At 42.9% G+C, this 134,891-nt stretch overlaps 3 protein-coding genes across 3 annotated transcripts; 1 reads left to right on the top strand and 2 right to left on the bottom strand.

Annotated features, from left to right (window-relative positions):
• The first annotated feature begins 1,793 nt into the window (after positions 1–1,793).
• SLC7A14 (solute carrier family 7 member 14) lies at positions 1,794–61,742 on the top strand. Its single transcript, XM_063131448.1, has 8 exons — positions 1,794–1,867; positions 24,267–24,757; positions 48,619–48,855; positions 49,875–50,092; positions 53,106–53,252; positions 55,755–55,963; positions 58,143–59,020; positions 61,124–61,742. Exons 2-8 carry the CDS (start codon positions 24,454–24,456, stop codon positions 61,441–61,443), a joined length of 2,313 nt encoding a protein of 770 aa, XP_062987518.1. The 5' UTR covers positions 1,794–1,867; positions 24,267–24,453; the 3' UTR covers positions 61,444–61,742.
• Positions 61,743–77,754: 16,012 nt separating this feature from the next.
• CLDN11 (claudin 11) lies at positions 77,755–97,654 on the bottom strand. The gene is made up of 3 exons (XM_063131449.1): positions 97,254–97,654; positions 90,116–90,280; positions 77,755–78,908 (listed from the first exon to the last, which is right to left on the bottom strand). The coding sequence occupies exons 1-3, from the start codon at positions 97,477–97,479 to the stop codon at positions 78,676–78,678; spliced, it is 624 nt and encodes a 207-aa protein (XP_062987519.1). The 5' UTR covers positions 97,480–97,654; the 3' UTR covers positions 77,755–78,675.
• Positions 97,655–103,557: 5,903 nt separating this feature from the next.
• Positions 103,558–134,653, bottom strand: SKIL (SKI like proto-oncogene). Its single transcript, XM_063131986.1, has 7 exons — positions 134,549–134,653; positions 129,392–131,265; positions 122,318–122,415; positions 116,791–117,038; positions 116,452–116,690; positions 113,163–113,387; positions 103,558–111,700 (listed from the first exon to the last, which is right to left on the bottom strand). Exons 2-7 carry the CDS (start codon positions 130,493–130,495, stop codon positions 111,539–111,541), a joined length of 2,076 nt encoding a protein of 691 aa, XP_062988056.1. The 5' UTR covers positions 130,496–131,265; positions 134,549–134,653; the 3' UTR covers positions 103,558–111,538.
• Between the last annotated feature and the right edge of the window lie 238 nt (positions 134,654–134,891).

A 134,891-nucleotide genomic window follows, 5' to 3' on the forward strand; every position in this document is an offset into this window, starting at 1 on the left:
GCTCTGCTTATATATTTGTTAAATAAAACCCATGTTACCAAGATGGCATAGCTAAATCTCCAGTGTTCCATCTCATCCAAAGGAAATTAAGTTCAGTTTAATTGGGGAGGGATTTTAGAGGCACTGCTTATTCAGGGAGGGACCCAGCTGCTTTGCATACAGAACATTCCGGGTTCGATCTAGGAATCTCCAATTAGGGAGGATCAAGTAGCAGCTGATGTTTTGTTCATTTCTCTTTCTTTTTTCAAAATTATTTTTTTATTGTAAAATTTCAACAAAACAAAACAGTTCATTAAAAAAGAAAATATAAAGAAAAAAATGGTAGCAGCTGATTGGAAAAAGGCCCTCTGCTAGCGCTCCCAAATGTGTGGCGCACTCTAGATGTGTCACATTACGATTCCCATCATCCCACCAGCACATGCTGGCTGGGGGATGATGGGAGTTGTAGTGCAAGATATCAGATGAGTGCCAGGTTAGGGAAAGGATGGCATTAATAATTCCCTGGGCAGTGAGCACATAGTCTGACTGGGGATGATGGGAGTTGTAGCCCAAAGCATTTAGAGAGCGCTAGGTTGGGGAAAGGATGGCATAGTCAATCCCCAGGGGCAGTCAGCACATAGTCTGACTCGGGATGATTGGAGTTATAGTCTGAGACATCTGGAGGGTGCTGGGTTGGGGGAAAGGATGGAGTAAATAATTCCTGGCTTGACAGGGCAAATAGTCTAACTGGGGATGATGGGAGTTGTAGTCCAAGGCATCTGGAGCGGTCTCAGGTTGGGGGAAGGCTGAAGGAGACAATCCCAGACTCACTGGTCACATAGTCTGACCTGCTCTAAGGCCTCCTCCTCCTCCTCCTGCTGGAGGGTCGCCTCTGTAACATCCTCCAATGGGAAAAGTTTTGAGCATCTCTGATATGACGTATTCGTTTCCCCTCCAGCAGCAGCCAGCAAAGACCGCAGCCACCCCAAGTGAACTTGCAGAAGCTGTTCTGGGGGTGCCTGCCGGAAGAAGGAGGAAATGTTTCCCCCCCCCCGCTTTCTTTCTCCCCCAATGAAAAAATGTAAAGGCCAGGAGAGAAAAATGTTCCAAAGAAATCGATCAAGCTCCCCTCCCTCCTTGTTGGGTGGCGGATGGGAGAGGAAGAGGAGAAATACCCCTGGCATTGGAGTGGGGGCGCTGCCATGGCTGATTCCATCAGCCACAAGCCAAGCCTGCGCGTGGAGGATGGTGGTGGTGGTTCCGGGCGGGTGGGGATGGAGAGCCTCGGGCCGCCGGACCCCCAACGGGGCAGGATCCCCGCGTGGGCCACCTTAAGGCTGCTGCCGGGCTAAGCCGGGGAGCCGCCGGGGCGTCGCGGTTGCTGCTGCGGCGTGGATCACGTGGCGCCCGGGGCGGGGCGGGGCAGAGACGGCAGAAGCGCGCTGAATAATTGAGCAGCTGCCGCCGCCGCCGCCGCAGCAGCAGCAGCAGCGGGAGCGGGAGCTGTCGGGGCTGAAGGCAGCTCCTGGTCCTGCTGCCCTGCTGCCGACGCCCCCACCCCAGCAGCCCCCACCCCCTGCAGCCGCCTCCTCTCCATCGATCCGTTGGATCCTCCCACCAGGGGCTTGAGTGGCAGCCGGGGAGAGAAGGGGGGGCTGCCTCATGCCTGGGAGCGACAGCCGGCCTCTCCTCCCCCCTCCCCCCTCCGCCCGCCCTCTCTCCCGGGAGGGAAGCCACTGAGGTCTCGGAGCGGCAGGTGCAGCTCGCCGCCTCCCTGCCCGGCAGCCTCCGACCGCCTCCACCCTCACCAGGACCCCGCGTGCCTCCCGCATCGCCATCGCCCGCTCTTGCTCGGCCTCTCTCCAGCCCGGGCTCCGGTTTCCGCGGGGTAAGTGATGGAGCCGAGCTTCCACGGGCGCTTCTCTCGCCAGCTCGCCTCTCCTGCTGTCAGTCGGTTAAGGCGATTATGGATGGGCTGGGGAGTAACAGGGCCGGGGTGGGGGGGAGGTGGAGGGAAGAAAGGCGAGGCATCAACCTTTTCTGCGTCTCCCCTCCCAGTTTGGGATGTCCAGGAAAGGAGAGGCGCCTCGGGTCCGAGGAACTACTTCCCCTTGGGATGGTGGCCCTCACAGAGTTGAGCCTGTGGGGGAGAGTGAGGGATCCCGCCGCTAAATCCCTCTCCCTTATCTTTTATTGAATGAGGAACCAGCTTCGGCTGCCTCCCTTGCGCACGCTCTTCCCATCCTTGGGATCTGTGGTGTGGTACCCAGGGGAGGGTCTTTGCGAAGAAGTTTCTGGGTGTTTGGGGAATGGGTGGAGTTTCACTAGGGCAAAGGCTAGGACCCCCCTCCCCCCATACATACACACACACACATACACTCAGCACATGATCCCTGAGCAGATGATGAGTGCTTCATCACTTGTGCTGTCTGGTCATTCCCTCCTTTCTTCTTTCCCCAGCAACATAAAAATCAAACTCCACCTACGGACAGAGATTCAGAAAGGAATAGTTGGTAGTGTCTCTCTCCCCACTTCTTCCTCTCCTCCTCCTCCTCCTCCTCCTCGTCTTCTTATTTTTTTACAGCAGCAGTAACACTCAACAATATATGTAGAATTTCCTGAAGGTTCAGATTATTATTATTCATATCTGATCTCAGAGATCCTTACAACCATATTGTAAGGTAGGCAAGTTTTATTTTTCCCCAGGTTGCAGAAAGAGAAATGAGCCACGAAGCAGAGTAGCTTAGTGAAGGCCACCTGGTCTATCCTTCGCAGGGATGAGATTTGGATTCCAATCAGGACCTTCCCAGTTCTCCGCTCAATCGCACTGAGCTCTGTTTAGGGCAATTTCTTTCTCTTTTCCCTCCACCACCATTTTTTTAAAAAAAGGGAGAAATAAGCTTTGATGGTTTCCTAAATGCTGTCTTTTGGGGTTTGTTCTGACAGCAGAAAGAGGAGGAGGAGGATTGTAATGGTGTTTCCCACCTCTGGGAAATGGGGATGTACATGGAGAGGGATTCACTTAAGAGATTTGCCCCCCCCCTTCTTCCTCCCATATGGCTTATAGGCTATTCCTGCACACACACCCCGCAAGGCATGCAGAACTGGCAGGGAGTTACTCCTTCGATTTTAAATTGTGAACCCACTTTCATCCATGGCAAATGCCCAAAAGGTAGGGATGTAATTTGTAGTGTTTCTCTGAACGTCTTAGCTTGACCAATCTCGGAGGAGCCATAGGAAGGTTTTGTTTTTGAAAGTGCTAGCTGCCTGCGTGGTCATAAAGAGAACAGAGGGCACGAGGGATTTAAGACCAATGAGCTGAGGATTAATAGAAACCGAGAGTGAGAGACAGCAGAGCGAGTGGATAAACACGGGCGGATCTCACTGAAATAAATGTGTCCTTCGCCTTGTGGTTCCGTTAAAACACGGCAACACCCTTCTTTGAACCAGGTTATGAAACAATTGGAGAAAGAGCAGTGTGAGTGATTCTGGAGCGAATGGAAAGAAAGAATATAAAGGATGGAGTGGTCACTGGGAGGAGAAGAGAAGAAACGAAAGCATGGGACAGAAGGCTGCAGATACAGTATCTTAGATCCGTCTTCTAAAATCTAGATGATCAGGCAGCGTTGATGTTGAAAATGAGAGAATGGATTATCACTAAATCAGCCTTCCCTAACCTGGTGCTCTCCAGATGTGTTAGACTACAATTTTATTTACTTTATTTATTACATGCCACAGCCAGCCATGCTGGAAGTTGTTGTCCAACCATACTGTAGGGCATGCTAGGAATTGTAGTATAATGCATCTGGAGAGCACCAGGTTAAGGAAGTCTGTACTAGGTGTTGTTCAAAGGAGAATAAGGCTTTTTTAAAAAACAAACAAAAAAACAAAAAAAACAAATTTGGCTGCTGATTCTTGATGTGAAAAAATACAAATAAAATTAAAAAATAGTCAGACTTTTCAGAGAAAGCTTTTTGTGTGGGGAGGGGGGCGGGCGGTTTGATGCTGATAGACATATAAACCTCAGGTTGTTTACTCCAGAAGAATCCCATTAAAACGACTCCAGAATAAGTGGATTACTGCCTTAAAGCATTTCTCACTGGGCTTGCCTCCGTGTAGAGTAGTGTACAGGTTTCTATTGGAGCCACTGTTTTCTCCCTCTCAGCGATGGCGGTACAACTGCATCCTTCAAACTCTTGATCCCAAATTGGTTCCTCTGCCTTTCAGAAGTGTGTGGCAGGGAGAGACTGAGCAGGATACAGCCCCTCCCAGGAAAGGGCTGCAGTGAATGAATGTCTCATACTTGCTGGACTCATCCTCTTTGACATGCAGCAACTGGTGGTACAGGAGTATCTTTCCCAGGCGGGTGTTGAAACCTTGGGACTGCTGCACACAGTACATGTTGAAGATGCTCCCATAAAAGGTTTTATGAGTACAGCTGATGATATAAGTCTGGCAATGTTGTTTGCCTGTCTGTGCCTTATACAGGTATACTTGCAAAGGAACTGAGGTAGCTCTTTCCTCAGTCTTATGCCCAATTTATTGTGATTGGCTTTTGCTCACTGTCTGGCCAGCACTCAGAAAGGTACACATTACTTGTCAATGGCCACCACCAAATAAATGTGTTCATGGTATTTATTTATAGTATTTTTATTCCATCCTTTAGTAAAAACAGAACCTCCCAAGGCGGGAGGTAAGAAATAAGACAGTTTCTGCCCACAGGCTTAAAGTCTGAAGGGTTAGGGCCTTTTCAGTGGTGGGCCCCTGATTAAGGAAAGATCTCCCCACTGAGGCCCATCTGGTGCCAACATTGTCTTCTTTTTGGTGCCGGCGCTGTCTTCTCCTAGGCATTTAATGGCATATGATGGGGGCATTTATGCCAGCTTCTGAACAGCTGTAGTAATTTATTGGAATTGTTTTTAGCCCTTTAAACTTATATATATATATATATATATATATATATATATATATATGTGTGTGTGTGTGTGTGTGTGTGTGTGTGTGTGTGTGTGTGTGTATGTATTGTTGTGAACCATGCAGAGAGCTTCAACTATTTGGGCAATATAGAAATGAAATAAATAAATAAATAATAGACATGATACAAAAGGAAAAGGGATGGCGAGGGAAGAGAAAAAAAACAAATTTAGGCACTAGTTACTTCGTTGCAAAGTTCAGCAGTTCACTTACTTGACTTAAAAGTGAAGTACAGATCTGCTCTCTTAAAAAATGAGATGCAGGTCAGCTTTAACATGAGGTATAGATCTACTCTTTGGAGAGGACCTTTCTAGATAATATTGCTTTTGTGCAGGATTCATGTGTGTTTTCTTATGTCATAAGCTCTCGCTACCACAGACTTGGTGCTGGCTGTAAGCTTGGATGCTTTTTAAACAAATTCATAGAGGATGGCTCATGCATGGGGAACTTCTTACAACCCAAGAGTTTAATTCAGTTTTGGAGAAGCTCTTAGGACCCCATTCTAGTGGCGGCCAGGGCTGGGAACAAAGGTGTGGAGGCAGAAATACAAAGAATACCAGCATAGTGTAGCTAAAAGCTCTTACTGCCGGTAACTAAGCCATAGGAGAGGCATTTCAACCATTTAAAATGGGAAGAAAACTGCACCAAAGCCAGAAAATGATTGATGGTGGAGGGGGGACCAGTGGCATGATGTGTGGCCATCTGGAGAACCTCAGAGAGACAGGTCTGGCCCCTGGGCCTGAATTTCTTCACTCCTGGTATGGGTATTTTAACGACTATTAGACATGACAGCCCAATAAACCTCCAAGTTGAGAGTCAGTGTGGTGTAGTGGCTAGAGTGTTCGACTGGGGCTTGGGAGATCTGGGTTCTAGTCCCCACTTGGCCGTGGAAGCTCAGTGGGTGACTTTGGGCAAGTCACAGACTCTTAGCCCAGCCTACCTCACAGGGTGGTTGTTGTGAGAATAAAATGGAGAGGAGGAGGATTATAGAGGGGAAAAGGCTGTATATAAATGTAATAAATGAAGCTGATTGGTGGGAGATTCAGGAAAAATAAAAGGAAGTACTTCTTTGCATAGCACATAGTCTTCTCCTCCAGGAATTTGTCCAATCCCCCTTTAAAGCCATCTAAATTGGTGGCCATTGCTAAATCTTGAGGTAGTGAATTCCATAGTTTAACTACACGCTATGTGAAGAAGCACTTCCTTTTATCTGTCCTGAATCTCCCACCAATCAGCTTCATGGGACAGTTTTGAGTATTACGAGAGAGGGAGAAAAATATTTCCTTATCCACTTTCTCCACACCATGCAAAATGTTGTACACCCCTGTCATGTCTCCTCTCATTCGCCCTTTCTCAAAGCTACAGAGTCCCCAATATTGTAACCTCTCCTCATAAGGGAGTTGCTCCAGCCCTTTGATTATTTTAGTTGCCCTTTTCTGCACTTTTTCCAACTCTGCAATATACATTTTTAGGTGTGGTGACCAGAATTGTATACGGTGTTCTAAGTATGATTGCACAAAAAATTGTATGGTTCTTCTTATGTTCCTATGATGGGTTAAGAAACTCCGCTTTTATCAGAGACATCAGGATATTGTAACATCCTGATGTTACATCAGGATATTCAAAGATGTCACCAAGGAAATGTTGAACTGTGGACAAAAGGATATGTTGGTTGAGTGCAGGGCAAAACCCAAGTCTATACAATATATGTACTTATGTTTTTAAAATTCTAGACTGCCTTTCGTCCTAACAGATTCCAGGGCAGTGTTCAGTAATAAAGTTATAATCTAATAAAAAGAACACATCATCCTTCATATAACATAGAACTGGGAGGTAACAAAATCATAACACTGCAGACAGAAGCAATAAAACCAATTTTAAATGTCTGAGCAAATAATGAATGTTTTAACCTGGTGCTGAAAGGTCTGTAACATTGGGGTCAGTCAAATTTCCTCAGGGAGGGTGTCCCCTGTACCAGGAAAAAGAAGATATAATTTTCTCCCTCAGAATGCACTAAGAAGGCTGAGTGCAATTTTTAAAAAGGTGGGTTTTACCTTTCATGATAAAAGCCCACAAAAGACGTCATTGTTTTTAAAAACACACACCATGAATGCACGTTAAATGACCTTGAATATCACCCTCAAGACAGAGGTAGCACCTCCATGAAAGAGGCATGAGTACTTTCTAGGAGCAATACAATCCTCTGGTAGACAACACACTAAACCATGCTGCTTAACCACAAAATGGTTAATGGAATGCATTAAAGTTAATGGATTCTGTTAACCATTTTGAGGTTAAGCAGCATGGTTTAGCATGTTGTGTGAACGGGGCCTCTGTGACTCTATTTCCTTCCAATAGCTGAAGTTTTCTGGCTGGTGCACAAAAATTAAAACCACATAATTAAACGTAAAACACAATATAAAATATAATGGCTTCAAACTGCAATATAAAAGTGCAAACAGGCTGCAGTCTTCTGGGGGCAGAGGCATGATCCCCCCCCCTGTTTTGTGTGTGTGTCAGGGTGTGTGTGTGGTTTGGGGGTGCTTATGTTAAATAAAAGAGAACAACGATGAAGTTAAATATGTGTACGTGTGCCAGGGAATAGTTGCTTGGTTCTGGCTCACAGAGAGAAAGCTGGATAGACCAGAGAGTGTTGTGATGCAGAGGCGCTGTCCTTGGTACTGAAGTTTCCATTCTCGTAACTCTACCGGACAGCAAGACTGTATACTTTCTATATGTACTATGTCAATGCTGGATGTTTCAGTCGAATACACCCAGAACAAGATAGTAATCAGGTGGAGTCTGCTACTGTTCATTCCTGATTTTGTGTCCGTCATGTTTTAGCACTGCTACATGAGGCCATTTATGCTGAGCTTTCCTCTCTCCTAGGGACTATTCTCATGCCCTGCTTGGCAATCCCACCTCTTGTGATAAGCCTGTGTATATTTGAAGAGCTACAATTTTAAGTGACTTGGGCAAAAGGTGTGCCAATCAGTTGAACATAGGCATGGAGTGGCAATCTATGTGCAAACAGCTTCCCAGCTGCAGACATCTGATCAGTGAGGGATGTGTGTGTCTTTTGCAGCTCCTGGTTTGAGTCCTAGCGGTCTGCTTCTGCCAGAGGGGAGGGCATACCTTTTGTGCTACTTGAGATGGCTTTAAAAGGGGATTGAACTAATGCATGGATTATAGGTTCATCAGTCGCTGCTAAGCATGACAAGGGCACATGCGACAAAACATTGTGATGTATCCCCAGAGTTAGGAGGAGTGCTACTATTCAGGCCTCCAGCCATCCTGGAAGAAGGGACTTGTAGTGTTGTTTGGATCTTTGAGAGACACTTTTTTTCTTTCTTTCTGAGCTCCTTGACATCTTTCCCAGCTGTGCTATATGGCACTAGAGGGCTTAGGTCTGAGACTCTCTGCCAGCTCTAAACCTGAGCATTTTCTTGCTATATAGTGGGAGGTGGTGTTTTTGGAGAGTGGAAAGGGGGGGAAAAGCTGTCTTTCAGAGCAGGGGAGAAAGTTCCTTAATGCCTTGGCACAAATCCCTTCAACCGTAATACCCCATTCCAATTCCCTCTTCCTCCTCCAGTTTCTTTATTCGTTTCTTTATTTTGTCTTTAAAGTAGCCTTCCCCAACCTGTCCCTCCAGATATGGTAAATTACAACTCCTATCATCCCTAACCAGAGAGTTGTAGTGCAACACATCTAGAGGGCAACAGGTTGGGGGAAGGCTAATTTAAATTAACAGGGTAACATTCTGTATGTTAAGTGATCTTAACCATAGACTTAAGACACAATCCTATGCATGTTTTGGCTCGCTGGAGCATTCTGAGAGTTGTAGGGCTTTTTTTTATTTCTAAGCAGGCGTAAGATTAGACCGTTAATTGATGAGGCTCACACAGTCTTTCTGACCTTTGCTTTCTTTAACACCTCCACCCTTTTCACTTCCAGGAAACAGTGAAGAAATCCAGGATTTTAGTATAGCTGAGTTTGGGCAGCAGGATGTTTCCCCCTCACCCACCCACCCCAAAAGGTGGAGTTTCTGTCTTTGGTGTTGCCCTGATGCTTTATCTGCACACTATGAGATGAATTACTCTTAATGTTCCGAGGTTCACACACTGCTGAGGTAAAGAGACCCTAAAGGCCAAAGGCCTGATCCCATGTCCACAGCAGAGATGAACCAGTGGGTCAAGACAAGGAAAATTACATTAAACAAGGAGGAATTGAAACCAGAGCTGAAACCAAAAGTGTGGTCCAAATTGGGAAGAGGCACTCGGGGGCGGGGGGGGCGGGGACATGTTTTGCATGTAGATGGGCCCAGGTTCAATTCCTGGCATCTCCAGTTAAAAGAACCAGGTTTCAGATAATTGGAAGAACGTCTGCCAGAGATTCTGAAGAGCAGTAGCTGGTCAGAGCAGACATTGCTGGACTTGACAGGGATAGCCTGGCCATGGTGGTACAGGCATTAGTAACTTCAAGACTAGACTACTGCAATGCACTCTATGTGGGGCTGCCCTTAAAGCTGCTCTGGAAGCTGGAGCTAGGGCAGAACACAGCAGTTTGGCTGTTGTCGGGAGCTGTCCCTTTTCAGCATGCAACTCCTTTGCTGAGGGAACTGGCCTGGCTGCTTATTCTCTACCAGGCCAATTTTAAGGTTCTGATAGTAGTGTACAAAGCCCTAAACAACTTGGGACCAGGATTGGAGTCCACCAGGAGAAGAGCCTTCAGTGTGGTGGCCCCCTTCCCATGGAATTCCCTGCATTTGGAGGTCAGGCAGGCACCAACATTTTATAGCTTCTGGCACTTACTAAAAATGTCGCTGTTTCAGGAAGTCTTCCTTGAATGACTGGCCGCAGTTTTTATCTGAACTCAGGTGTTATCAGTACTTTGTTCTTTTAAAAATAGTAATTTTTCATATGGTATTTTTTAATTATTTTATTCTATTTGTTGTACACCATTCTGAAATCATTTGGATGGAGAGCAGTATATAAATATTATAAATAAATAGACAAATAGTTTGACTTGGTGTAAAGCAGTTTCTTAAGAGGTGCTGAAGTGACTATGAATCTAGCAGCAACAGCAATCCAGAAGAGACAAATTGCCTGGGCACGAAGGAAACCAGAAGCCGGAAACCTTAGACCTGGTATCAGTCAACCAGTTGCTGCATTCACCGGCATGCCTGTCAAAACCGTGGGACTCTGGGTAACAAGCATTGTCTAAAGAGCCTGAATTTCCTTCTGTACACTTATGGCGAACAGAGTTGATCTGAAAATGGCATCGCGCAATGGCTTTTGATGCTGCAGTTTGACTTAATTTATTTAGAAGCGTTGTCTTCTCTCTCAAGCTCCCAGGGACTCCATATAAATATTTACAGCGTTACATAAAATAGGAAACTGTTGAATCTCTCTTTTCCAAAGACTCACAGTCTAAAGACTGCTTTCACAGTCATTTTCACTGACATGAGATTCATAAGTCTTGTGTCTTAAATGCATGCCAGCTTTATTTCTAACAGGGCTGGGTTGTGGGGAAAAGAATGATATAAAATTGTCACGATTCTAAGTGTCCTCTTTGGATTGTGGCCCAAATCTGTTTGCACAGTCTTTTAGTGGACTTTGATGACTGTTCTTTGGTACATTTCCAAATGCAGAACTAGTCTGGGGTCAGTCCCAAATAACAAACAGTTTTTGGTGGTGCATATGTTTAAGGTTGCCTGATGTATCAAGCCTATAATGTCTACATTGTCAAGTGAAAAATGACCAACTGAACACAACGAGATATTTCTGTAACTGACATTTTTATATGCTTATATGGACATACGCTACATTGGAGCATTGGCTGCATTTGCAAGCATATTCATTCTAATAATGTCAGTGAGCAGTGAATCTGCTCAGGGTTTCAGTCAGAACTCCTCTTTTAGAGTTCTGGCTGAAACCCCAAGCAGATTCATTGCACACTGACATTATTAGAATGAATATGCTTGCAAATGCAGCCAATGCTCCAATGTAGCCTATGTCCATATAAGCATATAAAAATGTCAATTACAGAAATATCTCATCATGTTCAGTTGGTCACCGCCCCACTGACATTGGAGCCACCACCCTCTGCTACCTACCTGCCTATGCATACAGATAAATAAAGAGCATTGGAGCATTTAAACATGCAACATCTCAACTTGAAGTGAGACATCTCAGCAAACCACTTCACATGAGCATTCTGGTCATTTGGTTCTGCTCTGAGTAATTGCTTCAGTAGAAGTTACTCCTATTTTACACCACCGGTTGCTGAGAAGGGAGGGAAAATGAGTCAGTGTTTTGCATGTCACAGCTTCATAAACGATTACTAATTCATAAAGACCGAGGCACAATCGCGTCGTGAAAGTGAAGTGTGAGCCGGCTTGCTCTTACAGCCTCATATTCCGCCCCGGGTTTCCTTACCACTTTGGCTCCTGCCACACGTGGGGGATTAGTTTTGCCCGTGGGCTTTATGCTTATAGGTCCAAATCCCAAACCCTGGTGTATTTGCTTTCTCCACCCCCTTCTCTTTTGTGCTCCGTAATGTCTCTGAACACAGCATCACCCCATGTTCATTTTCTTCTCCCTCCTTCAATAAAACCATCATGCTGAAAGCCAGGCATTTACAGAAAATAAAAACAGTGAGTGGGAAATCCTGCCAAGAAAGACTCCAAGCAGGTCACATGGCTCCTATTTTCTACTCCCTTTATGTTACTGTATCAATAATTTACTCAGCTCCATAATACTATAAATTAGGTCGACAGGGCAGGCTGTCAAAGAAAACGGGGCGTACTGTGCTGTAACTCGCAAGGTTTTATTTTATTTTAATTCGTTTACATCTGTAAAATTACAGAGCTGGAGAGGGTTTTTCCAATGCCAGCAAGAAGGTGGATAACTGCTTCAATAAAAAGGATCATGATTTTAATGTATCGGTGAGTGGGGGTGATATTGGGGGCGGAATATCTCAGAAATTGTATGGATGTAGGCTAAACACTGGGATCTAGAATTCTGCCCTAAAAAATCATATCTCCAGTTAGTATATCCCTACAGAAAATTGGTTTTGAACAGTGTGTGTTGTTGTTGTTGTTGCTGCTGTTGTTGTTATTTACGTTTCTATACCGCCCCATAGCCGAAGCTCTCTGGGAGGTTTACAAAAGTTTAAAGCATTAAAAATGATATACAAAATTCAAAAACAGAAAAACATACAGCAGACACTATACACAGAGACAACATACTTCTAAAAACAACTTTGAGCAATTAGCCAAACTAAAAAAACCAGATCTGGGGTCGATTAAAATTCATCACATGCTGCCAAATGCCTGGGAAAAGAGAAAAGTCTTGACTGGGCACCAAAAAGATAGCAATGTTGGCGCCAGGCAGACCTCATTGGGGCGGTCATTCCACAATTGTCATGCTTTACTCTATATGGAAATAGTGTAATGGCTGAAAAGGAATTAGGAGCTTCTTGGGTTAAAGTCAACAATTTACATATCTGTGTGTTGCTGTTCTGGATGGTGAGAGGCTGAATTCTGTGACCTGTATATATAATTAGGACGTTCTATGTTTGCTTCTTTACCATAATTTAGTCTGCATTTCCTGGTTATGAGGAAAGGCAAAAGGTTGAGCAAGACACTGACACCCCATCTGTAACTGCTGGAAATCCTAATCTCTAGGAACTTTCCCCTAGGCAAAACTATGTAAACTAAGCAAGACAATTGTCCTTTCAAGAAGAATGGAAAGCTCTTTCTTAGGACTCTTAAACTTCAGAGAGAGTGAGGCAGCTTCTGACTGGATGCCAGCCGGGCTGACTTTCTCTCGCCTCCTTTTAGCTCCGCCCGTTTGAGTCTGCGACGTAGTCTAGGATTGGCTAACTTCTCTGTGCTCTCCCCCTAGGAAGAATATTGGTTTTTCACTGACTGTGTATTGTTTGCCCTTGAAGAGATAAGCTCTGGAGAGGGTTCACTCCCAGCTGGTGAAGAGCTTGTGAGAGCTTTCTCCTCCACTGGTACAGGCCGGCCTGTTTCTGGCGCCAACTCCTCTACTTCAGAGTCTGATTCTGATTGATCTCCTGAAACACCTTCTTCCAACCCAGGGGGAGCAGGGCTATACATGATAGACTGGGCCAGATTGAGAGACAGGTGAACAAGCAGGTTGCCATGGTGAAGAGGAGGAGCAACTCCAGGGGTGCTTGTGATTGGGCCCCTGCTGGGGCATGGGCCATTGGCAGGTGCCTGGCCATACCTTCACATAATCACGGAATACGCACATCCCCTCCTTGTTCTAAATGTGGTTTGTTGTTTATTTGTTCAGTCGTTTCCGACTCTTCATGACTTCATGGACCAGCCCACGCCAGAGCTTTCTAAATTTACTAAAGGGTAGTAAATTAAGGGCTGCATTATTTTGGTTTCTTACATTTGCTTCTTTCTGTGGCCCTCTGCATGGATCGCTTGGCGAGCAAAAAACATAGAAGTAGAGCATGATCATTTGTGTGGTTGTATACCTGCCATCAATCCTTGATCAAAGCACAGACTCTTGCAAAAAGAGAGTCTAGTTTGTTTCTGAACCGAGAGCAAAATCACATTTGGGAGACAAACAAATTCACCATTTGGAAACACTCCGTTATCCCTTGCCCTAAATTAAATGTTAGGAAATGCGGGCAGGCTATTGAAAGGGAGAGAGATTTCACTAAGTCCTTAGCGACAAAGGGAACAGGGAAAACAAACCTCTTATCTATGTAGCCTGTGGTAAATTCATAGAAATTAAGGTGACCAGGTTTCAAACCTCCCTTTGCTGAAAACAAAGAATTCTCAGCCTTTTATCTTGAACCAGAATCACAACAAAAGCATTGCTGGAGAGACGGGACAAATCTCTATGGTAGAGCACCTGCACTGCATGCAGAAGATCCAATATTCTGTGGCTAATATCTCATAGGAACATAGGAAGCTGCCAGACCATTGGCCAATCTTGCCCAGTATTATTGACACTGATTGGCAAAGGTTTTTCATGGTTTTCTAGTTCTCCTGAACTAACTGGGGAGGCTCAAGTTGCAGCAATGGTCAGGAGTGCATTCTACCAGCTCAGCCTGATACACCAATTGTGGCCCTATCTGAAGATGACTTTCCTGAGTTACCCATACTAGATTATTGTTGTAGGTGCTATGTGGGGCTGCCTTTAAAAGATGTTTCAGAAATTTCAGCTTGCACAAAATCCAATGGCTTGGGTACTGGTAAGTGCTCAGCAGTCAGATCATGTGACATCTATGTTATACCAGCTGCCTGCGTTCCCAGTAAATTTCTGGCCCGATGTACAGTACCAGTATTGGCCTTTAAAGCCCTAAATTGTTTAGGTCCAGGTTCATCCATACCAACCTACCCATATTCTGAGATAAATATTGGAAGCTCTACTTATATGCCCGCCTATAAGTCAATTAATTTGGAGGGCCTTATTGGTAGTGGCCCCTGCTTGTGGAATTTTGTTCTGCTGGACATACACTAGACCACATCCTTACAGGCTGTCATGATTCCAAGTCCTCTTGTCAAGATGTGAGACAAAAAAAGAGTTCTGCCATGTAATCCACAAAGCTTTATTCAGTAAATAGACATCTCTTCACACTTGAAGGAAGTACAAATGCAAGGAGCTATCCTCTAAGCTGAATCAGACTAACAAAGCAAGGCAGTTGCCTATCAACTAAATGGACAGTTTCCCATTATGCCCGACAGGCTTTTACTGGACCCTTCCTTCAAGGACGGTCTTCAAGCTTCAGCATGCAAAACGTGCTCTACCACTGTGCTATGGACCCTCCCCAGTTAAAGAATCTCTGTTAATAGGGCTGGAAAGAACTTCTGCCAGAGGCTATGAAGAACTGCTGCCAGTTAGTGGTAGACCAGGGGCGCAGAACCGCATGCCTAGTGGTTTCCAGAAGGCCACACCCCTTCCCCCACCCAAACACCAATCAGGTGGTGGTTTCCTGGCTTTTGTGCACATTTTTTCCCCATTCTAAAAGTTTGAAATGCCTCTTCTAAGGTTTAGTGGCAGCAAGAACCTTAAGCTGAAACATACTGGCATTTTGGCCTTACCCTTTTGGCCTTTGGTCCCGCCTTCTTTTGCCCCACCTACCATTGGAATGCACCCCCTAAGAACTTCTTCAAAGTTGTATTCAGACCTTGGGCTGAAAGCAGTTCAACACCCTTGGAGCAGAGAATATTGTCCTAAGCGGACCCATGGCCAGACATTATGTAAGGTAGCTCCTATCTTCATCCCACGCTTTGAATTTCGATTCTTTCTAAAAAGTAGGATGGAATTTCTCATGCAGCTAAGCCAATGATCTGATGGGCATCAAAATATTAAGGGCAGAATCAAATTACATTTCAGATGCACGTAAGAGAGGATAATAACTGAATGAGTCTCCTACTGAGACAGCGTTCCACGTTTTCTCCAGTGGCTGGGAGCTGAAGCCTGACTCATCTAATTTTATTGTAGACATATTGAATTGCATATCTGATGTCATTCCTTTCCCTGCATTAGTAAAACTAATCAAATAGAGCAAGCTGAAGCTGCTGTACCAGGCTGAGATTCTATCAGACCAAGAGTTGGAGCAAAACCCACCCAAGAGAATCTTTATAAGGGTGCAACACATGATGTAAATGGATTAAATGCTTTGCCAAAATTCTATCATGTTATACCACAAACCTAGTGGATCTCGATGAAATGTTTTCCAGAAGTCAAGAGCATTTTTCCAGTACACATCCATCCCTGCCCACCTTCATCCCTTGACACAAATCTGTGCTACGATGTACCTGCTTTTTGCGGAGGCACCATAGATCAATTGCAGAACGCCTGCTTTGAATGCAGAAGGCCTCAGGTTCAATTCCTGGCATCTTCATCTAAAAAGGTCAAGTACCAGGTAATGACCCTGGAGACCACACTGGTTTAAGACAGGGGTTGACAACTTGTGGTCCTCCAGATGTTTTTGGCCTACAACTTCCATTAGACTGCTGCAATGCACTCTATGTGGGGCTGCCCTTGAAGACGACTCAGAAGTTGCAGCTAGTGCAAAATGCAGCAGCTAGACTGCTGTCCAGAACATTATGAAAAGGCCATATAGCACTAGTCTTAAAGGAATTGCACTGGCTGCCTATACCCTTCCGGTCAGAATTCAAGGTGTTGGTGATGACATATAAAGCCCTGAATGGCTTGGGACCTCGATACTTGAGGGAGCTCCTCAGTCAACAGCATAGCCAATGGTGAGGAATCATGGGAGTTGTAGGCCAAAGCCTCTGAAAGGCCACAAGTTGCCCATCCCTGATAAAGCAACACAGGCTGTTACAGATAGGAGCTGACACTCCTTAAAGTGGTTCGTTCCTTGACTGTGTACTTGTTTGGCAGAACACATGTTGGGGCTCAATACCCTGAGTGTAACAGCAGCAGCAGCAGCTAATAAACAGGCCTGAGTTCAGACTCTGATCGCATAATGGCATTCCAGGATAAAACTGCACCACACCATTCTCAAGGCTGGGGCAGTGGCACAGGGAGAAGGGGGCAGAAGGAGTGAACCCATCCCTCTGCGCCGGTCTCTGGCCCATTGGTCTATCATATTGCCCACATGACAGCAGAGAAGCAGGCTGGTTGTGAAGCAATGTTTAGCCTCGAAGGCCATCAGCTTCCCATGGGCAGGTGGCAGGAAGGAAGCTATTTCTATGAACGCAGGCAGCAAGCCTCTGGGATCATTTTTCTCTGCCTGTAATAACCTATTTTGTTTCAGGGATGCAGCTTTAGCAGAAACTCGCCTTTGCTTGTGTCTCAGTCCCAGTCCCATCTGCTCTATCCTGCTGAGGGTCAGCTGCCGATATCACAAGGGACTAAAATAGCCAGGCATCTCTGACATGGATTTCCCTCCCTTCCTCTCACCCGCCCTGCCTCTTTCTCTCTTTACATCCTCTGCCTTTACATATGCAAATCCGTCTGTGCCACCCATCACCAAGTTGCAGCCTTTCTGAACTCTGGCGATAGTCCAGCGTACCTCATATACCTTACCTGTGCATGATAAGGAGGCTGCGTTTGTTTAAAATGATTTGTAGGGCATACTTCTCTCTCCCCCCACAGGCTGACATGTTGAAAAGCCCCTAGTGTACAGTTCTGGTCACCACACCTAAAAAAAGGAACAGGGCAGAAAAGGGCAGGTAAAATGATCAAAGGACTGGAGCATCTCCCCTAAGAGGGAAGGTTACAACAGCCAGGATTGTTTAGCTTGGAAAAAAGGAGGCTAAAGGGAGACATGATAGAGATGTACAAAATGATGCATGGTGTGGAGAATGTGGACAGGGAGATATTTTTCTCCTTCTCCCATAATACTAGAACTCAGTATCAGAGGCAGGATACCTATGTACCCCAGGTGGTGGGGAACATGGTTGGGAGGGTGCTGTTCCACTCATGCCCTGCTTGTGGGTTTGCCATGGGCAACTAATAAGAAGAAGCCACAGTTTGCTGTTAGGTTGTCAACTCTGGGTTGTTCGTGGTTAACAAACCATGTTTTTTTAGAGTGACTGGGTTCAGACAACAGAGTAACAACCCATAGTTCATACACTAACAGCACGGTTTGTTAGTGCAGCTGGGTTTGGACAACTCAATAACCCACAGTTCAACCACAATTCACAGTTCAACCACAATCCATACTTAACTCTTGAGTGTGGGTTATCGTGTTGTCTGAACCCAGACAGTATCTTCTATCTCACTTGAGAGCTGCAGGCTAGCTTACAGGATGCAGGGGAAAGTATGTGGAACACACAGCTTTGTCCTCCAGCAGAGGGGAATGGCCAGGGTGCTGCCCTTGCTGCTCCTTATACAGCACCCATCATCTGCCACCTGAGGTGTCTGCCTCCCTCTGCCTACTAGTAAGGCTGGCTCTATCTTCATCCACCATCCTGCCTGGCAGGCTGTAGCACAGACTACAGGAAAGAGTGATTGGGAAATCAGCCCAAAGGCAACTGGTTGCAGGCTATTTTCACGCTCGTTAATGTCTGCATAGGTAAGTCCAACCAATTATGCATATCCAGTGGCTAATATAAGTCAAGCTAGAAGTTGGGATGGCTTTAAGTGTAGCCATGGGAACAAATGAAACCTTCCTAGAATATGAATAATGTAGCTAAAGATGATTTGCACCTTTAAAATATCTGGCTCTATACATCTGCAACATGATTGCTGCTGTAGTTAATTACCCCTAATTATTGGGAATGGTGTTGTAGTACAAACAACCCTTACTAATAATCAGGGTGCCGTCACCGCAGTAGGTGGCAAATGGTTGATTAACGACAGAGAGAATGGAAAATCCAGTTCGAGTTTATGAAGTGATGATTTGTCTCTTAGTGAAGGTAGAGACCTGACAGTGGGAGTTGTTATTACCAAAAACTTGCACGCAGGGGCGGGGAGGGGGGATGTTATACATTATAATGTGGGTCAGAATAGGAATGTTCTGAGCTCCAAAGGTCATTAGCCCTGTCCTGGCATTAACTTGAAGGTAGGGTAAGGCCTGTCTAGGGTTTGTCCTGCTGGTCCTGCATCCAATTTCCATGTGTTCAAGGTTCATGTCTTAACCTGGCACTGAAAAGATGACACTGTTGGTGCCAGGTGAGCCTCAGTGGGGAGATCATTCCATACTCGGGGTGGGGGGGCACCACAGAAAAAGCCCTGTATGCATAAGCTCTTATACCTGCCATCTGATACCCTGGAAAACAGAAAGTTATGGATAGTGGGCCTGTTATTATTATTATTATTATTTATTTATATAGCACCATCAATGTACATGGTGCTGTACAGATTACACAGTAAATAGCAAGACCCTGCCGCATAGGCTTACAATCTAATAAAGTTGTAGTAAACAGTAAGGAGGGAAAGAGAATGCAAACAGGCACAGGGAAGTATAAACAGGCACCGGGTAGGGTGAGGCTAACAGTATAGAGTCAGAACAAACTCAATATTTAAAAGCTATAGGGAAAAGAAAAGTTTTTAGCTGAGTTTTAAAAGCCTGGTTTCCTAGGTGCATTTGGGTGGGTGTATGTGTGTCAGTGTGTGAGCCTTCAATATGAAGAGGTTGGAGGCAAAACCAGCAGGTGCAACCTTGATCAGCCCCGTCCACATGTCCAAACGGAACCCTTCCTTGACTGGGCTTTTGAACATCCCATCTTTCCCCAAAGCCCTTTTCTCTATAAGAGGAGCTCGTGCCCCTGAGAGGGTGTATCTATACTTCAGTCTTAAACTGCAACAGAGGAAGCTGCCATATACTGAATTAGACCATTAGTTCATCGAGCTCAGAACTGGCTACACCCAGGGTAGGCCCCAAATATTTTGCTACCTGAGGCAAAGGACAAGATGGCACCTCCCTGCCCCACTCCAGCTACAGAAGCTGCCTGGACTGGCAGTTGAGTTTTATGTCAACATCGGTGATGGGACGGCATCCTCTTCCTCAACTGAGGGCAGCAGGCTAGCTTAGGGGGGTGCATGGCATACACACCACTGTCCTCCAGCAGAGAGAACAGTCAGGGTACTGCCACTGCTGCCCCCTCCACACCATCCAGCATCTGATGCCTGAGGCACTCACTCTGCCTTATGGTAGGGCTGGCCCTGCCTACACCAGAGGTGCAGAATGTCAAAAGCAAAATATTGCCCAGGGGGAAAAATCTGGCCAGTATCTCTCCCATCCGCCACCCATTTTTAATAAAGTCCCTCACTAAAGTAGTTGAGGTATTTGCTTTGTTTACAGGCAATGAGAAGATTAGCATTGGGTGGGTGTATTAAATGTAACATTTCAGCCCTGGGGAGCAATATATGTCTTTGGGTTTTCTATGGTTCACAGTGGGATGCTGAACAAGACCGAGGAAGCCTAATGATAAACCGCTCAGTTGAAACCTATCCAGATGTTCAAATGTCATTGCTGAAGTTATGAAATTGGTGTGTTCAGGTACTCTTTGAAGCCACACAGTTTCGGGGAAAGGCTTCCACTGGTGCTGGCTATTGGTGGAGACAGAATTGCAGGACTTGGTGGACCCTGGTCAGATGCAGAATAGGCACGAATGTGGAGGGAAAGGCACCGTAAACTAATGACAAAGGAGGCGGCAAACTTTCTCAAAGAAAGAACATTTATTGTGTTGTATGTATTTTGGAGAGGATGCCTCCTTTAGGAGCTATAAAACAAACAATTAAATTAACCATAAGAGTAGTATCGTATAGACAACACCCTCAATTTTTAAACAAAGTTTTAGGGGCCTTTCTACATAAGAATATTATATTTTTTTAAAAAAAAATTAAAAACAAATTCCCACTTCTAGTGTTACATACATTGTTCCCATGTTTTTAGTCCTAGCTACTTTTGGACAGTAGTGAAAACAATACTTCCTTTCTTTGAGTACTGGAGTTCGCTGCCTCCTTCATCGTCAGGTGCAGAATAGGAAATTCTTCTTACTGGGTTGGTTTCCATGCACCTCAGGAAGCCATGCCCCCTTCTCCTGGCCCACCCATAGGTTAGTGTTATGAGAATCAGCTAGGTGAACCACAGGCTTGCGCACTCCCCCACATCCTCCAGCACAACCGCATGAAGGAGTTCAGAAGCTTTCTGATTATCATAGAATCATAGAATAGTAGAGTTGGAATGGGCCTATAAGTAGGGTGACCATATGAAAAGGAGGACAGGGCTCCTGTGTCTTTAACAGTTGTATAGAAAAGGGAGTTTCAGCAGGTGTCATTTGTAGGCGTGCAGCACCTTGTTGAATTCCCTCTGCATCTCAACAGTTAAAGCTGAAGGAACCCTACCCTCTTGACCAGATACAAAAGAGGGCAGGGCTCCTGCAGCTTTAGCTGTTGTGATGAAGAGGCAATTCCATCAGGTGCTGCATGCATATAAATGACACCTGCTGAAATTCCCTTTTCAATACAACTGTTAAAGATACAGGAGCCCTGTCCTCCTTTTCATATGGTCACCCTACCTATAAGGCCATCATCAAGTCCAACTCCCTGCTCCTGTTTGTTCTGTTATTCACACCCGACAAACTCTGATTAACCTTAACTATGGTTAGAAGAAACACACCAACATAAAACCATGATGCTGGCTTGTTTTCATTAACCATAGTTGAGATTAACCACAGTTTAGGGTCTGAACAACCCATTAAACCCATGTTTCAAGTAGAAGCTTCCAATTGCTTTCCAGCCATTCCAGAGGAGGAGAGAGGAGAGGGAGGTCATGATGAGTCTAAGGCTTGCTGGAGCTTATCCTCATAACTCTAAATCAGAGGTTCTCAAACTGTGGCCCATGGACCACTGGTGGTCTGCAAGTTCTATTCAAGTGGTCCACAGAAAGGTTGCAGAAATCCATATTTGCAAAAGGCCACGAATATCCATACATGGCCCTGCACTTGTCTTTGGTATGTAATTGATTTATAGAACAAGAACAAAAAGGTTTATTAAGTTGTCTCTAGAAACTCCTAGCAATTTTCAAGTGGTTGGTGGGGGAGGGGGGACAAAGTGTGAGAACTGCTGTGCTAAACCATGGTTTAACATTACATGTGAACTGGCTCAGTGCCTGCACATAAATCACTAGGGCAATTGTGGGAAATTTTATTGATTTATTATTTATCTGCAGTATTTATATACCGTTCCCAAATTTTCAACAAGGTCTATTTATGTTAAGTAATTGCAGTACCTTTCTTAGAAAGCTGTTTCGCCAGGTTGCAAAGAGCTTTGCAACCTGTTCACTCAAGAGGATTTTGGCCTTGTGTTACTCAAGCGGCGGCATCCTTCATGCCACCTTGCAAATCACTTTGGAGACTGAGGGAAGGGGGAACTTGTGGTTTGCCAGGAGAGTCACACAAGGCCTGAGTTTTGCCACTGAGATATGGTTCCTTCCACTACCACAGCCTCTCCCCATCTGGTGTCCTCCAGATATTGATGGACCTGAACTCCCATCAGCCCCAGCAAGAATGGCCAATGGTCAGGAACTCTGAGAGTTGTGGTCCAAAATATCTGGAGGGCACCAGGTTGGGGAAGGCTGCACCATAACAACAGGGCCACTAAATGCCAGAGTGCTGCAGCTGAACCTGGGTTTCTTGGTTCCAAATCCCTGTGTTATCAGTTGACTGCTATCAAATAAACATATGAAGGAGTATTATACTGAGCTAGCCATTGACTCAGTGCTGCCTAATCTGGCCAGCAGCAGCAATTTCCTAGCCTTTGCAATCTGACATCCTTCTGCCAGGGACTGAGCCTTCTGCATTTGAATCTCCCAGTGGTCAGCTCCCATTCCTTCTGTCTTACTCTGAAGAAATGTGATCACCTGCTGAAGGAGGGTAGGAGCTTACAGGGGCTTAAGGGTGGGCTGAGCAACTTGAACCCATTCCAGTTAGTAACCAGCAGTACCTTTTTATTTTATTTTATTTTGAAAAAATCCCAAAAAAACCTTTTTAACAAAAGCCAAGTGAGCTTGAACTTCTCTGCAGGTTAGTATTTTGCTTGGGGTAAATATTTGGGGAAGTCTAGATTACAGTTGATCCAAAATAATCGAGTTAGCACCATGTTTTGTTGCTAACTTGACTAAATCACTGTATTTATTAAAAACATACAATTAGATACAAGGGAGAACAAAACTTTATCTTTGGCCAGGGAAATGAAAAGAAGATTGTTTGCTCCCTAGGCAGTTGGGAAGATATTGTTTCATACACCGCCTCCCCTTCCCTAAACAGTGGAAAGTTCAAGGCAGTCTTTAAATTGTATGTTTCTTTTATGGAAGAGAACACAGGAATCTTATGTTAGCTTCCTAGGAATCTGTGTCAAAATATACAGCCAGCGCAGGCATTACAAGGACGCAAACGTTATGGGATGTAGAGTCATTCCCCCCATTCACCTGCTAGTGGTTTATAGCCCAGTACTGTGCTTATTTACTTGGAAGGAAGTCCCATTATCTTCAGTATACATGCATGTGGTATACTATATGGAAATACAAGTGGTATGCCATATGAAGTCCAACTGGTATACTCGCATACAGTAAACATGCAAGTGCTATATCATATGAAATGCAAGAGGTATACATACATATGGTACACACACAAGTGATATACCATATGGAAAAGCAAGTTGTATACTTAAATATACTCAAATAATTAGGTATACTTAAATATATTTAATTGTATCCTGTCCTAAGTCACTGAGATCCCAATGATATAGGGTGGGATACAAATGTTTTAATAAATAAAAAATAAATATACACACAATTGGTATACCATATGAAACGCAAGTGGTACACATGCAAGTGGTATGCATGCATATGTGAGCCAAGTCTTATTGTGTTACTAAATGAGGTACCTCATTCTTTTCAAATGGATTCTTAGTATCCTTAGTTATCAGTGAGAAGGACAGGAAAAGTTTAGTCAAGTCATCTAGTTCAGTATTGTCTGCCCCAGCCTTCCCCAAACGTGTCCCCCTCAGATGTATTGGACTACAGCTCCCAGCATCCCCAGCCAGCATGGCCAATAGATGGGAGCTATATAATCTGACCCATCTGGAGGGTGCCAGGTTGGAGATGGCTTGTCTATCCTGACTGGCAGCAACTCCCCAGGGTTTCAGGCTGGAATCATTCCCCGCTCTCCCCAGAGATGCCGGGGATTGAACAGGGACTTTGCAAGCAAAGCATGTGCTCTTCCATTGAGCTATGACCATTCCCCAAATATACCACTTTTGCAGACTGAATGGCTACCTCTGACCTTCTCATATCTCTGTCCTTCACGCAGTGCATAGTTAAACTATGGAATTCACTTCCACAGGATGTAGGGATGGCCACTACTTTGGATGGCTTTAAAAGGGGATTGGACAGATTCCTGGAGGAGAAGGCTATCAATGGGCTACTAGTCCTGATGGCTATGTGCTCCCTCCAGTATCAGAGGCAGTCTGCCCATGTACATCAGTTGCTGGGGAACACGGACAGGAGGGTGTCCTGCTTGTGGGTTTCCCGTGGGCAGTTGGCCACTGCATGAACAGAAGGCTGGACTAGATGGACCCTTGGTGTGATCCAGTATGACTCTTATGTTCTTATATGGTCAACCACTTTGGGGGGCTTTGAGGTTTTTTGAAGCTCTCACTCACAGAACACACATGTCTACTGCATTGATGGATATTACTATAAGACAATTTTGGTTCCCAGTAGGATATTAACATTGAGTGCTCTTTCTTATTCTCTTTCCCCCCATTTACACATGTATTCTCATTCTCTCTCTCTCTCTCTCTCTCTCTCTCTCTCTCTCTCTCTCTCTCTCTCTCATATAGGCGCTCACAAGAGGAAACTAAAGTCCAGAAGGGTTATAAAAGCTTTACTTCACATTCACAATAATCATGTGGCTTTGAGTTGCCATGAACCTTCTCTGAAGTGGATTGTTTAAAGTGAATGCTTTCAAGCCCCATCATAGGAACTAACTGAACTTAGCTGGCATTAGTTTCATCCCTTGACATCACAATGAGTGGCATCCCCTCATACTTGGACCCCCGGCGGATCCAGTGGGGGGCCACATGGTACGCCATGCATTCTAGAATCCTCCGCACCAAACCAGTGGAATCCATGCTGGAGGGGACAGGCACCACCACATCCCATGGAACGAAACTGGCCCAGGTGCTCACTACTGTCGATCTGGTTTCACTTGGCGTCGGAAGCTGTGTTGGTACTGGAATGTATGTGGTCTCTGGCCTGGTTGCTAAGGAGATGGCTGGGCCTGGTGTCATCGTTTCCTTCATCATCGCTGCTGTAGCCTCCATCTTGTCTGGTGAGTCATCTCAAAACTATCATAATAATTATAAACTATTCTATTACCCTTCTGTAACCTGAGAAACTACTTATAGAATTATAGAATAGTAGAGTTGGAAGGGGCCTATAAGGCCATCGAGTCCAACCCCCTGCTCAATGCAGGAATCCACCTTAAAGCATACCGGACAGAGGGTTGTCTAGCTGCCTTTAGAATGCCTCTAGTGTGGGAGAGCCCATGACCTCTGTAGGTAATTGATTCCATTGTCGTACTGCTCTAACAGTGAGGAAGTTTTTCCTGATGTCAAGCCGGATTCTGACTTCCTGTAACTTGAACCCATTATTCTGTGTCCTGCACTCTGGGATGATTGAGAAGAGATCCTGGCCCTCCTCTGTGTGAAAACCTTTCAAGTATTTGAAGAGTGCTATTATGTCTCTCCTCAATCTTCTCTTCTCCAAGCTAAACATGCCCAGTTCTTTCAGTCTCTCCTCAGAGGGCTTTGTTTCCAGACCCCTGATCACCCTCGATGCCCTCCTCTGAACACGCTCCAGCTTATCTGCATCCTTCTTGAAGCTTCTCTTTTATTGGCATCTGCTATTACTTTTGATCAAATTAGTCCCTTTATCTCAGGGTCAAGGGTTTTATAAGCAATTTGGTTTTGAGAGGATATATGCGCCCTATCTTCTATTTTCTTTTACTATATCTTCTCCCTCTGGAACCTCCATGTTATGAGGGCAGTTTGCCCCTGAAAGAATCCATATACCTAAACATGCTACTTGTCAAAGCAAAACAAAATAGCCAAATATGCAAGAGTTATGTACTATTCTTTGCCCCCAGATTAATGCCAATAAATGATAAAATCTTCTCCATTAACAATAGGAGTTTCCCATCATACTTAGGAATGCCTAAAGAATGCCTTCTGATTGGACGTTAATGTAGTTCCCCATGGCCAGCCCTACATCTAGCTAGATATAATTGTAATTATGTAAGCACCCTACATCTATTTTCTGATTGGCATAGTCAATTAGCAAATTAATTATTATGTAATGATGTTAATATAATGATGTTGTAATTATGTTGATTATTATGTAATGTCGTAAGCACTATGTTTGATATAAGGATTGCATGGAGGGTTGTATTTGCAGTATACCTTTAGATACCACAAGCGTCAGCAAATACCTCCAGAGGGTCTCTGGTTAGTAAGGGAACCTTCTGGATGACTCAGCAAACTACATTAAACATGGAACCTTTGAAAACCATCTCAGGCGGGTGAAATAGGCTGCAATCCTATGGCCAACGAGAGGGCGTCTCAGGGGCCATAGGAAATATTCAATCTCCCCCTTCAAGATCAGAGAGAGATTTCCCACTTTGAAGGAGATGAATTAACCTCAGTTCCCCCTTCTCAGCCAATATAGAAAGTTCTGCATCATTCGCCAATGTCAGGAGAGCTCCCATGTCAGGAGAGGTACAAAGGGCATGGATTAGAGGTCTGGCATGGACAGATCAGGGGAGGCCTCAGATCTGCAGGATGCATAGCCATCCTAGTCCCCAAAAATGCCTCCAACACAGGGGAAAGTGTATGACAGCCACCTCCCATAAGTTAACTATTATGTAATGATGTAAGCACTATGTGCAGTACTAATCTAACGATTGCTTGAGACTGTTAGGAAGTTGAATTTGCACCATCATTTTCGAACACCTTGAGAGTCTTGAGACTGGGGGCCTTGCTAGGCCTACCTTTGAATCCAGTTCGGAGGAGGGCCCAGCCCGCGCTAAAAGTAGCGCGGGTTGTCGCCCCTGTCTACACATAAGATGCGACAGGCTGCTGGAAGGACCTGTCGCATCTGCCATTTGTTTTTTAGATTAAAGGGGCCATGTGCGCAGGAATGCACCAACGACAAAGGTAGGTTTGGTGTTTTTTTTAAAAAAAGTGTTCCCCGCTTTCCCCCTGCCCCGCTTCCCCCCCCCCCGTGATCTCCGATCCCCTGCCTGCCTGCCCGCGATCTCCGATCCCCCCCCATCCCCCTGGCTCCATTTCCCACACACACACAACACACTAACCCAAACTCAGTGGTTCAGTGTGGGTTGTCGTTGAACCATGGGTTGTTTGTTGAACTGCTTATTTTTCTTGACCAAGCCACCTTGAGGACCCATGTTTTGTTGAGTTGTTCAGGGTGGTTAACAAGCCACTTTGGATAGTTAACAAGCCACCCTGTGGAAAATGTCCTGGTTCAGACAACACTCTCAGCCATGGTTCAACAAACAACAATGCCCCCATTCAGCAACAACCCACATTCAACCATTGAATGTGGGTTAGTGCGTTGCGTGAACAGCCATGCCTCCAAAGGCTCTATGGCTAGCAAGAAAAGCTTCTGAATGACTTGCCAACTACATTGAACATGGTAGCTTTACAAACTATCTCAATCAATTTGTTTAATTGGTTTAGCAATACAGTATTAACTGTATATGTTTGGATTAATCACCACTCGCCTTCACAGCCCTAGACTGGTAACATCTTGGAGAGAGAAAGGAAGGGTGAGCCACAAATTTGTTGTGGAAAAGCCCAATGAGTTTTGGCCTCTCACTTTTTGTTAGGCCTTCTTCAAGGGTATGAAACAATACATATATAAAAATTAGGAATGAGACAACACAGATCTAAAATAAAGAAGATCTTTTTTTACATTTTTTTTTTAAAAATAGTTCTGTAATAAGTTCTAAGCTTAAAGCTCTTACTCCCAGTAAGTAAAGCTTAGGAGAGACATTTCAACATGGTAGATTGGGGGGAAACTGCACAAAATCTAGAAAACCATCAAAGAGTTGGTGGTTGTGTAAAAGGGGTGGAGCCAGGAAAAGGAGGTGTGGCCATCTGGTGGGCCAGATTAGGACCCCCAAGACCTGAGGTTCTGCCCCTTTCTCTAAAAATCTTTTAAACAGATTTTAAATCGAGCCGTTGAATCCTGCCCCCTTCATTTATTGAATTTAGCCAAGAGTATAACTTGGTCTGTTCTTTTGATGTGAGCTGTTTCACTTCTGCTGTTCGTCCTCTACAGTTCAATGATACCAAGCAGACACAATGTTCTAAAGCAAGCTGCAACTTGAAAGGAGTCTTTTGTGTTGTGTTGCTGAGACTGTTATTGATGCTTTGCTGTATATATGAAATATTAATTGGAAATGCAGTCAAATGAAATGTTCCAGCAGAATTTGGCTTGCCAAAAAAAAGGGGGAGGGGGACTTTTCTCTACGCAATGGTGAACGAAATATGAAATAAATTAGTTGTTTTCATTCTCTTGTAGTGCCATTGCACACAGAACTGAATTTTACTCTCTCCTATGAGACTGAAATTCTCATTAAAGGTGTACTAGTGTATGTTTTATTTTACTTTATTTATTTATTACATTTACATACCACCCCATAGCTGAAGCTCTTGCATGTGGTCAAATTAGAAAACAAGGTTAGGGTGACTATAAGGAAAAGAGGACAGGGCTCCTGTATCTTTAACAGTTGCATAGAAAAGGGAATTTCAGCAGGTGTCATTTTCATGAATGCAGCACCTGGTTAAATACCTTATTCATCACAACAGTTAAAGCTGCAGGAGCTATACTAGGGCCCCTGCAGCTTTAACTGTTGTGATAAAAAGGGAATTTCACCAGGTGCTCCATGCCTACAAATGACACCTGCTGAAATTCCCTTTTCTATACAACTGTTAAAGATACAGGAGCCCTTCCTCCTTTCCTTATGCTCACCCTAATTTAGCCCCCAGGCCTGGGGTCCTGTACTCCTGGTGTATAGGATTGCAGCCTTGTTGTTTGTTAAGTCTAGGAGGATGGATCAGGCCCCAGAAGCAACTATATCTAGTCTGGTGGGCACTGTGAAATTTTAACTGAGATGTGTTAAAAAAGAAATTGCTCCAAGGTTCACTTATAGAAAATAACAAGTGGTGTATATTTAATATATAATATAGTATTGCTTCCTTGGGCATATGTTGGAAAGGCAAAGGATCATTGCTGATCTGTCTCCTGAAGGGATCATTCAGAAAGTACATTAATTCCTCAGACTCCCATGAACAGATGTTACATGCTGACCACATTTGCTTCATATCAGTGAAACTCTTATTGCAAGGTGATGCCAGCTGTCTTATAAAGCCTGATTGTCTGTGAGAGCTTCACGCTTTGAGAGCTATCCAGTTTCTTTAGAGTTCTGACTGAAACCCAGAGCAGATTCACCGCTCCACTGACATCAGAGCCATCAGCCTCCACTGATAGCAAAGATTAAATGGGAAGGGAGGAAGTATGTATGATGTCTTGAGTTCCTTGGTGGGAAGGTGGTCTGTTAATGTAACAAATAAATGAATAACCAAGAAATTCAAGGAATGACACTGGAAACTATTTGTCTGCAACTTGAAGTGAAGCCAATGGACTAGATCCAGACTGGACATTTGAGCACATGCTTTTCATTTAACTGTGTTGGAAGATTCAGGACAGATAAAAGGAAGGACTTCTTCACACTGCCCATCATAAAACTATGGAATTAGCTACCACAAGATGTAGTGATGGCCACCAATTTGGATGGCTTTAAAAGGGGGGAAATTCCTGGAGAAGGCCATCAATGGCTACTAGTTGGCCACTGGACTAGATGGACCCTTGCTCTGATCCAGTATGGCTAGTTTTATGTAGTTAAGTTCTTAAATGGGCATCTATATGTTTCCTGGGGATGTTCCCCCCTTCATTTATGATCCTATAAGATCATGCAATGGGTAAAGTAGATATATTTTGTGAACTTTTGGATCCAATGGGATGGATATATGGGGTGGGGTGCCATATGGAGCTGCCAAGTTACATATCACTGCAATGTAATACTGTCCATTTGTCCTCAATTAATTTACTGTAGTGTCAATGATGACACTAATGACTACTTGATATCATCTAGCTGAGAAGCCCTTTCCCCATTTACTCTTATCTAGGGGCCAATATGGGACAGTAGCCAAGATCCTGACCACTCCTTTGGGCCAGTGGCCAGAAAAGCAATGAGCAAAACATTTTCCCCTCAGCAAGGGCCAGCTTCAGGGGTCATTATGCTTAAGGGGACATTATACAGAGCAAGGGGGATCTGGTGTTTGTCAAGTATACTGACCACAGTGAGCCAGGACAAAGGAAAGCAGTAGGTGACTTTAAACCTCCCCCTACCCACAAAGTTCTACCATTTGTCTGAGGTACCAACTGTAAAAGTGAATGTCTGTCAATTGGCTGTTAAAGTATGTTCCTTTTTCAAGTTCCAGTTTAACATAATTTGTTCTAGGTAAAAATTGGCAGAACACAGCTTTACTTTCAGACAACATTGCCAAACGTGATAAGAATTATAAACATTATGAAGGACTAAAGATCATTATAAAAGAAATTATAAACTGACTGAGGGACGTACCAGAAGAGCCAGTGTGGTGTAATGACTAGAGTGTTGGACTGGGGTCTAATCTACACCAAGCAGGATATTACACTTTGAAAGCGGTATGAAAATGGGATATAAAAGGCAGGAGCCACACTACTGCTTTACAGAGGTATTGAAGTGCACTGACAACTGTTGGGGCCCATTGACACATACCATGTAGTGCTTTCATACCTTTGTATCCTGCTTGGTGTGGCTCCTGCCTTTTGTATATCACTTTCATACCACTTTCATAGTGCAATATCCTGCTTGGTGTAGATTCTAGTCCCCACTCGGCCATGAAGCTCACTGGGTGACTTTGGGCCAGTGACAGACTCTCAGCCCAACCTACCTTAGAGGATTGTTGTTGTGAGGATAAAATAGAGAGGAAAATTATGTACGCCGCCTTGGGTTCCTTGGAGGAAAAAAGATGGGATATAAATGTAATAAATAAATAAAATAAGATAAAAACTGCAATGTTTTTCCAGGCTGGCCCTGCCCCCAGTGAGTGTTTTACTTAGCTTAAGCACCAGACTATTTCAAGAGCTGGCAACCTTACTAGAACAACCCAGATAGGTTTGAGTCCACGCTCAACCATGAATTTGCTGGGTAGCCTTGGGCAGGGACACATGAGCTTCATTTGCCCTCAAAGGCCTGAATGCTTTGCACACACTCCAGGCACAAGCACGCAAAGGATTGACGTTGTGTCTGCATGCCAAGCACATGTGCATGCAAAACACACATGCAGTCTCCCAAGAGCTCCCAAGAGCCCATGTAAGCTGCCCACTCTGAGCTCCTTGGAGAAAGCATGGATTTCAATGTGATCAATATTTTTTTTAAAAAAAATGGTGTGAATATCAACAAAATAGAACAGAAAATACATTGTGAAAATGAAAGCAGACACCATACATTACATATGTAAGATTATCATCATTTTCCATCATATGTACTGTTCATTAAAGAAAAAACAAAACAACAACGTGATCAATAATAATAACAGATGATTTCTTCTGACCAGCTGTGTCATGGGGAAGGTATCTTTGCATGCTGCTATGTGACAGTGCCTCAGGATCAGGTCCCTTTTCTAATGCTGGCAGTGTTTCTTTTTCATTCTGGCCCATGATGTCTTTTGCGGGTAAGGATACTTGAGAGTCGTTTAATTCTGCCTTCCAGATACCAGACAAAACTGACGAAATCGATTATGTTTCTCACTAATGCAATGTCGTCATGCAGATAAAAGCATGTGTTACCAAGACACATTTGGGTGAGGGAGATGCGTTTGTTGCTGTTTTTAAGTGCATTGTCCTTTTCATTTTTTCTGAAGGATATTGATCCACTTACCCTTTCAGGCTAGGAGAAAAAATTGACCAAAAAAACCCCAAAAACACACACACAGTAGGATGCCATAAGGTGGAGATTCTAATAGGATTAAAGGCAGGCTTTCTCCTAGAGGATCAGTTTGCTTATCCGTGATCAAGAGAAGATGGAGAGATCCCCCAAACAATAATAAAATAGTGTGTTTTTCTGCCTCTGTTTCTGAGGAAGAGCAGCCTGAGCTTATTACTTTTATTAGTTCCTGATGCTGTCTTTCCAGTGGAGGCTGGTGATGGCTCTGATGTCAATGGGGCAGTGAATCTGTTCTGGGTTTCCATCAGAACCAGTTGGAATCCTAAAGGCACTATCCAAAGATCTCCTTGGATAGCTCCTTTAGAGTTCTGAATGACACCCAAAACAGATTCTCTACCCCACTGACATTGGAGCCACCAGCCTCCACTGCTTCTTTCAAACATTTCCATTTAGGTCTGTGTAATAGCTTAATCCATTCCTGGTCACTCTGGTGGCTAATGTACTGGAAACAAAGAAGTGCTGACCAAGCTTCATTGATCTGACCATTGTTCCAGGTGATGGGTATTTTACCTGCAACCTGGATTGGTTCAGTCCAATTTCCTATATGCAGTTACAGTTTATCATACGTCAGCTCTCTGGTTTACCAGAAAAGTGAATGAGCTGGCAATTTCTCAAGGGCAGGCATCCAAAGCATCCACGAGAACTGAGGGACTATTGCACATTCAGCCTTCAGAAGGAAAATGGTTAAGTAAAAAAGGATGTGCTCACACTTGCATGTTCATCACTCCATGGCTGCCATCTCAAGTGATAACATGTATGTCAGAGATCAAACACTACAAAGATGTTGTTTTTGTATTGCCTGAGAAATCCTCAATTACAACACTTCTCAAAGGAGGGGTACTAAGGAGAGAGTCATGGAAAGAGTGTTGCATGTGAATCAGGCGTAAGACCTGGATTCGGCTTGTGCTGGTTGGAGTTACACTCCCCCTGAAGACACAGGTCCGCAGCTTGGGTGTATTTCTGGATTCAGCCGTGAGCCTGGATGCCCAGGTTTCATCGGTGGCCAGGAGTGCATTTGCACAGTTAAAGCTAGTGCAGCGGCTGCGTCCATGCCTAGAGATGTCAGACCTGGCCACAGTGACACATGCCTTAGTTACATCCCATTTGGATTACCGTAACATGCTCCACATGAGGCTGCCTTTGAAGAGTGTGAAACTTCAGCTGGTTCAAAGAGCTGCAGTCAGACTGCTGACTGGGGCTGGTTACAGGGAGCATACAACTCCCCTGTTACAACACCTCCACTGGTTTCTGGTCTGTTTACGGGCACAATTCAAAGTCCTGGTTATGATCTATAAAGCTCTATATGGCGTATGCTCCCTTATGAGCCTGCCCGTGCTCCAAGTTCTTCAGGAGAGCCCTTCTGTAGGTTCCATCGTCATCACAGACACACCTGGTGGGAACATGGTGGCTGCTCCAAGGCTCTGGAATTCTCTTCCCAGGGTGGCAAGACTTGCTCCCTTCTAGCTATGTTACTGGAGGCAGACAAAAACATTTTTGTTCTGGCAGGCCCTTGGGAAATAGTCTGGACCTCTGTTTATGTATTGGATTATTGTTTTTTAATGTAATTTGTATTTTAAATGCTTTAGTATTAGAGTGGGTTTAATTATATTTTTAACTTTCGTATATTTCTATTTCTGTGTTTTAATTGTATATGTTTTAATTTTGTAAAGCCGCTTTGAGTCCCAGTATTGGGGAAAAGGTGGGATACAAATAAATATAATACTGCTGCTGCTACTACTGCTACTACTACTACTACAGAAAAAACTTCCTGACCGTTAGAGCAGTATGACAATGGAATCAGTTACCTAGGGAGGTTGTGGGCTCTCCCACACTAGAGGCCTTCAAGAGGCAGCTGGACAAGCATCTGTCAGGGATGCTTTAGGGTGGATTCCTGCATTGAGCAGGGGGTTGGACTCAATAGCCTTGTAGGTCCCTTCCAACTCTGCTATTCTATGATTCTATGATTCTACTACTACTACTACCAATAATAATAATAGCAACAACAACAACAACATGCATGTCTGAAAAAGCTACATGTGAAGTGACCTTGAGTAATGATCAGATGGGTGGTCAGTTGCTAAGATGCACATTGGAAAAAGCTTTGCAAACTGGCACTCAGGTACACGTTTTAGCAGAAGTGTTCTAATAAGCATCTTAAAAGAAGGGTCTGACACGTCTATCTATTAATGCTGACAACAGGAGTGACATGAAGAACTTTTTGTTTCAGACACATTTTTTAACTCGTTGAAAGGTTTGTTCTGAATCTTGTGGATAAGGTTGTTGCATTTTTTAAAAACCAAATGATAATTTCTTGATATGCAGCTACTTACCTCAAAGGATCTAACAAACAGGCTTTTGTTTTGCTTTTTGCTCTGATGAACAAAAGAGATGTTAAAAGCTTCACATTAACTGAGGCCTGTTGCCATTTTCTGCAGCAGAGAAAACGTATCAGTCAAGCTTTCTTCTTGAGGTTGTGGCCTCTCCTACATGAGAAAATGGTGTGCACGTTGTTTCTGAGATTTCTGAAAATGATAATATTTGACATGCAGAATACAGTTTGGTAAGATCTCATCCTGTATTTGTTGGGGGGGGGGAATTACATGCACGTATCCAAGTGTCTCTTGTGAAGAGCAGGAGGGTTTTTGTTGTTTTTTCTGTCTAGAGAAAATGCTAATGTTGTGTGTTGATTCCTAGGCATGTGGTGGTTTGCCTCTGAAGGGGCTCTTGATCTGCTAGTCTCCAGTCCAATCCTGTTGTGACTTTTTAATATATAAGAACAGGGATACGGTAACCAGCTTTACTTAGGACAGATGCCTCCACTATCTCGTATTTATATCCAGGAAGAACAAGACATCTGGTTAGCATATAGAGGACCTAAATCAATGTGAAGTTCCTTTGTTAATTTTGTTTATGTATTTATTCCTTAAATTTATCAATCACCCTATGCCTTATAGCTCTCAGGGTGATGTACAGCAAAACCCCATCTCAAATCCAAAATCCACAGGAAAACAGCAACAGCATAACAAAATGATCAGTTTACAGCAGCACAGGCTGAAATAATTAGAAGAACGAAGGGCAGGTTTAGACAGAAAAAGTCCTACAACACCCAACATTCTCCAGCCAGATATTTAGGGACCATACCCAAATTGGACAACCACTCCAGAAAGATACTACGGGCCTGTTCAGAAGTCACCTTAAACCCTGTTAGTTAAGGCTTTTGGTTAAGCAGCAGGTTTTAGGGTGTCTTGTGCGATGCATTTCGCTAAACTCTGCTCACTCAGTAACCATAGTCAGACCATCTGCAGCAGGGTTAGCAGCGCTAACTGTGGCTTAAAGTGGTGTGTGCGACAGGACGGCTTGTGGTTAGTGCTAACCCCAGAGAACCACAGTTTTGCTAACCACAGAGCCTGATATATTGTCTGCACAGGACCTATGGCTGATCCTATTAAAAGCCTCTGAGAGGTGCAGGAGAATCAACAGGATCACACTCCCTGTTTAATACAGAAGCCAAAACCATCATCTAGACTCCTAAAAAAGCAAAAACAAAATAGCATAGAATTAAGTGTGATGAGATTTATGTGAGTCTGAGCCAGTGTGGTGCAGTGGCTAGAGTGGGAGTTGGGTGGTCTGGGTTCTAGTCCCTACATGGCCATGGAGCTCAATGGGTGACTTTGGGCCAGTCACAGACTGTCAGCCAACCTACCTCACAGGGTTGTTGTTAGAGGAGGAGGAGAAGGATTATGTACTCCACCTTGGGTTCCTTAAGGAGGGGGAAAGGAGGGATATAAATAAATAAATAAGTCTTCTGAAATCCCAAAGCAAAACTTTAGGAATTGTAAGACTAAACGAAAGAAAAGCCTATGCAGGAAAACAGGACATAAACTCAAACATATAAGAGAACAGACACAATCAGCAGCATGCTAGCTGATCTTAAAAACTCTTATTTAGCTGAAGATGGAAAATGCTGTTGAATGAGAGCACAATACTCTTTAGTTACCAGAAGTCCAAAGAAGTTACTAATCTATTATCAGGCAAGCCTTTCTTTGTTCCTCTCAGCAAAACAAGCCTTTGCATCACTATAGCAGCTGGCATGCGGAATTTCAGCAACACCGAAATTGCCTCTGACAAAGGAAAGCACACCTGTTCAGCTCATGGTTTCAGGTATAGCTAGCATAAGTCAGGTGGTGTTCTTAGCCAATCAAAACCACTTTAGTTTCATTTCAAAATGGAAAATGGATGTGATGAAGGCAGGAGGGCAATTTTTAAGGGTGCAGTCCTATGCATGTTAAGACAGAACAAAGTCCCACAAATCCTGGGAGATGTAGGACTTTTTTCTGTCTAAACATGCATAGGATTGCATCCCTGATACCATTGGGGCACCTCGGCCACAAAAGATTTCAACAGCTGTAGAATCTGAGGCCTAATCTACACCAAGCAGCATATTGCACTATGAAAGTGGTATGAAAGTGGTATGAAAGTCTGTTGTGCAGACTTCTACTGTTACTTTCTACTGTTAGTTTTACCCTACCCTGTTCCTGCTTACCCTACCCTGTACCTGTTTGCATTCTCTTCCCCTCCTTATTGTTTTACTATGATTTTACTAGATTGTAAGCTTATACGGCAGGGTCTTGCTATTTACTGCTTTACTCTGTACAGCACCATGTACACTGATGGTGCTATATAAATTAATAATAATAATAATAATAATAATAATAATAATAATAATATAATAATAATATAAAAGGCAGGAGCCACACTACTGCTTTATAGCGGTATTGAAGTGCACTGACAACTATTGGGGCCCATTGACACATACCATGTAGCACTTTCATGCCATTATATCCTTCTTGGTGTGGCTCCTGCCTTTTATATGCTGCTTTCATACTGCAATATCCTGCTTGGTGTAGATTAGGCCTGAGACTAAGGCCTTAGCTAGACCTAAGGTTTATCCCAGGATCATCCCGTGGTCGTCCCTGCCTGCTCCCGGGATATCCTGTGTGTCATTTACATGAACAGGGATGTTCCCGGAATAAACCTTAGGTCTAGCTAAGGCCTAAGAGAAAGAAAAAGGTCATCTGACCAGATGATCCTGTGACTTGGCCATTTTCCATTCATATATGGCATAGGTACAAACAACCTGACTACACTATAATCAAGTGCAATATACAAAACCGCATATATTGTATCTCCTCCATGGGGGGTTATGTTATAAAATTTTAAAAGTATAGCAAATTTGCTGTGTTGATTGTTCTTTTTCTTCTTTCATCTTGATTTGCTTTTATACTCCTGAAGAAAAACATTTTTGTAAGCATCAAGATATATTTTTATAGTCTTCTCAGCCATTTCCCCCTTTTTGATCCCTCCGGAGTTTTGTTATTTGTAACAGCAACACATTCTTGGAAAGCGAAAGGGAGGCTGAGCTACAAAATCACAAAGTACATGTAACTGAATCTTTTGCTTCACCTTCCGCTTAACCTTTTAGCAGCAGCTCTCCTAAGTATCTGGGATATAAACAGCGTTTGGGATCAGTTCTCAGGTTACCATTTTTAAGAACAGCTTGCAGGGCCAGCCCTACTGTTAGGCAGACTGATGCAGCCTCACTGAGCAGTTGTGGGACAAATCCGTATGTGCCAGTCCCACATGGTTTGCACCCCCTGAGTTAGCCTGTTGCCCTCAGGTGCAGTGCAGAACAATACCATCACTAGTGCTGATTCAACTGCTTGGCTGGTTGGGTCCTGTTAATGGAGGGGGTGCCATCTTGTCCTTTGCCTAAGACAGCAAAGCTCTGACTAGCTTTCTTGTTTCTTATTGCCTGACAGGCAGTCAAAAAGTAACTTGAGAATATAATGCAAAAATCCAATCCAAAACAGACATGATGGAGGTAGCCAAGTGTATTTAACTATGTGTCTTTCCTGCTCAAATGTTAAGGGGGATGGGGTGGAAAGTCTAGTGTTCATACAAAATGGCACGTATGGGTTAGGACAGCAAATCAATCCCCCTCCTTACCTCACTGGTCTCTGTTGTTTGAAGTACGTTTCTTCTAGCCCACTCGGTGAAGTCTAACCTCTTTTATGGACAGAAGAGGCCATTATATACAAGAAAGAACGCTATTTGTGGACAGAAGAGGACAGGGGCAAAAACACCTGGCAGCCTATTCAGGACAGATAAAAGGAAGTACTTCTTCATACAGTGCATAGTTAAACTATGGAATTCACTACCACAAGAAGTCCCATTCTTGCTCTGATCTTACTCCCTTTTACCCTTGATTTTTATGTATTAAAATGTATTATTAATGATATGTTTTATATGCTTAGGTTATCTTATTGACCTTTAGCTTGGAATAACTGTACCTTTCTTTTTCTGGTCTATTGACTGTAAATAAAGGATTGATTGATACCACAAGAAGTGGTGATGGCGCCAATTTGGGTGGCTTTAAAAGAGGGTTGGATAAATTCCTGGAGGAGAAGGCTATCAATGGCTACTAGTCCTGATGCCTATGTGCGCCCTCTAGTATCAGAGGCAGTAAGCCTATATCCACCAGTTGCTGGGGAATATGGGCAGGAGGGTGCCGTTGTACCTGTGTCGTGCTTGTGGTTCCCTGGTCAACAGCTTGTTGGCCATTGTGTGAACAGAGTGCTGGACTAGGTGGACCCTCGGTATGATACAGCATGGCATGTCTTGTCTTATGTTCTTCTTTCCAGGAGTAAACAGATTGCAGTGTCAAGGTTCCAAATCAGGAGGAGAGGATGCAACAGCAATGTGTGCCCCATTCTTCCACTGGTCCCTTCATTCACTCTTATCCCCTACCTGCTGTAACAAGCAGGATCCCAGTTTTATCTCACAGCAGGTGGATGTAAAGAATAGGGCACCACATAGCCGCATTGTCCAACACTGCATCTGAATAGCCCTATTCAAGCATTCCCAGTGTATTTTGATTAAACATGTGAGGAGGGAGAGCATGCTAGCCCCGCCCCCCGCCCCACCCCCTTTTTATTAATGATTTGGACGAGGAGGTGCAGGGAACGCTGATCAAATTTGCAGATGACACCAAATTGGGTGGGATAGCTAATACCCTGGAAGACAGAAACAAACTTCAAAGTGATCTTGATAGGCTGGAGTGCTGGGCTGAAAACAACAGAATGAAATTTAATAGGGATAAATGCCAAGTTCTACATTTAGGGAATAGAAACCAAGTGCACAGTTACAAGATGGGGGACACTTGGCTCAGCAATACTGCAAACGAGAAAGATCTTGGAATTGTTGTAGATCATAAGCTGAATATGAGCCAACAGTGCGATATGGCTGCAAGAAAGGCAAATGCTGTTTTGGGCTGCATTAATAGAAGTATAGCTTCCAAATCACGTGAGGTACTGGTTCCTCTCTATTCAGCCCTGGTTAGGCCTCATCTAGAGTATTGCGTCCAGTTCTGGGCTCCACAATTCAAGAAGGATGCAGACAAGCTGGAGCGTGTTCAGAAGGGCAACCAGGATGATCAGAGGTCTAGAAACAAAGCCCTAAGAAGAGAGACTGAAAGAACTGGGCATGTTTAGCCTGGAGAAGAGAAGATTGAGGGGAGACATGATAGCACTTAAAAGGTTATCACACAGAGGAGGGCCAGGATCTCTTCTCGATCCTCCCAGAGTGCAGGACACGGAATAACAGGCTCAAGTTAAAGGAAGCCAGATTCCGGCTGGACATCAGGAAAAACTTCCTGACTGTTAGAGCAGTGCGACGGCGGAATCAGTTACCTAGGGAGGTTGTGGGCTCTCCCACACTAGAGGCCTTCAAGAGGCAGCTGGACAAGCATCTGTCAGGGATGCTTTAGGGTGGATTCCTGCATTGAGCAGGGGGTTGGACTCGATGGCCTTGTAGGCCCCTTCCAACTCTGCTATTCTATGATTCTATGATTCTATCATTGCTCTCCTTGCTGTTGACATAGGTTGGGTGACTTTGTGAAGAAGACAGCCTCCTTTGGCTGTGGGCACTCTCCATGCATTCTGGAATGTGAATGATTATCCACGTTTGACATCCCTGCTCCACAATGTTGTCTCAGGATGACTTTGGCAAGATGGTGACCTCTATAGCTTTCCTCTCAGGGTTCTTGCAGGGTTATAAAGTGGTTGGATGTGGATATCTTGCCATCTCCCCAAGCCCTAAGATAGGGTGGGGTAGAATTCTAAATAAACAATAGCTTCTGGATCATGGAATGCTGGATTGGTAAGCCTTTGGTCTGATCCAGCACGGTTCTTCTTATGCTCCATGCCAGAAATAGATGGCCAATGTTCCACATGCCTTAAGGTGCCAAAGATTTTTTTTTTTAAAAAAAGCAAGCTATGAAGTCATATGAAAGCCCAAACTCTTCACAATGGGGCTGTTCACACAACATATTAACCCACACTCAGTGGTTGACTGTTCTTGTTGAACTGTGGGTTGTTCGTTGAACCATTCGTTAGTGTGTTGTCTGAACCCAGGGCATTTTCTGCAGGGTGGCCTGTTAGCCATGCAGTATGGCTTGTTAACCACCCTAAATAATGCAATAACAAATAAGTAAGCCACACTGCATGGTTAACAAGCCACCCTGCAGACAACACGCTAACCAATGGTTCAACAATAACTCACACTTAACCACTGAGTGTGGGTTAGAGTGATTGCAAACCCAGTCTATTTATTTGTTCCTGATAAATATATTCATTCATTCATATTTTTATTTATTTATTTACAATATTTAGGGTGACCATATGAAAAGGAGGACAGGGCTCCTGTATCTTTAACAGTTGCATAGAAAAGGGAATTTCAGCAGGTGTCATTTGTATATATGGAGAACCTGGTGAAATTCCCTCTTCATCACAACAGTTAAAGCTGCAGGAGCTATACTAGAGTGACCAGATTTAAAAGAGGGCAGGGCACCTGCAGCTTTAACTGTTGTGATGAAGAGGAAATTTCACCAGGTTCTCCATATATACAAATGACACCTGCTGAAATTCCCTTTTCTATGCAACTGTTAAAGATACAGGAGCCCTGTCCTCCTTTTCATATGGTCACCCTAATAATATTTATGTGCTGCTCCATATCTAAACAGATTCTAGAGTAGAATCAAACCAGTGACGTTGTTGTTACACTATCTAAGTACTAAGGCAGGGGAGGGGGGAATTTAATTACCACAGATCCATTTTCAATCTGCTGTCTTTTTTGTTTTTTAAAACTACAGTCATGCCAAACTGGGCAAATCTAATCCTAATTCAAAAAAATATTGCAGAGTCACGTTAGGTCCTTTTGCTGCAAGCTCTGGTCACTTAGCAAGAAAAAAAAAGCACCCTGGAACAAACCTTCCTTGCCTGTGTGAACGTTTAATAGGCCAATAAGTAAGAGCTGTATTCTTGTCACATACGCAAATTGACTGAGATGCAAAAATAATTGGATTTCTGGCAAATATGTCTAGCCTCAAGGTATCCTGAATGCATTAGATCTGGGTAGTTTTATGCAGACGAAAAAGAAACAACGCTAGGCTCCATCCAAGAGAGACCCAAAACACATTTTTGCTTTGTTACAAGAGAAACATTTTAATAATAGCTTGGGTAAGTTTCACAGCGCATTAGACTGGCTTCATTAGTGGCATTATTAATAGGGGACAACACAAGTCCTTCCCCCCCACCATTCCAACACATTTTTGTGACACCTTTAGAAAGTCATTATTTATTATTCACTAATTGTCCTTCATGGCTGATGGCTACTAGCTACTAGTAGTTGTTTCCCCAGTAAACGTGGCGAAATGCTTACTGAGGTGACTAGCACGGAGCATGGGCATCAAAGAGGGCAGCTTCAGCCCTTCCCTTCATACCTTCTCCAATTCTTTGCTTCAGTTCTTTGCCATAGGAACCACTCCAGTTCAGTGGCGCCCTGCTTTTGTTCCTGCCAACGTCTGCATGGCTCATGGCCCAACATTTATTATTATTATTGTTATTATTATTATTATCCACCTCTCCATTTGGATCGAGGTGGGGAACAACAATACATAAAATTGATTAAAAACATAGTACACATTATTAAAACATCCTAAAAACATCCTAAAATTCCACTGGGTAGGCCTGCCGGAAGAGATCAGTCTTAATAGCTTTCTTAAATTCGGAAAGACTTTTAAGTTGACGAGTCTCCTCCAGCAGGCCATTCCACAGTCTGGGAGCAGCAGAACAGAAGGGCCATTGGGTAATGGTTGTCAGCCTAGTTTTGGATGACTGAAGTAGATTCTTCCCAGAGGACCCGAGTGTGTGGGGCGGATTGTACAGGAGTAGGCAATCCCACAGGTAGCCTGGACCCAAACCATGTAGGGCTTTAAAGGTAATAACCAACACTTTATACTTTGCCTGGAAACTAATTGGTAGCCAGTGAAGAGATTTTAAAACAGGTGTAATGTGGTCCCCTCTAGGTGTACCAGTGACCCACCTGGCTGATTAAATTAGCATCACAAGACATCCAAAGGAAAGCAGTGTTTTCATACTTCTCATAACAGCTACATGATGCCGCCTCTCTTATTTTCTTCAAAACCATCCTCGAAACCCGCCTTTTCCATGAAGGCTTTGTAACAATCCCTTAGTCCCATTGTATCATTAAAATAATTATTCCTCATTTACCCCATCTCCATCTCTATCTCCCCTGTGTTGAATTTTAGACTGTAAGCCCTTTGGGGCAGTGACCTGTCCTCTCATACTTCGTAAAGAGCCATGCACATTGGTAGCATCATAAGAATAAGAACAATCTGGGAGTTCACAAAATTAGTCTGGAATTATCAGCATTCATATGTGAATGACCATATCTAACAGATTTTGAGTATTGCAGTGATATATATATATATACATAAATCATTCAACTGGTATTTCCCAGTTGTTATAAATGCACACAAATCCAGGTTGAGATCCAAAGGGTCTTGTGCATTAATCTTGGAAGCACAAGAAATGTCCAGCTTTTCCCTTCCTTCCTGTCTCAGGCCTTAGCTAGACCAGGCTATATCCTGAGGCAAACCCTGGGATCGTCACTGTGCATCCACTTGACGCACAGGGGATCCCGGGATCAGGGAGGGATCATCCCTCCCTTGCCCCAGGATACAGCTTTCCCCTTTGGGCCCGGTTTTTCCACGTCCCAGGCTGAGCCCTAGACCGTGGAACGTGTGGCCCATTTCCATGATTACTCGCGCGGAGCCGGAAGCTGCGCCCATCAAGGTTAGGGTGGGGGGAGTGGGGAAACCAAATTAAATTAAAAAAACCCACTAACCTTCAGCGCATGAGCGTTCGTGTGCTGCCGTCGCTTTAAAAATTAAAAAATGGTGTGCGCAACACCTCTTTTCCTGAGGTCGTCAAGCCTTACGTGTAAATGGGGGAATGGGGGAGAGATCTTGCATTAATCCCTACGTGAGATCTCCCCTCCTCTGTCCCAGAAAAAAGGTAGGTCTAGCTAAGGCCTCAAGATGCAAGGAGCCATGTCCTGAAGGGAAAATCAGCAACCCTCCTGCTGTGCATGTGGGGACGAACCTCTTTGGATCCTGACCATAGCTTATAACCAAGGCATAGAAAATGATACAAATGCTTCATGTGAAAATAGGGGAGACATGTGTTTCGCAGTTCTGTACTTTCAGATCAATGCACAGACTTTGAAGTTCGTTCTTCTCCAAATTTTGGAAATGGAGTTCTCCAATGAAAAAATGCACATGAAAATACACTTATGAAAGTGAATTACATCACCAGTGCATTCAATTAGGAAAATTGCTTGCATTAAATGTGTATATTAAGCAAAAGGACCTACACATATGCATGTACCGTATTAGAAATTCACACCAAAACATGTACACATTTCCATATGCAAACAATAAATCTCAATCTCAAAAAGTTCAATGTGAACCGAATTTAAGATTGGAAAAATAAGAAACTGAAACAAAATGAAATTGACAGGTTCGTCCATCCCTAAAATTTATAATGGAGGCTCTAACTACCTTGTCATGTTAATGAAATCTCTGTGTGGTTATCATTATGCAAATCAAGGACAGTCTTTCCCTAAACCCTAGCTGTCTCTGGGCTGAAGTTAGCAGCTGACTGCAGTATGATTTTTCATGTCAAAACCTGGAACAGAATACCTGCCTTCACCCAGGCATGTGTTTCATAAATCTTTCAGAGATGTACTTATCCTCTGGTCTCTTGAATTTGCAGTTTGCATGCATTTTTAATCAGCTTTGAACAGTGACTTCATATGCCAGTCAATGATGGGAGGGTCGCCTTGAGGGGTGGGGACGGGATTGTTCTGGTGTCGTTGTCTTTCATTCTTTGTTGTCCCTGAGCAGAATGGTAGAAATTAAGGTCTCAAATGTCCCTTTGAAAGCTTTATTACTCGAACAGATTTAAAAGTGCATGACATAAGACCTGCAATAAAGAGAGCATTTAATATCACCAGCCTACGCCTCTGTGTGCAGTTTAGTGCATTGAGTGGCCTTATCATAAAAACGTAAAATGGCAGCAGTTCTTTTTTTTTAAGAAGGCTTCCTAATAGCCTATTTTTTTAAGACCAAACTTCAGAAAAGCTAGTTTGTGGAAGCAAAACGATGACAAAGATCTTGGTTCGAGGAGCATGGATACAGCTGTACAAATGAAAAACAAATATACGATAATTAAAAACTGGGGGACTGAATGGGCTAAGAGGAAATTATTATTATTATTATTATTATTATTATTATTATTATTATTATATTTATTTATTATTGCATTTATATCTCGCCTTTTTTCCTCCAAGGAACCCAAGGCGGCGTACATAATCCTCCTCCTCTCCATTTTATCCTCACAACAACAACTCTGTGAGGTAGGCTGGGCTGAGAGTCTGTAACTCGCCCAAAGTCACCCGGTGAACTTCCATGTCCGAGTGGGGACTAGAACTCAGATCTCCCAACTTCAAGTGCAACACTTTATCCACCACATCACACCACACCGTCTCTCTATTTGCATGGTGTGCCCCTATAGAGACATGTTGTTGTTGTTGCTGTTTTTAAATATGGACCATTCAAACATACAAAAACACACATATGCATAGGTAGTACGGAAGTGGGGAAACATCCCCCAAGATTAGCTTGTTGTGCTGCTTCACCCCACCGCACCCCACCCCTGGATCACAGTGGTTACTTAAAAGAAAGTCATGTTTCACATACACATAACAACAGAAATGTAATCTGGCAACTATAATATGACTGCAATCCTAAACATTACTACTTTGAAATTTAACTCCATTAAAAAATAGGCACTTACTATGGAGAAAATGCAGTATGTTTAGGATGGGAGCATTAATGTGAAACATAATGTTTCCTCTCTCAAAAATCAAACATATGGGAGAAAGCATGCTCACTCTCCCAAATGCATTTTGCCCCTTCTCTGCACCCTCCAAAGTAGTTTTCTGTACACATCTACAGCAAATTGAAGTGGTACCATCCAAACAAAAGCTTTCTCCCTTGATTCTGCTGAGTGTAGATTGGCCCTAAGATGACCCATGTTTCCTTGACTGGGGGAAGGTACCAGGCGCAAAGGAAACTCAACAAGGCTTCATGTGCATCAGCCCTAACCTAAGCCTGAACATCTTTCAGAAGCATTAGAAGACCTATAGGGAAGGTCTCGCTTTCATCCAGAATAGTTGTTTTAAAAGGATATTGTTGTTTTTATACTTTTAATGGTTTTAAATTTTGTATATTTGTTTTCATGTTCACTGTTTTAACTTTTATAAAACAGAGAGCTTCTCTGAGTGTCAAACTATGGCTCACTGGCAAAAACAGAATTTCCCAGACTTCTGATAGCTGTGGGGCAAACCTTTTTCTAAACATAGCCCTGGCTATGGGAGCGGTATATAAGTTTAATAAATAAATAAATAAATAAACTGAAATTGTGCACTTCACTCACACATATACCCCTAAAAAGTTTCATCTGACTGAGGTTATCTGCTTCAACAGAGCCCCTCCACTATGCTTCTGTATATGCTGGGATGGTTCCAGGTTAGAGATAGCCCCTAGCATAGCGCCTCCTAGTACACCCCTCCTATAACATTCCATGCCCCCCACCCCCATCCCAGCCAGGCTTACGTGGTGGTGGTGGTGGTAATGTGCAACAGCAATGCTCCAGTCAGGGCTGGGCAGGGTGGCCACCTATAAATTAGCATGTACACTTTTTGTGCAAATCTGTATCCTCTTTGGTCTCTTTTTTGGCAATGCCTTTCCTGTTTTGGCCACCCTACACCTGATGCAGGGACATGGTGCAGCGGAAGGAAGGAAAGCCAAGATAATGAATTGTGTAGAGGTACAGATGTGCCGCCAGCCCCTTCTGTAAGTGGATCCCCCTTTGGACTCACGGGAGCCAAGAAGTATTTAATTAATTTCTTACAGCATGCTACAAGTTACCTCACAGCATAACGAGTGTGGTCTGGCACCTACTTTGGGACTTACCAGTGCTAGAAATGCAAACCGATCATCAGTAGGAAGTCAACCAGAAAAATAGCCGAATTTGTGCTCCTGCAACAGAGTAGAAATTGTGTCCAGCACACCTGCTTATAAAACTCCAGAACGAAACAGCAGGGGTGGGCACACACTCTTCAATTACAGGGTATTATTGAAAGCTAGGGCTGGTTTTGCTGCCATCGATGTAAGTGATGTTAATAACAATGTGTCTGCCAGAACAGAAGAGGAGGAACAGCCGTGAATCAGTAACAAGTCTGCCGCTATCAACACTCAGAAAGAATGGATTTTAACATGCCTTTTAAAGTTGGCATTTTATTATTCTAGTAAATGCACACTTAAAAACCAAAGGTTATAACAATCCTACAAAGAGCAGAAGTAGCTTGGGATGATTGTATGGCCTTGAGAGTTACGGTCTGAACGTTGTCCCAGATATTATTGTAAGGGTTTGACCTGTTAAAGGAGGACAGAGAACAGAGTATGTGAAATTCTGGGAGATTGGTGTCAATTGTGTTTTAAAAGCTGTTATGGCTGCAGATGGTGGTGAGGTTTGGCACCAATACTGGCAAAGGGCCCATTGGTACCCCAACCACACCCCCATTCTTACTTTGGGTGGGACAACCCAAAATATTAGAAGCAGCATGGAGGATTTTCACTTTGCATGCCCCTACCTTTTCTGGGTTAAGCAGTTCTGTTGAGGAGGTCTTGTCTGAAAGACTCCCCCAAAGAACTATGACACTCTTTCCCAAACTCCAGGTGTGGGGGAATCCTTGGCAAAGTGACTTATGATGAACTTCTTCCTAAGGTGAACCTCCTCCATTTGGCTACATTAGTTTATTACACTAGTGTAAAGCACATGCCACCATGGGCGCTAGTAGTCCTGCTCCTTTTCTGCTTCCCTCAGTCTCCTCACTACACAGAGGCCCATAAATAATGCAAATGTGGCCTGTGCATAGTGAATCCTCCGAAACGTGCATGCATTACAGCCCTTCCCCTCTCCCACGTACCCTGATTGGCCATCTCCATCCTCTTCCCCCTCCCCGTTAGCAGTGACAGCCTAACTGGACAGCTGCGGCTGGGGCCTGCCTCCACGTCACACCAATTGGCTGAGCAGGGCTATCTGTCATCTTGCTGGCTGAGGGGCTGCCTTGCTTGTTTGGTGCGGAGGAAATTAATTGCTATTAAAGCTCAAGCTTGGTGGGGTTTTTTTCAAAGTTTCTAAATTTTCTGCACATCTACACTGCTTAAGCTTCAGTTTAAAACAAAAATGAGCAAAATCGGTCTGGTAGGTCTCGAGTAATAAGCCTCGCACTACTGTGTTCTTATATAAGATTATTATTAATAGTATTATACTAATGTACCATTAGTATACATGGCACCATCAGTCAATGATGCAGCTGTGGCTGGACTGATGGCCAAGATTCAGGACCCTGCAAAACACAGGAGCTCCCAAATGATCCCCTTGAGCAGCAAGTGATAAGCAGAAGTGGCAAACTGGCCAGGTGTCACCACCGGAGCTGACATGAGCTTACCAGGGCCCACTGGACCTGATGCTGTTTGCTGCAGCATCCTTTCTTCTTATTTTAAAAACATTTTTATTGCTTGGGAGCAGCTAGCCCACCTACTGGGTTACAGATGTATATTGTTCTTTTTCTATACCAAAAATTGTGCTTATTCCCAAGTTAATGTATTTAGCATGAGGGCAGCAGAAGCAAACTCCATTTTCTTCCATGATCTGAGTTTAAAAGGTGGAACCACAGATGCTCAGAGCATTTCTTCTTCTTTTTATCAAGGCTGGTAAATATGTTTGAGTGTGTGTGTTGTTTTTGCTCTAACATCTCAGGAAGGTAGAAACAGTTGTAAAGCATGCAGAAGAGACATATTAGTTGTGTGCTTCACAACGGGAGTAATACACATGGCCATTTAAAGGGGGCCTCTCATAAGAATATTATGTCTGGCATTTGCACAACTGCCATCAGTGTTACTACATAGCTCCCTGTTCCTAAGGAGCTTTCAGGCAAAAACGGATAGTCTGGAAACAGCCAAAAAAGCAGAAAAAGAAGGTGCTCAAATACCACCGTTACACAGAAGGCTTTTCAATGCTTCTGTTTCTGGATTCTTTGCAGGATTAAGATTGGTTCCATTATGCGTGCTTTTTTCTGTTTTTTCTTTCTCTTCCTTTCCTTATGTTCCATTACACAAGCACTAGGTGGCACTGTGGTATAGGGGAATTGCACAATTACACTAGGCTTTATCCTGCTATTTCTGGTTGAGGGTGGAGGACTCGCTAAAATGGTTACAAAACATGGTAGAGGCCCTGGAGAATGAGGACGTCATGTAAAGGGCCCACAAACTACCATCACAAACACACAATAAATACCTTGTGTAGAAAGGCTGTTACTGAAACTAGGTGGCATTGCAGAGAAAATCCAAAGGAATTTTTTAATGATGGGATTTTGATGTTTCATAGGAGTTAAAGACTTGGAGACCATTTTCTATTGTTTTTGTTCTAGCTCCAGGTTATAATGGAGCATTTCTATTTCACACGCATTTCCTCATGATTGCACACATTTCTTGTGTCTTTGATCAGGGGTTTGCTATGCTGAGTTTGGTGTGCGGGTTCCCAAAACCACTGGTTCTGCCTACACCTACAGCTATGTCACAGTGGGAGAGTTTGTGGCCTTTTTCATTGGATGGAACCTCATCCTGGAGTATCTGATCGGCACAGCAGCGGGCGCCAGTGCTCTTAGCAGCATGTTTGACTCCCTGGCCAATCACACCATCAGTCGCTGGATGATTGACAGCGTTGGGACTCTGAATGGGCTGGGTGAGCATTATCTTGGATACGTTTAGCCATGTGACTATTGCCTTTGCCTGGTTATGTTTATTAGACTCTGAAAGGTAACTGAATTCTGGTTGGAAATGAAAGCAAACTAAGATGGCTGTAAGTTCAAGTATTGTGTGTGTTGCTCAAATATCTCCAATGCCCATGTCAATGTGCAGGGTAGTTCAACTTGTGCTGGTCCTGAACTGATGGTCCATGTCTCTGACAATATCCACCAGTTGCTAGGGATCATGGGTGGGAGGGTGCTGTTGCACTGAGTCCTGCTTTTGGGTTCCTGGTCAACACGTGGTTGGCCACTGTGTCAACAGAGTGCTGGACTACATGGACCCTTGCTCTGATCCAGCAGGGTTCTTCTTACATTCTTACATCCAGCCTCAGCACCCTTGTAGGGGCCCACCACTGGCTCCTGCCTTGGGGACCCTTTTAAAAAAGAATTCCAATGCAGCATCCCAAGTAGTATAAGGTGGGCTTCACCTAACTGCCATTTAAATTTCCCATAATGCCCCAGTGTGACACTATGTCTGGGCATTTTGGAAGTTTAAAATACTGGTTAGACCCCACTGCCATTGTTCCCCTCACTCCACCAAAAAAGAATCAGTTTTCCTGTAGTCACAAAAAAGATGGAATGAGCACTATGAAAACACAGGAAGGAAGACAACTATTTGATGACAAAGTGTTAGATCAAGACTTGATCATACTTAGAGGAGGCCCACTGAAATCAATGGGACAAATTAGTCAAAACCAACTTAAATCTCCTTGATTTCAGTGGGGCATAACTAACCGCTCCTATTCGTTTGAATGGGTCTTCTTGAAGTTTGGATCCACCTCAGTGTCATGAAAATGCCCCATAAAATGTGAGTCAACAAAGCATGGCTATTCCACAGTAAATGCTTAGTGTGGAAGCACCCCAAGTTTTCTTAAGCTGACAGTTCCTCACAAGGCCCCCCTTTTTTTGCCATCCGTTTGTTTCCAACGTTCCACATAATGTTCAATTTTCACAGGTAAAGGGGAAGAATCCTATCCAGACCTGCTGGCTTTGGTCATTGCTGTCGTTGTAACGATCATCGTCGCTTTGGGCGTGAAGAACTCTGTGGGATTTAACAACATCCTCAATGTGATCAATTTGGCAGTGTGGATTTTCATCATGATCGCTGGACTCTTCTATGTCAATGGAGAAAACTGGGCTGAAGGGCAGTTCCTGCCATTTGGATGGTCCGGGGTGAGTGTCTTACAGGGGAGAAGGTGGAGAGCTCAGTGGTAGAGCACCTGCTTGGCATGCAGAAGGTCCCTGGTTCAATTCCCAGCATCTCCAGGTAGGGCTAGAAAAGACACCTGCCTGAAATCCTAGGGAGGCATTATCAGTCAGTATCAACAATATTGGGCTAGATTGACTCAGTATGTACTGACAGAGATTGGCAGACTTCATCCCTGTCTTACAGACATACAATTTCCATCTTTTGTTATCTCAACAACAGTATAAATAATATTGATATAATGTTCACTGTAGAGCAGAGGTGACATCCTCCAGATGTTATCAGCCTCAGCCAGCATGACCAATGGTCAAGGATTATGAGAATTGAAGTTCAACAACAACTTCACCGAATCATTATGATGCAAGATTTAAGAGACTTTCCATCTTCCATTTCCAGGAAACATTCCCAGATATCTGCCTTTACTTTTTCTGAAAATGGAGTTTTGATGATCTCTGGATACTTATTGTTTAATCCAGAGGTGGGTAATGTGTGGCCCTCCAGATGTTTTGCCCTTCAATTCTCAGCATGCCCTAACCAGCATAGCCAGTGGTGACGGATCATGGAAGTTGTAGATCACACCATCTAGAGGGCCATGAGTTGCCCACCCCTGGTTTAATCAAGTGTTCGTCTCTTTTACTGGTTCCTTTCAAATAAATATCACCCAAATGATATGCTTCAGAATTTCATTTAAGTGAAGCAGTAGCAACAACAATCCTCCTTTTCCAGTGGGCAAGAATAAAGGTGGCCAAAATGGAATTGCCCAATGGAGTGAAATTAACAATGCATAAACACAATTAGTGTGCTCTCTGAAGAGTTGACGACTTAACAAGCTCATTACAGCTGATCCCATAACGCAACATAAATGCACAGCACCAAAAGGCAAATAAGTGATTTGCTGAGACAATGACACAAGTGAAAAGCAAGTTGTTAGCGGGTGTAATCCAGAATATCTCAAAGGGTGCCCTATATCATTCACAGACTTACAGGGGGTCCAAATGACAATGTCTTCCATTTGGAACCCTCCTGAGTTTTCTCACTGCTTCTTCCGTCTTTTTTCTCACTGCAGAAATTTCATTAAGGTGGCAAAGATGGAATAGCTACACAATGTCTTTACTAACACTGAGAGCCATCTGTCTGGAAATGAAATAAATGAAATGAAAAATGAAATGAATGAAAGCATCCTAAGTGTGAAATCCTATAGTGATGCCCATAAGCCTTGGAGGTTTACGGGCATCCTATGCAGTGCAGGAGGAGTCGTGGAGGCGATCTTCCTCTCCAAACTCCTCCCGCTCTGCATTGTGGTTAGACTGGCTTTTTTGCACATCTAGCTGGGGTGTGTTGGAATAGGAGGAGGCTGGGGAGGCCTCAGGATACGTTGTATCCCAGCTTTCCCAGTCCCCTCCCCTCCCACTGGCACATCCCCTTTATCCCCCTCTCCGAGGTCACTATTATGACCTCAGAGAGGCAGCCTGCATGGTTGTCTCCACACTGGCTGCAAGGAGGACGGGGTGGAGAGCACAGATTTCTGGACTGACTCCGACTTCGGGTCCAGGAATCTGAATTATCCTACCCTACCCTTCCCCACCATCTAGGAACTATAGGATTGTTTCCTAAGGCTACCATGTTATATACACTTTTCCAGGAGTAAGCCTTATTGAACACAGCAGAACTTACTTCTGTAAACATGCATTGGATCACACTGCATTCCTGCAGTCCTGTGCATACTTACTTGAGAGTAAGGACCACTGAGTTCAGTGGGATTTACTGCTGAATAAATATTCTTAGGATCAGGCTATGCATGCCTTGAAAATCAATAGGACTGAAAGCCCCATTGCTTTCAGCTGTGTCTAAGCTAGGCCCAATACACTAAAAACAACAACCCCAAAACGTAATTTAAGGGCAAACAGCTTCATGAACAGGGAAGAAGTGAGGGAATGCTTTAGAGCCAAAAACTACATGTAATGTGGGATGGCCACTTACACATCACAAAAAAGAAGACAAAATGTGGAGACATATTTGCATAAAATATGTTAGTTTTTAAGTAGCGATGCAAATTTAGAAAGAATTGCTATGGCTTAAATAGAAATGCAAGACATCTCGCCATAATGAGCAAGATGGTGACCAGGTGGCCTGTGGGTCTTGCTCAGTCGGCTGTCCAGGTACTCCCCACTGGTGGGCAACTTCAAGCCCCCCTGTTGCTCTCCTGACTTATGGTTCTTTGCCTTGAAACCAGACTTGGACTGGGCTGCCCTTCTGTTAGAGGACACCTTCAGAACCTAAAGCAGTCCTCTGGCAGCCTTTCAACGAGAGAACTGCTCTCTGTAGAAACGGACACGTGGCCATCCTACCACCTGCAGAGGAAGGCCATTTTGCCAGGCTCTTGCAAACATCTTGGTGCAAAACTAATAGTTCTGATTTGCTGCCGAAGTGGGATTTTAAACTGGTGGGTGCGATTATTTCCTTGTTATTATCCTTTTCTATAGCAAAATGGAGCTTTCCCCTCAAGTAAATATATTTGAGATCAGAGCAGCAGAAGCAAACTCCATATTATTCATGTATTCACTCAACAATGAGTTTAAAATGCAAAACTGCACATGTGCAGAGTATTCCTTTTTTAAAAAAAAAATCAGAGTTGACAAACAAGTTTTTGTTTTGTTTGCTGTAACATGTCAGGAATGTAGAAGCAGTTGTGAAGTATGAAATGGTGGGGAAGGGACAAGGGAAATGTTACTTATGTGCTTCACAACTGCAGTAATACATTAGGCCTTCTAAGAAAGTCTCCATAAAATCAATAAGTCCAGGGTCTAAAATTCCCAAGCTGATCTACAAATTGCACTAATTTTCAATTAGAGGCAGAAGCTGCAATTAAAGCAGAAGCTTCTAATTAGTTACAGGGGGGCTTTGGGTAAACATAGAAAGCTCACGGCTATGGAGCTGGACATTGCTAAATAACCTAGTACTATATTAAATATCTTGCAGGTGCTACAAGGTGCAGCCACCTGTTTTTATGCTTTCATTGGATTTGACATCATTGCCACCACTGGAGAAGAAGCAAAGAGCCCAAACACGTCTATCCCCTATGCCATCACTGCCTCACTGGTCACGTGTCTGACGGCATATGTGTCTGTAAGTAACAAATTGCAAAGTGCTCAGCAAGCAAGAAATTCCCATTTTTAAAAAGCTGCTGTGGGTGTTCATTTGGCAGGCAGGCAGGCAGGCGGGGGTCACACTCACAAGGCTCGCTTCCTGCTAACATTGTGCACACTGTTTTTACTGCCAGGGTGGGGGAAGAGGTGTTTGTGAGATTTTTCTGCCTCAAAAAAAAAAAATCTTGTCTGGCCTTGGGAGCTATGCACCTTCACTTGCAGGGACACGGGGCACCATTTGCTGCTCCACCTCAGGCAGAAAAATGTCTTGGGTAGGGTGACCATATGGAAAGGAGGACAGGGCTCCTATATCTTTAATAGTTGTGTAGGAAAGGGAATTTCGGCAGGTGTCATGTGTACGTATGCAGCACCTGGTGAGATTCCCTCTTCATCACAACAGTTAAAGCTGTAAGAGCTATACTAGAGTGACCAGATACAAAAGAGGGCAGGGCTCCTGCAGCTTTAACTGTTGTGATGAAGAGGGAATTTCACCAGGTGCTGCATGCCTACTAATGACACCTGCTGAAATTCCCTTTTCTATACATCTGTTAAAGATACGAGAGCCCTGTCCTCCTTTCCATATGGTCACCCTATATTTATAGTTTTCTGGGGTCCATTCTTCATTCTCTCTCTCTCTCTCTCTCTCTCACACACACACACACATTATTCACATACTATCCACATACCTCTCACCACCCGCATTTACATACTACTCCCACATACACCATTCATGGACTCAGCCTAACAGTTAACTACTGTTGTTTCTTGCTCCTCTGCATCCCTCCCTAATGGCCCCGTCTATCCCTCGGCCTTATGTGCTGACAATTTTTTAAAAAAAAATTGTAGGAATCTTCATAAACATTCCACAGCCTCTCAACCGCTGAACCAATGGCTAGCGGTGACTCATTTCAATCAAATGAAGCCAGAGTTCTAATATCCACTGTTTAGTTTTTGATTTGTTGATTTGTATTTGATTTGGGAGGCAAATGGACACAAAAACCCCCACCATATTTATCTGCAAATCTGCGCATGAATGTTATATTCCATTCGTCTGTCTTTATGCACATCCTAAAGTGGCCTGCAGTGCAATCCCATGCCTATCGACTCAGAACTAAGTCCAACTGAATTAAAGGGGGCTTACTTCCAGGTAAGTGTATATAAAAGAAGTGTTCACCTTCTTACACCCTGAGGGCCAAATTCCATTTTGAAGAGACTCTCAGGCGACGCATTCCAGTGGTGTGTGAGGCTAAAGGCAATGGGGCAGGGCCAGAAAACCAAGAATGCTGGCATATGATAGCTTAAAACTTTTACAGCCAGTTACTAAACCCCAGGAGAGGCGTTTCAACCTTTTAGAATCAGGGGGGAAAGCTGTACAGAACTTGTGTAGGACTGAGCGTTAATACCTTATCGAAAGTTGACTTTCATATTGCAATCAGATATATAGATAGGGTGACCATATGAAAAGGAGGCCAGGGCTCCTGTATCTTTAACAATTGCATAGAAAAGGGAATTTCAGCAGGTGTCATTTGTATATATGGAGAACCTGGTGAAATTCCCTCTTCATCACAACAGTTAAAGCTACAGGAACTATACTAGAGTGACCAGATTTAAAAGAGGGAAGGGCACCTGCAGTTTTAACTGGTGTGATGAAGAGGAAATTTCACCAGGTTTTCCATATATATAAATGACACCTGCTGAACTTCCCTTTTCAATACAACTGTTAAAGATACAGGAGCCCTGGCCTCCTTTTCATATGGTCAGCCTAATATAGATAGATGAGAAACTGCCTTCCAACATGTCAGATGAATGGTTCATCTGGCCCAGTTCTGTTTAACATGAATGTCCATGTCATTACAGCAAGAGGCTCTTACCGATCCAGATATCTGGGATCTGGATCGACCAGATATCGACCAGATATCTGGTTGAGCTTTTATATTGTATTTTATACTATGGTTTTATACTGTTGTTTTATACTTTGAATGTTTTTAATTTTTGTGAACCGCCCAGAGAGCTCCGGCTATTGGGCGGTATAGAAATGTAATAAATAAATAAATAAATCTTTTCAACATTAGGGTGACCATACAGGAAGGAGGACAGGACTCCTGTATCTTTAACAGTTGCATAGAAAAGGGAATTTCAGCAGCTGCATGCAGCACCTAGTGAAATTCCCTCTTCATCACAACAGTTAAAGCTGCAAGAGCCCTGCCCTCTTTTGTATCTGGTCAAGAGGGCAGGGCTCCTGCAGCTTTAATTGTTGTGATGAAGAGGGAATTTCACCAGGTGCTGCATGTATACAAATGACACCTGCTGAAATTCCCTTTTCTATACAACAGTTAAAGATACAGGAGCCCTGTCCTCCTTTTCATATGGTCACCCTACACAACTTCTCAAAAGGCCCATGTGTTGATGCCTCAGCAATGTACAAGCAGTACTGTGCCACTCCTAACCTCATGTTGGCTTCCCCACTTCCCCTCCGCAACAGGTGAGCATTATCCTAACTCTGATGGTGCCATACAATGAGATTGACACAGAATCCCCCTTGATGGAGATGTTTGCCGCCCATGGATTCTACGCTGCTAAATTCATTGTTGCCATCGGATCTGTGGCTGGGTTGACCGTGAGCTTGCTGGGCTCCCTCTTCCCGATGCCTCGTGTCATTTACGCTATGGCTGGTGATGGGCTTCTCTTCAGGTAAGTTCCATGTAACTGGGTGTTGAACCTCTTTCTTCACGAGGATCGAAATCTATTTCAAAAGAAGCTCTCTGGGGCCACATGCCAGTGGTGGATGAAGCCAAAGGCAAAGGGCAGGGGAGAATACCCCAAATAGCAGCATACTTAAGCTTAAAGCTGTGATTGGCAATAACTAAGCCTCAGGAGAAGCATTTCAGCATTTGAGAATGGGTCAAAACTTCACAAAGGCTGGGGAACTACCAAATGATTGGCGGTCGGTGAAAAGGTGGGGCTAGGGGAAGGGGGTGTGGCTATCTAGAGAACTCTACAGGGCCAGATTTGGTTCTCCACCCCTGAAGAAGAGATAGTACAACAAAGATCTTAGTCAGAAGAAAAAGTCTTTGTATATCATCTCTGGCACACTTTTCCAAGATCAAAGATACATGTTTTTGGCAGGTCAAGGGAGTGGAGCTCAATGGATTTTGTCAGGACCAGGACCACATTCCAGTGTGGAAATGATCTATTTGCCAAGAAACAGCTAAAAAAAAACATTGGGCGAGAGGCGGGACCCTAAAGCCAGAAAAAATATATAGCTAAAATGGCCAGGCCAGGTTGGCAGGCTTCGTTCAGACAAACTACAGTTGGATCAGTTCAGTTGTCACAAATACTGATAGCTCTTCTTTGAAGTCGTATTTGGTGTGCTGCTACTTTTAAGGCTAGGAGCAGCATCTGGAAGCTAGCTAAATTGCAATTGTGTAAAGACACATAGTGGCCTTATTCAGACAATTGTCCATGGCTTCATAAACCATGAAGCTGTGAAAAATTGCTGAGGCTGCATGTTTCTCCTTCATCCTACCCTTCTCTCACCATATGTCTGCTTTGGTGCAGAGAACCTGGCCAGACTTGTCTGTTACATCCAAACCAGAGAACTCTGGATTAATCTCAGTTAACGGACTAGGAGAATTAGCCAGGATCTGATCATGGCTGATTGTCCTAGTTCATTAATCAACATTAAACCAGGGTACACCAGTGTGGCCATAGTATTAATCCACAGATTTATAAACTGTGATTGCCTGTGACAGAATCCAGCAGGAGGACGCTTTCGTACCCGCCAATGCCTTTATGCCTATGAATTTCCATCCGCAAGCAGGAGATTTAGCGCTTCTGGGGAAACTAGTGAAAATGGATGTTTCTTGAACAGGGCAGATAAGCATAGCTCACATAAAGGAGCTTTGCCAACCTGTCCCGACCAAGAAACGAGTGTTTCCATTCATTTCAGGGCTTCCTCTGGGAAGATCTGAATTGCTGTTGCACAAGCGGTGGATCTCACTCGCACTATGGAATCCTCAGAATCCACCAGTAGTGCAACGGTGCCAGCAGGGTGCCAGAGAATCAGTGGAGGCATAAGAACCCCATTGGATTCTGCCCCTCCTACTGCAAAAAATTATAAGTGTCAATCACTCTGTTCAGGCGAAACACTAAGCCACAGTGGTTAAGCATTTTGAGCTAAACATTATGGCTTAGTGTGTCATGTGAACCATAACTTAATGTGTTGTGTAAACTGTTCCCGACCATGGTGGCTACATAACCACAGTTTAAACACGCTCACTAACCACTTGCTGAAAAGGGGTTAACGGCCAACCATGGCTTAGTGTGTTGTCTGAACAGACCCAGTATGGTTCAATGATCTTCAACATAGTATTTAAATTCCAGGAGCTTCTTTTAGAGTTGAATGATCTATAAGAAGCAAGTAGGTGTGAGCTCCAACCTTTCTATCCATCTTTCCCTCAAGGTCTTTTCTAAGTAAAAGTTCTTTTTTCTGGTCAAATTGCATATGTGGTGGTGGTGTATGTTTTTGTGTGCAATTGCGGAAGGAAATGTGTTCCCCCATCAAATAATTTCCCTCTCAGCTTCTTTACACAGTCCCATAAGTGAATGGAGAGAGGGAAGGGAATGCAATTGCACATGTGCACAATTTCCACTGCCCTGATTGTTTTCTCTCAATTCTAAGGGTATGTGCAATTGTGATTCCTCCCCCTGCCCCACTGAGTGTTTTCAGAGTTTTCCTCTTGAGTTATCATACCCTGCGTACCAGCCTGTACTGCCTATTGTGTTAGATGGGCCATGCCTGACCCCGCAGTGATAATAAGGAGTTGGTGTTATAAACATTCACTTCTAACTTTCTTTCGGTCACCTCTAGGTTCTTGTCCCACGTAAGTTCTTATACCGAGACTCCTGTGGTCGCTTGCATCGTCTCGGGATTTCTTGCAGCACTGCTCTCCTTGTTGGTAAGCCTGAGGGACCTGATAGAGATGATGTCCATCGGCACGCTGCTTGCCTACACTTTGGTTTCCGTCTGTGTCCTGCTTCTCCGTTACCAGCCAGAGAGTGACATCGATGGCTTTGTCAAGTTCCTTTCTGAAGAGCACACTAAGAAGAAGGAAGGGATTTTAGCAGATTGTGAGAAGGAGGCGTGCTCTCCCGTGAGTGAAGGGGAGGAATTTGCAGGTCCGCCCACCAACACCTGCGGCGCAAAGAACCTTCCATCCTTGGGTGACAACGAGATGCTCATTGGAAAATCTGATAAGTCCACCTACAATGTCAACCACCCCAACTATGGTACAGTTGACATGACTTCAGGAATCGAAGCGGATGAGTCTGAAAACATCTACCTCATCAAGCTGAAAAAACTAATAGGACCACGTTACTACACAATGAGGATCCACCTTGGGCTTCCTGGGAAAATGGACCGGCCCACGGCAGCAACTGGCCAGACAGTCACCACTTGTGTGCTCTTGCTGTTTGTCCTAATGTTCATCTTCTGCTCTTTCATCATTTTCGGGGTTGACTATCTCTACGACCAAAGTTGGTGGGCAATTCTTCTGGTGGTTCTGATGGTCCTGCTCATCGTGGCATTGGTGTTTGTCATTCTTCAACAGCCGGAAAACCCCAAAAAGCTCCCATACATGGCCCCTTGCCTGCCTTTTGTCCCTGCTTTTGCGATGCTCGTGAATATCTATCTCATGCTGAAACTTTCAAAGATCACGTGGATCCGGTTTGCTGTCTGGTGTTTTGTGGGTAAGTCCTAAATGTGGAAGGTGAAGGTTTGGGAATAGTATGTCTGTGATAATTCTGCTGAAGAGAACAGTTAGAGCAAGCCTTCCCCAACCTGGTGCCCTCCAGATGTGTTGGACTGCAACTCCCAGCATGCCCCAGTCAGCATAATTGGGGATGGCTGACTGGAGTATTTCAGAGTACTTAATTTGAATCAATATTCATTGGCACTTTATTAACAGAGTATTTTATTCGAATCAGCCTTGATTAGCTTCATAGATCAGCTCCCCTGAATGGCATTTCAAAATCTGTGTGACCTGTAAGGTATTGATTGGTGAATCAGGTATCACATCACAATAATATCCACGTGGACCCTGTCAATAGCTTAAGAACTTCTGAGACAACAGCTAAATAGGTCAGTCCTTTGCATGGGCAACTGCTGGGAGCACTATGTAACAGTGGGATATAATAAATACTTAAAAAGAAATCCATTAGTTCTTCAAACCTTCTGTAGAGTTGCTTATGACACTCCCTTGTCGCCTGGCTTTTTATCTTCCCCTTGCTTTCCACTTTCTAATCCTGTGTTACTCCTGCCCCGAGGAGAGAACAATCAAAGGGCAGAGGGAAACATTGTTAAGGAATATAAAAAAAATTGTCTCGAGGTCCTTTTGTTTATTCTTTTTTTTATGTAGAAATCTGATGCATTTTGTTATTATATCCTGTCCTGATAGTGTTCCAATGAAAACCATACAGGTGGAAAAACTAACAAATACTGAAAGCAAGGATTTGTTGTGGGCATGTGTCTGGCCCCAGGCAACCTAATTATTTCATACAGTAAGCCCAGCCTACCTAGACAGAGTCTTGAGGGGCAGGGGCATAGGATAGTTCGGATTCCCAGATCCGAGGTTGGGGGCAGTGCTTTGACCTTGAACACAGGAATCAGAGCTCCCCGACCCTCCCCGACCCCTCAGAGCTGGCATGGAGAGAACAGCACCAGCTGCCTCTCCGAGGTTGCAAAAACAACCTGGGAGGGAAGGTAAAGGGGGCATTCTCATGGGTGGGGAGGGGACTGGGGAGGCCGCCTTATGAGGAATCCTTTAGTCTGCCTGACCCCTTTCCTTTCCCCTCCCCGACGCATCAGCTAGTTGGGCAAAAAAAGCCCATCTAGCTGAAAAGCAGAGTGGGAGGAGCATAGCACTGAAGATCGCCTCTGCCACACTGCCCACTCCATATTGGATGGCCAGAAGCCTCCGGGTTCGGAGGCTTACTGCTATCCTCATTGGATTGCACCTTTAATTGTGTTAGCCTATCAGAAAACAATAGAAATGTTTAGAATACTGGATTTCACTAGTGTACTCCCATCTGTAAAATGGATCCATGTTTCTAGCCTTTCTTCTAATGGCAGGCTGTCCTCTAAAGGCAGGCTAGAAAAACTGACCTATTGTTCAAAAACTCAATTCCTTACTAGTATGCCACAAATAAGGAAGTTATGTGTTTCATCACTTGATGGAAGATCTGTGGAAGAGATACTTTGCTTGTGGTATTGCCTCTTCCCATATGTCTTGTGCTTGTGGCATATTGTACTAGTCTGGATTGCGGCAGGTTGATAGTGACAGCCTCATATCATTTGGAGCGGCCTTCCCCAACCTGCTTTTCCCAGATGTGTTCAACTACAACTCCCAGAATCCCCCCAGCCAATACATCTGGAGAGCACCAGTTTGGGGCAGGCTGATTTGAGGATGGTCTACCTCCTTCTTCTGGCATTAGAATTCCATCCCTGAGAGAAAGTACATTGCCACTTGTAATTCTTCTTCCACATTTTGCCTTTTCTACATTTTGCCCTTTCTGCCTTTTGATTTGCAACTGAAAAACCTAATAAATAAAACATATTTTCGGGAGAAAGAGCTTTCAGTGGAAGGAGGAGGAACAATGCAATCAAAGATGGCTTAAGAACCACCCTACTCCATGTACATTCCATATGGGGAATTATAGATAATAATAAACCTCTCGAGTTCTGTAACCGTGTTTATAACCGCATGAGGACTTTCATGCTGGATTGCCTAGAACGCAACGCTAACATACTACAGTAAGAGATATTTACCAGCCAAACTCTCTTCCCTCCTGCAGGGCTGCTGATTTATTTTGGCTACGGCATATGGAACAGCACATTGGAGATCACCGCTCGGGAGGAGGCCCTGCATCAGAGTACATACCAGCGCTACGATGTTGATGTTGATCCTTTCTCGGTTGAAGATGGCTTTGCCTATGCCGAGAGCGACAACTACCAGGACTGGGATCCTGCCGACGACAAAGGCTTCTCTTACCAGCAGATGTCAGAAGCGAAGGAAAGCAGTCGGACAAGTAGCAAATCAAAAAGCAAAAGCAAACACAAACAGAACTCAGATGCGCTGATTTCAAATGATGAGTTAGACTACTCGCCAGAGTAGATGCAATGGAAACTCAGCCGTTCCGCTCTTTGTCACTAAGCTAACCCCTCGGGCTAAATTTGATGGCTTCTTTCAGCACTCATTTCCAACCCATCCTTTCTATGAAGCTTCCTTTTTTCCAGTAATCGCATTGCTCACTCTCTCATTCACTTTCTGCTCTTTAGGATGGGTCTGTGAAGTGCTTATCCTGAATCAACAGAATGTCACACTCAAGAAAACCAAACTGCACGTCTCTGATTCTTTACACACACACACGCACACGCACACACACAGAGCCATGGCCCTGATTCACTGAATGTTGTCAGAGCTCACCCCTCAGATAAGCTCGTTTGGCTTGCGGTCCTTCTGGGCCTAGGAGGACCCATCACCTCAGGCACTTGGTGCTCCGGTGCTCCTACAGTTGCAATGGAAGATGCCTCCAACGAAATGGGTGCCCGACAAAACGAATACAATCACGTTCCGTTGGCAGGGGGATTTTTTTTTATATTCTCTGTGGTTTCCCATAGAGCAGGGGTATTGAACCTCAGGTCCGCATGCTACATATGGCCCACTGAGGTCCCAATCCACAGATGGTCCTGCCCCTGTCCGCAGCCTTTTCTCCCAGCTGCCAAACCATTGGTAGTTTCCTGGCTTTGGTGTGTGTTTTTCTAAACGGTTGAGAAGCCTCTCCTGAGGCTTTGTTTCTGGCCGGATAAGAGCTTTAAGCTAAAATGTGCTGATATTTTGGCCCCGCCCTTTTTGCCTTTGGCCCCACCCACTACTCGAATGCGCGCCCCTGAGAGCTTCTCTGGAACTGAATTTGGCCCTCAGGTTGAAAGAAGTTTGACACCCCTGCCATAGAGAATTCTCACTTGTGTCAATTCCCGCGACGGTTCAGTTATTCGGCAAACAGTAGGTCAGCTTTGGGTTTGGTTTTTTTTAAAAAAAGAATGTAAACGTGGGCGAGATAGTAGGCCTATTTGGGCAGGAGCCATAATATTTTCCCTCAGGATATTCCTGGGGTAAAACAGAGATCCAGTAATCACGGTAGAGCAGGTCAACATTCCCATTGTCATGTCTAGAGAACAAATACACCTTTTCACTTTTAACAAAATATTTTTGCACTTTGACACACTTGGCCTTCCCTTTGGATTTTGTTCTCATGTCATCTGGTTCTCAGTTCATGCTGGCCTTGATGAGTTTCCTAGTGAGTTATGGTACAGCATCACAATACAATATATCAACCAGTTGGAACATACATCTTGGTGAGGTTTGTTGGACGTGTCAGTTGATAAGTTCAGGCTAAGGATGGAGGTTTGGCTGTCCACACTCAGTGATTTGAGTGAACAAAATTAGAATAATTTAGCAAATGTGACCTGTACAATGACAATTTGGTTCAACGTGATTTCAGTACCATGACACTGAAAACTGAGATTCATGAACAGCAGACTCACATGGCACAAATCTTGCTTGTCTGTACCACTGCAAACCCTGTATGAGGAGGAGAGTGATATCTGAATGTCCCCTAATGCAACTGAACACTCCTTGAACACAGAAAACCACTAGAGCTCTTTTTCCAGGTAGTTTTCTATGAATTCCTAGGAGGTGGGGGGTGGCTATTCACGCAATGTCCTACTTGCTGCCTGCAATGGTGCAGACCAGCAAGTGCTGTCTCGTGTTATGGTCCTGACTGTGGAGCTCGGCACTAAGGGCAAACATCTCCATTAGAAATGGCCTAGAGGCTAAATCTAGAATGTGAAAGTTGCACATTCGAGACATAATTAGCTATTAAAATCCCAAAGCTATTTTCCAAAATGCTACATAAAATGAACTGAAGCAAAGTTCAAACCAAGATCAGAACTTCATTGGCAGAGGTCAGGAAGCATAAACAAAGCAACCCCCGTGTAAGAGTAATCCATTCCCACTCAATAAATATCCAGCTCTGAATATTCTAGGATGGTTGCTTTGGAGTCCCCAATTTTTTTGTGCATTTGATAAGCACATTCCTGCTTATCTGCAGCATCATGCAAATGTACTCAAGGAGGCAAGAAGGGCCCCAGTCCTGTTCTCACTATCTGTTCTTCACTTATACCATGAATCAGTGGGAATTACTTCCATATCATCATGCACAGGATGGGGCTACCCATCTTGCAGAGGGAACAAGAGCACCTCTTTCCCCTTCATGTGGTTCTTCTGCAGATCCGTGTCTACTGCAGCAAGCTTTGTAGTCCATGTGAGCTGAAGACTGAGGACTTGGGATCCATCAAATGCAGACACCTTTAAAAGGTCTGCTTGTACTGACCCTTTCTTCCTTTTTCATCTGACCAAATAAGGCTCAGCTCCTGTATCTTGAGAGCACCTGTGCAGAACCAGCACTATTCATAATCCACTGACTTGCACACCATTAATATTACCTGTATCCCTCTTTGGCCGTGTCTACACCAGCCCGATAGTCCAGGCTGGTCACAGCCGAGTCCTTGTGCATCCAAATGATGCACAAGGACTCCCAGGGGTAGGGGGGGATGGGGACGGGTTTTCCCAGGGATTAAGAAACCCTGGGAAAACCCAATTCTTCCTGCAGTCTCAGAACCATCCTGAGACTGCAGGAGGTGTGGGCGCCCATCCCGCCATAAATGGGCATGGAGCCATGCTGTGCGTGCCCATCAAGAGAGGGGTGGCAGCAATTCCGCCATCCCTGCGATGGTGGGGGATTTAAGGGGTGTGTGGTTGGGTTTCCCCCTGCTTTCCCTTTCCCTGGAGTGGGGCCTTGCTCTTATGCAATGCCACATGTGAACCCATGGGGAGGATCTCAGAACCAGGAAATCCTGAGATCCTCCCCCCTCCCTCCCAGAAAGCCGGGTGGTGTAGAAAGGGCCTAAGACAGGAGAGGGATACCTGTGCCCCCCCCCCCAGATGTTGTTGGACTCCAACTCTCATTGGCCCCAGCCAGCATGGCCAATGATCAGGAATGATGAGAGTTTTAGTTGAACAACACCAGCAGGACCACAAATCCTCCATCTCTGCCCTAAGAAATAAAAGGCCAAACTCCAAGCCAATCAAAGATCCCTTTGCACCTTTAACTTCTGGATACACACCTTTAGGATAAAACTCAGGACCTTTCAATATCTCATTTCTAAATAAAGGTCTAATATTTTGCAAGGTACGAAATAGAGCATTTCTTGGATTCAGTCCCTAGTACAAATAACTTTGCCCCTCTCTGTAAACAATCATAATATATTTTATTTATAACATCATTCACAGCCAAGTGTGTGCAGAGATCTGTAAAAACAGGTAGAAATAGAAAATGATCTATCTGGAGCTGGAACCCTATGGAGCACTCAGTGGTGGTCAAGCAGAGGAGAGGTGGTGGCCCTTGGCTGATGTTCATATAAAGCAAAAACAAGAAGGAATTACTCAGAGGAAACATTTTCGAAGGAATGGGGAAGGGCTTTGGGATTTGTGCCATTTGCTCTATTCTTCTGCCAAGCTTTTTCTTAGCAAAAGGCTAGAATCTATTTGCACCATTGGAAATGTCTATGCCAGGACTAATAATAGCTCACAGGGGTGAGGGGTTTACATTTTGACCATGACATGGAAGATAAAGGTTAACGCCTCCCCACATATATCATAGTCACAATCCTGACTGGTGTCCCATACCTGCTATTTAAATTTTATTGTACTCATGCATTTAACATCATGTCAAGTTCTGCCATCATAATGTTTTATGGAAGTAGCAAGTAGCACCAACTCACCAGGGAATGGATACCCTATTGGATAACCTCTCTCCCTCTAGTAAACTCTTACTTTTTCTGCAAAAGCCAATGGGTAGCATCCAGACTTGGTCATTCTTAAAGTAGACCCATTAGATTCAATGGAACTGAAGTTAGTCATGACTAACTTAAATCCCATTGATTGCAATGGGACTACTCTAAGTATGACTAAATCTGGATCCTACCCAGTATCTCAATACACAAACCATGAGGCATATACATAATATGTAGGGTCTGACCAATCAAGAGACTGGTTGTTGTTTTGGTTTGGGTTTTTTTACTTGCTGTGATGGGATTAAATGCCACCGAATGCTAGATTTTAGCTAGGTTTCATTTCACTTCTCTGATGGTTACTGTAAGGGAACAAGTACGTCTGATATTTGTAAGTGGTTCCCATCAGTACTCTAAATTCCAATGAGACAGAGAAAGGCCACTTTCAGATATAATGCCAAAAATGCCTTTTTCACCAGTATCATGACTTAAGATGTCCCAAGATGTTGGTTGAAAATCCAAATAGTGTTCAACTAAGTAACATGGGGCATAATTCACAGGGAAGTTCTCTCACGCAAACCCCGTTGAAATGAAGAACAAGAGAACCCATTGGCAGGGGACACATCTGTTGGAAACAGCCATTTTAAATTTGATAGTCAAAAGCAGTGACTCTTAAATCCAGATCTTCCACTGGATACACACCTTGAGAAATAGAGCAGCTGCCTATGAGGCATTTTTCCTGAATGAGAAAAATGAATTTTCCCTGCAACAATATATTACTGTCAGATATCCTTGTTGTAATGCATTGTATTTGGTAAGGCTTAATCTTATTTAGACACATTAGCCTTACATACGGCTTGCTCCTGATGGAGATGAAAACTGTTAGAACCCGATTGTTGATATGGATCAACACATCTGCCTGCATTTCTGGACTCTCCTTGGGGGCCTGACCAAGATAACTGTCATGATGAGTGCCTGCACTTCGAAATTTACCACTACACCACTTGTGTGTTCCAGGTTGGCAAGAGTCCACCACTGCTGTCTGTTGAATCTCTTCTTGTATTGCAGTTATTAAAGCAGGGCATACAGGCCTGCAGGCCAAATCCAGCCTGCCTGGGATCCCAATCTGGACTTCCAGGGTTCCCTAGATTGCCACTCCCCTTCCCTTGGCTCCATCCCTTTCCCTTGAATGTCAATCATTTGGTGTTTTCCCAACTTTTGTACAGTTTCTTCCTACTCAAATTCCTGGAGGAGAATACTGTCAATGGCTTCTAGTATTGATGGCTATATGGTATCCCCAGTATCACAAGCAGTATGCCTATGTACACCAGTTGCTGGGGGACATGGGTGGGAGGATGCTGTTGCACTCATGTCCATTGTGGGTTTCCCATGGGCAGCTGGTTGGCCACTGTGTGAACAGAATGCTGGTCTAGATGGAACCTTGGTCTGATCCAGCAGGGCTCTTCTTATGTTTTAAGTTAAATAGCTGAAATGGCCTCCCCTAGGTTACTTGCAGGAAGGGTTTTAAGCTAAAATAGGTTGGTATTTTTAGAATATTGGCCCCACCCTCTTTGTCCACACCCACCACTGGAATGTGGTCCCCCATGAGTTTCTCCAAAATTGATTCTGGCCCTCTGTCTGAAAGAGGTTCAACACCCTTGCATTAAAGGTAGAGAACCACCTTCTAAGGCCAAGGCTTTGGATGAAACTAGTATAGCTACTATGTCTTGATGTATCTATACTGCTCTTTTGAAAGAAACCACGAAAATGCTCTACCGCTGATAAATACCTCAACTAATTTTGGTGACGTACAGCTGGTCCACACAGGCATGTTCATCACTTGATGGCTGCTGCGGCATCAAGTGGTGACTGGCGAGGGTGCTTGCAACGCCACAGATCAAATGGCACAGATGGAACTTCCATGTTGCTTCCCATCGTCTCAGACCCCAAGTTGAGCAATGGAGTCAGTTCACACATGCTGAGTAATTATAGGCTGAGAAATCGAGTGATGTGTCTGGGCATGTGCAAATTGGCCCTTGGGAGCCTAATGGCCTTCAAGCGGTTTTAATGGACTTCTTTTGCCCCATCAAGCGATACAGTGCATACAGGGTTCCACGTCCCCCATCAAGGGGTTGGTAGATTGATGCATGCACCCTTTTGCACACTCCAAGCTGTCCCCTCTATGAAAGTGAAGGCACGGCCTTTGAGAGATTTTTATGGAACCCCTGAACATGCAATGGATCGCTGGACTGGAAGAGGGGGGCACTACAATTATTTAGCTACAACACCCTGCACTCAAGCTTCGTTGCTGCAAAAAAGAAAAAAAAAACTGTCACTGTGTGTCTAACGATGGTGTTTGTGTACAAGTTATTCAATTTGTAGATGAACTTTCCTGCTTTAATTTCATTTGGTCTCTAGATTGTCCAACGTGCAATTTATTTATTCGTTTATTTATTTTTTCAGATGGCATTTCCTTCTGTAACAATTCTCTGCAATTCTGGTATGAAATTGATGTGTTTGTTTAAAAGGAAAACAAAAAAAAAGTTCGTTCTCTCTTTTATTTATTTTTGTGATTTCTGAAGCCCATTGGTGCACTATGCAATGGGATTTTGTGGTGTGTCATGATGAAAGTTTATGCTGATATCTTAATGGAGTGACCTTTATTTTGAGAATGATTGTGTTGTTGGCTACTATATAAAATATTTAAATATACGGATTTATTGAGACACTTGGAAAAGAAATCAAAATTTACCAAATGTGTATATTTTAATAGATGCATAAAGCTTCATTGTGTGCCTTTATATTTACAAATAAAGAAATAAAAATGGGGGTTTATAAAGAAAGCCAGAAAGAGAAAACTTCTCAATTGAACTGTCCATAGCTTTTAAATGAAATATTAAACAAAAAAAGGGGGGAATCCCACAGTCTCTATATTGATATATACAAATATTTGTTAAACTTAGCAGTATCTGAAGGTCTGATATTTTTCGATGCTGAAGTGAATTAAATATAAACAAAATTTGCCTTAAGAGCTTGGAAAAAATTTCTTTGTATAGGAACACTTGAAATGGGCTGATTTTGGTATTTACATTGTTTTGAGGTCAAAATATTATTAGTTTACTACACAATAAAAGTTGGGGGAGAAAGACAGCAGATTGAGTTTGAGGTATCTGAACGACTGTCTATCATCCTCTACCTTTCTTTCTTTCCTTTCTTTCATTCATTCAATCACTCCCTGTCTAGACTAATCATACATTACATTTATAAAAGACTTCCACCACCCGCAAAGAATCTTAGGAGCTACAGTTTGATGAGAGCACTGAGAGTTTTCTCTTGGAGAACCCGAGCTCACCTCCTTGAACCACATTTCCCAGGATTCCCTGGCGACAGCAAATGATTGTTCAACCACTTTAAGTCAAGAGCTGCCACCTAACTTCTACAGTTGAGATGGCAGCGACCTGCTGTGGCATTTTAGGGTGGCCACTTACACATCATTAAAAAAAAAAGTAAGTGCATCACCAAAGGTCAGAAGAGGACAGAAATGCTCACTGTTTACCAGGGAACAAAGTTGTGGGGTGTGCGGTCCCAGCAGGAAGGAAGAGAGCAGCTTGGTGTCAACACACTTGCAGTGGTTCTGGGGGTGGTGGTCGCAGGTCCAGGAGCCAATCAGGATGCCGATTGGCTCAGCAGTGGGTAGGTATCTCACTCTGCCCATGACCTATAAATGTTGGCCTCTGTTGTGGCTTCAGTCTTGCCTGCCATACTCCAGGGCAGCAGGAAAGAGCTCATACTGGCAGTCTGCACCACAGTGTGAGCCCATGACTCCTGCCTTCATGGGCCAGAATGGCAGGATCAGCCAGCAGGCAGGCTTCACAATGATTGGATCCATACCCTACATCTCTTCCAAATTCTAGCTGAACCAATGAAGATGTGGCCAATTGTGTAGCCTGTCCAGGGGAGTGTCTTCACGGTGCCATGTCCCTCGAAAACCCCATGCTTTCCCTTCCCCAGGGTGGCATCGGGTAATCTCGACACCAAGGAGGGAGTGTGGGGTTTCTCGGCAGCCATCCAGAGACAGGAGCCGCCCCCACCCTCTTCCTGGTGGAAGGTGACCAATCACAGGTCACCATCCACCAGGCACCACCCGGCCACGCCTCAGCTGCGACTCCAGAGTGAGGCTTTGAGGCTGTCTTGACATCGTCTTGCTTGTCCTTGGCATGCTCTGGAGACAAAAGCCAAGGTAAATCCCCAACTTTTTTCCCCTGCAGCTTCGTCCAAAAGCCCCAGTGTGGGTGCACAGTTGCAGCAGTGTATAATCAATGCCGCACTGCTAAGCACCCACCCCAGGGCTTTCTGAGTGTTTAGACAGCCCCCATGTTTATGTTTGTTCCCCTCTTTTCCTCCAATGGGACCCAGTTGTGTGCTTCCAGATTTAGAAGAGACCAGGGCACCTTCAGCTTTAACTGTTGTGATGAGGGAATTTCACCAGGTTCTCCATATATACAAATGACACCTGCTGAAATTTCCTTTTCAATACAACTGTTAAAGATACAGGAGCCCTGTCCTCCTTTTCATATGGTCACCCTAATTGGGCATCTCTACATTAAGGAAAAAGCTTGCACCCTTATTGGGCTTATTTTCCCCTCAGGTCTTTCCATATTCACTATGGGCTCCTTTAGATGGCGACCAATGGCGGCCATGTGATTTGTAATTGAAAACTTCTCTCTGGGCAATACTCCATAAAGTTGAATGAAATAGTGTCACCTAGTGGTGGAATTAATCCCATGATTATTTTAAAATACTCAATTTTTTTTAAAGTGACATTACCGAAGGGGTAAGTGTGGGAGATGTCCTGGAGGTTGACAGTTTCATGTAAAGGACCCACAAACTTCCATAAATCGCCAATCATGAGCAAGCGTGTAAAAATTCGCTCATGTAGAGAAACTCATTCTCTAAATGTTCCAAATGTGTTCACTGACCCAAAAATCAAGAGAAGCACAATACTTAAAACAAGATAAACACCACATATAGAGTTGAAACGAGAGTGAATTATAGGTACAACACATACATATCTTGTTGTGTGTATCTATGAGACCAGTTCTCCAAGAGCAAACTGCAAATTTTATGGACATCTGTGTCCTCCTTTGTTCTCTTTCTGGGTGATGCATTTCCTCTTTTGGCCATGCATAAGTGACCACCCTAGCTGGGCAAGCTGCTTGGCCCACAGAGCTCTGTCCTCATCCACCTCACTCTGTCTAATGGTAGGGCTGGCTCTGCGGGCTAAAGGCAACATGATTCAGATTTGCTAGGTAGCCTGTGACAAAATAACTCTGTTTAACCTACTGAATTGGTTTGTTGTGAAGCTCTCTATAATAGCAAAGCAGGCTTCTGTGTGCATGTAATGAGTGTGGGAGCAATGAGATTTGTCCAGATTTTATTTACCACTTTGTCTACTCACCAAAGGTGACCAGGAATTCCATGCAGGCGAGTGAGCGGACTGGTAAAACACAAATGGATCACTCTATAGCTCCTCCACCAGTCTTCTCGAAGATTTTTATTTACTACTTGTTAGGAGATGAGTAGCCAGTATTTCCATGCTGGCTGTACAGGAGGGGTTCTTAGCAGGCTAGGTTAAAAAAAATATGTGCTGGCTAGTAACTTTTGTGGAGTTGTTAACAAGGCTGAATTTGTCCATTTCCTTCTCCTGAACTGCTGCACTAGGCCAGGCAGGAGAGATACTAACAGAAAAGGAAGAGAATTGTATTAGACTGTGTTTAGGCAACTTTTCTTCTGTCAGAGAGAACCCTCCCCCAAAGCCCCAATCTTCTACAGAGCAGAAAGGAAAAGGGCCTCTCCATGCAGAGTTAAGGATTGTTACGACATCAGCACCAAAACATCAACCGTCTCTTTATTTCTGTCTTCTCCCCTGTTTGCGCATCCAAAAATTCTAAACTCTACATGGCAAGCTGGATCATGTTACATTTCGAACATCCCCGCCCTTTGGTGGGCATCTCACTGGTAAATAAACAAGACTCCTGAAACAATTTTAAGAAATAAGTATGAATCCTTTTTTTAAAAAAAAAATCTACCATGGAAATCATAGTTTTAATTAGTTCAGTTTTGAATGGTGAAACAGCATGCAAGTTCTGAATTCCCATTGGACTCTTATGTAAATCTGATTGGGTCTGTCTATGTAAGCTTCCATGCCCTTTTCACAAACCAAGGCTGACCTCACCACCGAAAACAATATCTGTTTTGTCCCTCGTCTTTTCGGAGGCAACCAACTCAATGGCATGTCTTCCTTCTCCCGAGTAGCCACATCAGAAGAACAAGCTGAAGCTACAGACAGTACGTAAGAGTCACTCCTGCCTAGCACCATTAGCTGCTTGGGGGTGGGGTGGGGTGGGGTGAGGGGAAGAGGAGGAGGAGGCGCTGAAGAGAGAAATTGGCATTTGTGATTCTGCTCCTCCTGCATCACCCACTTGGAGAGCCAGGGAGGTTCTTTCAATGTCCCTCAAACACAATGCCCTTCAGTGATCCCACCAGGCTGCTAAGCCTTATTGCTTTTGGGGGAGCCACATGACCCACTGTTAGCCACTATTTTTAGCCTCTCAAACACAGTACCGTCCTTGTGTTGTCAACTTTTGATACAATAGAGAATGCTATTATCCTCACTCCTATGCCACCCCCTGTGCATACATCAGAGGCGGCCAATCCATATACCATCATAAAACTCAAGTGCCCAAGGGCAAACGGCTACTACTCCCAAGAAGTGCTGGCTTTTGCAGGGGAGGGGAGCTTGGACAAGACACACTCTACGGCCCCTTCCCTTAGGGAAACTACCTTTTCACCACCATTGTCACCATCTGTTGCTTCTCCTCATTGTCGCTTCTGTCACCTCACTTGCCAGGCAGAAAGGCAATGAACAAGCGGGCAGTAGCATTTACTGTTCCACCTCTATTGTGGGAGGCAAGAGAACGAGCAGTTGCAACGGTGAAAAGGAAGGGCTCCTGTTAGTGGGTCCCCTGTGGGAGTGGGAGTAATTGACAAATGCCTGACCATACCAACCCTAAACACCAGCCTTGCTCCCAAGAACCCAGAGAAGCACCATTACAATACGAAAGAGGCAATGTTCCATTTATAGGCGGGAAAAGCTATGGAGGCATCCATTCTATAGGGACAAGGGAATGCCCAGATTAATTATTTACCAAGCGATAACTTACTACAGTGCACATCTTACCACTTGGGTAAGTCAGCTTTCAGGATCATCCTGCTAAATGATGGGGATTTTATTGTTCCTCCCCAGAATTCTGGTCAGGGATGGAAGGGTGAAATAAAATTCTCTTTGCTATTTGGCAGGATCATACAGGCCCAAGAGAAGATGTGACGGTGGCAAGTATGCTTCTTTAAATGCAGTGTTTGCCCAAATCATTTATTCAAGGGAGGGGATCCAATTTAAAGAGCAAAGGGAGTGTGTGAGGGGAGGAGGGGAAGTTGTGTGGAACCATTTTCACAGTTTCAACCTATTCCCCTACAGTCTGTCCCCCAACATCACATTTCCTTCTCTATTACATTTGCATCCTTCCCTTCAAGGGCAACATACAGGGTAGGAATGATGGGGCACCTGCTGATGCCCCCACACCTCAGCACGGGGCCATTGGCAACAGCCCTATGGAGCTGCTCCTCTTCATATTGCAGCCTGCCTGTACCCTTGCCTCTTGCTCCAGCCCAGGCATCAGTGCTGTTGAAGGAAGGAGGAGCAGCAGACACCAGTGCCTACTTGCTTCCTGTCTGCTTGTCAAGCAAGCAAAGTGGAACAAAGACGAGAAGGAAGAGGAGGGTTCAAGGTGGAGTACATAGTGATGGACAGGTGGTCTCGCATCCAGGCACTGACCAGGCTGAGACCTGCTTAACGTCAATAAACTAGTTGTATCACATGTTCTCAGACAATTGCCCTAAATGTTTGTCTCAGGCCTCCGTACAAGAAGTGACCCCAGGCAGGAGAAAAATGGCTGACAGAAAGGCCCATAAAGAAGTAAATGCTGGACATGAGAAACCCAAAAGGCATTAGGAACATAGTAGTGAAAATAATGCAAATAATAGCCACCGTTAATGTGTTGTGGTGGGGAAAACTGAGATGATTTTGCATACTGTTGAATTCTGCTTATACTTAAGCACCTGGGAAGTTGAATGTGGGACCTCTTTTAGCATTTGGATAATTTATTTATTTATTTATTACGTTTTGGAATTCCACCCTTTTTCCAAGGAACCCGAGTTGGGTGTGGCTTAAAAGGACCTTCCTGCATTTTATCCTCAAAACCTTGTGAGATAGGTAGGCTTAGAGAGAGAGACTAGGCCAAGGTCATCCACTCAGCTTCATTGCTGAGAAGGGACTTGAATCGGGATCTACAGGCCATGCTATCTCTTTGCCTTATCAGACTGTTTTCTGTTAAATGGCTATTGGAGCAGAAAACTGGGTTCAAAAGAGTGGTTTTATATTTTGGAGCTCTGACCGCACCTGTAGAATAGGGTGACCAACTGTCAGGATTTCCCCGGATTTGTCCTGGTTTTTGTTCTTTCCATGGTGTCAGGGGGGATTTTCTATAATTTTCAATAATGTTCTGGAATGACACACCTTCCCCTTTAAGGCTGCCATTAGCATGGCAGGAGGGAATGACATGCTTTCTTGAGGCACGTCATTCCCCCACCCCGAGCTCCAATTGAGGTCTTAAAGGGGAAAGTGGGTCATTCGTGGACATTATAGAAAAGGCCCCAATTGGAGTGGATGGTGGTGGTGCAGAATGAAATCCTTTCCCCTCCTCCACTCCAATCAGGTTCTTTAAGGTGGCGGGGAAATAACGTACTTTCTGCAGGACTCAGAAAGCTGCTTCCCCACACACACACTAGGTGTCCTCTTTTTTGGTTTCCCAAATATGGTCACCCTACTGTAGAACAAACTTTGACATGAGAGATCTATCCTCCTTCTTCAGATCCTGAAAAATACAGTCAGATTGGTTAATGAACCCTTATTTTCTAACCTCTTGTTCCACTTGCCCTCTGAAATTTGTCGATCAACTCTATGGTCAGAGGTAGAGTGTCCATCATTTCCCAAGCCTCTTTGCAGAGTCTGCATCCCAGCAATGGTTGCACTCAAGACAAGTTGTTCAACCCTGTTCCAGTTATCTGAATGGGATCCATTCAGCAGAAAGCGGCATGCACAAAAACAACACAGTCCACAATCCTGGGCCAGTCTTGACAAAGCCGCACATCTGTGTGTTACACATTCCTTTATGGCGCCCACATCCCACAATGGCAGCGCTTATTGTTTCTCTTCGGGGTATACAACAAGTAACTATACCCAGAGCCTATGATGTAATGAGCACAAATGTTCTGCCAAGGATCTGTGGAATTACAGTTCACATTGTGAACATTGTGTCAGCAAGAGAGAGAGAGGGAGAATGAAAAACAATATGAAATTAACACAACAAACTACAGTGAGTGACAAAACATACACTTTGTTCAAAATCTGCTCAACTCCAAAGGCAATCCAGTACCAATATATTCAGTGCCAATGTGGCAATCTTTAACTCCTGTACACAGACATCTGGATCCTCTGCTGGGTTGGGTCTTTCGAAGCCCATTGAAATCAATGGGATTTGGTGCACACAATCGTGCATACGATTGGGTAGTTAGTTTGAATTAGGGATTGGGGAGAAATCTGTTCAGTTTGCATTTTAATGTGAATTTACCTAATTTCACACTTTCAAACCACTATGCCAAACAAAACTTGCTGCTCTTTCAGAATTTGCACTTCTCCAAATTTTGCAGTGAAGTTCTCCAATCAAAAAATGTATACGAAGATGTGTGTATTAGGTGAAATAATATTTAAATGCATTATGTTAGGAACACTGCTTGGAAAAATTCATACAAAAATAAAATACATGTATTAGGAAGATGTGCACAAAATTACTTATGGATTTTCATGCAAACGTTTAAAAAGCTAATTTTTCAACATCCGGGACAAACCAAACTTAAGACCAGAAAAATAAGAAATGGAGAAAACCCAAAATTAACAGATTCTTTCAACCCTAGCTTGAATGTTTGAAAGGGCAAGCATAGGCATGCGCAGCACATTTCATTAGGGTGTGCACCCAGGGATTTTTTTTTAAAGGCAAACGTTTATTGAATACCCAGTCATAAAGGACATTATTTTTATTAATTTATTTATTAAACATTGTAGACACTGATGCTCTACTCCACGTTTGGCTTGCCTGACTGTGGGAGGGCCGTTGCAGGTGGTGGTGGGGGGAGAATGAGGAGACACTCCTCAAGCCTCCGCATTGGTGGGGCTTTGTGGTGACACTGGCTGTAGGAGGGGCTTACGAGGAGATATTAGCCTTCGGGGCTCCTCCTCCTGGCCTTTTGGAAGCATGGCTCCCAGCAGAGAGGCTCCCAGCAGAACGATTTCTTTTTGCACCTGCTGCTGGGGGCAATGGTGCTCTCTTGGGGGCAGCGGTTCTTTGGCATGGCAATAGAGCAGCCGGGCGGCAGCGAGAGTAACATTCCACTGCATCTGGATCCATCCTCTGGATCCCAACTCAGTGCCCCCCTCAATTCATGCTTATTGCTTTAGACATTAGGGTGTGCCTGGGCACACCCGGCATACCCTTTGTGCACACCTATGGGGGCAAGAGGGAACACAGAGGACTCACACATCTTCGTCACAGGCACTGGCCACAATCACTGGCTGATGTGTGATCAGTCATGTCTGACTGGGCCAGCCTTCTATGTACACAGAGTTTCCTCCACAGGGACAGTAACCCTGATTGACCAGGGTTCTCTCCCTGTCCTTGTGTTAGAAAAAAGATGTGCAGAGATGGCAGCCCCTTCTGACCGAGCAGATTATGCACATGTAGTTATCAAAGAGATGGAATTAGCCCTCATGTTACTGCTTGCCCATTTGGATGTTCAGTACCCACAGGTATTAATCACCTGTATAGAGTTTCTGCTTCAGTTTGCTCTCTAATGTAGCTACTCTAGTGACAAATTCGAGAGAGGTATCTTCTTGTTAGTTTATTGCAGGAAAACATTTATTGTGGCATATGTTTTAATGGGCCACAGAGCTCATTTTATGGCATGCATGTCTCAAGGCATAGTCTGGAGGTTAAAAACATAGTATCCTTGCTGAAGCTAAGCAGGGGCATCACATTTCCTTACCGTCACTTCTCTGCCCATGCGTTTGTCCCTCATTACTTCCCTTTCGAAAGAGGAAGGAAACAATGTGCATGTGTCCCATTTAGTGAGCCGTTTTGATCATGCTGCTTCTCCTGCATACAGCAGGAGCAAGTTCTGTCTCAAAAATAATTTGGATATAGCTGGGTCTTTTTTGTCATGCGGAGAAGGCTAGAAGGGGCAGGAGGTGTGCGGGACGCTATGACATTATGAATAGGACCCGTGAAAATCTGTGAGTGCCCAGTAACAAGCGTGCAATAAAATTCTCATCTGATGACAACCCAGATGTGGGCCTGGTTGTTGCTTGGGTGGGAGACCACCAGGGAATCCCATGAATACCACCTTAAGTTCCATGGAAAAAATGGTAGGGTAGAAATGAAGCAAATAAATATTGTCAAGGACCAATGTGTTTTAAGTAGATAATCTAGGGCAGGACTTTATCTGGGAGACAGAAATTCAATGTTCACCATGTACTTGTTATTTATTTTATTTATTTGTTACATTTATATACCGCCCCATAGCCAAAGCTCTCTGGGCAGTTGGATGGCCTTGGCTTGAAAATCTCTACCATCTTTAGTCAGTAAAATGGAAATCGGGATAATCTCATCAAGGTTATTGCAAGAAGGAACATAAGACTGTAAGATTCTGTTGCTCATTAAAAGTGCTATATACTTGATGAATGATAACTATTACTAATCATATTTCTTGCCCAATGGCAGATGAATGTATATTCTCCCTTATATTGAATCAGTTCACATCTAACTATGTTAGATAGACCACTCCTCTGATTCTACTCTCTTGCCCATTCTCAGATCTCTGTTCAACACAAAACCTTGCATCCCCAAGATGTATTAGATAACAACTCCCATCATTCCTTGCCAGTATGGTTGGAGGTGATGGGAGTTGCTTCCCGTGTTGGTGGAGGCTACTCTAACAGTCTGTTAGAAGACTGAACACCTTGAAAGGGATCTTTGGGTGGGTGGGGAGCAAATTTTGCAATGTTCATGGCCATTTTTGTGCTTGTGTCATTTTTATGCAATTCTGCAAATTTTGAGCTTTTGAACAATGCAAGAACGAAGTCTGTCGGAACTTGGTAAGTGCCTCAAAATGGCACCTGCACAATGTTGGTAGTAGGAATTTTTCTGGAATTTAAAAGAAAAGGATACAAAGACTCTACTTGCATTCGTTTTCCTTTTAAGTGCAGCACAGAAGAGATTCCCCCAATTCAATAAAAACAACTACCGACACATCATCCAGAATCATTAGGATGATTGAATGAAAACCGAAAGAAAAAAAGATATATCCATAGGCACAATGAAAAGGAAATAAACTAGTAATTTCAACATTTATTTCTGTATATTGTACAGTATTTCACTTAAAAAGCATCATCAGTATTCATTGGATTTTACTCAATTGGCATCTGATTATAATATATTTTTTAGATAAGTTCCACTTCAATAGTGCATGTCAGAATACAAATTAATTTGAATCAAGTAAAAAACAAAAACAAAGTAAAGTACATTTATTTAGCAACAAACCTGTACAAAAGGGGAGAAGGGAGGTTGTGAGGATTAGCCCCACCACATATATTTAAGACTATGTACAAGTATTCTGTTATTTATCTCATAATTAGAAAATGTTGGCTTTGTCTCCTTCATACTGATGCATTTAGACAAAAACACTGTTACAGAAGTGATCAAATTCCTTACGGCTTTGTGGTTTGGTTTGGTTTTAAACAGAGAAAACAAAGAGAGACCTCCTAATCTTATGAAAAAGAAAACATTTGTGCCAATAGAAAAGTACAGCGTCTTCCTCTCCCTTTCATCACAACTGCGCCAAAAAAGATGACCTTGAATGGGTGAGGGGGAGAAAATGGTAACTTATTCCAGAGAGGACTTATCGTATTCAGACAAGTCAGGTATTTATTTATTAAACTCATTCCTAGCTAAGGGAAGGGGAAAGAATAAAACAAGTGAAACGTGAAAAGGAAGGGAAAAGAAGGCTTAATTTTCAACAGTATCATAAGCACAAGAGCCCGGACACTGGGACATTATAAATGGGTTGGCCTGATCTATTTTTGCTACAGGTTTCGATTAAGGCAAACATGTGATGTTTATGCTTTCACAATATCAGGCTGTTTCTTTAAATCTTCTTCAAGGGATGTGGTCAACTTGTGTGTGAAGATGCAAGCAAATGCAAGGCTCAAAAACACGAAGGAAACCCATCCACCTGTTTCAAAACCTTCGATGATCAGGAACATTTATACATGAGCGCTTTTCGCATGGGTGGGGGAGCTGGATCCTGATCCGTAGTAGAAACGGTTCTCGCCAAATGATTGAGCGTCGCCTGAGCAGCAAACGATGATGGACCCACCAAAGAGGCAAAGAAAAGATCCGATCCAGCCCGTGTACAGGGAATATCCAAAGCTCATGATCATAGTTTCACGGTGAGCACTCACTGGGAACCAAATTGTAGCCACCACACCGCACAGAGCTGGGGAAACATTTTTTTTAATTAAAAATAAATAAAAAGGTCATCCCTGTTCAGCGGGGAGCATAGAATTCCACATCAATTTACAAGTTTCAGTTATCATAAAACATAAGCATGAAATGTACATTTGTGGTCGGAATCCAGGACATTTTGCAGTAACACCCACATGGTTTGTTAGCAACCAGGGCCAGCCCTACCATTAGGAAGAGTGAGGCAACTGCCTCAGGCAGCCTCCTGGCTGTTCCCCTCTTTTGGAGGACAGGGCTGTGTCTTTGGCACTATAAACTGTCTTTGGTCCTCAAAACCTGGTGTGCGACCGTGGCTCAGTAGTAGAGAGCACCTGCTTTGCATGCAGAAGGTCCCACGTTTAATCCCCGGCATCTCCAGGAAGGGCTGGGGGGGGGAAACCTGCCTAAAATCCTGGAGAGCCGCTGCCCGTCAGTCTTGACAACACTGAGCTGAATGGGCCGATCCTCTGGATCAGTATAAGGCAGCTTCCTATTTCCCAAATTGGCCTTCTGCCTCAGGGGTGGTGGTGGTGGTGGTGGAGGTTACTATCCCAGCGCCAGTGGTGAAGTAAGATTCATCTGCCCATCTAGTGAGTTTCTATACATGGACCGGGGAGGAGACACCATCTTGTCCTTTGCTTCTGGCTAGGGTGACCATATGGAAAGAAGGACAGGGCTCCTGTATCTTTAACAGTTGCATAGAAAAGGGAATTTCAGCAGGTGTCATTTGTATGCAGGCAGTACCTGTTGAAATTGCCTCTTCATCACAATAGATGAAGCTCCAGGAGCTATTCCAAAAGGGGCAGGGCTCCTGCAGCTTCAACTGTTGTGATAAAGAGGCAATTTCATCAAGTGCTGCATGCATACAAATGACACCTGCTGAAATTCCCTTTTCAATTCAACTGTTAAAGATACAGGAGCCCTGCCCTCCTTTCCTTATGGTCGCCCTACTTCTGGCAGCAAAATGCTTTGGGCCTGTTAGCAACGTTATTGGCACTGAAACCAACTTATCCAATTGATCTGAATTTAACAGATTATCAAAAGCAAGATGTATAGACGGAGTCCTTTCCCCTAAAGCTGGAGTGGAGAATCTACAGTCCTCTAGATATTATTAGACTACAACTCCCATGAACCCCAGCCAGCATGGCCAATGGACAGGAATAAAGGAGGTGCAGCCCAGCTACATCTGGAGGGCAATAGGTTCCCTACCCCTGTCTTAAAGTTCAAAGCACTTGGTGTTTTATCTCCTATATAGTGGTCTGTCTTACAAAAGCCCTGTAAAAAAGGCCATTATCAGGATTATCCCTCCTATTGCAAATGGAGACATAAAGCTGAGTAGTTCGTTTGAAGTTATGTCTGGGTTGAGCAAAGGTGGGCAGTGTCAATTCTTCAGTTATTTATTACATTTATTAAACGGCCCATGAAATATTTTTCTCTTGACATTTTACTACAATGATAAAAATGCAAATAAAATCAGCAATATAAAACTAAGGAACATGTCAACACAGCATAAAATTCAGTATCAGGAACTAAGATAATAAATAACATGCAAGGATTAAGACAATAAATCACAAAAATACTAAAAAATAAATAAATAAAATACTTTAAGAGTGCAATCCTATGCCTGATTAGACAGGAAAAAAAGTCCTACAACTCCCAGCATTGGAATGCTGGAAGTTGTAGGACTTTTTTTCTGTCTAAACAGGCATAGGATTGTGACCTAAATGACTCTGAAATTTTTTTAAAGCCTGGGAGAACAGAAAAGTCTTAGCCTGGTGTCAGAAAGATAGCAGTGTGGGCACCAGGCATGCTTCCCTTGGGAGAGCATTCTAGAGCTGGTAGGGGTTGGAGGCATTGCCAAAAATGCCCTCTCTCTTGTTGCCACCCACCAAGACTCAGAATGAGGGGTGGTGACATTTGAAGAAGAGCTTCTGTAGATGCCACAGCAAATGCCAGTGCTCTGTAGTAGGGAAGTACATTAATTAATCACATGTTGTGTGAAGCAATATTTCCCTTTTGCCTGTACTTGTCAATTCCCTTCATTGGTGACCCCACAATATATTACAGGAGGAAAGACAATGTCCAACTTCTACTCTTTCCATGCCATTTATAATTGTATTAGTCTTTCATATGTCTCTTCCCCTGAGCATAAGTTGCATCAAGAGGAAGGCAACGGCTCCCTCCAGACAAGTTGCTTTCCCCACGCACACACAATTGCCGGACCTCTGTGGGTTACTTGAAGGCACAGCATTTTTCATAGACTAGACACAACTGGATGATAAGCTGTACATTGAAATAAAGTCAGCATCCTAATCATGCTTAGCAGAAAGTCCACAAATTCAAAATCAGTAGGACTCACCTCAAAGAAAATCTGTTTGGGATGGGAGAATTAATGTGAGACTATCTGCTGCCCAGAGCTGGGCAGCAGGTAGATCTCTAGGAGATTTTGGACTCCCAATTGTTTAACAGCAGCAGCAGCAAAATAACCCTCAATTACATCGCTCAAGTGAAGAAAGCTTGGGGTGACCAGAGGTAGTATCCCACTGTGTCTTGCCATTAGTGCCAGTGACTATGCACTAGCAGAAACTAGGTTTTAAACTATGCACAAGAGAAGAAGCCAACTAATGCTACATATGTGCAAGCATGGTTGCACAAGAGGTTTTGCATTATGCTTGTGCAACGCTTTGTACAACCCATTGTGCAGCCCGTTGTGCAACCAGTTGCGCAACAGCAATGAACAACCATTTGTGAAATGGAAAGATTCATCAGAGCTCCACTAGCACTATTTGAGTTTGTGGAACGGCGCCGTGAGATTTTTGTGGGGAAGGGCAGTGAGCTCTCTTCACATTCTGGAACTCAAAACAAACTTCTGTACTCTGATTTTTTTTAGTTCTAAGTATATGTCATTTGTACCGGGCAGTGGATCTCAGGGTTCTAGTAACAACAACAACAACAACTTTTCTTTTCCCTATAGCCTTCAAATATTGAGTTTGTTCTGACTCTATACTGTTAGCTTCACCCTACCCGGTGCCTGTTTACACTTCCCTGTGCCTGTTTGCATTCTCCTTCCCTCTTTATTTATTTATTTATTTATTTATTTATTACATTTCTATACCGCCCAATAGCCGAAGCTCTCTGAAGAGCCGAAGCTCTCTCTCTCTTTATTGTTTACTACAACTTATTAGATTGTAAGCCTATGCGGCAGGGTCTTGCTATTTACTGTGTTATCTGTACAGCACCATGTACATTGATGGTGCTATATAAATAAATAAATAAATAAATAAATAAATAAATAAATAAATAAATAAATAAAAATAATAATAAACGTAGATCCCACAAGCCCTAACTCTGGCCTCTTCTGATCTTGTCCAACCCAGAAAAAATACTGCTGCAGCATCCAGCCTCTATTTAAATACATCTAATAAAGGACAGTCCACCTCTTTCTCTGGCAAACCCTTATAATGTTAAATGTCCTTTTCTCAGCTCTATGGTACCCCTTTTTTAAATGAGTTAACCAACACTGAGCACAGCGTTCTAAATGTGTCACACCTCTCATGTATCCATTCAGGAAAATCTTACAGTAAAGTCTTGCATCCTGGGCCTGCAGCTCCTGCCTGACAAATATATCCCTCTCTTATTAAAGCCATGAAAAATGAAGCCAAAGGAACTCTCAAACGACAAAACCTTAAAACTATACTTTTTTTAAAAAAAGAAAGAAAATGGTTCTCACATCTGAGAACCATCAAACTGGCCAATATTTTATTTCCTGCAGCAGGGGAGAGATATGCTGGATGCAGTTACTGAATCTATTTGAGAAACAGTCATACAATAACAAAACTTTGGTAGAACCAGCAGCGTTCCAGAGACCGCATTGAAAGATGTCTTGAGGCAATATCAAAGTTCTGAGGTTACAAGAGGAAGGAAAACATGGGAAAAAGAAAACAGGGAGAAAATGTTTGGTTTAAAAGCAATAAACACATTACAGAGCCTCCGGCCAGTGAGGACTTGCAGTACGCAATGGCTGCAGCTATTATAAGACAGAATCTTGTAGAGGATGCTAAATTAAGATAGGTTACATCTGGGGCCTCCATTAAGACGTAGGACACAGCCCATCCAATGCAGCTACATGCCCGTGTTCAATGGAGCTTACTTTCAAACAAGTGCAGTGTGTGGAATAGGCTACACCAAGGTGTGTTTCCCCCCCCCCCCATTCTTTTTTTTCTTGGAGGTAGCCAGTAAGCAAGATCCCAATTCCCCCCTCTGTTTGTTGAGGTCATACCCAGATTTATAATGTCTGCACAGAAATACTCTATCCCTCCAAAAGATAGTTGTAGCACCATTGGGGTGACCACTCTGAAGTCAGGTTGCAACCCAGTTCGGGGTTGTGATGACCCACCAGTTGAAGACCAACGATGCACATCATCATCTGTGCATATTATGCAAGAGTTTGTGTGTGTGTGTGTGTGTGTGTGTGTGTGTGTGTGTGTGTGTGTGTGTGTTTTCTGGGCCATTCACAGATTCCCAACGCAAGGTTACCTGGCAAAATAGACACATGATGGTGTACATGGGTTTGCTCTTATACAGGAATGTTCTGTGTTCTCAGTCAGTGGGGATTTCTCATTGCATGCACTGCACATGGCCCAAAATTGCACAGAATAAAGAGCTTCTGGTCATGTGGAGCTCCATGGAGCTCCATATAGGATTAAAGCCTATGTCCATTAAGACATATTGGTCTGGAACAGAAATGATAGAGCATAATATGAATGGCAGCCCTATCATCTTAGATTCATCGTCTCTTAATTTCACAGAGCTGGAAGGCATCTTGGGGGTCAACCAGTCCAACTCCTGCTCATCAGAAGGGGTTGTATCACCTGGGATCCTTCTGCTAGCAAAAGCTTCCACCACTTGTGGCAACCCCATTTTGATCCTTGCACAAGTGTCAACATCCAATGATTTGATCCTGCTTGCAGAAGCTGTTACACAAGCCATTCCACAAGCAGTAATTAGGCTAGGTGTTGCTTGAGAGTTGTACGTCTTGTACATCATTTCCCACAAGCCTAACAGTGGACGCAACCCAGAATCTGCAATTCAGGATGCAACCACAATGCCCCTGATAGATGCCCATCCAGCCTCTGCTTTAATTCTCCCAGCAAAGGAGAGAATGTTCCACTCTCAAACAAGTCTTACCATTAGAAAGTTTCTCCTAATGCTTAGCTGAAATCTGCTTTCCTACAATTTCCACTTCTTGGCTCTAGACCCACCCACTGGAGCAACAGAAAACAAGTCTGCTCCATCTTCTGCATGGCCACCCTTGAGATACTTAAAGACTGCTCTCATGTCTCTTCTCATAGCCATCTCTTTCAGCCATTCCTCATAGGACTTGCTTTACATTCGATCTGGTATTCTGCACGCTAAGTTCCAATAAATAATAATAACTACTACTACTACTACTACTACCACTACTACTGCATTCATATCCCAACTTCTCTCCTCTTATGGGGAACCCAAGGCGGCTTAAATGGTCATCCTCCTCTCCATTTAATCCTCACAACAACCCTGTGAGGTAAGTTAGGCTGAGAATCAGTGATTGAGCCAAATTCACCCAGTGAGCTTCATGGCTGAGTGGAGGCTAGAACCTGGATCTCCCAAGCGCCAGTCCAACACTCTAACTACTATACATGGCTGGCTGGGGAATGCTGGGAGTTGCAGGATTTTCTTCTGTCTAAACACGCATAGGATTGTGCCCTTAGCCATTCATCCTCATTCCTCTGATCACTGAAGTTTAAACAGTGTATGGATGGAACTAAATTTCCATCAGTCCTGATCATAGTCTCCCAAACCTGAAGAACTTATAAGTGGCCTTCTCTTTAAAAGACAGAAAAAGACAGACAGACAGAGAGAGTGAGGGCTTAGGTTGCTTGCACAAACTAGGAAATCGGGATATTTCTAAAAAGTGAGACCTTCCTGTAAGGTTTCAGGTTAAATGCAAATAGCAGCTGATGAGATAGAATTTCCCTCAGCACGCTAGCTCTAGTGCTCCTGGTGAGTGGCTTATTATGGGTTATCAAAATACTAGATTCTCCCTCCCTTCACCCCCCTTGTGTCTAACTGGGTACACACTTCAGAGAAGGGAAACACACATTTCCAAGTCAAATATGCAAAAACAGTTGTCACCTGTTTAGTACAGTTGCTACGTACCCTATTTCTTCGATTCTAAGACACACTTTTCCCCCCATATAAACATCTCTAAAAATGGGGTGCGTCTTAGAATCGCGGATGTGTCTTAAGGTTGTTGTTTTTTCTGTTGGTGGTACTGAAATGAGTTTGCGTCTTACAATCGATGGCGTCTTACAATCGAAGAAATATGGTATTCTTTTTTCACCCCCATAGATTGTTCACATTTCTGGAGCTCCATCCAAGCTATGGATAGAATTCCCCTTTCCCTTTCTTTCTTTCCTTTCTTTCTTGCAGAATTGTATATCCAAGTAAATAGTTTGACCTGGTATAATGTTGCTTGCTATGTCCCGAATTAAAATGGTTAGAGGCACAATGCTATGCCTGTTGAAATAGGAAAAAAAGTCCTACAACGCCCAGCATTCCCAGAATGCTGGGAGTTATAGGACTTTTTTTCTTCCTAAGGATGCATAGGGTTGCGCCCTAAGGGTGCAGCTGTGTTTGTTCCCCAGCCTGCAGCTGACTGTATCCAAAGCAAGTGACGCCCTGCCATGCCACTTCAGGCCCTCACTGACAGTTTGGCACCACCTCTCTCCAAATCCCACGGTTTCCCTCTCCCAGGATGGTGTCAGGTAATTCTGATGCTGAGGAGGGAGTGTGGGCTTTCCTACGTTCATCCAGTACTGGAGCTGCCACCCCCCTCTTCCTGGTGGAAAGTGACCATTCACCGGTCGCCCTCCACCAAGAACTGCCAGGGACTTACCCTGACTTTTTCAATAGGAGCAATGATAGCACAGCTCTTCCGCCGTCTGACATCGCTCCGGGTCCAATCTGAGGGCAGTCCTGGTGGAAGGCGAACAGCAACTGGTCACCTTCCACAAGGGCCCACCCCCATATTCACCCCGGAGTGATGTCAGACTGTGGGAAAGCTGTACTTACAGCACTCCCACTGAAAAAGTCGGGGTAAGTCCCCGACTTTTTCAATGCGCAGCTTCACAGGAAAGCCCCATGGTGGCTGCAAAACTGTGCCTGTGTTGTATAGCTGACACAGCGCAGATCCACAACCACCGTGGGGCTTTCCCTGTGTATAAACAGACCCTACTTTTCTCATGTGCTCTATCACAAGCTCAGCACACATGTCAAGGTGAGGCCCTCATGTATTTCATCTCTCCCTGCCCCCAGAGAGTCTATTTAAGAAGAAAGTTGAACCCAACCCAAAGAGGATTTACCCACCCATCTCTTAAGCAAGAGACAGAAAACAGTTCACATGAGGGTGGCTGAGAGCAATTCAGGAGAGGCTTCCATGGGGATATTTAGTCTGTTAGTTAGTTCCATTGTCTTCTTTAGTTAAAGGTGGTATGGGCGTGTACATGCCATGAACGGCAGTCCGTGAAAGAGTATTATCATCAACTCTCTAAAAAATGCTATTGTCTGCTTTCAATGTATTAAAATGAATCCAATTTGCTGTTGGATTTGATGAGCAAACAGGGGACATAAAAAAAAAGTTCAAGCAGGATGGAAGGGTGGACACCCGAATTATGGCTGTCAACATCTATTTTCAGCTGTCATTAAATCGGCTGGAAGATCTGAGCTCTCTATTTTCCTGGCAAGCTGTCAACAACTATTTTGTATTCCATGTTACCTTCCACTGTGGCCTGGAGCAATCATAATGCTCTCCGATCTCCTAACCATGGTTAGGTGACCGATGTATCTAAATAGTGAATATGCAGCATTCTTTGCATTTAGACACCACCTGGTGCAGTTTAAAACAGAAGTAAAAACGTATAATCAAAATAAAACTATAACACCCTAACAAGAGAGCTAGCATAGCATACTGGTTAGAGTGTTGGACTAGGACTGGAAAGACCCGGGTTCAAGTCCCCACTCAACTATAAAGCTCAGAGAGTGACCATGGGGCACTCACATTCTCTCTGATTAACTTTCCTCACAATACATCCATTTTAAACTAAACATGCCACTCCACAGGGAGAACCTTTTGAAAGAGACCACTATTTACCTGGTTATGAAAAATCAATAGCGAAGGAACCCAACACATCATCATCATCATCATCATCATCATCATCATCATCAGAATATATTTCTTACCCACCTCTCCCATTGGATCTTACCATGGAGAGCATGCCATGGTATGGGTGGACACCACTAAGGAGAAAATCAGGGGTCTCACCTGTAAATTTAAGGACCCAGGGAGTTCCATACAAGAAGAGGTGGTCTTTAAGATATGCAGGATCTAGACAGTGGTTGAGGAACCTGTGTTCCTCCAGATGTTGTTGGACTCCCACCAGCCCCAGCCAGCATGATCAGAGTTGGAGTCAAACAACCATTGGAAGGCCATCAGTTCCTTCCCCCTCCCCTGATCTAGAACATTTGAGGTGATGGGTTCTCCTTCACTTGAGGTATTTAAGCAGAGTCTGTATTGCCATCTCTCCAGGATGCTGTAGCTGCACCCTACAGTGCAGAACCTCCATTGAGCAGAAGGTTGGACTACATGATCTCCAAAGTCTGTTCTAATTCTGTGATTCTATAGAGCTTCTCCTTCCAAACAAAATCCTCTCTTCCTTTCATTTTTGGAACTAACCATGGAGTGTGGTTGTTTTGGCTAAGCCATGTTTCAATCCAATCCACAGTCTGCAAATAACAGGGAATAGTGGTTTGGAGTTCACAACTGTGGTTAACAAAAATGCCTGTGTACACAAAATGCTGCCCTATGGTTAGTTCAGAAACTGAGAGAGAGAGGAGAATTCATGCAAGCTGAGAGGGGCAAGGAGGCTAGGATGGGAGTGGGCGTTCCTCCCAAACTCCTCCTGACTACATTACATCAGCACTACACCAGCCCTCCTCCCATTTCTTACTGGTGTAATTAATTTAACACCAAACATATCTGTTTCTCAAACCAATGAAGAAGGATGCAAATGCTACAGCACAGCAGCACAACTGTGCTGCTACAGTGCAGCAGCTACACTACAACACAGCTGCACAGCACTGCTATCAGCAATGCAAGCTGGGACATCACAGAGGCGATCTTCTGTAAAACTCTCAGGTTACACCACGGATGCAACAGTTTTGCCAGTCCTTGCACTTATCCATGTGTCTTAGCCTTCCTTTTGAGAACCTTCTATTTACTGGAATTCACTTTGTTCAGTACATCTTGACTTTTATTTTTATTTTTATAGTGTACAACCAGATTCCTTGTTGTCAGGCTGGCTGATTATCTGGATATTCCTTGTGTTGCCCCAGCCTGCATCGCACTTTGCACTTCGCTGCGATACGTAAAGAGAAATGAGTCCGCGCTTTTCGTCCGACGGGTCCAATGTCGGAAGCCGCAGCTTAGCTCCCTAAATGTTGGGAATTGCACACAACCTGAAAGTCTCTGTTACAGAGGTCACGTCTCTGCTGGGCCTGCGGCATGGTAGCAACTGTGTTTAGTGTCCACTATAATAAGGCATGATGTCAGCGCTGGCTGCCAAAGGGAGCGAGCCGACCTCAGGGCAGGGCAGCACAAAGAGGCTACTCTACTCTGAACCACCCCCGCCTCCCCCTCAGCTAAACAAACGGGTGAAAACAAGACAACCAAGGCCTGTTGTTATGAGAAGAGGAGGCCTCAAGAATATGCAGGTGCTGGTTAAGACTGTAATGCTCATTGTTCTCAGGATGATACTGACTGGGTCTTCCACGCCGTTAAGAAGAAAAGACATTGAACTGAGAGAAGCTCCAGACCAATGTAAGTGCAGCACCCTCCAGAGAGAGGAGCTATGGAGAGCATATGGGGACATGTCTCCCTCTTCAGAGTTTAATATCCACAAGATCCTCAGGCCTTTGCGCTCTCTGTGAAATGGTACCCACTGCCAAAATAAGACAGGACGATCCTCACGTGAAGCAACTAGCCCTTATTCCCGCCTTCCCCAATCTGGTGCCCAACAGTTGCTTTGGACTTCAACTCCCACCATCCCTGTCCACTGGTCATGCTAGCAGGGACTAGTGGGAGTCGTAGTCCAAAATAACTGCAGGGCACTACGTTAGGGAAGGCTGCCTTAGTGCATCCTGGTTTCCAGCTTTCAAAAAAAAAATGGCCACCCTATATAATCCTAAGGGTCGGCCTTCAGCCATGTTTTCAAAGTTGAGTTGCTCAAGGAAAGCTCTTCTTTCCACAGTTATATGAACATAAGAGGAGCCATGCTGCACCAGGCCAAAGGTTTATCTAGTCCAGCATCCTGTTCCCACAGTAACCAACCAGATGCTTATGAGAAGCCCATAAGCAGGAGATGAGCACAACAGCGCCCACCTGCTCAAGTTCCCCAGGAATTGGTATACATAACCATACTGCCTCTGAGACCGGAGGTAACATATAGCCACCATGACTAGTAGCCACTGTTAGCCTTATCTTTCAGGAATTTGTTTAATCCCCTTTTAAAGCCATCTAAATTGGTGGCCCTCACTACATCTTGTGATAGCAAATTCCATTGTTGAATTATGCACTGTGTGAAGAAGCAATTTTATCAGAGGCGGTCAGCCTATATACACCGGTTGCTGGGGAACATGGGTGGGAGGGTGATGTTGCACCGTGTCCTGCTTGTGGGTCTCTAATCAGTGCTGTGCTAGAGGGACCCTTGGTCTGATCCAGCATGGCTCTACTTGTGTTCTTATCTGTCTGGGCTCTCCCACCACTCAGTTTGATTGGATAACCCCAGATTCTAACACTGTGAAAGAGGGAGAAAAAAATCCTATCCTCTTTCTCCACATCGTGCATAATGTTAGAGACTTCTAGCATATCTCCTCACCCCCACCTCGACTTCTTTCTAACCTAAAGTACCTCAAATGTTGAAACCTTTCCTCCTAGAGGAGTTTCTCCAACCCCATGGGTTGCCCTTAATGTATGGTGTTAATTGTGATATTTCTGATATATGCCTGGGATACTGTACCTCTAAAACTTAGGGCCTAAATGGGAAATTTGCTTGCTGCAAAATCGAGTCATGGGCAAGTCAGTGAGTCAGATTGTATTGATCTTACCCAAAAGGATCAGCAAGATTCCTCCCAGCTGGGAACGCCGGTACTTGGCCACTCCAGGTTCGTGGCCCATCCGGATGCAAGGCAGAACCGTCACCAGAAGGAAAACAGCTGGAAGCCCCAAAACGGAAGCAGCGATCATCAGTGCCCGACATGCCTGGACATACCCTGTGAGAAGGAAAAAGAATACAGTGTTTGGGTACCACTTAGAAGGTTACAGGAAGGCACTGCAGCTTTTAACTAGGGTGACCATATGAAAAGGAGGTATACTAGAATGACCAGATACAAAAGAGGACAGGGCTCCTGCAGCTTTAACTGTTGTGATGAAGAGGCAATTTCACCAGGTGCTGCATGCCTACAAATGACACCTGCTGAAATTCCCATTTCTATGTAACTGTTAAAGATACAGGAGCCCTGTCCTCCTTTCCATATGGTCACCCTATTTTAACACAACACAGGGATTCTGAAAAGATGGAGATGCCATATCAGCAGCAATCCATTTGCCTGGTGGAGAACTAGGCATGCAGTCCTCCTCTTGACAGCATGCTTAAAGTTGTGGTTCACACTGGACCTTGTATGCATGGCAGGAGGAGTGGCTAGGGTGACCATATGAAAAGGAGGACAGGACTTCTGTATCAATAACAGTTGTATTGAAAAGGGAATTTCAGCAGGTGTCAGTTGTATATTTGGAGAACCTGCTGAAATTCCCTCTTCATCACAACAGTTAAAGCTGCAGGTGCCCTGCCCCCTTTTAAATCTGGTCACTTTAGGACAGCTGCTGCAACTTTAACTGTTGTAATGAAGAGAGAATTTCACCAGGTTCTCCATATATACAAATGCCACCTGCTGAAATTCCCTTTTCTATGCAACTGTTAAAGATACAGGAGCCCTGTCCTCCTTTTCATATGGTCACCCCAGGGAGTGGCTCAAAAATGGGTTGGGGTGGAAAAAAACCCAGGCCTACATGTCGAGCATATATGTCACACATTTACTTTCAGTGTGCGGTGGAGGGGAGGGATCATGGCCACACCTCTGAAACATGAATGGGCGTTGCTCAGTGTGAGGTGTCTAAGCTTGGCCAGGACGGCTCCTACTGAGCTTCTCAAGAAAACAAGTCTGCAAGTTCTCCCCAGGTACAACTACGGCAGAACGAAGCAGTTTGCCTGCTGGCACTGGCTCCTAGGTTATTTTCCAGACAATAGGTTTACAGCACAGCAAAGAGAAGTGCAGTGGTTAACAGAGGCACACAGGCATGGATGTGTTTGACCCTGTTCAGATGACACGCTAAGCCACAGTGGTTAAGCATTTTGAGTTAAACATTATGGCTTAGCGTCATGTGAACCATTCCTAACCATGGTGGCTACATAATCATGGTTTAAAACCATTCACTAATTATTTGCTGCAAAGGGCTTAGTGGCTTAATCATGGCTTAGTGTGTTGCCTGAACAGGCCTATTGAAATTAACATTTCTGGTACCTGGGTGAGCAGCTAGGATGGAGACTGGAGCAGTTCCTGAAGGTGTACCTAGAGGTGTACCTTAAGCTGAGTCCTGCTAGATCAGAACATAAATGTCTGTCTCAGCTTTCCTTAACTTGGTGCCCTCTGGATGTGATAGACTGATATTATATACCCGTCATTCCCAGCCAGCATGCCCAATGTTGGAATGATATGGTTGTAGTCCAACACATCTGGAGGGCAGGAGGTTGGAGAAAGCTGGTCTGTCTAGTCCAGGAACCTGTTTCCATGGGAAGCCCATAAGTAGGCCTAGAAGGCAATAGTTCTCTTCTGCTGCAGCCTCTCAGTAACTGGAATTCAGTGGTATACTGCCACTGAACATGGAGGTTCCATATGCCCGTCATGCCCAATAGCCACTGATAGAACTATCCTCCTTTTGGTAAGTGTGGGGAGAACCCAATAGTTTTTGGTAGGTTTTGGGAATGAAGCCTGCCACAAAAGCTTCCTTTTCACTTATGGGGTACCATTTTTCTGGCACTTGACTCAAAAGCAAAAAAACAATCAAGTGGTTTTGTGTGTGTTTGTTCCTGGTTGTTCATTAAGACCCCCCATACGAGTATTGTTCCTCTGGAGAGCTTCCATCTCAGGCCAACAGCTCACTGGTTCTAGGCACCGAGTGACCATTGTTCGAACAATAGCATGGGCCTGTGGGGTAGGCAAGCTGGTTCCCTCCAGATGTTTTGGACTGCAGTTGCTATCAGCCCCAGCCAGCACGGCCAATGGAAAGGGATTATGGTAGTTGTAGTGCAAAACATCTGGAGAGCACCAGGTTGCCTACCTCTGCGAAGTTCAGTATAGACTTTCTAACCATTAGGGCAGAGGCAGGAAACCTCCAGGGGTTAATTCCCCCCCCCCCCGTAACCCACTGGGGGCTGCAAAAAAACCTCCATCGTTGCTGAGTATACTACCAAAATTTGATGGCAAAAATGTTGATTTCTCTTTAAAACATGGCACATGAGGTGTGTGCACCTTGTTTTAAAGAGAAATCAAGGGGTTGGGGGGTTGGGGTGGGGGGGTTGCTGCTACCAGGGCAGTGGTTGTGGTTGCATAAAGGCCAAGAGGTGTATGTGTTGCATTAGAAGGCTGGATTAGGACCTGGGTTCAAATCCCTATTTAGCCATGAAGGGTGATTTAAGACAGTTACCCTGCTCTCACATTAAATTAGTTTGCAATTGGATGTTTTAATTTTGGGATACATTTAGAAACTTTGTATAAATAATAATAAAAACAAAACAAAAAAACTAGAACATGTTTGAAAGATAACCTAAAAATATTTTAAATAAATAAACAAACAAATAAATAAATAGAATTGGGGGTGGGAGAGAATTATCATGCCACCTTGAGATCTTTGGACAAAGGGTGAGGTGTAACTGTACATAATAACTGAATAAATGAAATAACATTGCAATGGAAAACAGGTTTCCTTTAAAAAGAAAGTCATTGTCCTGCATAAGATCTATCGCTATAGATTTTGTGAGATATGTAAGAAAACCAAAAAAATCACCATGAAGACTCCTAAAAATACACTGGTTTATATCCGGAGTCTTCCCCCACCCCTTATGGACCGAAAGGCTCCTTCCCTCCTGTCCGCAGAGAAGGCCTCTGACACAGTGGAGTGTTCCCACTGGTAAAACGATGGAAGAGGCCATCTTTGCCAGCCATCCCCTCCCCCTGCAATCCCTTCTGCCCCTTGAAAATCCCCTCTGGAAGGTTTTGGGATTCTCCAGAACAGCAGGTGGGAAGTGGTGCTGGGGGCTGCAGAGAGGGAATGAAGAACGAGCAAAAGTCTCCTCCCCTTTTCCCACCGGTCAGAGCACTGTGAATTCTGCACTGTGAGCGCTCCCACTAGTGGTGGGGACCCACTAGGAGCACTCATAGGGCCAAAATAAAGATTATTTTAAATCTATATCTAGCAGCTACACTTCCCCCACCCCATTTTTACCCTAGCATAAGCTCAGGGGACCCAATCCAGATCTTAAGAGCCCCCAATCCCCCAAGCTAGGGTCCCAATTTAGATCAGGTCCACTGTGCCTACTCTAAAATAAAAGGGGTGGGGTGGAGCTGCTAAATATGGGTGTAAAGTAATCTCAGTTTTGATCCTTAGACTGCACTTCCTCTGCTGACTTTTACTCTGGATTTAAGCACCGCACTGGGTATGGATAGAGCTGTTGCCTGGTCAAGTAGCCTTCCCCAACCTGGCCCCCTCCAGATGTGTTGGACTGCAATTCCCAGCATCCTTGACCATTGGCCATGTTAACTGGAGCTGGTGGGAGTTGGTCCAAACCATCTGGAAGACACCAAGCTGGGGAAGGCTGGAGGTGTCATATTTAAAGGGCTCCTAACCTGTATGTGTTTTAGCTTAGCAAGCTAGAGATTTGTGGCGAAGAGGAAAGCTCTGCTAGTATGTGAATACTGCACACAGGATCCAGCTCAGCACTTAAGTTAAACACATTGCTGATGGTGATGGCTATATCCTGCCTCCAGGTTTAGACTCACATTGCCTCCAAAATGCCATGTTTGTTGGGAAGCAAACATGGCAGAGGGCTATTGCTCCTGGTCTTCCCAGAGGCATCTGAGTGGCCATTGTGAAAAAGAGGATACTGATTAATTGGCCTGATTTGGCAGGTCTCTGTGTTCCAATGTCTTCTCTTTGCTGATAAAACTAGGACAGTTAGCAAGAACCATCTGGGGTTCAGCTATTCATCTAAGGCCACCAAGTATGAGCTCATGGATGAGGTGAGATTTGAACCAGGGGCATTTCCAATGTCCAGTCCTGGCCTACCTAATAGGGGTGTTGTAAGGACTACTGAGATAATGTGCATGCAGCACTTAACATTAGAACTTAAGAAGAGCTATGCTGGATCAGACCAAGGGTGGCTGACCAGCTGTCGACCAGGAAGCCACAAGCAGGGCACGAGTGCCACAGCACCCTTCCACCCATGTTCCCCAGCAGCTCTGGTACCTAGGCTTACTGCCTCTGATATTGGAGGAAGCACAGAGCCATTATGACTAGTAGCCATTGATAGCCTTCTCCTCCAGGAATTTGTCTGACCCCCTTTTAAAGCCATCCAAATTGGTGGGCGTCACTTGAAATATACTTGATACATCTAACTTGGGTTACATTGGGTTTATTAAACTAGCTTAGGCCACAGCTAGACCTAAGGTTTATCCTGGGATCATCCAGGGTTCGCCCCTGCCTGAGCACTGGATCCCCTGTGTGTCACCTAGATGAACAGGTTTGATCCCTGGACGATCCAGGGATAAACCTTAGGTCTAGCTATGGCCTTAGTTACATAGCTAAAATATTGTCATTCCTTCTTTCTTTTTGTGAAGTTCAGGCATGAGTGCCATAGCCCTACTGCAATATACACCACCAGATCTTGTGTGCAATGTTCACATGATAATGCAGCCTTCATAAGAACATAAGAAATGTGCTGCTGGATCCAGAATATGCTCTCTCTCTCTCTCTCTCTCTCTCTCTCTCTCTCTCTCTCTCTCTCTCGTTTAGCATCCTGTTTCTTTCAGTGACCAACCAGATGCCCACTAGCAGGACATGATGGCATTAGTTAGCAACAGGTATTTGGAGGCACTGTGTCACTGAACCAAGATCATCATTGATGAGCCAGTTATTGATAAAAAAATTTATTTATTTATTTATTTATTTATTTATTTATTTATTGCACTTATATACCGCTCCCATAGCCAGGGCTCTCTGGGCAGTTTACAGGTAATTCTCTTGTAATTCCCTTCTAAAGCCATCTGTTAGTGTCCATCACCATCACCTTGTGGCAAGGAGTTCTTTAAATGAATTATACACTGAAGATGTGTTTCATTTTGTCTGTCCTGAAGCTCCTGCCAATCAGATTAATCAAGTATACCAAAGCAGCATATAAATGGGTTTTTAAAAACACAAATCACAAAGAAAGCAAGTATTTAAATATTAATCTGAGTCATAGCAGATGGATTCAAATGGCTGAATATATCAACTCAGAAATCCCTAGTCTGAATCTTCCATCAGCCAAGAATTCAATGGGTAGCCTTAAGCAATAAGGGAGAAAACAGTCCTGACCTACCTTATATGGGTGTTGTACTGACTACTGAGATAACGTTACATATAGCACCGTGAACACTTCAAATATGCTTTATGCATGTAAAGTTACATTGGGTTTTTTTAAACTGAGTTTATTTTTAGGGCTATGTACATAAAATATTGTCATTTCTTCTATTTCTGATGTTCAGACATGAGTGCCATTTCATTTGTAGCCAAAAAGGCACCATCCACACGCAAGAGAACAGCAGGCTCAGGGGAACCTCAAGAAGTAGTAGAAGTACAAAAATATTTTTAGAAAATAAAACCCTAAAAGGGGGGAGGACCAAATAACAACTCAACAAGGACAGAAAGTGCTCACTGGCTACAGAAAGTTGACTAACTGTTCAGGGGAGGGAAAGAGAAAACTGGACAGGAGGCGGGAATGGGATAGAATGTCCTGGAAAAGGGCATAGCTGGTTTGCTGGAACTCTGAACAGGACCTCTCCATGCTGCAACATTTCGTTGCAGATTCCACTTCTTATTACTATTACAAAACATGCTTTCCACACACAAAATGCCTGGTTCAATTCCTGGCATCTCCAGGAAAAAAATCCTGCCTGAAACATTGGGAGCCGCTGCCAGTCAGTGTAAAAAATCCAGTGGTGTGAGTCAGCTTCCTATGTTGCTATGAGTCCCAGTTTACAGATGTTGAACTGAGGCTGAGAGATATTGACTTTTCAGGACGGCACAGGAAATCTGAGGTGCTGATATAGGATTTGGGCACTTCTCCAAGACCTGAAAAAAAACCCACTCAAAGGTTGAGGCTCAAATTAAATCCAGGGCAACATTCCAAGTGTGACGTATATCATTTCAGCCTTCCTGAACCTAGCGTCCTCCAGATGTGTTGGACTGCAACACATCTGGAGGGCACCAGGTTCAGGAAGGCTATATGATTTGAACAGTACCCCCGCTGAAATCAGTGGAGTGGAATGCCAACACCTGTGAGCTTAGGACTCTACTGCAAGAGGTGGGATGGCTGGATTGCGATCAGTAATAAGAGAATAAGATCCCAGTCCTGATCCTTTGTCAGCAGTTGTATAGATGTCCATTTGTAAGAAATAAGAATAGCATGCCTGCCAGAGCATGCACAGAGTGGCATTTGCTCTTACCAAATGAGCCAGGATAACCCACTTAGAGTTTAGGATTAACGAACAATGCTTCCTGATCTCAGGATGTAACGTTTAGGCAAAGGAGTCCCAGAAACATTGTTTTTAATTTGGGGGAGGGAAAGGATTTTAAAAACAACAACCTTAGCCTGCATTTACAAAGCTACCTCTCTCTCTTCCTTCAAATCCCACCTCGAATCCAGCCTTTTCTTAAAGGCTTTAGCTTGACCCATTACTCTTACCTTCATTTGACATGAACCCTAAATATGTGTAACTGGATTTGCTGATATTGATTCTGCTATCCTTCAGGACAGGGATTCCTCACTGCTTGCTACCCTGTGTTCATAAAACGCTGCAAAAATCAGTACCGTTAACTTATACCTGCCCTGGCATAAAGCGGAGCCCTTGGGAGCCGTCGAAAAACCCGTACCTGGCAATATGAGGATGTCCACCAGTGGTTTGCAGTGATAGAGCCCAGTAGCCATGACGCAGTCTGCCCACAGCCCCTTGGATCCCAGCTCGTCCATCTTCCGGCAGGTGGTGATGGTGTAGCCGCAAGTCACGACCCAGTCGTTGGTGGACGTCGCCACTATCAAGCCAATCCAGCCGACGAAGCTAGCCACAAATCCAGTTAGGTGTAAGCAGGTGGCAACCATGTTTCTTCCTCAAGCTGGAAAGCCGGGCAGGCCAAAGGGAAGATACAAAAAACGGAAGAGAAGAAGGGACAGCTGAGGAGTGCTAACGGACAGAGGAGCTGAAAGGCTGACCAGCAACAAATGCTCTGGGTCTGCCTTCGAGCTGTCAGCGCAGGGGACTGGAGTCAGATGTGCTCGCTGGTGCAGAAATGCCTCTCCTCTGTTCGTTCAACCTCTGGGAGGAGTCCAGTCCCACACAGATGGATGGGAGGTGTCCTAGGATGTGCCAAGTTTTTGTTTTGTTTTTTTTAAAAAAGACTCCCCTCAACAAAACAATGAGAGAAGTTTGTTTATTGGAGGTGGGGGCAAAGGGAAGGCAAATGCAGGCTCAACCCTTTTAGGTTATATTTGCCAGGCCTTCTCCTAAATGGCAAAACTCATTCGGCTGAATCCAAATTTAAACTGCATCCACTGTGCTACACAGAGAGTGCTACACAGAGAGATAGGAGACCTTGATAAGTGGAGTGAACTGTGATGTCAGGAGGGGGAGGGGGAGGCCCCTTCCTCTTGTGGAAGGCAGATCCTCAATCCAACCCATCAACTGCAACTTGTGAATAGATTTTGTAAAGCCCCTCTAGCTCTTTCACAGAATTATAGGCAATGCTTCTAATGTGCGTGTATGCAAAGGCCACCCTAGATTAGGGTGACCATATGGAAAGGAGGACAGGGCTCCTGAATCTTTAACAGTTGTGTAGAAAAGGGAATTTTAGCAGGTGCCATTTTTATGTAAGCAGCACCTGGTGAAATTTCCTCTTCATCACAGCAGTTAAAGCTTATGGAACTATACTAGAGTGACCAGATACAAAAGAGGACAGGGCTAAACATCGAAAAAGGAATCAATGTTCAACTGCTTAAAAAGATACCAACATAAATCTAAAAATATTTTTAAACATTGAAAATTTATTTATTTATTTATTTATTTATTACATTTCTATACCGCCCAATAGCCGGAGCTCTCTGGGCGGTTCACAATTTGCTTTAAAATAACTGTGCAAATAAAAATATTTTCACCCAGCGATAAAAGCAGTACTGCATTGGCACCAGGCAGATCACCCGTGGGAGGGCATTCCAGAGCCTGGGTGCCAATGCAGAGAAGACTCTCTCTTTTATAGATGTTAAATGTACGTCTCCTATGGAAGGAGTACAGAGAAGGGCCTCTTCTGATGATCTTAATGCCGAAGTAGGTTGATGTGGGAGAAGGTGCTGCTTCAAATATTTAAACCCAAAAGCTGCTTAGGGCTTTAAAGGCAAGCAGTAGCATCTTGAATTGGGCTCAGTAGCAAATAGGCAGCCCATGTATCTCCTTCAGAACTGATGTGATCTAGCTCCAATTGGGCAAACCGGCCAGAAATCTAACTGCTGAATTCTGTACTAGTTGAAGCTTCTGAAGAGTTTTCAAAGGCAGCCTCATGTGTAACACATTACAGTAATCCAACCTGAACTAGATCATGGCTCATAAAGTCAGAGGTTGCTTCTTCCATATGGCTGCATCCCTAGGAATGACTGGACTGTTCCACATGGAGGAATTTACTCATGGCACAATCAACCCTGAGTTGTGCAGAAATGCCTACAGTGGGCTGAAAGCTAGGCTGGCTCTCTCACATTTTCCAGAGACTCCCAGCACCAAGTCCAACATTTCTGCAATTGATGCACACTGGCTATTGCACCTTTTAGCAAACTGGCTATTGTACATTGAAGACCCATTCTTCTTCTTCTCCCCACAACCTGGGTATCATTTTTTTAAGTGTTCCCTCATTCCGATTTTGACCCACTAGCCTACAAACTACAGCCTCGTGTTATTTTTTTTTTCTAATCCTCAAATCCTAAGCACATCTATTCAAAAATAATAGAGTTAGAGCATATCACAGAGGGGGGAATCACGTTTGCTTACCGTCGCTTCTCCGCCCACACGTTTGTCCCTCATTACTTCCTCTTTTGAAAGAGCAAGGAAACAACTTGCACGTGGCCCATTCAGTGGGCCGTTTTGATCCCGCTGCTTCTCCTGCACACAGCAGGAGATAGCGGCAACCTCTGTCTTTAAAAATAAGTCGGACTTACTGGGGTGTTCTTTTGTAGCATGAAAGCTTGAAGGGGCAGGAGGCAGACAACATCATGAGAGGGACCCGCGAAAAACCATGTGTGCCCAATAATGAGCATGTCTGATGGTGCTCTTAGGATCAGAGGAGCAATTCATAAGCCCCAAAATAGATTATTACAAATGCATACAAATTTTAATATGTGGGTAAATGTGGCAAAAATACTGAAGGTTGGCCTTGCTCCCTAATAACAAAGGTGGAAAATAAAATTCACACAGTGACCCAGTATCTGAATGGCAAATGAAAAACATCTAAATCAATGTGGTGTCATTCATCCATGGAAAAAGTGCAGGAAAAGGCAACGAAAATGATCAAAGGACTGGAGAATCTCCTCTATGAGGGAAGGTTACAACAGCTGGGATTATTTGGCATGGAAAAAAGGAGGGTAAGGGGAGACCTGATAGAGGTGTACAAAATTATGCATGGTATGGAGAAAGTAGATAGGGAGACATTTTTCTCCTTCTCCCATAACATTAGAACCTGGGGTCGTCTCATGAAACTGATTCGTAGGAGATTCAGGACAGATAAAAGGATGTATTTTTTCACACAGCTCATAGTGAAACTATGGAATTCACTAGCACAAGATGTAGAGTGTCATCAGATGAGCGTTTCATTGCACACTTGCTACTGCCCACTTATGGATGTTTGCATGCCCTTTAGACAATGACAACTGCCTCCCGCACACATTCTGCTCGTTTTGCCATCGCAAAATAGACCCCTTTTAACCTGTCTTTTTTTTTTTTTTAAAGGGAATGTGCCGCCATTTCCTGCTGTGTGCAGGAAAAGCGTCATGATAAAAATGCCCCCTGAATGGGCCATGTGGTCATTGCTGCGTCCTCTTTCTCTCCCCATGTAAAGAGATCGCTGCTATGGTGGGACAGCAGCAGGAGGCCATAGCAACGGTAGGGATGATGCTCATAACGATGGCCACCAATTCCGATGGCTTTAAAAGGTGTTTAGATAAATTCCTGGAGGAGAAGGCTATCAAAAGCTACTAGTTCTGGTGGCTATGTGCTACCTCCAGTTTCAGAGGCAGTAAGCCTATGTCCACCAGTTGCTGGGGAACATGGTTAGGAGGGTGATGTTGCTCCATGTCCTGCTTGTGAACAGAGTGCTGGACTAGATGAATAATTGGTCTGATACAGCAGGGCTGTTCTTATGTTCTGAAGGCTTGGAATGTTGGGAGTTGAACACATCCGGGGGACAAGTTGGAGGAGGCTGAACTAGACCAAACCTGCTTCAAATATGTGTTCCATGCCAAAAGCATAAGAAACTTCTACAACCACAGCCTCCTGGTTTCTTTTATGTATAAAATATGCCTGTAGTGACCACTTGTGGAATTTTCTTAGAACTGCACACCAGGCCTTTCATAAATACAGCATAGCTCCTGGGAGAGATTTCTAGATAAAAATGCTGAACGTAGGGCTGGCGTGCACATCACCCAATCTCTTAGCAATTGAGTATTCGACACCTGAGTGGTAGCTGAACTAATTGCATTGAAGTACACTGGGTGGTATCCAACAGCCCTAGCATTAATGACATTGCACTAGTGCAACCCAACGCCAGTGCAGTGTCATTAGCGCTTGCTAGGCAGAGGGAAAAAGCAGCGATTCGCCACTGAATTTTGGCAATGTGGTCTGCTGCTGAATTTCGGAGGCAGATTGCTGCTTTCCCCATTTTGCCTAGCATCAGTTAATGATGTTGCATTCAGCTTGGTGTGCAAGGGTGAAGGTTATGCCTACAAATCTCAGTTCCAGGCTGGCCAGCCAATTGTAGGTAGGGGAGCTGATGCAGGCTGTCTTGGCTGGGCCATGGCTCATGGACCCCCATGCTTATGCCCTAATGTTTAGTTCTAATGGCATCACTGAAAGTCCAGCATACGCTGAAATAGGCTGAGCCCATATTCTGTTTTTTCAACATTTCCCATCAGTTTGTTGTTGTTGTTGTATAAGATGATGATGATGATGATTCTTTTCTCGCTCCTGAAGGTTTTTCTAGATGGACATGATGGGTTTTACTTATGCTTTTACTGATTCAGACATTTCCTGACTATTGAGCCTGTTTTAAGTATGACTGCTTGCTGGATGTTGATGTGGATGTATTTTGGCAGTTTCTGAAAGTTTTCTGTAAAAGAATTTGATGTGACGCCGGTGACTGATGTGACTAACGAAATAATTCTAACCCTTTCCTATTGTTGTTGTTATTCAGTAAGTTTCAAGGTAGTGAACAATAGGTTTATTTGTTAAAAGAATGATTTGGTAGCTACACTCCTACCGACTTTTCAATTTCATTTTGCATATTATCTCTAATAAATGTTGCTTCGCTTACTGTGTTGTAATTTCGCGCCATTTCCTGTAAATTGTGCTTTTGTTGTGGAGAAATTATTTTCCACGCATTGAGCCTGCACTAAATTGTATTTCAAAAATGCAATTCTTCCCCAGAGAGCACACACTTTGATACTGTGATTGTTGCATTGGTTTGGTTGCAAAAGTGTTGTGGGTGTTTTTGAGGATATTCTCCCCATTTCCAGACCATTTTGTGAAACTCCCCTTTTATCTATGAAAGTTCTAAAGCAACCATGGTACCCCAGTATTTGGGTATGGAATCCGGAGGCCTTTCCACTAAATCTGTGGTCAAGTGGGACCCACTGCTTACATAACAGAAAGCTAACAATTCAAAAAGCATCTAAAAAATACTAGTTTCTGGATGGCGACAGGCCAGCAGAGCTTCCTTCTGCAAGCTCTGCTGACCTACCCATTCCGGAAACAAGTATTTCTGCTTGTTTGGGGCTGCTTTTTGTACCACTAGCTCCCCAATGCACTGGTGACTGGTCCCACTGGCACATGGGCAGGCTTGCACAATGCCCCAGGTGGATTTAAAAACAAGCAAACAAAAACCCAAGAGATGAATCTGTTACACTATGGATGCAGCCCCTACACCTAGTAAAAGCAAGTTAAATTTAACCTTTGTATCCCTTGGTAGCAGTTTGTTGCCACATTATTTTAAGGGGGGGTTGCCACTGCATTTGGTGGCAAGGTAGCAGTAGTGCAACCCGCAAGTGTCCCTGGGGAGTCAAAAGTTGTCACTTGGACCTGCCCCCTGAAATCACCCACCCCTGTTATAGACCCTGCTGTTCTCATCTATTATATGCAAGAAGAACAAGGCTGACAACCAGATAGCATTTCACTGGCTTAGACAGAATTTCATCTTCCTGGCCAGTTGCCAGAACAGGTGCATGTAAAGCCAGAAGACGAAAAATACCCTGTGATAAGTTTGTATGGTAGGATAAAGGTGTGCAATATTTTTAAGGTTTTTGTAAGGTCAAAGGGACTTGAATCAACAAAAACAAATATTACAATAAACATAAAAGGTTTTTTTTTTTTTTGCTACCACATACATTTAAAATTAAAACAGAAAAATGGACCTTTTTTACTGGTCTAATAACGTGCAAGAAAGTGCTAATCCACATTCCCTCTTAGGGATATTATGAGGCAGTATAGACTGCATTTTATATCTGACAATTATTTGTAAAATGGAATATGAATGATTTGTTTCTTAATTATTTGTATGATTGAATACTTGTTAACTGAACAAACAAACATCATTCCAATTAGGGATGTACAAGAAAAAACAAAACAGAAACAAGCTCCCTTGACAAAGAATCCTTGTATTATTTTAAAAAAACTAAAATATCTGTTTGAACAGAGGTAAAGATCAGACAAGGGAAATGTTCAGACATAATGGGAAGCAATGCCTCTCTTAAACAACTTTCAACTCTTTTAAAGCTATTCTCTCCCCCAGACTTGCAGGTTTCCTGATTTATGCCATTATGAATACTAAAGTGAATGGTACATTGTCAGTGCACAAAACCAGCGTTCAGAAATAGCATGAACAAACATTTAGTTCACTGACTAGATGTACAAAACTCAAAAAGGTGAGGCACTTGATATTAGAATTGTTTATTTGAATGTGGATCACAATCTATACAGAATATTTACAATGCATGAAAAATGGAAAACTGCACAAAATACAATTGAGGTATAAGCTAAGAGCACAGTATGTCATGTTTCAATAAATAGAATTCAAAATTTGTAAACTAAGTGACCAGATAAATGCATCTTGTTTTTTTGTTTTTGTTTTTTTACTAAAACCATACAAAATATCTGTTTTTGTATCACATGAGGTAGAGGACAGTTTTGTGTGTCATGTAATGCAACCACTGCAACTCCAACTGTAGAACTGTACATCATTGGCAAAACACTGAAAACTGTTGGTTTGCACCAAACTTTTTGTCTTAGGAGTTTGTTTTTATTCTAGTCATTCCACTTGTTGCCTTGCTTATCGAACCTTTGATCATTTTAAAAATCATATTTTATAAATTATTCTAGATTTTGGTCACATAATCCAGAAAGGTGCTTTAAATTTGTCCAAAGGCTTGAGAATGACCAGCAGGGCATGGATGCATGCATATATAATTACAAACAGCAAACCACATGCCATATTACAAACCAATTTTGAAACTCCAAAAAGTATTTGCTAAATAGCATGGAGGAATGCTACTCAAGAAACATGTTGAAGGCCCCACTGAGCACACAATGTTCCTCTGGATGGTAGAAATATTGGGTAAAATTTAACTTAAGGCCTACTTAAAGCAGACCCATTGAAATTAGTGAGACTTAAGTCTTGACTAACTGAATTCCCATTTATTTCAATGAATCTTCTCTAAGTAAGGTTTATGTTGAATTTTACCCATTAAGATTTCAGCATCAAATATTTTCAAAAGCGTCATTAATACACATAAAATAGAATTTGGCAGGCACAGACCTGGTTATTCTGGAAGGCAATATTGCTGCATCAGAACATTTAGACCAATAATTTGTGTGTATTCACTAGAATGATTTAGATACATTACAACTGTGCTTCCCTTTTCTTGAAGTGAGGTATTTGGAAGAATAAAATGGATTGCTATACTTAATTGAATATTCAATTTTTAAAATAATAAGATTGTGTTTCACAGTGCTAGAAGCACTGTAAAATCCAAACTATCCTCTAAATTGTGGATGTACAATGAAGTACACTTGTGCAATCTGTAAAATGTATTATTTTTGCTTTTATAATACAGGCCATCTGCAAGAAAATATTAACCAAAACATTTCCTGTATGGATAAAATGGACTGCCTCACATTACCACAGATGTAATGAAGAACAAGATGTAAAAAGCATAATTAAGATATTAAGCTGCCTCTTCCTGAAGAGAGAGATTCTACAGCTGCAGCATAAATTGAAACATTTCAAACATAGAATGTTAAGTGTTTAAGTATTTTGTCGCATTATATTATGAGGCTTTTGAAATTTTGTCTTAATGATTTTTTTCTGTATAAAAATATATCAAAATTTCTGCTTTTCTAATGATCAAAAGAACTTTAGGGAGCAGACTTTGAAAGTGTTTTGAGGTCAGCTACACAGTCCTATGAAAACGCCTCAAAGCTATAGCAGTAAGCCATCCACATAGCTGTTAAAATTTAAAATTCTGCACTTTCAAGCTGAAGTTAAAGGAAATGCGGAAGAAGTACAGTCTCTTGTGGCTCCAAAAATGTGGGACTAAGCAGCATTGTACCAATACTCCTATGGCATAGCCTACTGCAAGAGTTGCATTACGATACCTTGACTATGTACAAATAATTTTACAACTATCAATATATTAAATATATAATTAAATTAATCCAAGGATGTAAAATATACCCCATAACTACATATGTTTGTCTTAAAGACTCAAGCTAAGTGATATAAACCCTACCAAAAAGAAAAGCACAACATGTCTGAAACACACTTTGAGATTTTGCTAAAGCTTTAAGTCTAATGTTAAAGGGTTGTATTTTCAAGGGTCTTCTTAGGGATGCCATAATGGTAAGAATTCACTATTACATTTCTTGCAAAGTCTGTTGCAGTCTGGGCAAAACCCAACGGTGGAATTTTTTTTGGAGGGGGGAGCATACCTAATTATTTTAAAGGGTAGGCCCAGCCTACCTAGTTATTATCATCTTGGTGATTCAATATTTAATATTTCAATTGTGTGGATTTAATAGAACCCAATAGAACTATTTAGAAAATTCTCAAGGTGTCTTGTGGCACCTTAAGGACTATCACATTTATTATGGCACAAACCTTTGTGGATTGGAGTCAACTTCCATCAGATGCATCTGATTAAATGGAGTCTAGTCCATGCCATTTTATACCACAATAAATTTGCTGGTTTTGCTGCAACAGATAGCTACCCCTCTGAAAATAAGAAAATTACGTTTCATCAGTGTACCCCATGTGTAAAATGAGTAATTTTTATAGCCTGCCTTCTAAAGACAGACTTGAAAAAAATGTCCATTTTGCAAATGCTTTATTATTTGACAATATACTACATATATGCATATGTTTTGTAACTTGATGTGTAGTCTGCAGATGAGAGCTTGTGCTTGAGTTATTTGCTCTGCGCATATTTCTGGTTCTTGTTTTGTGCTTGTGGCACATTGTACTTGTCTGGATTATGTTAGATTGATAAGAGTAGCCTCATATCATTTGAGTTATACTGAGTTAGAATTGCACCCCTGGCAAAAGCCCTCTTCAATTAAACAACAGACATATGGATGCCAAGAAGTAGAATTTTGAAAAAGTATTTTTGGCAGCTATGCTGCTAGGCATTCCTTAATTGCAGTTGTTGTTTTAAAAATAGTCGTTTTCAGAAGCATTAATGGCGAGGACAATTTGAGAAACAAACTTCCTATCTAAAAGTCCAACACATAGCTGACTTTTTGTTCGCTAATAATTAACATACAGAAGGAGCATGCTAAGACTAAAAGAACAAATTCAAATAGTCAGGATAATTTGTCACAGGTCTCTGTAAGTGGGCAAAGTCTTGTATGCAATTCAATCTATATAGGCAATGGAGTAAATAACCCATAAAGTACAGCATGTCAAGAGATCAACATAAGAAACTACTTGCTGTAAAACATAGAATATTTACAATCTACTAGAAAACTATCTCTTGGTGGCTATGGACACCTATGGCACAATTCTATGCATTAATTACTTAACATCTACATAAAAGTCTTATGTAAAGGAAGCTGAAACGAATTGTTCAATGTAAAGATTACATTATGAGTTTTAATTAAACGTGAGTGTGTGGTTTGGTCTTACAAATAAATTAAATAATCTGAAAGTGGCACTGTCTCACTATATCATTACTACTACAAACTGGTTTTCTCTAAAATATAGTCAGAATTGTCAGCACTGGTTCAGCTTCAATACTTGTAGCAACTGTAGAAACATTTAAGACAAACACTGTCCCTTGCATTTACATTTAAGACAAATGCTGACACTTGTCATATCGTGCCTAAATAGAAACATGACACAATGGTTAAAAATTCTGATTGGATTCTAAAATACACTCTATAAAACCATTTCTCCATAAGCAACAGTGGATAATTTGGGCATATTATTGCAGTTACACTCAGAAAGGACTCTCTATTTAAAAGTGAAAGGATTTTCCACTGTGGTGCCTCAACTAGGTCTAGACTATGCCTGGACTTCCCTTGCAGGGCAGGAAAGCAGGCATTAATTGAATTTTAATATCCAATAATAACTACACAATGTTTGCTATTTGGGCACACTCTCTCTCAAAGGTCAGTTCAAACATTACATTTATTGCTCATGAAAGCAGTCCTATCAACCAGTTCACTCAGTTATTGGTTGATAGCCATCGCCTTAACTTCAGGGGTTCTTTTCCAACTGCTGCAACTACAGTTATTGCTACTCACCAGTAACAAGTAGCATCAGTTAATGCTTTCCATGTCTTTATGAAATAATATCCCCTGGGGTAAATGAGACAATGTTAAGAAAAGTAAAATGTGCTTCAGCTTGTGAGCCAAGTATTAATTCCTCCTCCTCCTCCTAGGATAAGACATTCAAATTCAGAACCTCAAAATCAAATTGTACCCTCTATCTCTGACATCCAATAGCAGACAATGACCACAAGTCAGTGCAGACTCATGCCATTTTAGGCATTCCTGCAAGTACTTACATCAACATGCTTTTAGGGTTCCTGCTTGTTTGAAAGCCTCTGCACATACAGCTGTTCTTGGAAGAGCACCCTCCCTGTTAATGTGTAAACACCAGAGGGGGGGAGCAGCTAAACGGTGTTCAAGATATTGGGGGTGGAACTATAGATGCAGCCCCAGCCCCACTCGTATGTTGATATAAGTGCTTGAAAAAAGACTTCTGATAGGGTTAAAAGCCCATTGATACTTATCTCCAACTATGTTGCATTGTGGATAGTATTAGCAACAAAATATAGTTTTGTTTTTCAACTCATAAACAAACTACACACAGTGGGATTTTTTTCCAGGTCTATTACTATACTATATTCTCTGTCAACATATACCAGGAATTTCAGAGTGCTTCAGCCATACACCTATTTGGGAAACAAAAGATGAGCACGAGCACCTGCTCAACCCTTTTCAACCTCCAGTGCACCCTTTAACATGTAAACAAGTCAGAGATTGAAATGAGTTCATCCCAGGATCACTGATATTTTAAGACACGCACGTGTGGTACTAGAACCTACTTCTTCCCACAGTTGTATCAAATGTTGTAAAAAATATTTTAGCAAACAAAACAAGATTTCAAAAGCAGACATTTTTCATATAAACTTTCCCTACAAGTGCAACCTGCATGACCAGCATTGGAAGATGCTTGTTTTGTAAATAAAGATGAACAAAATCATAATTTATTCTACGATGGCAAAATTTCAAACTGCTATACTCTACTGCACTATTAAGAATACTGAAACACTAAGTTCCAAACAGGAGCAATATATTTCTCATTTAGATTTTAACTGTTTCTTTAACAGCATTACACTGTTATTGAAACAACAGATAGACATAAAAAACATACTACGAATTATTCAGAAGGAATAAGGTGGATTGTTAATGGTTATTGTCCATACCCCGGAGAACATGCACAATATGGGCATAGGCAGCATTTGACATTTTCTAGTTAATAGCAGCGGAACATCTATATTTTAGGCAGAGAAAATTAAAGCATTTCAATAATTTACAATATACTAATTCAGGACTTTAGCATCTGCTACTCAAGCACCGGTCAAACCATTTTAAAAGGTTTGGGATGATGCACAAGCTGGATGCATGAAGTAATTACAACTTCGTTTCAGTAGTTCTTGAACCCCACTCACAATCCTGGCTGTTACATTGTGGAGTTCAAGGAGTCTCTGTTCTATTCCAAATGCTATTTAAGATCTACATACAACTTGCTGGGAAAGTTCTGTGTGGCGTACTCCACTCTCCACCTTTTCATTGATCCAGTTGTAATGGGGAGGCAGATCAACCCAGGAAATTGTGGATTTACTCGTTTTATGGGAGTCTCACACACACCCTTGAACATAAGGTTTACAGTATCTGGATATGGTTGTGCTCCTGGATTTTCATGTGGTGGCTAAGGGCAGAAGTGTGTTTCACCAGCTTTAGTAGATGCATGCCTTTCTGGATAAGGTCCTTGCTGACCTTCTACACACCCTGTTAGCTTATTGAATGAATCACTGTGATGTGATTTGGAGGGAGCTGCCCTTGAAAATAATCTGTAAATTTCAGCTAATTCAGAATGAAGCAGCTTAATTGTGTGGGACCACACGCAGGGAGTATATTAAATTATTCTGGAAGAGTTCCACTTGCCTTGAGTTAATTTCCAAGCTAAATTCATGGTGCTGTTTTTGACCTTTAAAGCCCTAAACTACCCGGGCGTGAAACATTTGAGGGAGTAGCTCCTGTATGAACCACCCACGTACACATTGATCAAGTATTATAGGTCCCATCATGAAGGAAGATTACTGTCATCTACAAGAAATGGGGGCTCCTAGTTTGTGGGATTCCCTACAAGATCTTGTAGAAACAGTTAAAATTTCCTTTTGCTAGGTATTTTAATTGTTTTAGTCTCATTTTATATTGCCTCCTTATTCATCATATATTATATATGCTCTGGAGAATGAATAGTTGAAAAGTAGCATAATTAACTGGGAATAACTAATAAATGAAGAAAAAGCAAATTTGGTTATGTGAAATGGTCCTTATATAACAATAAACACTATACATAAAAAGAGTTAAACAAATGTCCCAAATCCACATATGTAGCAAGTTTCCACAGCACACAGGATATAGTTGCTCACACAATGAACTTATAGATGAGAATGACTATTTGCAGTGTTGTTTGTAAATATGCACATTTCTTTCTGCATCGCAATGTGTATCCTAATACACATTCTTGCATTATCAGTTACATGCAATACCTATAGCTAGAGACAGACAGAGAAGTTTTAAATTTTGTAAAATATATCGGCCATTTTGTTCTTTATGTTCAGTTATCTGAAAAGGGACCCTGGGGTTTGGGGGCAATGATTTCTGTCCTTTCCCCATGTCTAGCCACTGATATATATTTAATATAGTAAAATTTGAGCAATTAGACAGTTATTTGCACTGACAGTTCATTTAAGTAACCTCACACCATCTATGTAATTGGTGCTGTCTTTCCTTTTGCCTCATGAGCAGTTCCATATAATCATTTGCACAGTTTTTCACCAACCTTATTTTTTGTCTGATAAAATTCTTTATAAGTGAGCATTTTTAGAAAATCAATTTATTCCTTTATCCACTTCTGTGAATATACTTCATCTGTTTAGATTCTGATCCAGAAAACTCTGGAACTGAACTACTTGTTAACTAACTACAAACTAAATGTCAGATACCCCAATAAAAAACTTAGGATTTATTTTCAAAATAAACAAAAGTTTAATAACTATGTTTCTTTCTTTTTTAAAAAAAAGGCAGCATTTTTTATCTTGCTTTTAAAAAATGTAAGCATCACTTTCACAATGTCAGACTCTCATTTGTTCCTCCTCAACATTTTAATACTATAAAGTGTCATGAGCACCCACTTCATGCACTCAAAGAAAAACCATACATGAGAACCTTATTGCTAATGAAATAACCTATTTATATGATGGTTCAAATTGTCACTCTACAAAATAAGTCTAACATATTCAAGCTTCTATTAGTGTTTGGGAATGCTCAAAGAATAGTGTCAAACACAAAACTTTCTGTCAGTCTCTAATGAACCCAAAGTGAATAGGTAAATTTGAAAGGTAAAAAGTCTCAGACTCTGTTTCAGCAATTCCTTTTCATAATAGCATTTAACGGGTTACCTAAATAATTGGCACTTGGCATTTAATCATTAATAACTGGCATGTAGCAGCTGAGTTAACAGTATGAAAATCTGCATTTAGAAAAATGTTTGATGTTTAATAATTTTCAATTAACAGTTCTCTCCTTGATGCAGCATTAACTATCAAATGAAATAACAAGAGTAACAGAGTAAATTGTCTACAATCTCTTTTTTGTTTTTGCTTTAGATTTTCAGAACTGTAAGACTGCATGCAAAAGAAAGTATATGGATGCTGCATATTTTGAATAAAGAGAGTTGCATTCAATAAAATGTATAGATAGAGCCCTCAAGACAGCTTGTAAAATAAGCATATATTGAGCACTGTAAAACAAAGTTTCAATGGTGCTCGTAACTGTAAAAAAAGCAGCACAAATACAGATTTTGTCAGTCTGGAAGTTGTACAAATGTATATTACAGATTTATATGCATACATATACATTGGGCACAATCTACTGGGAACTTCTCTTGTGCAAAACATCATTGAAATAATTGGGAATTGTGAACTCCTGCTATCCTGATGCTGCATGCATAGGAAAAGTTCCCCATGATTGTCTCCAATACCTTTGCTTCTCCATGGCTTGGCTTCTCCTTGACAGGTAATTTATTAGCCCTGCTGAGAAATCAGATACATTCTTGTTGGCACTTTATTTCCCTTTGCCATTTTTTGAAGACTTCTGAATCTGAAGTTTTAATTCCTTGATCATCATCTCTAACTTTTGCCTTGCTTCTCGTTCCTGTCTCAGTTCATCTTGGAGCTCTTGCCTATCAGCCTCAGCATGATCCAGTCTTTGTCTCAGCTCTGCCAACTGCAAATTTAAAAAGGAAACTTAAAACTCTATAAACCAAACATTGGTTGCTGAAACAAAATCAATGGGGTATGTAGATTAATAATTCTGTTCCAAAATGTCACATTTCTTAGTGTTCATATTTTTCATGTGGAAAAATATTTAACTATCAGTTCTAGATGATGATGATTTTTCCTCAGTGTTTACTGCTAGCAAACGAATGCTTGGCAAAAAATACTGTTACTTGTGGGCACCAATGTTTCTGCATCTATAATTCTAAGAACTACTGTGCTAAGGCACCAGGAGCCACTGGGACCACACCGTAACTTGTAGCTTTGGCAAAAATGAACAGCAAAACACATTAAGGCTAAGGAAGTAAATGGTAAAGGATGGGGGAGTAATTGAATTAATGAATTAAGGGTGGTGTAAGACACTAAACCTGTCTGTAATCAATGCTGTAATATTTATTTTTTATTAGACTATGATGTGTGCATGGAAAGAAGCGCTGTGTGTTACTTTCTTATGCTACACATGAAAATGTGTTTTAAAGAGAAACAAGGCTTTGCTTCATACATTGGTTTTCTTACGCTAGTTGCTTTGTCTTATTTCACAACCTTTGTACGTTACTCTCTTAAATATGTGTTTACAATATGTTTTTAACAAATCACTCATCACTCCTAAGTATATGAAAGGTGGGAAGCAATCTGTTCCAGAAAAAAACATGCTGGTAGGGAATCATAAAACAAAACAGGTCTGTGCCACCAGAAATAATGAATGTGTTTAATATTGCTGAATCGGCGGAGACCCACTGTATCAGAGGGAAACCTGGAAGTCACAGTTCTAGAATGAAATATTAACATGCTTATAGAAAAGGGATTCTTTGTTCGTGCAACAGATTTAAAGAAAAAGAAGAGTGGAAAGAGGGATTCTTTCTGGGGTAGCCACACAGCTTTGGAATGCTCTCTTTCAGGGAATGAGCCTGGTCCCCTTTCTGCTAGCCTTTAGGAGGCTTTAAAGACAATAACAAGTGGATGTCAATTCATTAAGAAGATTAAAAAAGTGTACTTTGTGTTATCAGTGGATGTTAGATCTGAAAGCACTTCATTTTAATCCTGGATATGTGTAATTTTTTCATTAGACTGTCAGCCTCAGTTTTCTTTCTGTAAGAGGGGAGTAATAAGGGTGAGTGATGCGTGTTCTGCAAGTGACTAAGAAATTAAAAGGCAATTTGGCTGCCTGACGTAGAAAGAGGAACAGAGATTCAATTAAATTTCCAAAATTCAGATTTTCTAAGTTTCTAAGGCTGCAATTGTATGCAGCTTTATCTGAAAGCAAGCCCTACTGAACACAATGTATTCCATTTCAAGTTTTAGATGAAATTTATGTATGTAAAGTGTTATGTGCCATTTGCTGTATTTTAGCAGCAATTCATAACAAGGTAGCGCATCCCACCACTAGGTTAAAATTAATGTTTTCTGCTTACCTGAGCTGCATACTCTGCTTCTTTGTCCTTTTCCAAGTTAGAATCACAGGTACATTTTTGCTTTATTACCTGCTCTAACTTCTTCTCCAAGTCCCTTTGCTCAACATAAAACTCTTGCATTCTTTGAGCATGCTCAGTCTGCAAAGATTCAAGTTCTTTCTGTAAGTTCTGCTGCTCTTCTGTTAACTCCTTCATGGCTTTTGAACTATTTAACATTTCTACTTCCTGTAAAGAAAATGACAATTAGACACTGAGCTTTTAATATAGAACCTCAAATAATTTATTGTGATATTTCAAACTTCAGTGGTCACTGGAATTTTTGTTATGCAGAATATACCCTCAAGTTCTATGGCACTTACTTGAAAAAGGGCAGAGCACAGATAAATTCTGTGTACTTTTAAAGCTTATCGTATTTAAGGAAAAGGCAAAACATGTCTGTCTTCTACAGTCCACAAAAATTGGATTCAGCTTCTTCAATGGGGCTGAATGTGGGGCTGCCCTTGAAGCTGCTCTGGAAGCTGGAGCTAGCGCAGAATACTGCAGCTCGGCTGTTGTCTGGAGCTGCCTCTTTCCAGCATGTAACTCCTCTGCTGAGGGAACTGTACTTGCTGCCTATTTGCTATCAGGCCAGGTTTAAGGTTCTTGTACTTGTATACAAAGCCCTAAACAACTTGGGACCAGGACCTGAGAGAGCGCCTTCTCCCCTACCAACCTGACCAGTCACTGAGGTCATCTGAGGGCCTGCTCCTGGTGGTTCCACATAGATCCATCCTCCGATTGGAGTCCACCAGGGGAAGAGCCTTCAGCGTGATGGCTCCCCTTCTATGGAATTCCCTGCCTCTGGAGGTCAGGCAGGCTCCAACCTTGTACTCCTTTTGGCGCCTCCTGAAAACATCTTTATTCCAGGCAGCCTTTCCTTAATATGCAGCCTTGAATCTCTGTATTTGCTTCTTTTAAAATTTGTTTTAACTGTTTTATTCTGTTTTTATTTTCATTTTATCTTGTACACCGCTCTGAATTTTTTGAATGGCGAGCGGTGTATAAATATTCTAAATAAATAAATAATAATAAATAATGGCATATACTCTCACAGGCATATATACATAATTATAATTTGTTCATCCAGTGAACCATTTCAGAAATACAGCATCAAAAAGACTTCAGCTAATTTTGCACACTTGCTGCAATAACTAACATAAACTTGCACAGATGTGCAAAAAGTGCAGAAAAGGGAAACTAAAATGATTAAGTGGCTGGAGCATCTCCCCTATGAGGGAAGGTTACATCAACTGGAATTGTTTAGCTTGGAAAAAAGGAGGCTAAGGGAACACATGATAGAGGTGTACAAAATTATGCATGGTATGGAGAAAGTAGATAGGGAGACATTTTTCTCCTTCTCCCATAATATTAGAACCCGGGGTCATCTCATGAAACTGATTCGTAGGAGATGCAGGACAGATAAAAGGAAGGGGGTTGGATAAATTTCTGGAGGTGAAGGCTATCAATGACTACTAGCCTTGATGGTTGCAGGGCCGGTGCCAGACTATATTACGCCCTAGGCAAGGTGAGCTACTTGCGCGCACACACACACACCCAAAAATTGCCAACTTCAATTTTTAAGTACAGATGTTTTGTAGAAAAAATAAAAAGCACAAAGGAAAGGAAAGGAACCTCTCATGCAAGCACTTGAGTCATTGCTGACTCCTAGAGGGACGCCTGCTTTCGCTGATCTTTTCTTGGCAGACTTTGTAGCGGGTAGTTTGCCATTGCCTTCCCCAGTTGCAGTTACCTTTCCCCCAGCTAGCTGGGTACTCATTTTACCGACCTTGGAAGGATGGAAGGCTGAGTCAACCTGAGCCAGCTGCCTGAGAACCAGCTTCCGCTGGGATCAAACTCAGGCCGTGGGGAGAGTTTCGGTTGCAGTAACTGCCGCTTACCACGCTGCGATACACAAGGCTCGAAAAAAAATAAGCACAAAACTTGAACTTATTATGTTTTTTCTTAAAACAGCTAATTTGTATAAAACTGTGACCCTTAAAGGTCAGTACTGCGCCCCGCTGAGGTCTGCACCCTAGGTGGCTGCCTAGTTGGCCTAATGGTAGCACCGCCCCTGGATGGTTGTGTGCTATCTCCAGTATTCGAGGCAGTAAGCCTGTGTGCACCAGTTGCTGGGGAACATGGGTGGGAGGGTGCTGTTCCACCATGTCCTGCTTGTTCATCCCTGGCCAATGGCTGGTTGGCCACTGTGTGAACAGAGTGCTGGACTAGATGGACCCTTGGTCTGATCCAGCATGGCATTTATGTTCTTAAAGAGCCCTTGTGTATAAAGTTTCATACTAAAAGTAAATACAAAAGCTGACAGAGAACTTTTACAAAGAAAAAATTATTTACATTTTTATACCACCTCATAGTTGTCTGGGCAGTATACAAAGATTAAAACATTCAAAATTGATATACAAAATGTAAAACCATTAAAGGATAAAAGCAGACAACTTACAAAAACAATATACATTTAAAAACAACTTTGAACTTTCTTAATCCCTTAATCCTTTGCAGCAGAGTGGATTTCATCCCTATGTAACATGCTACTGTAACACATAAGCATAAGATTGTGCAAACACCCAAACAGCTATTGCAAAGGAGAACTCCCACTTCTCATCGAAACTCACTTTGCTGCAGTCTTTCCTGGGCTACCATAGCCTCACCTATGCTCCTGTTTATGCTGTACACCTGTTTACCCACCCCAAGTATGTCTTCATTACTTTTCACCAGGCCTTCAACTTCCTTTTCACTTCCCCACCCCATCTCTTATCAAGAGTGCAAACCCATATCAAACACCACGGCAATGTAAGAATTTGTAATTATGCAGGCATGGCATTTAAGGCACAGTGCTATGCATGTTTAGACAGAACAGTCTGACAACTAGTAGGATTCCCTATAATTCCCAGTTGGCTGGGGAATGCTGGGAATCCTAGGACTTTTCTGTCTTTAAACATGCATAGGATTGTGCCCACAATCTGAAAACAATAGAGATTCTCCTCCAGATGCCGACTTCCAACACTGAAAATAACTTCAGTAATATCTGAAATTTGACAGCCAAATCAGCAACATCAGGATAATATCAGTTTACAATATATTAAGTGAATGACATTTTAAATGCAGAGTCAAGTCCCTGCCTTTTATGGTCTTGTCTTTGTATTATTTGCAGTAACATTCATCTAGATCAACCACCATCACAAAAAGTTAGGTGAAAAAGACAGAACAAAGCTAAATCAGATTCATGCCATACCATCTGAAGATGCTGCTTCTTTTGCAAAATTGTATGTAGCTTTTCTTGCTGTTTTATATAAGTTTTCATTACTTCTTCCATCATTTTCCCTTTGTCATCATCACAACCAATACCACTGGTAAGAGTTTGAGATGAGGTTTGTGCACCAGCGCTTACTTCTACTTCATCTTCCATAGTTACTTTGGAAGAGACCTGTTCAGCTTTCCTTCTGTTTGCAGGCTTAATGGATAGAGGCTGCTCTATAAGAGTCAAAAGATAGAAAAACATTTGCTGAAATTCTGCACTGGAAGCAGCTCCAAGTACACAAAAATTATCAAGTAATTTCATTTTCTGACTCACCTATGCTAGCACACACCTCTGTGCTAAGTTTCAAGTCAACTTTCTCTTGTACTTCAAGAGAGAGATCTTGATAGAAGATGGGTTTTTTGCGTTTGCCACCACTGTGTTGCTTCACTAACTGTCCAGGTAGAGATTTAATTACCTCTGAAATCTTCTCCACTGTTTTTGTGGCTTCTTTGCATTGTTGTACAGAAGAGGTAAGGGACACATTGGGAGCAACCATTTTATCACACATGTAAAAGTAGTAGCTGCAAATAACAAAATGACAGAATTAAGAAGAAAAATATTTAAATTACTGACACAGAACTAAGCAAGAACTAGGCACGTCTTAGGCTTTAAATTTTGGGAAACTGAATTAGTTTGGCTTCAGTTACACAAGAACAGATTTAAAAGGGAAAATGTAATTCCCTGATACCCAGATTGCTTTAAAGCCGTTGTGCATATTCATTATTTAGTGTAAGTTAAGAAACAAGACAACAACTAGGAAAAGCAGAAGGAAATCTAGATGCTATCATGAGATTCAAATGTCTTACTGGCAGGAATAAAGAGATCAGTTTTAGTTTCCAGGTGCTACTCTCAAGTCCATCACTTTATCGAAACCTGTGTGCTTGAAAAATGACATGTCTGGATTATTTGAAATTTGCTACTGCTCTGCTTTTGTTGCTTTATTATTTGTAAGGTTGCTTTTAGATTGTTATTTTATTATGCAGATTTGACAATACGTTATAAAAAATGTTAAGTGTTGAAACTGTGCAAGTCAAATTTTATAAATAATCTGCATTACAGTACTTACAGAACATCTTAGATTTCCCCACAATTCTAGTATCAACAGCAGGTTGCAACTGCAGTAAGGAGTTTGTTTAAAGATGAAGTAGAAAAGAGTAGGCAAACTCACAGCTAAACCATTTCCTTCCACAACTAAGGATGGCATCATCACATTTCACTATTTCTATGTGGACTGCATGTTTTGTAACACAGCAATGGCTGCAACAGTGTATTTTGGGGCAAATATATTCTCATCTGCATTATATTCATCTGCAATATATTCAGTTGAGTTCAATGGGCTGATTAAGAAAATGCAAATAGCAGCTATTAAATATGGGTGCCCTCAAATCCAAATGGAGGCTTGTATACGAAAGTATAAAATGTGAAGGAGCTCTACAGAGCAACTTCTTATATACTGGGCTACTGCAGTGTAGGGGCAAAGAGTCAAAGCTGTGAATCAAGGTGATGCCAGTTCAAATCTGCTATGAGCTTTGCAAGTGGCCTTATTGATGTTATTTATTTAATAAATGTAAAAAGCATCCTTTAGCATAAGACTCCCATGGTAACATACTATTCAAAGTGATGAAATAAATAAAAGTATGGGGAGGGAAACACTACAAATAATAATAATATAAGCACCAGCCATAAAATATAGTATCTCAATGAAATCCAGCAGACCATAAAATGAAAACCTAAAGCCTATGACATCAACATTAACATAAGGACTTTCTTTAAGGAGACCATTCCATTTATGAGGTACGATAACTGAAAAAGCCATCTAACTTCAGATGGAAGTGATGCCCCCAGATGAAGGGCTCTGATGAGCCCCCATTGGAGGGCTTCTGAGGATCAATTAGGATTCAGGAAGGCTCACACAGTAGCAGATGATCCATCATGTAACCAGGTCCGTTTAAGGCTTAGCCACTATTTCATCCCCATATTTCTTAAAGTTGCAATCTCAATCACTATATTCTTTGCAGTTCAATATTAATTTTATAACTATTCATAATGATATGTAGTAACAGCAAAAAGCAAGGGTAGCATCGAATGCTGCTTGCACATTAGCAAGACCTGCTGCTAGCACAACAAGAAGGTAATGATTCCTGAAGCAACTGGAAACAAGCTGAAACACTCATTTGTAGAACAGTGCTGGGTCAGCAGAACTCACAGAAGGGAGCTCCAGTGACCTCTCCCATTCCAGAAACAAGTGTTTGCACTAGTTTCTGGGGTTGTTTCAGGGAATGCTAGTGATTGGCCCTTCAGGTACAACAGAATGAGTGGAGGAGGAGGAGCAGTACTGGGTACTGCCCAAAGTTCTAACAGTTACTGTGTTACTGTTTCATAAGTAATGGGTACAAATTCACAAAGAATACAATTCACAAAGCATTTATGGCCAGGCCTATATCCCAGGATCGTCCCGGGATCATCTCTGTGCGTCTACACGATGCACAGGGGATCCCGGGAGCAGGGAGGGATAATCCCTCCCTTGGCCTGGGATTTCACCCTACCCTTTAATCCCTCTTTTTCCATGGTCTCGGGATCATCCTGAGACCGCGGAACGTGTGGCCATGCGTCACGGGTTGTCCCGGCTCCTTACAAGTAACCGCAAGGAGCTGGGACCCGGGCATGGGGTCTGTGCCCATTGAGGGTGAATCATAGAATAGCAGAGTTGGAAGGGGCCTACAAGGCCATCGAGACCAACCCCCTGCTCAATGCAGGAATCCACCCTAAAGCATCCCTGACAGATGGTTGTCCAGCTGCCTCTTGAATGCCTCTAGTGTGGGAGAGCCCACAACCTCCCTAGGTGACTGATTCCATTGTCATACTGCTCTAACAGGAAGTTTTTCCTGATGTCCAGCCGGAATCTGGCTTCCTTTAACTTGAGCCCGTTATTCTGTGTCCTGCACTCTGGGAGGATCCAGAAGAGATCCTGGTCCTCCTCTGTGTGACAACCTTTGAAGTATTTGAAGAGTGCTATCATGTCTCCCCTCAATCTTCTCTTCTCCAGGCTAAACATGCCCAGTTCTTTCAGTCTCTCTTCATAGGGCTTTGTTTCCAGACCCCTGATCATCCTGGTTGCCCTCCTCTGAACACGCTCCAGCTTGTCTGCATCCTTCTTGAATTGTGGAGCCCAGAACTGGACGCAATACTCTAGATGAGGCCTAACCAGGGCCGAATAGAGAGGAACCAGTACCTCACATGATTTGGAAGCTATACTTCTATTAATGCAGCCCAAAATAGCATTGGCCTTTCTTGCAGCCATATCGCACTGTTGGCTCATATTCAGCTTGCAATCTACAACAATTCCAAGATCCTTCTCATTTGTAGTATTGCTGAGCCAAGTATCCCCCCATCTTGTAACTGTGCATTTGGTTTCTATTTCCTAAATGTAGAACTTGTCATTTATCCCTATTAAATTTCATCCTGTTGTTTTCAGCCCAGCACTCCAGCCTATCAAGATCACTTTGAAGTTTGTTTCTGTCTTCCAGGGTATTAGCTATCCCACCCAATTTTGTGTCATCTGCAAATTTGATAAGCGTTCCCTGTACCTCCTCATCCAAATCATTAATAAAAATGTTGACGAGCACTGGGCCCAGGACTGAGCCCTGCGGTACCCCACTCGTTGCCTCTCCCCAGTTTGAGAAGGTTCCGTTGATAAGTACTCTTTGAGTCCGATTCTGTAGCCAACTGTGAACCACCTAATAGGGGGGAGGGGGAGGTTGTTGTTGTTGTTGTTTTAAAAAAACTCAACCGTTTTCGGATGAGCGCTCGTGCGCTCTTTCTCCTTTAAAAAGCAAAAAATGGCAGCCACAATGTCACATGCCGCATGTAAACCAGGGCGACGTTCTCGCAATCATAAAATTGCGAGATCGTCACCCTCCGACCCCCTCAACTAGCCATGGCCTATCTTTCATTTCATTTTTTGTATTTGTTTTATGCTGTACATGGCCTGTAAATCTGATACAATGAAGAACAATATACAAGTATTTTAAAATAAGTAAGTTATCTTTTGGGAATGGGGTGAGATACTTTTTGAAAGCTATTATGCATAGTTGGGGAGTGGGAACATGTTTGGTTGGTAGATATAATGTGACTGCTTCCATACATTGCTTCCAAATTGAAGCAATGTGCTCAGTTTGTGAAATTAGCTGAGGAACAGCAAAAGTGATAATTCAACTGCTACATCAGCATTATGCAGACCTGTCATCAGCACAGCAAAGCCTCACATGGTTGCAATGACCTGTGAAGCGTGTCAACTTTCACATGGTTAAAAGAAAGCGCTGTTTCATTTGTGACACTGATAGGCAACTTTGCTACACAGCACAACTACAGCCTCCCATTCAGCAATTTCATTTTTATGCAACTTTTGAATATAGACTAAAGTAGCTATTTTTTCAATACAATGTCTACAACAGGGACCAGGAACTAGTTTCTTTGAACCAAATCCAGCCTAAGAAAAGCTACTACTTGATCCACTGACACAAATTTTCCCTTGCTCTCCTGAAGAATCTGCTTCCTATTCACATAGCTACTTCTGCTGTAACTTACACACTAGTAGATTTATTTATTTAATTTATTTATATAGCACCATCAACATACATGGTGCTGTACATAGTAAAACAATAAAACAGCAACACCCTGCCACATAGCCTTACATTCTAATAAAATCATAATAAAACAATAAGGAAGGGAAGGGAATACACCAAACAGGCACTAGTATAAGTTATATTATGGAGATTGGGAGAAGCAAGGGAGAAGCTACTGAGGAATCCATGTCATATCTAGCCCAACAATCAATCTGTGTGAAAGTACAAAGGATTCAGCTTAGCCAGGAATCCCAGAAGCACAGAATTAGATTGGTTGAGGAACAGCCAGTGTTATATCCATAGGATAGTAAAGACTTCGAGGACAGAAGTTGCAGAGCAAGATAATTAAAGGGCTGAAGAGCTAAGAGCTAAAGCAGGATAGCATAGTCACAAGACACAACAGCAAAGAGTCCAGTGGGTGCCCTTCGATACCAGCATTAGACTAGCCCCAAGTAGATGGAAGTAGCAAGGAAGTGAGAAGCCACTCCCTGAGCACTGCCTCCTTTCATCCACTTCCTGATAAGAGTTTAAAGGGCCACAGCCCAGACAGCCCATTGGCACTGCAGCGACTATGTCATCCATTCTCTCTGGGTCTGCCAACATCTTGCACAAGGTGACTCGAACAAGAAGGGCCACAGCTCATGCGTGAGCATGAGGCTTTTCTGAGCAGCTGCTTGGGAGTCCCTGGGAGATATGGTGAGTGGTTCTAGGAAACACCATATTTTGTACCTGGTACAGCACAACAAACTGGGCTTCTGGTGCTGGCAAAGTGGGTGTCAAAGGAGACACCTAGCTTGAATCAGATGGGTGTCAAGCAGCTCAAGGGGACAGGAAACACTAGGAACTTCCCTATTACCCTCAAGAGTCTCCAAAGAGGTTTTGGGGAAGCTAAGGGTTTTGCTTGGGAACTGGTTCTTGTCAATCAGTGGTTGTGGTTACAGCAAAGCCAGTGATTGCAAAGAAAAGTGGAATCTCATGAGAAAGAGATGACCCATTATAACAATGTTCTATACTACATTGAAGATCAGATTACATACTTTACAAAGCCCCCAAAAGTTTGTTCTTATGCAAAATGTGGATTATACCTTTGAACTTTTAGATGGCCTGCAAAAGTAAAACTTCAATTCTACCACACACCCAACCCCAAATCGTATTTCTCAACAGACCGTTGTTACCTGGGATGCATGAATGAATGTGGCTGATTAATAGAATCTGCTTCTTGCTTTATAACTGGATACCATTCTTGGAATTCTAGGTTATACTGAGAATCTGCCTGAAAAAAGAAAAGCCAGCAGTTATGTTTAGTTACATACCATTCTAGCAGTTAAGAGACATGATCTGAAGGAATTATATTATATATTTTCTCCATTCTTATTAAATTCTACAGAGGAATAGAAGAAATTGCAAGGCAATAAAACAGCAGAAAAGCAACATTACCTCAGTTTTGCCCACTCCGGGTACAGATGAACCAGTAAGAATCTTTCTTGAAGATAGCTCATTCCCTGCTTTTTTGTTGTGCTAAATTACAGAACCTGAAGCTACATGTAAATTGTGTCAGTCAGACTGACCATTAGAACAAGACAGCATCTTATCATTTTCAGTGTCTTCTTTGCTTGCGCGGTACTTTGTGACAATGTATTTTAAGTATACTTAAAGGAAGTCACCAATTAATGCTTTCTAGCTGCACATTCATTCAAACTCATGTGCAAACTGTGGACATCTTATCTAAATATAAATGTAAATAGGATTACACATCTATATCTCTCCGGGCGGGGGGGGGGGGGTAACAAATGATGGCAATCTCTCAGCTCTAATCACATTGCGCTAGGCAGGAATGACTGCTAGTGCAACAGAAAAGCAGCACTTGCTACCACAACCCAAAACTAATGTTTCCGGAATGGGACAAGTTAGCAGAGCTCCTTTCTTCAACTTCCACTGACGTGTCTCATTCTGGAAGCTGTACTTTCCAATTGTACTAACTTCCCATTGTGCTAGCAGTTGTTCCCGCTAGCACAGGGCCAGGATTTAATACTGCCCAGTGCATGTGTACGCATGCCTACTTAAGTATTAAAGTTTGAAGAGAAGGAACAAAGAGCAACAATTCAAGTAAACAAAAATAAGGCAGTAAATGCACATGTTTGGGGAGACAGGGACATAATTTCAATTATAAACTTTGGAAGCATCTTCCCAGCATTGTGCGACAGGTCCGGGAGCTTTTCAATAAGCCGTAAAGACCTTTTTTTTAGCCAGATTTTTGTGATGAAAATTTCCTTGCACCCTTCTAAATAAATGAACAAAAGTTATTAGCATGATTTTTTTTTTTTTATTAGCCTGCTAAGAGGCTATCCCCCTGCATTTATTAGAATGTAAGCCTATGCGGCAGGGTCTTGCTATTTACTGTTTTACTCTGTACAGCACCATGTACATTGATGGTGCTATATAAATAAACAATAATAATAATAATAATAATAATAATAATAATAATAATAATTATTATTATTATTATTATTTCGATGCTAGCTGTGGGAGGGGAAGCCAGCAAGGAAACCAAGTGAGCTGGCAGAGGAGGCACAGATTGCTCTGGTCCCTTAATTGCATAGCATTCCTTGTCACCTAAAGCAATTAGATGTCCTCTTAAATACAAGACTGCTGTACTGGATGTTTTAATGTCAGTTTGTGGTTCAATTTTGTGTCTGTTTATAATTTTATTTGCATTGTTAAAATCCTTTCATTGTTTACTACTTTGGCTGTCAGACAAGATAAAAGAGCAGGCTAAAACTAACTTAAATAAAATAAATGTTAAAATAATAATAAATCAGAAACAGAGGCTATCAAGAAAGATGAAAATTACTGCCATAATCAGGATTGATAATATTAGCACCATTATAATTTCATTAATACTATGACTTCGATCCACAAGTACGAAGTTCTTCCATTCACACATGGGAAGCAACCAATTTTGCCATCTAGCTGCAACCCCTCCTGGTACATGGGATGTTGCTATGGAAAAGTACTCCAACTTGGTAGGAGGAAGCTAAAAAGCCACCCATGAAAGATAAGTAGTACCCTTCCAAAATCCTTAGACATACTCAAAAGATCATAAAAATGTCCAAGTTTTTGAGATTTTCATATCTCTTCACCAGGCAAGATGATGTGGGGGTGGGGAGGCTAACTTGATGTTGAAGTCATGAGGACTACACGATCAAGTCATAAGATGAAATGTGAGAGGAGGTTCCACACATTCAAATTAGGCTCTACCAGGTGATGTGATGGTTTCAGGTTGTACCTGGGACTGCTTGGATGAAAAACACAAAAAATGGTTTGTCCCCCATTTCTGTGCTTCTTTTGGTCTTTGTGTACATTTCGGAAGAACAATATGTGTACATCCAAAACAGCAGCATGTGGTATGTGATGTTTAAGATTGTAATGCCATTTTCACTAGACACATATATTGTACATCAGTGCAAAACCTTCATACTGGATGCATAGACAAGGGGCTAGGTAATTCCATAACTGATAAGATTAGAGAGCATGGAATATGGATTTCAAATACGATAGCTTAACAGAATCTTGAGAATGTCTGTTTTTGTTTTCTGACATGACTGCAGAGACTGAACAAACATGTTGATGGATTTTGTTAAAAGACAATTAAGAGAGAACACCAACAGGGCTTTTCTTCCTCTCCCATGAAACAATCACCATGAGAAACCTTCAATCACAAAACCAAATTATTTCAGGCTCTTTATATGATTATTAGAAAACATATTTCAGATACATTTTATAGGGGGGATTAAAAGGAGGAAATGGCAGGAATCAAGACTCCTACATGCCTACTTCCATATGGTTTTGCAATTCCAACATGTCTTTCACATGTATACCTCTAACAACAGTATTACTTCCATGGGAAAAGATATCAGAGTTATCAAGTTAACTGGGCCAATTCACTTCTACATGTGAAACAGTGTGCGTCCCTGTGTGACAACTGTAAATATGTTTTAATCGTGCCATTACCAAAAAGGTCAGAGTGGGAACTTCAGCAGAATGGAATTCATTCAGCAGCACCATTAGCCCATGACCTTGCCTCCTCATTCCTCTATCTGACCAACAAAACCCCATTTTTTAAAAAAAATACTGTTGAGAGCACCTGATAGTTGCCACACGTTTTCTCCACAATCAATTACATTTATATGATCACCCACCTCACTTAGCTACATTATGAAATTAAGAAATAACTTAGTTCCAAGAGCCAATTTTACAATGAGCTTTCATAATGAAACTGAGAAGGAAATTAAGTATGGAAACAGTTGTAGAGCTGTGTGTATACGCATCTTGTTCAAGAGTTATGAAACTGTGATACAGTAATCCTCCTAAGACAAAACAGAATTGTTTCAGCCTATCGAAGTGCACCTATAGGCAGATCCACTTGACTTTTTACCACTGCATTATCCATACATGAGGTACACCATGAAGGGCCATTTGACATGCTGTACAAGACATTCACTAAGGTGAAAGGTGCATACATGCACCACAGGAACTATGAACAGGCTGAGGTTGCCCATCAAAAAAATTGGTTTTCCCCAATACTACGACATTGCTCTCAGAGATCAAGGAACACAAGACATCTGACATGAAGTTATCAAAAAATCAAATCTCCTCACAATTCCAGATAGAAAGCCAAAAGTTATGACCCTTCACTGGACTTTACACATTGTATACAATATTCTTTTCAATTCTCCCCAAATCAAAAAAGATAAAGGCTCTGCTGACACATGTAGGCAACATGTGAGGGCCAAATACAAATTCACCATTCAGTCACACTTTTAGAATGACTGGGTTACAAGTCTCAGCAGTACCCATCTGTGTGTGTTTAAGCCAATAGTGTTCTAGTACTCAATATCTCACAGCTTGACCCATTTTTACATGGCATTGCTTGATCCATTTTTACATGGCCATTCTTGCGTTTTCAGAAATTACATTGTACTTATTGTCTTATTTTTTCCAATCAAAGGCAGAGTTAGAAGTGGTCCATATTAGCAAAAGGGCATTCCTCCTCTACCCACCCCCCATTCCCCACTACATCGTCTAGTTGGATTCTCTTCAAAATGTGAAGATCCCAAGAATCTCTGTGCATTTTAACTATCTTTGCTACTTTGCTTTTCACATCTCAGAAGTGTTAGAAGCACTGCTGAAGCAGCAAAGCGTTTTTGCAATTTCTGTTAATGCATGTATAATAGGGATGCTCCTATTCACATGCATATATTTTCCTTATAAAAGCTTTACAGAGTATTTTACATTCTATTTCTAGATCCTCTTTGGATTGCTAGAGAAGGAACAGAATTCTTTAGACAGGATAAAGGGAAACTTATACCAGGTGAGTATCCACAATTCTAATGAAGCCTGTGGTGGAGAGGTAATGGGCTGGCTAAATTCTGAGGTCAATGAGTTCTATCATTCTTATCCAGACACACAGTCATTCCTGAAAGAATGCTATTACTTTGCATTTTATTAACAGATGGCAACTTGTTCACATCCACCGGTGGCCTGTCCAAAAAGATGGTGGGTGTGAGAGATTCCATCAGGCCTAGGTGCAACTGATTCTCTACGGACACTCCTTTCCTCCCATTAAGGGAAGAAAAAGAAGAGTTGGAAAGACACTCAGAAAGGAGTTTCATATACATAAGGCTCTGTCTAATCTGGCTTCTCGTCCCTGTTTTCATGGGAAAGCAGAGTTGCTCAATCACAGACAGGCTCACTAACAACCCCACCCTCAATCTTAATTAGGAATGGGAAAAGGTAAGTGAATGAACATGATCTTTTAAGAGATCTGTGATGAGTGTACAATACAGATAAATAAGGGCCTTAGCTCTACACTACTCACATGTTTTAGGTCATCACTAACCAAGTACCATTCCACCCATAAAATGAGATTAGAATATAATTTTCTGAAATTGTAATTCAACATACCGTCCATGAGACAGCAGGGACTCATTAGACACGAGGGAGTGAAGCCAAACACTTAGAATACTGACTTTAATATATCAGCACATCAACGAAACCACATTCTTCATAGCAGACTCTGTCCTTATCTAAATTCCCCCTCTCCCACAAATCTCATTAAAACTCACATTATGAAGGCTCCAGAAAAGGTCATCTTTATTTATACAGCAATATGTAAATGCAGCACAATATTTTGGTAATATATAGCTCTTCATAAGCCATATTGCAAGACTGCAACAACATGATAATGAGGTCGTTTATAAGACTTAAGACACAATGAATCTATCATTTTCTTTAAGGTAAGTCAAAATATTGTTTATGAAAGTTACATTACCTGAAGTAAATATGGCTTCGAACAAGGCTACATGAAAGATTGCTATCTCCGATATGAGCCTGCCCAGTTCATAAGATCTTCTGGAGATGCCTTTCTTTCAAGGCCGTTGCCTTCAGAGGCATATCTCGTAGCAACCCAAGAGAGGGCTTTTTCGATGGTCACTCCCAGGCTTGGAATACCCTCCTAATGTAAGCTAGCTTTGCTCTTTCTCTGTTGTGCTGTCTTTCACAGGCAGGCAAAGACTACTTTATCCAAGCAGGCCTTTGGCCTGGAAATGGGTCTGTTAGGTTGGGTGCTGTTATTTATTTGTTCAGTAATTGTTACGTTTTTATTGCTTTTTAATATATTGTTTTATTCAGTTTTCATTGTACCTATATGCCGCTTTGAGTGTCATTTTGGGTAGAAAGGCAGGGTACAAATCAAATCAATCAATAAATGCAGTACCTTAGCTAAATGAATAGCAAGACAATTGGCTACATCATTAATGAGTATATGAACCTGATTAAGCTGGGAAATGTATAGTTTCAGTGCCATACAAGCTCAGCTTTTCCCTGGATTGTTTACCTAGAGCTAAACAACTAATGTCCTAATCATTAATCTGTGGTCCAACATTAATTAAAAGCTTTATTACAACCAACCATGGGGCAAGCCATGGTTGGGACAGATCCTCTAAGCATAATGCCACATGAATCTGCTTCTGCTTTATTTTTACTTGTGCTCCACTCCCCTTAATTAGCTGGCTCCTAAATGTTTTTTGTTTTGTTTTTATAGAAGATGATCCACCAAGAAGAGTATAACTTTTGCCTATTTTGAATAAATTTGTAAATAATTGTGACAATTGGGAAAGCAATACATCTATATGTGCAATGGGTGATGACACATTTTCCACCAATGTTTGCCTCTTGAAAAATATGATCTTCTAAATGAAAGAAGTTGGACAGAGTTGCCAATTAAGCTTTTGCCAGTTATGAATTATGACTTTCTACCACCTGTCTTCCCACAAAGAAAAAAATATTCTTTCATTTTGAAGTTCTCCTTTGGCACATACCATGGACATTATGGAATTCACTACCACAAGATGTAGTGATGGCCACTAACTTGGATGGCTTTAAAAGGGGGTTGGAGTAATTCCAGGAGGAGAAAGCTATCAAGGGCTACTAGCCCTGATGGTTATGTGCTACCTCCAGTATCAGAGGCAGTAGGCCCATATACACCAGTTGCTGGGGGACAAGTGTAGGAGGGTGTTGTTGCATCATGTCCTGCTTCTAGGTCCCTGGTTGACAGCTGGTTTGCCACTGTGTGAACAGAGTGCTGGACTAGATGGACCCTTGGTCTGATCCAACATGGCTCTCCTTACATTCTTATATGAAATATATAGAGTGTTCAATGTGTGTGCAACCGCAACTTAACACTCCATTTTGGAATCAATGCATCACACTTCTTGAATGAAGCATGCTGCCTTAATTTTTTAGCCTTGCCTTAGTTATGGAATGCTTCAAGTATTCTAAGCCAGAACTCCTTCCTTCTTCCCTTTCCCTTTCACTGTTCTACTTTTCTATAATCTCTGTCTCATATTCTGTACAATGTGGGCATTTTACATTTAAATATTATTATATATGAAGCAAAATCCAATAAGTATACTTTTTTTACAAACAAATCTGCTCAACAGTGTTAAGGATGTGTTATGATCATAAGTCAGATAGAAACAAGAAATAGAGTTTCAAACCTGCTATCTTACAACCCTGAGTTTTCAGCACTAAGGTGCTGTTTTCTGTAATATGGTAACACTTCCTGCTAACCATTTAAAAAAAAACTTAAAAGTGATACATTTAGCTTTATGAAGAATATACTTAGAATATTTTAAATGCAGTCCTTAGCACTAACTATTTCCACATATTTTACAAGCATAAATACTTACTTTAGACTGGGTTATTTTCTGACTTTTCATGCTAAATTTTTCCTTCATTTCTTCCAAGAGATGCTTCAAATTTCTCTCTTCTGGGGTTCCTAGATATTTTTGGTTAATATGAAGATAGCAATGCCATTTGGCAGATTCAAAGCCCCAATGACAGGTCCTCTTATCAGGGGATCGATGAGAATGCATCACAAATGTTTGGGGTGAAAACATCCCATAGCACTCCGAACACTGGATACATGGAGAATCTGGCTGAAGATAAAACTGAGGAGCAAATAAACCCTGGCACTTGCCCAGGCATTCATGCTCTACTTCAAAGGTACTGCCAGTCTCTTTTAGTTGGGCTAGTGAACTTTTAGCATGAAGCAGGCTGCCATTTTGAGGGAAAGTGCGAGGGCGCAGCAATGCATTGCATAGTCTCTGAGCATCAGTCAGCGTGATCAGCCCACAAGATGGAGCATTAAATGGAAGGATTCCCAAAACTTTTAAGATGTGAAGCTGGTCAGAAGTGCACCTAGAGCAATAGATGTAAAGCTCATCACACACGGTGTTAATTTGCTGTAGAGAAAAGTCACGGAGCACAGAATTCAAAACTTGAGGCAGGCAAAGTCTCTTTTCTCCTCCGACTTTAAAACAAGATATGGACTCCCCTTCCAATAAAGTCTGAGTCAGCTCTGTAGAGCTGTCTGAAGGAACAAGCAATGGACCAGGAAGGATCTGGGGTGATGGCAGAGGTACAAAGACAGAAGATGTGCTTTCTTGGGAATGGCGAGCAGAAAATGCTGCTGGTCCACCCAGTGAACTCTGACTGCTTAAGTGGAACTGTGCCAGTGTATGTTTCAACCCAGGATTTAAGTTCAAAGACTCAGATGCTGCAGCAACATTTGGTTTGGCATCTTCCTCTCTGTTCTCCATAAGATTTTCTTCACATTCATCCAAGTGCTCCTTCTTAATTGTTGACAATTTATTTACCATAGTTAGTACTTTATCCTTTAGATGCATTTCTGTCATTGCTTTTTTTGCTGGAGGGCTGCCATCTTCTTGTGCTACAGTTCCTTTTTGCTTTGACTGATGGCCTAGGGGGAAATTTGTCTGTGAAGCTTCCATAGCTAAATTTTAAATAGGTGAACCTGAAATTTGATCACAGTTAGCTCTTTCAGATCTCAGTTTCTAGTTATTTCAGTTGCACAACCAGTATGGCTACTTTCATTGCAGTAAACATTTAATAAGATACCAAAATTGGTATTTTCAACACTTCACGTTTAATATCATAGCCTTTAAAGAAATTACCCACAAAACTCTGTCATTTAAAAGCACTTCTTTTAAATTGACTAATATAAATGTACACCTTAATGCACATACAAAAAGTTTTTGCTCAAACCCTTAAATCACCGGTCTTGAAAACAATCCAGTGATTTAATCCAATAGAAAACTGTGATTTGGTACAAAGTCTAGCTTTGAAGGAGATTTCCATTTCTAGAGACATGCAGACTCTTCATATTTTCTTTCAACTGAACATAAAAACACTCAACTGCTGATGTCTTCACAGCCTGAGACATGTTGATTTCAAAGCTACACTTCTAGAAGTTAGAGGGACTGGAGCATTAAATAGTGGATTTCCAGTATCATAGACAAAATTCTGGATTCACTGTGTAATGAAGTTTTCCACCTCCAATAGCGTGAAAGTTAGTTCACCAGTAAACGCCCAACTGGAAGATGATCCCAGAGTGCTGGTTGCAGCTATATATATTTGGGTGACCATTGTGAATGCTAATGTCCCAATGACAAGATTTAATAATGAAAACAAGTTTGCAGCCATCAGCAAGATTAACTTCTTGGGCTAATAATTCACATATCTGCCCATCTTTTCACAGAATCTGAATGAGAGGGGAGAAAAACAGACAAGTATTTTACAGCCAGAAGTATACTGAAATCAAACTGCTTCAGGTTAAACCCATACATCCTTAAACGGAGATGTTGCCATGTCAGACAGTGATTAAAATACACAGACATCTAAAGGGCAATAACCTTAATTGGACTAAAGTCTTTTAACCAGTAACAGCTCTGAATTCCACCCACCCCCAGCTGCTATTAGCCCCACTATCTTCATAATATGTCACCTCTCTGATCCCCATGCAATCTACTTCATGTATTCATTGTGTACATTCAGACATGTGCACTCTTGATGGTCTGATATTCTCTTGTTTCTTCACCTCCGGCTTTTAGTGTGACAATTGTTTAAGTAATATTATTAAATGATAGCCCGACTCACATGGAATACATTTCCTGGGGTTAGGCCTTCTGCTCAGCTTCTCTTCCCTCCACCTCTACATATGCTGAATGGAATTAACATCATTTACCACCCCCAAACTATTTTGAAGGTGAGCAAAATGTGAGTGAAGCAAGTGTTACTCCCTCCCCCACCAGTTGTTTCCTTCTCCCTGTGCCTACATATAGCCCTCCACTGCCATTGCTTGATCTCAGAATTCTGTAAATGTATATACATGACTTCACATTTCTTTCTTTCTAAAGCAATGCACCCCCCTCTCCCCCAATCCAAAACTTTACTGCATATCTCAGTGGTCTCTCCACCCCTGCTCCATCCCCTAGGAATCCACTCTTGCCTTTTCTCTATTTTGGTAGCCAGTGAATCTGTATATGGGGCAGCCTGTTTGAAAAGAGGGGGAATGGTGGGGAAAATGCCCACTGCCTGCAAACAAATTCTTGCAAGTACAAACAGGGAACGTACTGTTTGAATTTAGAGTGGGGAAGTCAAATTTTCTCTCATACTTCACAAATTCAGGGGCTAGAACAGAGGAGAGCCCCCAGGAAGATTAAAAGCCCCCTTTAGCCTTTCAAAAGTGGCATATTAAATAAAGATACCCTCCAGTCACACTGATTTTACATTTAGAGCAACTTTTGTCTCTTCTGATCAATGCAAAACTAAAATTAGATGAGCCTCCAGATATGGAAGACTCCCTCCCACACAAGCCATTGTACAAGATAAACACCCACACACTCACTATTTCTTGTACAAAGCAACACCAACATAATGTATTTTAAACAATGTGCATTCCCTTATAATATATTTACCAACTATATTCTTCCCTTCTTGTTCTGTGCTAATACCCAGCATATTTCCCTCTCCTCCCACAAAAAACATTCTCAGAACTCATAACCTATTTTCAAAAAACTAACATGTCATAGAATCATAGAATAGTAAGAGTTGGAAGGGGGCCTATAAGGTCATTGAGTCCAACCCCCTGCTCAATGCAGGAATCCACCCTAAATCAGTTCCCATCAACCATGACTAAATTTACTGCAAAAAACAACAAAGAGCCTTGCAGAACCATAAAGTTTAACAAATTATATGCAACCAGTATATTCTCTTTCTTCAGACATCTTCCAAAACACATATCACGATCACATCCTACATTTTTACTCTAAACTAAGATAATCTGAGCTTTTCACTTCCCAGACTCATGTTCTCTACAAATACCACTCTCCAACAAACCCTGGCCCTATGAAAAATAATACAGAACAATATTCCCGTACAAGGCATCATTGTCTTTAATATACCCCTCCAATGTCCTTTATGCAGTAAGCCCACTGCTATGCAAAATATCGTATGAAATCCCTTCTCAGACCTAATTTTAAAATAATTATCCACAGTAAGCCACCTTCTGCATACTCAAATATATGCAAGCCTATATAAACACTACTAGTCTAAGGCTTCCCATGGCAGTAGAATTATTTCCCTTTCAGGCCCTATTCTCTTATAACAGTGATTTTGAAATTGTTTCAGGGAACTCCGTGGTTCCTCAAAAACATATAAAGAAATTTGCTTAAGATAGCAGTTAAGCTTCCCTGAAAGCTTAATTAACCATCACTACCATTCTTTATTTTCTAGTGTATTTTAAGGTACACATTTTTTTAGTTTACCACAAACCAATAGTAGAGCCCAACACACTGCATGAACCATATGCACATCCTGAAACATTTCCTCTGTACATGCAGTCCAATGACAGATGAGCAGGGGTTGCTCACCAGACAAGCTAATGTGAAAAAAGGCTTCCTGAAGCAAGACATTTTGAAACCCACTGCCCCTTAGCCTAAATAAGCCTATGACACACTCACACACTTTGCCCACAAACTCTCCAGTTCCCATAAACCCACTAATAACACCACAGGCAGTGGTACCTTAACTTCGTTCAAAAGACCCCAAACGATGGGAGCCGTCTGCCCTTGCTTGTGACCCACTTACCATTAAACCCAAAAGCTGCCACCAAGCAATACGCCCTGGATCCTTCCTAGTAGCCGTTGGTAGCCGCCTTAACCACAAGGCTCCTCTTACTCCCTGCTACTGAGGACCTCCTAATTTACCTTCTGGCAAGCCTAGCTCTCGAACCCGACTCGTCGCCCCGGAACCATCCTCCTCCCGTGCGGAATTTCCCTTCTTTGCCCTGAGCGAAACTCCTTTCCCTTCTTGTATCAGACTAACCTGCTGCTGCAGACACTCCTCCCCCACAGGGGGTGAGGAAGGTTAAGTCTGGCAGAGAGGCAGGCAGGCAGGCAGGCAGGCAGACAGCCGGGGGAGGTTAGGCCGTGTGGGGCGGAGAGTCTCTTCCGAGAGTCCCTCTAAAGACGCCCTCAAAGCGAGCCTCCCCCGCGTCTCTCTCCCTCCCTCCTCCCCCCGAGGTTGACGAGGATGATCTCAAGAACGATCTTCCTCCACTCCTCATGCATATTTATCTCTTGGCTCTAAAGGAAACCCTTTCCCTTCATGGCGATTCCTTCCTAAAACACACACACGAAGTAACCACTACTTCCCCCCACCCCACTCACCCACCTTACACCTCACCTTCAGCAAGCTCATTCCCCACCCTCCACCCCCACAGGAGACCTTTCTTCTCCCCTCACCGCCCCCTTGCAACTGCTCTAGCCTAACCCAAGGCTGCTCCATTCCCCTCCCCCCCTCCTCACCGGGACGCTTCCCTTTCTCTCCCCCTCCCCCACGGATTACCTCAGTATAACTCCCCTCTTTCCCACCCGCGCCCCGCTTTTGCCTTTCCTTCCTGAGGGACCCACCGGCCTCCTCCTTCCCCCTCCCCCCACCGGCCCCCACCGCCAAGCCTTCTACGAGAAACGTCCTTTCCTTACCGTACATCACAGTCGGGCACTCGGGCTGTCCCCAACAGTGAAGCAGAAGCCGCTGCTGACGCACCGCCCACCCGTGACCTCACTGCAGAGACAGAGGGGGAGGAGGAGGAGGAGGACGTGATGGTGGAAAAACCACCGTGACTGATGAGAAAGAGACGACGGCGGCGGCTACGACGGCGCGGCGGCGCGCGGGCACGAACCCGCCAGGCGCGCGCGCCCCGCCAAGGCCCGCCCACTGTCTGGGCCAGCTGGCTCTGTACAAGCGTATGTGCGGGCGGGAGCGTGAGGCGATATCCCCCGCACCCATCCTCTCTCTCTCTCTCTCTCTCTCTCTCTCTCTCTC

The sequence above is a fragment of the Elgaria multicarinata genome, chromosome 8 (assembly GCF_023053635.1).
Source record: "Elgaria multicarinata webbii isolate HBS135686 ecotype San Diego chromosome 8, rElgMul1.1.pri, whole genome shotgun sequence".
Lineage (NCBI taxonomy): Eukaryota > Metazoa > Chordata > Lepidosauria > Squamata > Anguidae > Elgaria > Elgaria multicarinata.

Coding starts and splice junctions, on each gene's coding strand:
- SLC7A14 (XM_063131448.1), top strand. CDS start 24,454: ATGAGTGGCATCCCCTCATACTTGGACCCCCGGCGGATCCAGTGGGGG. Junction 48,856..49,874: donor TGGGACTCTGAATGGGCTGG/GTGAGCATTATC, acceptor CAATTTTCACAG/GTAAAGGGGAAGAATCCTAT. Junction 55,964..58,142: donor GGTGATGGGCTTCTCTTCAG/GTAAGTTCCATG, acceptor GGTCACCTCTAG/GTTCTTGTCCCACGTAAGTT.
- CLDN11 (XM_063131449.1), bottom strand. CDS start 97,479: ATGGTTGCCACCTGCTTACACCTAACTGGATTTGTGGCTAGCTTCGTC. Junction 90,281..97,253: donor GGACATCCTCATATTGCCAG/GTACGGGTTTTT, acceptor TCCTTCTCACAG/GGTATGTCCAGGCATGTCGG. Junction 78,909..90,115: donor AATCTTGCTGATCCTTTTGG/GTAAGATCAATA, acceptor ATGTTTCCCCAG/CTCTGTGCGGTGTGGTGGCT.
- SKIL (XM_063131986.1), bottom strand. CDS start 130,495: ATGGAAGCTTCACAGACAAATTTCCCCCTAGGCCATCAGTCAAAGCAA. Junction 122,416..129,391: donor AGAAAATAACCCAGTCTAAA/GTAAGTATTTAT, acceptor TTCTTTTTTCAG/GCAGATTCTCAGTATAACCT. Junction 116,691..116,790: donor AGAGGTGTGTGCTAGCATAG/GTGAGTCAGAAA, acceptor TGACTCTTATAG/AGCAGCCTCTATCCATTAAG.